We start from the raw sequence: 126,932 nt of genomic DNA, 5'->3' as shown, positions 1-126,932 counted from the left end.
TGCATTATGTCAATGATGTGTCCTGTGTGTGTTTGTATTTGTCACGGTTCAGGTATTAGATGCCACTTATTAGACACTTTCAGTTTCTCTGCGTCATCTGCGGCCATTTTCTCACCCATTTATTCCATTTTTCCTCCTGTTGTGTTTAAATCTGTCGACGACGTTGAGTCTCATCTCCGCGTTCTGTTAATGTTTTGGGACGAATAGCGACGGACGCTAGAGCTCCAGCTCTGAACTGCTCCGTCCACTTCGGCGTGTATTTGTAATTGTGGCATTCGTGTCACGTTACCCGTGGTCTCCTCACATCTGTACATTGACTTTCTATGTGATTTTTGAGACTGCTTTGCAGAGTAGGCAGGTGCTCCTGGTGCTGGGATATCAACCTTACATACAGCTGCTTTGTAAAGCAGCCAGTAGGAGGCGCCCTCTCTCTTTTGTCAACGATTTTCCTCCTTGTCTGAAAACAGTCTAAAGAAGTCTGGTTCTCCCTCAGATTTACACGATGCTGAAAGGTTATTATGGAATTAGTGATCAACAACTAAAAAGAGCCAGGTTTTGCAAATGCAAATTGGTTCATGAACTAATTTACAGTCAAGTTTAAGTTCAGTAGTCACAGTGTAATCCTGTCTATAAATCCTGCCTTATTATAAATGTAGTGTTGTCCTTTCACTAGTGTTCATGCAATTTAAATTTCATGCAATTTAAAAATTCAAAACACATTTACAAATGATTGATTCTCATCATGATGGAACATAATTGTACCTACAGGAGCCTGTGAGATTTCCTTTGTTTGCAAATCAGTGTCTAAACTTTTCCTCCTCTCCCTCCCATCTGGGTCACCAAAACTGGCCAACGGGCCCAAGCTGTCAGGACCAATCAGGTTCCTCTTTATAGTCTGTCACAGCCAATCAGAGTGCACCAGGTCTGTGGGTGGTTAGCGGCTTCCCCCTCGCCATCCAAACTGATCTGAGTTGAACAAAAGACGGAGCCTGAGGGTCGGCGGACGGCCAGCGCAGGCTCACAGCACTCCGTCACCCACGGACACACACACACACACAAGCTAAACTCTTGTCATTATGACCATCCCCACCCTTCACCAGAGGAGTTGGAATAAACCCCAATTACCAATGGGTTGCACTGGCAGACAAACAACACACACACACACAGTGTGTGAAGAGTCTACTTATGCAACCTTCTTTGATCTCACCTAATTTGGGACGGACACAAACAAAGTCTCGTTTATTCCCATCGTTTGTCTCATTTGTGTCTCGGCTGTTTTCGTCCTGAGTCTAAAAACCCTGATCCAACATATCCTGACCTGAGCAGACCCTGACCGCGTCGGCTGATGTCTCGTCTGTCGGGTCTTTCTGCGCTAATTGGGGTAAAAGACACTGTTGTTGTCGTTTGTTCAGATCTTTCAAAACACTAATTGCCAATTAACGCTCCACAGAATCTTCCTATTAAACGACCTAAGGCGTGATTTAGCTTTGTTGTCAGTGGTAATTACCTCACGCCATTAAGTGCATTTATGGCTGCGATTGCACCAACCCATCTGAGACCCTCCTTACTTTTAACAACAGCGACTGAAACAGAGTTGGAGTTTGACCAAAGTCACCGCAATGCAGAGAAAGCAAAAGCACACAGAAGATCAACCTCCGCTGGATTTCATCCACGTTTTCTGAACTCAATTTGGAAAATGGCTTTTGGGTTCATGCAGGGTGTGCAGCTCTGCAGACACTAATGCTACACAACAGAGGCTCCTCACGGAGCGTGTAAAACATCTCTCACAGCCACATTAGGAGCTGTTCTATACAGCGTTGTTGTTTTTGGACGTTCAGGCCACACCTGACACTATCATCTGGCCCACGTCCTGCGTGGAGTGATGCGGTCATTGTTTGCCAGATCTTGGCCACAAGCTGGCCACCGCAAGCAAAAAGCAGATATGTTTTAAGATAGCCAGTTGTTGCATTATTTGGGGGTCGGTATAGCGGAAAGGGCCCAAGTCCGATGTGTACTCCTAGTGCCGGTCCCAAGCCCGGATAAATGTTGCGTCAGGAAGGCTATCCGGCTTTAAAATCTCTGTCAAATCAGATATGCGGACAGTCATACGTCATGTGGAGGATCTGGCTGTGTTTTGGTATTTACTCAGAATTCCTCAGCGGGTCGAAATTACATAACAAATTTAGATATCATCGTTTCTTTAAGTGCTGTTTCCAAGATAGAAAATGAATGTTTGACTTTCCTTTTTGAGCCAAAATCTTCAACATCAGGAGGACGTTATTTTTAGTAAAAAAAACAAAAACAACCTACAATCAGTTGTTTACATCGCCTTAAGATGTAAATGTGACATCTTCGAGTGTTCAGTTTGTTTTCATTGGCTCTGTGGTATCACACACTTACACGTCTGCATATTTTCCCACTTTTCCCCAGATGTTAAAATGTTTTCCCTCCCGACTAATCACGTCTGTCATCAGCTTGGTGATGTCTTTCCAAAACAAGCCCCTTTTTTTCCCTGCTGATTAAATTTCACGATACATGAATTCATTTGAAACCTCACGTCATTTGAAAAGCGCTTCAGAGAGCGTGATAGAGAACAGTCTCTCGCGAAAACATGTTTTCTAATGAAAAGCGACATTGACTGAAACTCAATGCCATGCAAACAAAAAAATCATGACTCATGTTTTTTTGGGCGGCAGTCGCGCTGCATTGCGAATTATGGTGTGCAAATGATTAATTTCCCTTTGTTTTCTTTCTTTTTGGAGGTCAGAGAAAAGCCGGTCACTCACAGCCTCCTCTGGTTCTTATATCATTCAGTTTGCACCTTTCAAAACTTTGGGAAAACACATCTTTTGATGGAGAATGTTGCTGATTTCAGTAGTTTATCAGAGTTACTTTCTTGAGTCGTCACACTGTCCGTCAGAGGGGCTCTCCCATCGTTAATCCAATTAGGCTAACAAGGCGGTGAAAGGGAGACAGCGCTACTTGTTTGGTGTTCTTTTCCAGCGATGCACAGTGAGGCTTCTGGCAGAGAGAGAGACACCACTGAGGTTTCTCCCATCAAACTGCCTCGAATGTTTTCTCTTGTGTGTTCCAGCAAAAGAAAAGCCAGGAGAGATTAGACCAACCACCACTGTAGATTAACATTTTGACTTAATGGTGGCTCTGGATGGAAAGTCAGAGGAAATTACACTTTATCTTGAGATGGACAAGAAAATCGAGGAGTCAGTGTTGCAACAGAGGAAAAGTCAGAGAGATTCATTCTCTGCAGTTTCCAGGACCGTCTGCACACAATCTCATTGTTATTATTGAGATATTTTGGTGTGGACCAAAGTGGCAATGATGATAAGCGAAGCACACTTTACTCGGAGTAAATGTGAGCGGAGTGGGTCTATATAAAAAGTTTGAGGACTGCTGCTTTATTGTAAATTAATATATCGGTATTGGTTATCGTCTCGAGCAGTCTCAATTTATCGCCAAAAATTGGATACCTAGCATTCCCGTTTTCAACCCATGTTAGCAAATGTGTATTTCCGTGCTAGTTTGTGTCTTTAGACTAATACACGTCGTGACGTTAAAGCCAATCAATAATAATTACCTTTAGAGACTGCGGCATTGTTAGCCAGGAAATTTGAATTAAAGGTGTAGTCAAGGTTCAGGTCAGTTTTGGTCATGTTGACTGTGCTAACTTACTTGTCTCTGTTCTTTAATGTTCATTTAGTAAAAAAAAAATATAGTGCTAAAATGATGATTATCCCGTTTATATTGGCACTGTGTCCTGTTCAGTGCTGGGATATTAATTCTAACTAGTTGACAACAATGGAACGTTACATTTCAGATAGTACACACACACTAAGCTAATGTTAGCCTAGCTAACAACTTAGAACCAAGCAGGGAAATTATCTTTATGGAGCAATTTGATTTTGTTTTCACTGAGGAAAGTGGCAAAACATGGATTTGACTCCAGTTTTATTCAACTGTTGTTTGTACTTGCAATAAACCGACAGTAAAACAGCTCAAGCTGCTCTTTAGATACATTCAGTTCGCTCTGAACACAAATAGTCAAAAACATGCTGTTTGTATTAAAAGGATTGAGAAGTTACTCAAGTTGTTTCCCACACTAAAGCCCAATGAAGGAATGTAACTTGATGTCATATTTAATGTGAGTCAGTTTTGGTGAAAGTTTTAATAGTCTGAGGTTTTTTTCTTGATTCACAGGTGACTCACCCTCAGAGATGGTTTTCTACTTTCTGCTTCCACCCCGGCTACACCCTCATTCATCCACATTTTGGCACTTTGCAAAAACAGGCAATTGCCAACAGTGAAGCAGGAGTTGTGTTTTGCCAGTAAACTAAGGTTCCTCTCACAGCTCTTACATCACCACCCTGTTCTCACAGTGTTTCACTGACAAGTGCTCTATTTGATATTTAAAGACAAAGTCAGTCATGTGTTTGTGGTTATGCTGAGACCCGTGGCAGATTGGCAGGAACACTTGGTCCAATGAAATGTATCATAGGTCGAAGGCACCGTGTTTGAGGAGGAAATTCCAGATCATATGTCTGATTGAAATAAATGCTAGTAGGAAACTTTAATGGAAATAGTGCTCGTTCACGTTTTATGGAATTGCCTCAAGCGTTGTTGAACTGCATTGTGGCGGCTTTGATTGTGCTGTGTTTTATAGACGTTTAAAGCTAATCTAATAAAACGTGGAAGTGCCGGCACCAGACGCTGCATTTATCCAAATATTCACAACTGGTGCTACCCAGTCAAATCATAGCAGAGCAATGAAGCATAGCATTTTTGTAGCCTCACAACTGCGATTTGGTCAACGCCATGTTGTGGTTTTGTAACTTGAATTTCAGAAGCTTCACCAGCAACCGAGCGCCTATTGGACGATAACAGCTGTCAGTCACACTGATGTCCACTCATGTGTGCCATACTTTATCGTCCATTTCCCACAAAATGGAAGTATTATTCACAAAAAAAAATTCCCGACACTAGCTAGACCATTAGCTTTTCATGAAAATGTTAAATAGAGAGTTTAAAGATAAAAAAAAAGTCAAACAAGAAATAAAAATAGAACTCCTGGAGTACATTTTTCAAACCAGTGGAGTTGCCCCCTGGTGGCTATTCAATATATATTCATATAAGGTCTATGGTTTGTGGACTGTGCAAACACACTGATGTGCAATAGTTAGACTCAGATATTTTATTGCAATAATTATTGATATCGACTGATTTTAAACTTTTTTATTCCATGTCCATCCACAATTGTTATAGCAAATTATTTTGGATATACAGTAGTTGTGCTCCGGAATATAGGTACCTGAATGCTGATGCTGCTTTTACATCACTATGTCGTGCTGTATCATGGCATTTAATTCAGTCTTGATTTGAAATTTTTAAATTGGATGTGTAGAATTCGTGACAGCTGTCGTCATGTGATCGTTTGCAAACATTGCAGCCATCAGCATCACATCGATGCCATCACAGACAGACCTTCATCCAAAGAAACCCTAATATTCGGGCTGGAGCTCTCAGGATACTGTAGCATGGAAACTGCAGTGTGTGCGAGAGTCTTATCAACCCATTAGATCTAGTCAGTAAAACAAGAAATAGGGTGTAGTGGTGCAGAAATAACATCTGATCTGTGCTGCAGATCATAAACTTAACTGTTGTTCTCGTTTTTCCATTGCTGGTTATAAATTCAGCAGAGCCTTAAACGACGAAACGAGAAACCAAAGTCATCCTGAACTGAGAAGACTGAGCAGAACCACGAGAGGCCGGACTTTATGGTGGTGTCATCGACACAGATTCAGGTTTTCCAATGAGTCAGACCTTTAATCCACTCAGAGATGAGTGAAGATTTGTTTCTTCATGAGCTGATGTCTGCAGATCACACTGTAACATCACCTGGTTGTAGTAGTGTGATATCTGAGCTCCTGATAGTGAGTGATAGTGGGTAGTGTTTTCCCTCGAATGCTCAAATTCTCTTTGTCACTTCTCGTCTTCTCCATCCCTCGTTTTGTCACTTTCCTTCCTTCGATCTTTCTGTCTCTTCTCTGTCAGGAAGTGTCACCTCTCCCCGTCCCTCGTTACCGTCTCTGCTCATCATCCATTCAGACATTAGGTTTGGCCTTGTTCGGCTTGTTGCAGCAGGAGAAGGAAGAAGATTTTATAAACAAAATACTGAAATCCACAATATAACAATAACAATAGAGTTGGTATGGTAGGCTGTTGCCTTTTGTCTTGTCGCTGTCACTTCAATGTTGTTATTTTAAGAAAAAAATGGCAACACTTTCGGGAATAAACCCAGTCAGCATGTCCATGTGGGCCCAACAAAGTTTATATTTGGACTGACAATATGGGTCCCAAGTGAGTGGGTTTGTCCAAACACACACAAACGAGTGACTAGTGACTTGTAAAACAGTTGTTTTCAGTGTAACTGAATCATTAGAATCAGTTAATTAAAAATATTTGTTCAGTTCTACAGCGGCAGGGTTTGTGACGCCGCTCGCCATCAGCAGTACTGTCGCTAATTACACCAGACTCCTTTGTAAAATATTGAGATTTTAGACATTTCACTGGTAATTGTTGGAGATTAACCCACGTTTGTTAAGTCTTTTTAACTGATCTACAGTTCGGCATTGTTCGGCTTGATTCTTGTGTCAGACGTCTCTTCCTGTGCCTTCGAGCATACGTAGTATCGCCTCAGCGCGTTTGGAACCTCGCCAGAGCAGGTACTAAAAAAAATTCCTGGTACCAGGTACTATGCTAGTGTGGAACACGGGTGGAACCAGTATTGTTATCCAGAATATAACCCGTACAGGGCCCACATGGACATGCTGGCTTGCAATAATTGTGTTATCCTGTCTAATAACACTGTTGGTGTAGATACAGTTGCGAATGAATATCTAATTTTATGCAAAGTTTTAGTATCAATTAGTATCTCAATTTCTTTGTGACAACCCAAGTCCTAAAACAGCAGTCATAGAGAGAAACTGTCTTAATGAGCGTATTGCTATTGTGCTACTGTGTGTGATGAATGTGGTTGCTTTTATTTGAATAGCAGAGAGCACGGGATATTTACGGTCTTAAATCGGGCGTCACGCCCTCGGGCCGTAAAATTCTTTTGTGTAGTTGTAGTACAGTCTGCTTTTGTTCTGTGTGTGTGTGTGTGTGGTTCCAGGATTATATGCGGGGTTGTTCACTTGATGTGATAAACAGCACTGCACTATGGGACTGCTGGAAGGATTAGCCGCAGAACGACCCCGGCTTCAAAGACGCCGCTCGTCGCCGTAGCGCCAGAAAACAAAGCACTTCAATAAAACAAGGCTCTGCGCTTGTCAAACACCTCATGGCTGAAATGATAGATTCACACCTGGCGATGACGGGGAAATCCACATGAAACCTTCAACACGCACGTTTATGTTGGTGTTTCTTGTTTGATTCCTGTTTATTCAGGAAGGATTTTCCCTGAGGGCGTGCGACATCCTGCTACTCATCCTCACACGAGCGGTGACAGTGACAGTATTGCTCAAAGGCACGTTGACCAGAGATTCTAAAGGAATATGAGACAGTTTCAACGCACAGTCTAGCACTGCAATGACTACTGCTCTTGTGCTAGTAAACGAGGATTAGTGGGTAATCAATTTATTGAATCAAGTGTGTCCACGTCTGCTCTGCACCCTCTTTTAACTTGTTAGTATTCAGCGGTTACCAGTTTAGCACGACCAGCGCCATTTTGAGTGTTCCTACCATCCATTAACTTAAAAATATACAATTCTTCAAGCTGACAGAGAATAAAATCAGTATCCTCGTCAGTCCAAAAAATATACCAGCCTGAATTTCACCATGTTTTTGTTGCTGTTGTCTTCTGGGTAACAGCTTCTTCTATTATTTCCTGGTGTTAGCCAGGGGTGTGTGCTGTGGTACATACTCAGAGGATCCAGGTCCGCTTGAGTCCGACTTTGGTTTGAGTGATTGTGAACATGCAGGAAAAATCTGACTCCCAATCGCATTATTAGGGTGTGTTTGTCCAAGTTTGAGAAACTTGATTTAAGCTCACCCAACACTAGAGGATAATTGGCCAGATTTTGGTCCCGATCTGGACCTTGTGACAATCTTGGGTGCCTCAGCCATGACGTCATCCACATTTTGAAAATCATTCCAGTGTGGGGCATGCTTTAATACAATTTCAGTCAGACTAACATTTAAACATGTATTTTAAAAGTCCAGTTTTAGTCAGACTAACACAATAATTGTTTTATTTGTTTATGTCAGCAGCAGTGTATGTTGGTTAGTGTTCTGAACTCAGTATCAACAAATGCAACAGTTAGTGTTCGCAGAACTAATGAAAGAGAAAATGAGCCTGATCTACAGCAGATGTTTCAATTTATTTCCATTATGTCCGTGTCTTTTTTTTTTTTTACAATCCACAGTTTGTGATTTTGAGCATCTGGGCTCATATTGTTTCACCTAATATCATATTTTCATGTCAGTCCCTCGGAATCTGCGTTCAACATTCCTACAGGAATCCATCAACAAAGTGGCACTGACCACCAACCGCCACGCTCTCCGTTTACCATTCTTCTTTCCTCATATTTTCCTCTCATCTCGTCATTGTTTTACTCCTGAAAGAATGAAACTATTCATCGTTCTTGCAGCGTTTCTGTCAAAAGACCAGAACATAACTAAATAAATTTTCTTTAATATCGACATTTATATAGTATTATTTTTTTGTTTTTATTCTACATTTTACAAAGCCCACAGTCTGCATGTTAAAAGCCAGCAATAGCAAAGTTACACTTTGAAAAAACAGAACATAACAATGCATTCCATTTTGTTAGACTTTGATCCAAAACACTGGAATTCCCTTATTTATTGATTGATTGGATTTAGTGTTTTCACATATTCCAACTTTAACGTTATATTAATTATCATACAAAAGATTGTGTTTCTTGGTTGTTTTGTTGCTAGGTTGTGGCCTGTTGTCGTCAGAGGGTGTGCCCCGTTAATTTGTTTGCTTATTAGACCTCACGTCATATGAGGCATAAGATCATGACGAGTGATGTGAGGGACGGAGACGTTTAGAGGTTAAAATCCCATGGTCAGGTCAGTGAGATATTTTCAGCACATGCCGTTTGTTGTGTTGTGTTGGTTGTTTGGTTAAACTCCTCAACGGACCATGAGTGGACACACCTAATCACAGTGGAAATATACTGTAGGAACTGAATTTATGTCCAAAACCAGACACAAGGATATGACGTGAACAATTCTAACAAGTGCAGGCGACAACTACCATAATATTATGATTGTTTTATCTCTGCAGATAAGCCGATATGATTTATTCTCTTCGGATACAAGTATCTTTGAGTCCAGTGCTTATTAAACACCATTTTATGACATCAGTGCTGTCATTTTAAGGAAATTACTTGGCTTACTTTACAGTTTACATTTACTGATATAATCACTATAGGGACAAGAATATTTACAGTACAGTATTGAAATCAGGTGTTTCAATCAGGCTTTGGTCTGGACCCCTTATCGCCAATGAAGGACAATCCTAACGCTTTATGATACCAAGACATTTTGGACAATGCTGTGCTCCCAAGTTTGTGGCAACAGTTTGAGGAAGGGCCTTTTCTGTTCCAACATGACCCTGCCCTAGTGTACAAAGCAAGGACTATAAAGACATGGTTAGACTTTGAGCTTGGTGTGGAAGAACTTGACTTCCTCACCGCACAGAGCCCTGACCTCAACCCCATCGAGCACCTTTGGGATGAACTGGAACGGAGATCGTAAACAGATCTTCTCGTCCAACATCAGTGCCTGATGTCATAAATGCTCTACAGAGTGAAAGGATACAAATTCCCATAAAAACACTTCAAAATCTGGAGGAAAATCTTCCAAGAAGTGAAGCTGTTGTGGCTGCAAATTGGCGACCAACTACATATGAAAGTAATGTATATTTGAATACGCCATTACAGTCCCTGTTGGTGTAATGGTCAGGCGTCTGAATGCTGTTTTTCATATAGTGTATTCTCTCTTGTCTGACCCTCTGCCTCCCGCTGGGAACACCCAAAAGTACCTCAAATCCCATGGCTCTCCAACTGCAAAAATCCCTAATCCTAGTTCCTCACCGTTCAAGTACATTAGTGAATTATTCCTTTAATCCAAAATGGGTAGTGAATATAAAGCAGATTTTTTTTATGACTCAATGGACCCCCCCCCCCCACACACCGGGATTAAGTAATCGACCAGAGGAGAAGTACACAGCCAACGTCTCATTTCAATTTGCCTCTTCTGCTGTTTTTAATGCCAAAAACCCCTGAACTGACTTTGTCTTCAGTTAGTGATGTCATTGTGTGGCACTGGACCAATGTTAGGAGAGTCCGAGGCTGGAGAGTGTCTTCAGAAAGACTGAACTAAACATGTTGTTGATTATATGTTTGTCTTTGTCATGTAAATACTGTAGAAGCAACAGCAGATGTGGCGTCCGACAACCCAGTGCACTCATTTTCCCCAATATTCCCCTTTTACTGGGTATTTTACATTCTGAATCCAACCATGTCTGTAGCAAGTTATTACCCATCAACTTCTCATTTCCTGTCACCTCTTTGCTGGTGTCTCTCGGAGGAAAAAGCTCAATCATTTTCTTGATACAAACTCAGTTGGGTTGCTCGATATATTTTTTATATTCTATGGCCGATGCTGATACCAATGGCTGCTATATGATGGTAAAGTTCTGACAGTATATTTCCCCCCTCCTTCTGATAGCTAGAACAGTTTAAGAAAAACACAAGATTCATAACAAAACAGGATCAAACAACACAAAATGTATAAAGGAGAACAAACATCAGTAATGGTCAGTCAGATTCAGTAAAGCATAATTGGTCGATGCCAATGATTGAAATGATGAAAAATTATAGTGAGTAATAGTTTTTACCGCTTTCTTTTTTTGTCTTTCTTTGCAGGAAATGTTGCCACGACCAATGTCACTGAGCCGGGCATCACGGCCAATGTTACCTCCCTTCTCAACGAGGATGAGGGGCCTGCCAAGGTCGATACTATTATTGCCACGGTTACTACAATGAGCAGCTCAGTCAGTCCTGAAACGATCAACACTGTGACCCTGCGTGCGGGCCGTATCCCCCGCGCTGGCGAGGAGGAGGAGCAAAGCAGCGGCATGATTGGTGAATTGGTGGTTCCTGTGGTGGAGGAAGTTGGCGTTGCAGACCCGCCTCAGCTCACTCCTGATTCTGCTGAGACAGAGCTCCTGCTTCCGAGCAACCCTCAAAAAACAGATGCCACGAAGGGTGAGGAGGAGGAGGAGGAAGAGGATGAAGAGCGACTGCCGCACACTGACCCGCCATGGATCTACGCCAAAGACACAGCTGTGTTTGACCTGGACCATCTTTTCACCACCACTGCCCCGCCCCCAGCTACCTCCATCCCCTCTAATGCTGATGTCCTCCACGTGGACTTCTTTGACCCCTCCTCTCGTGGGCGCAACCTGGACCTGGCCCCTCCCTCCCCTTCATCCCTGGCCCATGAGTTGCAGGGGGCCGACCCAACCTCCTGGGCTATGCCAGATAACTATGACTACCTCACGCCCTATGAAGACGGTGTGTCCCCCACCGCAGATGAGTACACCTACAGCACCACAACTGAGGCCTACGAGAGCGATGAAGATCTCCGACTGCCAGATGGGTTCCCGGATCGCTCCAGGCCTCGGGTCCCAGTGTCCAGCTCCTTCGTCCCCGGAGTGGCGGGAGCTCCAGTGCCAAAAATCCCTGTAGCGGCTCCTCCTGCAGCCTTACCAGTGGATGGCTCAGATGGGTTGGGCGGATGCCGCGCGGGCTACCAGATGTTGAATGGAAGTTGCCGCTCGCCCTGTGACATGCTGCCCAACTACTGTTTCAACGGAGGACAATGTTACCTGCTGGAGGCAGCTGGAGTCTTCTGCAGGTAAGACATGACATGACAACACTACAGCTCCGTTTCCATCATGGGTATGGTTCAGTTTGGTACAGTACGGCACAGTTTGGAGTGGTAAAGCCCTGGGTCAGGCTTGCATTTTGACTGAGAACAGTACTTTTACTTGGTAGACGGTGTTTGGGCTGTGCCTGATGGCTGCATCAGCAAGATACGCAGCGTGACGTTGTACCGATGCCACCTTTTGCCTAATCAGCTGACCTTACTGTAGCATTTTACTCTGGCACACCAAAGGACGGGTGCCAAAAAATGTAATGGTATTGTGGCTGGTAATTAAGGTTCTATTCCTAATGGAGACACCAAAAAATATAATATAACAAAATACCGTACTGTACCAAACTTCTACTCAATGGGAATACGACATAACCCTGTACTCCCCGCACATACCGTCATCACCCAATAAAACAGTTTTCAACTTTCCAGGTCCACACTATCAACGTGTGAATCCACAAAGCTCATGGGAAGTCTTCCCATAGAAGGACATTTATTTATTTATTGTATTTAAACATGGATTAAATGGGAGACACATTTCATTAAAAGCTTTTTTGTTGAAGATTACAACGGTTTACAGGAGTTAGAATTAGGTTTCCTGACACATGAAACACAACATAAATGATTCACATGCTCATCTATAGGTCAACAGTGTGGCTCTCAGAGTTGAGATCTCCAAAGCACAGTTTCTACAGACTCACCCTGCGCCGTTGCGAGAACGTGGTGATCCTGTTAAATAACTGTTGTCAGGAGTTGTGTGTAGCCGTAGGCAACTGGACTTCCCCCTCTCATCTAAGAGTCTTCTTAAGCTCCAGCTGACTGGTGGGAAGTTCCAGGTTTACCCTCCTTTCCACTGGTCAAAACAACCCACAGCATCTGGCTTTTGTCTGCAGTTGGAGTAGATACAAGTGGTGATATGTCTCTGTAGCAGGCTGGATTTTATTCGGCTGGTTCCAATCTGCAGATTGTAAACGGTGCTATTTCCTTCATGATTTTTTATTAGGGTTGTCTAGTTGCTGCACCTTTTTCTAGCACAATGTTAAGCAGAAACTCTCCAGTGACAGTCGAGTTTGAAAGTGTGAAATGTTTTAGTTGGACCACCTTTAGCTTTAGTACCGCTGTGATAAGCAATGGCACGTTTTTTTGATTTGCATTACTGTATCACCAAAAATGTTAAGTCTTCCCTCGCTCATCCCAAATATTCTCGACGAAGTTGAGGTCTTGACTCGTCTGTGTGTGTCAATGATGACTCACGCTCCATAAACCACGCTTTCACGATTTGATTGTGATGAATTCTGGCATTGTCATCTAGGAATACAACACCAGACTGATCATTCATTATACTTAGGACAGCCAACCTCATTTTATTGGGCACGGAACGTTGCTAAACCCCGACCTGACCATCTGAATCAACCCCAGATCATAAAAAAATTATCCTGGCCACTCACTGTTCTCTGTACTGTCCTCTGGTCATTGTTACACAAGCATTCAAAGCAGAACAAACAGAGAAAACAGATTTTACTCCTGAGCAAACAGAACCTCAGATGCTGTAACTTCATAATCTGGTTTTCATAATGGATGCAGAAATCATAATGCAAGCAAAAATATTATTCCTCCTATTTATTTATTCCTTGGATGGGTAGTTTTTGAATTGTGGGATCTGTGGTTATGTATTTATTTTTATTTATATATAAAAATTACAAATATTTTTTTATTTGTATTTTTTTACAGTTGTAGCTTTTGCAGATTTAATGTTTTAATTGAAGTTATTGCACTTAAGTGCTCTTTATTCCTACATTATTTTCTCGAATACTGCCCCCCACGGGCTTGTACAGTCGAGGCACTAAATTAAATATTACAAGACTTTTTTTTCTTTTTATTTTCCTTGGCTGGACGGAGTATACATGTGTAATTATAGTGACATTGTCACTGTTTTCTATGGTAATTACATCTGTTGGGTTTCTTGCTTCTGACGTGTTTGTTGAGGACGTAACTGCTACTCACATATGGAAACAGTCAATCATCTTTTTTTTGCTTGTATACTCATTTTAAAGCAGACCTTTGCCAGTCTGGTTGCTTTTCCTTCTTGCTTCTCTACGGAGCTCCCCCTACAGTTTCGGGGTACATATTTTTGTCCCGCTTTGAAAACCCTTATACACCTGCAGATTATTTAACCATTATTTCAAACATTGACCATTCAACCAACTTTTTCCTGTTTGCTGTGAATGGACAGCAAAACACTTACTTATACATCGCACTTATGACTAGTACTTTGTAGTTTGGCTTACTTGAAGCACTTACTTACTTCTAGCTCTTGTTTGTACCCAAATGTTTAAATGCACTTATTGTAAGTCGCTTTGGATAAAAGCGTCTGCTAAATGACATGTAATGTAATGTAATGTAATATCCTGTGAGTAATTAGGGTTGTATTATATTAAAATGTCGATAATTTATCATTTTCCCGAGACTATTATTGGCATTTTGTAGGGAGGCTAGAAGAAAATGTTTTTTTTTGTTGTTTTTTTGTTTTAAAAAAAACCCCAAAAAACGTATACATCGCACTTATGACTAGCACTTCATAGTTGGGCTTACTTGAAGCTCTTACTTATTTCTCGCTCTTGTTTGTACCCAAATGTTTAAATGCACTCATTGTAAGTCGCTTTGAATAAAAGCGTCTGCTAAATGACATGTAATGTAATGTAAAAAATGTCTGGTTAGTTTTCAGCACCAGTAAAAGAGCAAAAAGCAAAACAGGTATTAGCCGCTATTTTGTCCCGATGGTCAGTTTTCATTCTGGGAGAAATCCATCACGGGGAAGAGAAGCAGAGAAAACAATTTCAAACTCCCTTTGTAGCCTCGGTTGAGGACAAATAGCTGCTCAAACAGCAAACAGCATCCAGTTTATCACAAAAAAGCAACATCTGGAAAAACCGCGAAGCACCTCAGACTAATGACATCCAGTGCCGTGTTTGTGCTATCAATTACCCAAACACAGGTTTGTCATTTCTGACAGCCAGGGACTTCAACATCCATTTCCCCCATTATCATGAGATGGATGGACCAGCCAATCAGTGAGGAGACATTTCCAATTAGTGAGCAGCTGCAGAGAGATTAACATGCAAATGTATGCGCCGTGGTGATCCACCTCCTGTCTCAGACTAATGCAGAAACTGTCACCGAGTCTGACACTTTAAACAGCGGTATCTGCACGTGAGCAGAGAACAGATGCAGTGAGTGAAGGGTCAGGGACGAGACATTCAGAACAGCCAAATATCTACGATGATGAAAATGTGTCTCGGATTCACCTGCTTGAGAATAGCAGAGGCAGAGATTTTATAATCTGTCCCCTAACCCCATAAACCCTGACTGGGTCTCATCCGTCATGATTAACGCTGCATCCATATATACTGCTTTTTGCGAGTCTTGTAGCTTGTTTGCCTTTTTTCTTGACGGAACACCTATTTAATTATTATTATTATTATTTTTATGACAACATCTTCAGAACTCACCGCGCCCTTGTCCTCTCCTGGCCTTGTAGTACATTTGTTTTTAACGGATCCGGGCAAACCCAAGCCACGGAGCCATGTCCATGCTAGGGCAGGCCTATAATCTCATTCGAATTCCATTCCTTATTATTTTTAATATTCAAACTACAGTATTAACTTAATATCAGGTTGTTGTGGGCCTGAACACTCAATGCTCAACACGACTTAAAACCTCAACAATACATTTTTACCCTCATATAATATGTGTAAATATGAGTGGAAGGTGTTGCATTTCAAGAGTTACAAATAAATTTGTCACAGTTAAATCACAAAATGTTACATTATTTAGAAAAGTGGACTCACATGTGAAAATCAATGATTAAAACTCTGTAAATGACTCCAAAATAAAAGCCAGACCACAAAATATAATTTAATGTCCTTTAATTTTAAGAGGTACGGCCCAGGCTTGTAATTCTATTATCCAGAGTCAGTGTGTTCTGTAGTTAAGAGGCAGAAAAGCCTCGCCGCCACTTTTTATGAGGCGCACACGGAACATTTAGAAGGTAAGCACTGGAGTAAGTGGTTTGCCCCGGACATAAAATGAAAGAGTATCTCTGATGTGAGGAGGAGGAGGAGGAGGAGGAGGAAAGTCGTTTAAAGCTTCATGAATAAATAAGAGAAGTTAAAAAGATTAAAGATACATGAATTCAGAGCAGTGATCATGCAGCGAGGTCAGGTGAGACACTTTTTGGCAGCAGTGCTATGGACAATACATTTATGTTTGAGTGAGTTCTGTGTTTCCACCTTCTTTAATGTGAATATGTTCTAGTTATTTGTGACATTTCAGGTCTTGGATCTCATCATTTGGAGGTTTGGGAGACAATTAAACATCAATTAATCGAGAAAATTGTCACAAATAATTGTAATCTGTGCAATCTTTTTAAAGCAACAAAATGAAAAAAAAAAAAAAAATCAGAGAATTCTAGCAGGGTTTCTCAACTGTGGTCCTGTAGGGACCCACTGCACCGCATTGTTTAGATGTTTCCCAGCTCCAACACACCTGATTCAAATAAATGGGCTGTTATTTGGCTTTTGCAGAGTTTGCTGATGAGTGTGACCATTTGAATCAGGTGTTTTTGGAGCAGGGAAACATAAAACAAGCAGTGCAGTGGGTCCTACAGGACCAGGATTGAGAAACCATTGGCTTAGCGTAAGTATTTTTATCCTGGGTCCTCATTTAAAAACCATTACATGTGTTGTCAGGATACCAACAACGATCCAAACAAGCAATTACGAGTGTTACTGAGTGAGTGAAGGAGCTGCAGAGACTCATTCACTGCCGGGCAGAAGCGTTGTATGGGTCAAAGGAACCCCGGCACACATGAGGACCAGTGTGTTTAGTCGTGATTCTGTGATAACACAAGCTTGGACTTGCGTGTGTCTCAGTAACTGTGCGTGTGTGTGCATGTGTGCGTGTGTGTGTTGCAGCTGCACTTGTACATCAGGCCAATTCAATTAGAGCGGGAGATGAATGTTTGGACCTTTAGGCCTCTGCGGTAAAACACGCGACCTTTGAAGTGCTGTTCACTGACCTCAGCTCAGCCTGACACGCAGTTTCTCTCGCTCTTTCCCACACACACACACAGAAAAATACTGACCTGCACAACAGCAGAACAAAAGTGGAGCTGATAACGTGTGACTTACTGCTTTGACTGGAGTTCCAGTGTTGTACATTAGTGATACATAGAGTGATGTTGATGTCATGGTGCACATATGCCAAAAAAACCCAAAAACCTGCTAATCTGCTGACTGAGCTGCAGTAACGGCCATTTATTTATGCTAATGAGGCAGATAATAAACCCATTGTCTCTAAAAACGTTTTTCTCGCTGGTCGAAAAACTTTAATCCTGGATTTAAAAGGATTTTATCAACTTCAGTGGGAATGTAGAGTTAAAACCTGGACTTGTCTTTGCATAATAGGCGACATAATAAAACATGGTCATTTTATTTCATGGAGAAAAACAAAACAAAAAGTGTTTAATTTATAAATTAAACTCAAGATGTAAGCATTAGATAAAAATATACTGAATTTGTGTTCTTGTTTCTTCTTTTTAAAGAAATGGCTGAAAAAAAAGCCATAAAAAACCCATATCGGTCGACCACTAATTTTTACGTTAATTCCGTCTTTGCCTGCTCTATTTGTTTGCTTTATTTCATGTTTCTGGTGCCATTAGCATTCATTTTACTTACTTTTTGTAACCCGGGACAGCGTGCAGTATCATTTATTTCATTAATTAAATCATCTAATCGATCGATTTCAAGTAAAAAACAGGGATCCAAATAATGATTCTTCTATTTGTGATAGTACTTTCGCTGATGACCACCCTCTACTGGTATAATACACAGTTAACAAAGCATGTGACGTCCAGAGAAATTTACGTTTTTCATCGGTTACATTTTTAATGGCAATAAACCAACTCATGGTTCATCATTAACGTTCCCTGCAGATTAAACACTGTAAAAAAACAGTCGCAGAGTCGTGTGTCGTACTCCCATTAACAATCTGATGGGTTACTGAAATTTGTGCAAATTGAGCAAATGTGTTCTGTTACATTTTATTTACGTTACCCGACAATGACAAAAAAATAAACAACAGGAAACTTGTGTTACAAACTAGAGGAATTCATACAAAGTTCACTTTAATTCAGAGAGTAAAAGCCAACGTCTGCTGCTTTGATTTATTTTTGAACTTGCGAGTCTCAAATGAATGTTGTACATTTGTGACGCATATTTCCTCCTATTGGGGGTAAATTCTTGTCTTTTGCTGCAGTTATGCAATCGGAGGCGACTCGGATTGAAAAAATTTTCAGTGTGAGAAACTTGTTTCTGAAGTTCTTGAAGTTCAGTCGGTCCGGACTGTGACACAAGGCGCTGTTTTTGATACATTACATGCCACGGCACATTTATTGTGGCTAAATTAGACACTGTGCCGACCAAATTGGTTTAATATCTCTATGTAAGTGCTTTACAAGGCAGTCAGCATATTTCTTCTATTGAAGATATCCGTGGCATCTCCGGTGCTGGCTCTCACGTCCCCCTGAATGATGGAACTCTCACAGTGTTTGCATCGTAAATCGCTCCTTCCTCTGGCCCTGATCACCATATTTGGAGGAACAGATGATTGGAAAGGCCAAAGGGAGGGAGAGAAGAAGCGAGGGAACGTGTGTGTGTGTGTGTGTCAGAGAAACAAGAATACAGACGCAGAAGAGAAGGTGTTAATATTCAGACTGTTTATCATATTAAAGGAGAGAAAGAGAGGGTGGGAGAGAGTGATTGAGAGAAAAGAGGTCAAGAAACTGTCAGAGGGAAAATGAAAGAGAGAACAAGAGAAAGAAGAAAAGAGTGAGGAGGCGCAAGAGAGGCGGAGAGTGAGTCACAATCATGCAACTGCCGCCAGTATGGAAACGACTGAGGCGAGCCAGGTCGGATTTACTGCTGTGTGTGTGTGTGTGTGTGTGTGTGTCCACGCACATGTGTGTGTCCTGCAGCTTGATGTAATTAAGCGAAGCTTTGAGCAGCAACAACAGTTCATATCCATTTTAGATTTTCATGATCACATCATGGAAACACACACACATACACACACAGAGTGAGGATTAGGGGGTGTATTAAGGATAACTTCCATGGCAAACAGTGTGGGGTTGTGGGATCGGGGCCAGAGGTCAAACACACAGAAGATTTATTTCTGCTGAGGAGGCCAGGACGACACACACACACGCACACACACGCACACACACACTCAGTTTGTTTTTGCCAAAGGTAGTCTGGCCTGACATAGTTCACACACACACACAGATTTGTTTTAGGCATAAGTCATCTTATTGTATCTGCTTACTGACCATACACACACACATACTGTAAACAATGACATCACAGTGTCTGCATCGTTATCAGGCTCAAATTCCACAGCATGCTTTTATTTTGAAAGAGAAGACAATAGCAAAATGGTACGAGCCAGATCAGAGTTTCTGCGAGATTTCCTGCAGCTGAAAAAAAAAACACCCAACAGTCGTCACAGTCATGAGGTCACATGGTTTGGTATGATATATAAAGCATAAAAAGACATTAAAGATAAGGTCAAATTAAAGGTGGTCTATCAGTGTTCTGGCCTCAAGAAGCTTCATCAGATGTAGATTTTAACAAACAGCAGCAGTTTAAAATCGTGGAAAAGCTTCTTGTCTTCATATGAAAACTCTGATTTAAAAAGTCAGATTCTACGTTTTAACTGATCTGAATATTGTTACGAATATTGTTAATGTTTCCAAAAAAATATAAAAAATATTAACAGACGGATGGATAGATAGATTCTGTAGAGACAAACCCATGCGTCCCGTCCAGATCAGATATTGAAGTGCTCTCCCTGCAAAGTAAACAGCACATTATAGTAACTGCAGTTGCGGGACACATCTGCACGCGGGTAATTGCAGTTTACGGCGTGGCGAGTCCTCTCCTGGGAGTTTGTTTTACTGGGGCTTTGGTTTCACTCATAACCACGCGTCCACGCTGATGAACTGAAAGCAGCCGCTCGTTATGAACCGTGAGCACCGTCTGATTTACCGACAGCAGAGACGCAAATTTGATGAGCAAACATAAAAGCTCCAAATGATGTGTTAGTGGGGGACATAAAAATAATTGTTCTGGACAGTACACACACACACACACACACACATATGCATACTGTATTGTCAGGAATGTTCCTGCTGCAGAATTTTACCGTAAGTCGATGTTTGTGAGCTCGTCTTAAAAACACGATTCATTTGTTTTTGGCCTAAACTCTGGAAAAAGGAGCTGCTTCCCCAGAGACGGAGATGCAAAAAACCAAAAAACATGTAAACATTATCACCACAGTTTGATTTTGTTGAATTCTTCTGATTCTGATTCTTGGCACACGAATTCAGGAGAATCTGCAAAACGCTTTGTATCGTATTGGCTTTTTGTCCATGCAGAACCCGGTGTTTAAAATCTCTAAATGCCACCCATGCGTGTTCGTGTATACAAACAACTATGCAACATCGGGAGGGAGATGATGTCATAGCTCCTCCCCTCTCTGTCTTGCTCTTTCCTTCAGTGGCACCATCTTCTTGTGTTTGTGTTTGTGGATTCTTTTTTAGCTTTCTTGTTGTTTGAAGTTCTTCAGATTTTAGCTTTGAATGTTTCATTTGTTTCATCTGCCTGTATTTTATTTATTTGTATTGTAAGGTGACCTTAAGTGTTTTGAAAGGCGCCCTTAAGTAAGATGGTTTAACCCTCATATGACCATCATGATAATCAGGCCGCCTGGATTTATTTTGATTTTAATGTTCAGTGAGTGAGTGCTTCTGACATTTGGCAGTTGTTGAACCGTTTAGGAATTACGGTACTGAGAAGTGTTTGCACGGTCATTGCGCAGAAGTCCTGAGGGGCTACCGTAATGACAAGTATATTTGTGCAAAGCTCTATTTCTCTGCTTTCCGGCATCCATCCATTCGTCTGGCGTAGCGCTAAAGGTGGGGTCACACCCTGGACAGATCGCCAGTCCATCGATTTTGAATTTTCCCAGTACGCATGCCAGAGCCTGTCAGCGATGACGGGATGGTAACAGAAGGGTCTATGGGGAAATGAGCTTCAACTTCTCACATGGATTTACAACATCAGTAAACAGTTACTAGTGTCAGGTCTTCTAAATAGAACATGATGTCAGTTTTTTTTATAAATTATGTTCCCATTTATTGGAAAATAGACAATAAATATTACACATGTGAGTGGACACCTGTGTGATGGACAGCTGGTGTTGTCCACTAAACGCCTGATTGCAGGTTCCTGTCATGGCGGTGATTAAATCATGAATCTTGAGGCTTCAAAAACAGGACCTTGCTGTTTGTCTGTGGTTGTTAGGATGAAGGTTATCACATTTCCCTGTGCACGGTGAGAGCTGGTGTGGTGATGTTTTATTGTTGGACTCTGAGCAGCATTTCTCAAAAACTAAGCGATGGATCTGGATGAAATGTTCTGGTCCGGGGAGAATATGATTGGATTGTGGTGGTGATCCTGACACATTGAACAGTTATTAACCTTGTGAGATAGGTTAGTGAAACTGAGTGGCCGTGAGTTTCTCTAGTTTAAGTTGATTTGTTCTTAATGAGGCACAGCAGAGCTCTGGATCCCTCCGGGGTGGAAGTCTAGGGAAAACAAACACGTGACGTGCAAAAATACAAACACATGTGTGTCGCAGATGAAGGTGGGCTGGATTTTGCACGATCACTATCTTTTTTTGTTTGTTTATTCGTATCCTAACATGCTCTAAAGTAGCAGCACAGTTGAAATTAAATCAATCAAATCAGGGTTGATGTTTGTTTTTTTTGCCCTCAGCGTGAACCGTGGTGATCTGTTTTAATGAGACAGTAACTTTTATTCAGCAAAGAAACTCTTTGCTGGCCACATGGTGGAACAGTGGCTAGTCTTGTTCTCCTCATATCCATGCAGGTTCTCTCCGGGTTCTCCAGCTTCCTATCGCAATCCAAAAACATTCAGGTTTAGGTTGATTGGACACTCTAAATTGACCATAGGTGTGAATGTGAAAGTGATGGACCTGTGATGGATCTGTGACCTCTGCGTTTCATCCTATCTCAGCTGGGATTGACTCCAGCGCTCTGTGACCCTCAAGTGGAGGATGAGTGAGTAAAAAAACACAGAAACCGTGTTGAACTCTCTCTCCTGACCTTCAAAGACCTTCTTCTCCTCATGTTCACCTCGTTCTCAGTGCTGCACACTCTGCTGCTCATTTAAATATGCACTAACAACGATTTAAATATGCATTACTGTCACTCCACATCAAGCTTTTCTGTTCCGCCCTTCAGCTTCTTCTATATCCAAAACAACATGTGCTTTCCCTTTGCAAAGAGACGTGCAGTTAGATACAGTTTGAATCCTAGAAATCACAGTCAGGGGTTTATTTTTTGGGCCCTCAGTAAAATCTACAAAAATGTTTCTTAACTCTCGGTGAAGGGGGAGGATTATAGACGCAGAAATGATGCACTGTCTCAAAGATGACTAGAATTACAGTTAATTATTTTTGCACATACATCAAATGAAGGCGCTTTTCCATTATATATAATATATCTTTTTAACAAACTGATTCTAATGATTCAGTTACACCCGAAGAAAACTGCTTTGACCGCCGCTAGTTTGTACGTTTCTATGTCGCGTATAAAACGACGTCGCTGCAGTCTCGTGCAGCTACGGCAACCCCGCCCACATTGAGGAGGTACCATGAAGTCATGGAAAACGGAGCAAACCGTGTAGTCAAGTTGTGCCGTGCTACAACTGTAGCCGGACACAAATGCCAACGCTATGAAACAATATCAAGTGGAATCGTTTCACCAATCGCACGTATAGATTCCCAGGTTTTGAGCCAAATCAAGTGTTTGTAGAAGCATTTGTAGAAGTAGCCGTCACTGTCTGCTCTCTCCTCACTTACACTCTTGTGACCCGCGTGTCTTTAGCTTTGCTCCTGCACGTCGGTCGCCTCTCTCCTGCTGTTTTACCCTCCATTACTCCTCATCAAAAGCAGCAGGAGGGTTTTTATTAGGGGGCGGCTAATGCCCCGATTGCCCGCGTCAGTCGCTGTTTGCAAGCTAAATTAAAGTCTCCCTCTCCTCTCGCTCTTCTTTGTTTGACTCTCGCTGTCTCGCCCCCAGTGAGCCGAGTTAATCAGGTGAATGTTGAGGGGATTTTCACTGAGCTCACAGTAATGTGGCTCAAGATGCTTGTGACTCTGCTCTGAAGTGCAGCCACAGTGATGGAGAAAATGATGGGGGGGGTGGGGACTGCTGCAGGACCCAGTGGGAAAATCTATGTGATGTGTGTGTGTGTGTGTTATTTTACACAGATTGTTATTTTTCTAATTTGAAAAATCTGCTCTGTGCTGCTGTCCTGGATCCATTCACGGGCGTTTCAAGAGAATACAGGTGGCCATCAGGCAGCCCCGGGGCTGAACAATTAATTATTTTCAAATTGAAAATGATGAATTGGGGAAAAGCAATTAGTGCATCGTAAAAAGCTGTAATTGAAAGAATCCCTGCGTTAGTTCAAGGACGCTCCTTCTCGTTGGTTACTTGCAAAGCTTTGCCGCCACCAACCGAGCCTCCACCTTCCTACATAAGAGTCTCAAACTAAATAAACGGGTTCAAAAGTTCTCTAGTACGCCGTGTTTCCTGCGTTGCGCTGATTGGTCAATTCAGAGAGTATCTAAACTGAGTGGAGCCGTCAATGTTAAATCTAACTGTTGCAATAAATGGTTTAATTGTGACTGAAATGATCAATGTTTGGATGAGAAACTAACTAACCTGCACGTGTTCACATCTGTACATTGTTTTGACACAACGTTGCAGTGTTGTAATGTAACAAAGTACAAATACTTTGTGACAAAATTCATGTATATGTACTTTTAATTTGTTATTTGTATTTCTAGCAACTTTTACTTTCACTCCACTACATTTATATATAACTATATCTTTGTTACTCGTTACTACCAAATAAAATCAGAAGAAGAGTTGGTATTATGGTCTGTATTTATATAGAGCTTTACTAGTCTATCGTTCCATTCAGCCATTCACATGCTTCAACATGGGGTTAAGTGTCTTTGCTCAAGGACACGTATAGATTAGCAGAGCCAGGAATTTACTTTTTATACTTAAATTCAGTAAATGTCATATACTTTAAGAGTTTTCATGTAAGTAATATTATTAAAAAGTCATTTTCTGGTAAGTGCTTTACTTAAGCATCCCTTTAAGGTACTTTATACAAGACTGCAAAGGCGTTAATGTTTCCATGGTGTCCTGTCGCCATTTCAATATCTGTCAGCAAATATAGTCACAATTAAGCTTTTATTTCCCCTTAATTGTTCAAATCATTTGAATACAATCATCATCATATGTTTGTCCGTCTCCTTGATTTATGACCAAGTAGCAAACAAAAACTAATGACTGGAGTAATTCACTTGTCTCCAGGTCATTCACTGCTGAACTTCTCACTGCTGCACATGTTTGTGCAGCTGTGTTAGTAGAGCGGCCAATAGGAGGCGCCGTCTTTGTCTGAACTGCCCTCTGATTGGTCTAAACCTTCTAAAGTCTCTCTCTCTCTCTCTCTCTCAGATCACTTCATTCATATTATCCTGAGCAGTTATTATGCAGTTATTGATAAATAACATCACACACAAACATTGTCTATCCCAGCTTTAAATAAAGCTCAGCCTCTCGGAAGCTTTTGTCCGGGTTTATAATTGTGTGGGTTTTTTTTGGATAACAGTGGAGATCTATGGCGGAGAGGAACAAGTCACATCAGGCTGAGGTTAGAACAGGTCAGTTCAGCTCTGGGTTTTGTTTTCCGAAAACATTTTCTCATAATAAACTGACCGAACGGTTACCTTTGACTGCTGCGTTTTCCTTCTGATGTCAGAGAGAGAGAGAGAGAGAGAAATCAGTTGCACAATCTGAAAGCAGAGACATGATTCAGCTGGAGGCGCAGGCACAGGCGGGGGGAGACTGGAGGAGGGAGGGAGGGAGGGAGAGGAGGGGAGGTAAAGAGTCAGTGAATAATAAAAAAGAGATTTTCAAGAGGACAAGCAGCGAAGGAGAGCGGAGGGAGAGCAGAGGGAGAGAGAGAGAGAAGAAGAAATGGCCACTCTGTGATGGAATGGGGCATGTCATGTCAGTTTGCGGCTCAGCTGGGTTGCCGTGACGACCGGCACATCCTCACCACAGCTGAGCCGCAAACTGTATCCTTCAACCATCAACCCCCCCGCATCCCTCCACCAACCCTGACTTGCACATGAACCTCCTCTTGGTGACGCGCAGAGGTGCAGAGCAGCTGGAGTCTCACACACCTTAAGACCTGGTTTTAGGGTTAGAATTGGGTTTAGGTTATGGTTAGGCACTTATTTGGGATGGTTAAGGTGAGGGTCACGGGCTATGAGGTGTCCTCACTAAGATATAACATGTTTGTGTCCGTCTGAATGTGTGTTTACTTGTTAGGAGCTACTGGGTTTGTTTTCAGGACCAGTAGTCCTAATACGGCCAAAAAAACCTGGTCCTAATTTCTGAGTAACTGGTTACGTTAAGTTAAGGTTATGGATAAGGCTTTAGATAGACTGATGGAATGATATGCAGCGTCCATAAAAGTATTGACCAAAAAACATCGCGAGTGATGACATTTTAAAGAATGTGAGGACATTTTTGGTTCTCACATTCTGTCACACCTTAAAAGAGCCCTGGTTTTAGGATTAGAATTGGGTTTAGGTTACGGTTGGGGTTAAAGTTAAGGTTAGGCACTTAGTTGGGATGGTTAAGGTTAGGGTTGGGGTTAAGGTTAAGGTTAGGCACTTAGTTGTGATGGTTAGGGTTGGGGTTAAGGTTAAGGTTAGGCACTTAGTTGGGATGGTTAAGGTTAGAGTTGGGGTTAAGGTTAAGGTTAAGTTTAGGCACTTAGTTGGGATGGTTAAGGTTAGGGTTGGGGTTAAGGTTAAGGTTAGGCACTTAGTTGTGATGGTTAGGGTTGGGGTTAAGGTTAAGGTTAGGCACTTAGTTGGGATGGTTAAGGTTAGAGTTGGGGTTAAGGTTAAGGTTAAGTTTAGGCACTTAGTTGGGATGGTTAAGGTTAGGGTTGGGGTTAAGGTTAAGTTTAGGCACTTAGTTGGGATGGTTACACTGACCTTGTCAGGACCAGAAATCCTCACCGACACTAAAACCTGGTCCAAACTGGTTAAGTTAAGGGCTAAGGTTTGATTTGCGGTTAAGTTAGGTTAAGTTAAGGTTAGGGTTAGGCAGGTTAAGGTAAGGGATAAGGCTTTGGATAGGCTGTCCCAATGAGTTGAAGTCTATGAAGAGTCCTTAAAAGATTGATTTGAATGCAGTATGTGTGTGTGTGTGTTTACAGTCACCAACCACTTTATTAGGAACACGTGTAATACAACTGTCCAATCAGCAAACCATCTTTATTTTAATATCTGGACAAATTGTCTCCCGTGGACACTGAGTCGTGATAATGCACAGTCACATGTTTTTCACATTTTTCCACTCGTGAGACAGTGAGGCGGCGGCGGCGTCGCTCAGCAGCGTTGTTGCCTCGTTAAGCGGTGAGATAGATTTGTGCCAGCAGAATGAAGACGGAGCCATCTGTCCATCGTTTACGTCCCCGGGCGTAAACGATCACGTTCTCTGCCAATCGGCCACAGAGAGAGAGAGAGTGTGAGCACATCCATGTGTGTTTGCGTTAGATCTTTGAGGCGCACGTGTCTTTAATCTCTGTGTGTGTTTGTGTGCGATGACATTGAACATGTTTAAAAACCAGGAAGTCGCTCCCCAGGGGGCGTTTTTTTTTTTCCTTTCACGTTCTATTTTCAGAAACACAAAGTGATGCCATTATCCCGTTTGAATAAAGCTTCTTTCGAAACCTGCCGGCGACTTTTCAGTCCTGCTAACGCACCTGCGGTCAAATATTTCACAATAACGCTCGAGATTTATGTAACAGGCAACATCAGTGCAGCCGTTGCCAGAAATATAACATATTTCTATATTTCTTTGGCTTTCTTTTCTGCTATCTGATGAAAAAATATATAAATCATTTTAATAATTAAAAAAATGATGCTCAACTCAAATGAACATTACTGAGAGCAAAAATGTAAAACATTACCTGAAATATTATATATACATATATGTATATGTATATATATATATATATATACATATATAGATATACAGTATATATATATCTATATATACTGTATATCTATATATGTATATGTATCTATATACATATACATGTATATGTATATGTATCTATATAGATATACAGTATATATATATCTATATATGTATATGTATCTATATACATATATAGCTATAGATATAAATATATTTTATGTATAAATATATATATATGCTTTCTTTTCTGCTATCTGATGAAATATAACTAAAGTAATAATAAAAAATGAGGCACATAATAGCTTAACTCAAATAAACACTCATTAAACAGCACTTATGGTCTGCGTTAAAGACTAAACTGGATGAAATACCACAGTAAAGGTCAAGTTTCTGAGGGCAAAAATGTGAAAAAAAAAAAAAAAAAGTGATAACTGCCTGATAAATTAATAATAGTCAGCCAAAAAACTGACACTCAAGTCAGTCGGAGCATCTCAAATATTCTCTGGGATGTGTTTTTATGTGTTCAACACTTAACAATCTTCTGCCATAATTTATCAGCTATTTTCCTCTAAATTGGATCATATTTGACTAACGTGCTAATGAAGAAGACCTAAAATTAGACATTGAGAACATTAACTCCTCAGGAAAATGTTCTTTTTATTTCCTGATCAGCTTCACTGGCAAACTACATAAAATCGTATGTCCTAATCGTCCTCTCTGTCCTCTCTGTCCTCTCTGTCCTCTCCTCCTCAGATGCAACGTCCAGGATTACATCTGGCACAAGGGCGCCCGCTGCGAGTCGGTGGTGACCGAGTTCCAGGTGATGTGTCTGGCCGTGGGCGCCTCGGCCCTGGTGCTGCTGCTGCTCTTCATGATCGTCGTCTGCTTCGCCAAGAAGCTCCACGTGCTCAAGACGGAGAACAAGAAGCTGCGCAAGCGCAGGTGAGGCGCCGCCGCCAGTCTGAGACGAGCAGAAAAACCAAAAATTAACTAATACCAAATCCATGACAACCTTTGTTTAGTATATAATGTATATACTCTTTATATTTAGTTTTAGTAAAACGGATTTTAGAGAAAAAGAATCCAAAAAGTATAGATTCATGTAAGGATGAGAACTTAAAGCTGATATGGTTAGATATGAATATGTATAGAGGCCATTATAGGAGCTATATACCGCACTTAATGCAGAAATATTCTTAAAAAACCCTTGTAAGACAAAATATTATTACATAAATTAAGATATCAACTATCGTGAGTCTGTATAAACAGTGACATAAAACCCTTTGTAAGAAAATGTGACATGTGTATAAGGAGGGAAATTATGTTAAGAGCACTAAAAAAAAACTGTGATATTTATATTTATATGTATTAATACGTCCTATATTTAATTTGGATAGCAGTTGGGCTGCAACGATTATTGGATTATTAAACCATTCTGTCAACATTTGACAACAATTTTGATAAAGAATTAAAGAATAAAAAACAGTTTTCTGATTTTTCAGCTTTTAAATGTGAATATTTTATGGTTTATTTGCTCCATATGACAAAGAAATCAATGAAAATGATATAATTTTGGTTTGTGGACAAAGCAAAACATCGTCAATTTGAGGTTTGGGAAAAGCTGATCGAGATTTTTGGATTTTCTGACATTTTATGAACCCAAACATGCAATTGATTGATCTAGATTAGAAGATAATCAACACATTATGAAAATAATCATTAGTTGCAGCCCTAATGTAGAACAAGCAAATTGCAGCCTTTAGGATTTGTCATTTGCATTTTCATTTGAAAATGATTTAATGTTCAGCCCTTAAACGATGACTTTAGTGCCTTGCTCGGTGGCAACGAGACCCGGCGTCTGCCGCGTGTGAACCCTGCGGTTCCACGCCGAGAGTCTGAGAGTCGGCCACGATACATTAACCCTCATCAATTTTAATGACTGGAGCAGAACGCTTTATTTGTGTGTGTGGCTGACTGACGCTGACGCTGGGCCAAAACTGCTGCCCCCGCTGGTGATCAGCGTAAAGTTTAGAGAGTGACAGAGGCAGACTGGTCGATGGAGAGAGAGAGAGAGCCCGAGAAACAACAGCTTTAAAGGGACAGTTCAGTTTTAGTTCAGCGCGATGGCATTGACACATCATCCATACGGACTCTCCCAAACACACCAGTGAACACGCTGACAACTAAACAATAAACTCCCTGCCTTTATCTCATCATGAAACTAAAGTGTATGAACTATGTTTCTCCTGCACCAAAGTCCATGGAGAAAACCAGTGATTTCACATCACAGAACACGGAAGTGTCATGTTATGACTTTGACGTCTGAAATCCAGTGTTTGGATTTGCTAAACTGGCACAAACTCACCACATGAGGCAGCAGTAGACCAGAATCTCCTGTGCCCATGTGAGCTAAAAACGCTGATTTTCTCTGTGACTTTGGTGTGGGAGAGTGAGCGGCTTTAAGGCCAATAAAGGGCCATGTCACTGGCGAGATAAACGTACTGAGAGTATATAAAAGAGTCTGTGTCAGTACCTCGTATCACTATGTCTCCAGTGTCGCCTCTGCATTTACAATGCTTTACATAGATAGAGAGAAGGAGAGTGGGGAGGATGAGGAGGGTCTGCTAGACAGAGAGGAGGGATATTGGGTCGGGGGGGGGGGGAAGGGCGACAATGACAGTGAACACAGACAAGGACAGTCTGGTGGAGGGGGGTTGGACGTATGTGTGAGAAAACGGTGAGCGAATGAGGGATGCAGGAGAGGAACTGAAGGAGAAATAAACTGCTATCAAAAGTGTTTTTCAGTGAATCACTGCAGTCATTTCCTGAGGAGTTAGTGAAGAAGAGGAAAAGCTCCTCATATCTGTTTTTTGTCTGCAATGGGACAAGATAGAATTAGCGAAGTCAGAGGTGTTTGATGTGTAATAATGTCTCGTTTCATGCGATGTGGACGGTTCAAGGGACCGAATCAAAGATGTAAAAGCGTAACCACGGCGACAGTGTCCGTGTTCTTCATTGGTGTTTGTCTTCTGGTGTGTTTTTGGTTATAGTGAATCACCTTTTTACTTCATTTAACCCTTTAAAACACTTATCCTCAAAATGTCCGTGCTTATTTTAACCATAAAAGGGGCCACAAACTGTCCTGTGAGTAAAGTGCTTTTTGCCCATTTTTTCCAGAATAACTTTCAATATCTGGCAGTTATTTACGATTTTCCGCATGCTAAAATAGTGCATTAACTACTTAAATTGAAGAAAAACAAAATGGTTACACTGTAGTTGTACATGAACACCAGATTTTGCGTGTTTGAATTTGAAACACATTATTTAAAATAGCTTTTGTTTTTTTTGTCTCAATGTGCAAAAAAAGGCCAAAAAAAAGGAAACTTATGTACAGGCGTTTTTTCCAACTCTCTCCTCTCTGGTGACAAACACGCTGATTTGCCAGTGAAATTACCGTAGTAAGCACACAACGGTGTAACTTAAGAGTTTATAATTAGTTTAATTCTAGTTTGTCTTTTTCAAAAGATCATTGTGTACGTTGACGATACCCTAATGTTTGCAGATGCCTGCGTAAAAACCCTTAAAGCTCCATTCTTTCCATTTGAAATACGCGACGAGATGGACAGAGCATTAAACTGCAGGAGGAGAGAATGAGACTGAATATAAAACAGCTCGTCTCTGCATCGCTTTGCCTTTGCTCTATCGTGTTTTAGCGGTGATCTCCCTAGCAACAGAGCCGCTGCTGTGGATGAGCAGCAGCAGCAGCAGCAGCAGCCGCAGCCGCGCCGCGATGCAAATGTGAAGCAGAGGAACCTCAGTCTGTCTCCATCGCTGAGACACTGGGGACGGTTGCCATGGTAGTCATGGCGGAGGAGGGAGATTATCATGGCGAGGCAGACGTGTGGTCAGGAACAGCTGTGATGCCAGAGAGCAGAAATAATACATTTAAAAAAAATAGAGAAAAGGGTGATGTCATTGGTTCTCTGGATTCAGCTGAAAGTAGGGCAGTGTGAACAGGATAGGGGTGGAGGGGGGAGTCGGGGGGAGGCGTGGTTGACCTACATACAGCTGTGCGACCTGCGGTGTGTGTGCATGTGTGTGTGTGTAGCAGCAGGGTGCAGTATTAAAGAGACAACAGCCTCATCAAGTGGTCGGCAAGAAGACATCGAAAAGGAGTGAAGAGGAGGAGGAGGAGGAGGTGACAGAGGAAGGAGGACAGGTTGAAATGGAGGAGGATGAAGGAGAAACGTGTGCAGGAGGAGAGGAGAGGAGAGAAGAAAGAGGACGACTGCAGAGAAGAAAGCTCAGCATGACATGTTCAGTGTGTGTGTGTGTGGCATAAACACTGACCTTGTCAGGACCAGTCGTCCTCACAGAGACCAAAACCTGGTCCCCGATAAGGCAAGAACCTCATTTCTGAGGAACCGGTTGTTAAATAAAGGGCTAAGATTTGCATTGTGGTATAGGTTAAGGTTATGGATATGGTCCTCAGAAGAATAGCTGCACAGACGTGTGTGTGTGTGTGTGTGTGTGTGTGTGTGTGTGTGATTGCACTGCTGATAAGGCTCATGAATGCATGAGACTCACACACTTCTCCATCTGTTGTTGGTAAGTGCTGCAGTCGCAGTGTTTCTCTGCCGCAGTTCAGATCAGACCCAACATCCTGGTCACGAGAGAGAGAACAGCGATAAGCGTCCGTGTAGGCGTGAGGAAGAAGAGGAGGAGGAGAGATCAGATTACGCAGGCTGAAGTGACTCCTATCCAACAATCGATCTAGTTTCACTTTTATTGAACAGATATTAAGTCGTCAGTTCAGTTAAAATTCGATGGAGCGACGCCACACGTCACCACCACAACTATATGTTCTACGGCACAGATATGAACTTTAGAGAAGACGTAAATGTGTTTGTGTCGTAGAGAGAACAGTGGAAAATAGAAGAATTAAACAAGAATTCATTGTAATTTTGATTTGAAAGCAAACACTTCTTCAGAATCAGAGATTCATTACGAGATAAAGTTTACACAAATATTTATCCTATAATTTATATATGTGTATATATATATATATATGCATATATACTGTACATATATATATTTTTAGACATTTAATCACATATATTTATATTACACTGAATATTAATTTAAAAATACACAACATTGACATATTATTATAAGCCTCCTTCAATTCCAAGCCTGATTATTTATGTTACACCTGAATTTTACCATTTTTATAGGCAATTTCATTGAAAATTCAAATAAATACACAGAGTAACATCTAAAATTAAAAGTATCTGTAAGACTGTGATAATATACCTTATTAACTGCTAGAATATAAACATGACTTTTAGTCTTTTTAGGGTACACAGTATATTGAGGGATTTAAAATGTCTCGTCACTGTTCTGTGAGAAGCACAAACCTCTTAAAAGACCTTTCTTTCACTTGAATAGTAAGTTTTAATGCATTTAATCAGAATTGTAAAAGGATGTGGCTGGTAATCTGAACATTAGTCTTAGCGACTGCGAGGATTTCCGTTTAAATGACAAAGTGTCTCGTCTTTTGTGTCAAAGCAGAGTGAGAGGTCCAAAGCTGGTTTTGGTGACGGTGGAACAGATTTCTCCGTCAGTCTCCATCTCGTCTCTGACGATCATGAAATATAAATTTGAAAGTTGGTGTGTGTGGATCACAGAGAGAGAGAGAGATCACAGCCTTGTTAACTGTGAATATGACAGCGGAGTGAGAGGGAACATGATATTGGAGGGCAGCGGCGGCGGCTGCTGCTGCTTTAAACGTTCAATGCAGGCGAGGGGGCGCCAAATGACAGCCATTTCCTATATGAGAGGGAACTTCTGACTTTCAACTCAAAATTCTGAGTTTGAAGTCAGAATTCTGAGGATAAAGTTAGAAATTCTGACTTTATAGTCAGAAATTCTGAGAATAAAGAAATAATTTTGAGTTTAAAGTCAGGATTTTGTTGTGTTTTTCCTGAGTATTTTCTTCTGTCTGTGGAGCTGCTTCTTCTATTATTTCTATTATATAAACCTTACATACGGCATTGATAATTAAAATTTTTGTTATTTACTTGCAGTCCTGAACAGAAAAAATTACTATTATTAGTGGATAAATGTTATGCTTGATTTATTTCCCAACCACACTGCCTTGGTTAGTTAGTCTGATTTAAAATAATGAGTTTAATCTCAGTCTTATTAATATGTTAACAGGTATTTTAAAGTCCAGTTCAATCTTTTACAGCTTAAGTTTCTTTCTTTCCCTCCAAAACTCAACATCTGTCAACTTTTACTGAGCATGTTTTGTTTTGCAGTTTGTCAGTGCCGATATATTTTATATAATAATTTAATTTATAATAAGAATGTGTGCAAACGTTGTCTCTGCTGGATTCTGTCAAAGATTAAATGTGTGTCACGAGTGAAACCTCCGTAGAAACTCTAAAATAATAACCAGGTAACCCAAATTTACAAAAACGTTGTTGCATCACAGATAAAATGTTTGTCTCAATCTAACGCTGCTTTCTTGCTGTTTTTTTTTCCTCCCCCTCCTTTTTTCTCTCTCACGATGATCCCTTCTTTTCTTCAACAATGCAACAATTCTTCTTCCTCCTAATTCCCTCTCTTGTCTCTTTTTTCTGTCTCCCTCTGGTTCGACTTCTCTCCATTTGTCTTTTTGTCACCGTGCGATTCATCACCTGCAAACGTCGCTTCGTCCCGTCCCGTCGTCCCACTTCATCATTTCACCTCCTCCTCCTTTTCCGTCCTCTATCATCTCCAAATGTGCCATCTGCCGCTCACTCTCATTTTCAATATATTTGTCTTTTATTATTTTCATTATCTGTGCCTTTCTTATCTTCTCGACCTTCCCCGTCTCCTAAATCCCCAAATCCTCACTTCTGTCCTCTCCTCCCTGCAATACAATTCTTTCCTCTCCACTACGTGTCCAACTCTGTCTCCCAAACTTTCCCTTTTTGTTATTTCCTCACATCATCACATTGGTTTTCTTCCTCCTCCTCCCTCTTCACTCCCCTCCATCTGCCGACGCCCAGCAGTAAGTACCGGCCTTCATCGGAGCAGCACAATGATAATTTCTCGCTGTCCACCATCGCTGAGGGCTCCCACCCAAATGTAAGGAAACTGTGCGACACCCCTCCTAACGTCCCTCATGCCCGTGCATTGGCTTACTATGATAACATTATCTGTCAGGTAACGTGGTTCTTGCCTCTCTCTCTCTCTCTCACCCCCCCCCCCCCCCCATTTTGTTCTGCATCCCCCTCCCCCCTTCAAACCCTACCTGGACTCCCTGACTCTCCCACTGATGCATGGGCATGAGTATCGTCCAATACTCAGAGGTTTGAAGCGCTAAAGAAGGAAGAGGAGGAGGAGGAGGAAGAGGGTGAGGGGGGGGGGACAAATTATGAGGATGAATGGTGGGAGTTTTCTTAAGAGATAGGTGAACCGTAATAATGATGGTGTCCGTAGATCAGGGGTGTCAAACGTACGGCCCGCGGGCCAGAAACTGACGGCATGAGGCCAGAAACTGATGCCATACATACTCACGTGATCAATCCCAATCTAATCCAGTTGAATTTGTAATCCACTGTAGTTTTGAAAAGTGGATTACAAACGTTAAACCTTACGGTAACGTTAAAGCTGTAGTGCGCAACTTTAAGTGAATAAAAATAAAAACATTTTCAATATGTGGCGCCATAATTTTATAACAAATTCCGATATTATCTGATATTCTATTCTATTCTGTACATTCTATTATTTTATACTCTATTTTCTATGCTGTATGTTTAAATAGTTGTTTATCAAATTATTTTTTTTATTATTTTATTTTATTTTGCTTAGATAAAGGTTGAATAAAAAAATAATATATATAAATATATAGTTTTGTGGCTTATTGCTTATTGATCCTGGTATTTAAAAAAAAAAGTGACAGCTAAACAAAAGGAAATGATGACAGGAAATATAACGACATTTTTAACCATTTAAAAGCAGAATTGCGTGTTATAATGTCGACAAAACAACGTGCTGCTGATTTATTTAAAGACAGGACGCAGCATAAATCAGCTGGTGAGTCGCGGTACAAACACAGCCAAGGGTCAGAGGTTAAATTCCCGCTCAAACTGTGCACACTGAACATTTATGGACTGACCTCACGGCGCTGACTGCCCCGACTTTAACCTCAGCCCTTTTTATGCGAGAGAGAACTCCCACAGTCCTTTGCTGCGACCCCCACCTTCCTCCTCCCTCTTTCCCAGCTTCTAAAACCACCTCTGGCATTGGTACGTCATGGCATTGCCTGCTCTTTCGCTAGCATGCGCCATCCGGTGGCCATGTGAGCCACTGCAGCTCTGCTGTGTGCGAAATCTGTACTTTTTTTAACAGCATTTTTTCCCCCCCTGCTTTAATTGTTTATCCTGAAAAATGAAAATGAAAAAATGGCGGGAGAAGTGTGGGAGGGACTGTTGTGATTGGCGGGATTGATGTCGTAAACCAGGTAAGAGAATTTCACCATGAAATGGTCGGGGTCTATCAGGATAAACATCTGAGATGCAACGCCTCGCCGTCGCCTGCAGGCGGCAGCGGAGGGCCTCGCGGGCGCTTCACTAACGGCAGCATGCGTAGCTAGCAACGGCGGCGCTGTGTAGTTGTAGCAGCATGGGTAGTTTTGGCGCTACAACTGAGAGATCGAGTTTTGCTGTGTTTTCCTTTGAATTTTTGAAATGTATGTCTCTTTATCATGTGGTACCACCCTCTAACAACTCCATCAGTAGTTTTAGTCACCGGTTCAAGCGCTAGCAACTAGTTCTTTACCCGTTTTCCCTTCCCTTAACAGACAGAAGATGACAAAGCATTTATAAAAAACATCAATCATCCTCTTCCCAAAAGCATTTCTCAATCCCCACCCACATTTTACATCCCCTACAATCCCTGCTCATTCACTGCATTGGATAGTAGTTCAAATATTTCACATTGTTTGTTTTCAAGCACTTAAAGGCCCCAACTGGAGTTTCTGACCACTAGTGGTGCTATAGAGCAGAGTTTTGGGTGTAGGCTTTCTTTTGTGGAATTTATATTTTTAGGACAGTGCTCAGTGTTGTGCCATTACACAGATTCTTGGTAGAGGGCGCTAATGAACGCAAACAAAGCCTATTTATTTTTGAAGTAAAAGTATGAGCAACAGATACTTTCAATATGATCTTAAAGGTGCATTCACACCGAATGTTAAGAAGCAAGTTCTCACGTCATATGTTTTCTTCCAGGAAAAGAGAGGTTTCCACCATTTCTGTCCAAATCTTAACACCCATTGTCTTTTGCGACATTGCATCAAATTGAATCTTCTTCTGCTAAAATTAAAATATTTCATGTGGAATTTCATCGCACATAAAAGTTGCTTTGTGTTTCATGTAAATGTGGAGAAGGTAAAGATAATAAAAACTCTGTGCTGGGTTCAAAGACCTGGTTTAAGTTTGGATTTGACGCTGATGTTGGCAAAACACATTGAATCTCCTCTCATTTCCTTTTTTATATGTAATAACAGGCATATAGGAAAAAAACGTAGGAAACCTGTTAAAATGAGAGTCCTAAAGCAACGTTAAATGTCTTGTGTGTCTTATTTTCAGTTTGCTGTTGGTTATAGGCATTAAAAATGTAGTTGTCTGCACGCTCACTTCTCTCCGTCCATTTAGCGTAAAAACAAACAAAACAGAAATATTTCCAACTACCATTCAGCCCTTCACTTTTCTAACCCATTTTTCCAACCACATACCAAACTAAACTAGAAATACAGACTTCTCCAAAGCAAAAAAAAAAACACCCCCCTCCCCAAATATTCCTAAAACTCACAAACTCACTTCCAAACTAACAACCCGGTGCGGTGCAGAACCTCTCCACAAACCTCACTGCAGTTTATTTACCGCTTTAATGCCTGCAAACAAATGAGAAAACAGACGAGAGTGTGTGATGCTACACATCCAGCTGGGAGTATCAGCTGTCGTCTGACAGGAAGTCTCAATGCCTCCTCTGTCTCTCGCTCTCTCTCTTGCTACTTAATCTCTCTGTTTGGTCACTGATCTGTCGCTCCTCCTCTTGCTCGTCTTCAGTCTCTCTGTCCGTCTCTGTCTTCTTCTCTCTCTCTTTCTGATGACACCTTGAATGGTTTTGAGGAGTGATAACCCTTTGCCCCGTCCCCCTCCCCTCAGAAAACCATGAGCAGATACACCTGGGAGTGTAAGACCAAAGAGGAGTCCGACTGCGAGGTAAGACCAAAATCCCAAATATCAGACAGTCCTGCCGCCCTCCTCTTCCTCCTCCTCCTCCACCCTTCAACACCCCCGACCCCCCACCCCTCCTCACCTTCCCAAACAGCTGTGTCATTGTTACTGTGGCCCTGTCAGTCACTCTCTGTCAAGCTCTTAATCACAGTCTTACCTTGAGCTCCACCACACACAGTAAACACAAAAACTATCATCAGTGTGATCAGGCAGGGAAACATGCATTTATATATAATCAAATCTAATTACTCAAGTAAAATGTTGTTATGGAAACCCATTTCTGCCAGAAAAAAAAGAGGTAAAACTTGATAATAAAAATATCCTCAAAGTAAGTCAAAATTATGAGATAAAAAGTCATAATTATGAGATAACAATTGGAAATTATGAGAGAAAAAAGTCATAATTGTGAGATTAAACATGGAAATAATGAGATTTCAACTTTTTATCTCACAATTATCACTTTTTACCTCTTTTTTTCTGGCAGAAAGGGGCTTCCATATGTTGCTGACTTTGAAACAGATAAAATCTTGTGATACAGTTAAGACACAAAGGCCGCAGGTCATGATTATATTCATAATTGATTAATATATGGATTGTTTTCTGGATTCATTTGTTAGTTCTTTTGTCCATGAATTGGTCTAAAATGTGGATCACTGTTTACAAAACCTTGAAATGACGACATTCTCAAACGTCCTGATTCGTCCACAAACCAAAATTTATTCCGTTTTAATCATTTCTTTGTTAGAAAACAGAAAAGATTCACATTTGAGGAGCTGAAAAATCAAAGAACTTGTTTTCATTATAAGGGAAAACCCCCACATGGATTAATTTATTATGAAAATAGCTGACAATGATTATAGTTATCAATGAATCATTGATGAATCAGTTCTTAAAAGTGCAACCAGTCACTAGGGTTCTGCTCATGTTTCTGATCCAAAGTTACGTTAATTATTTACATATCTGCAGGCGGGTTATATTTCTGATTTTCCACAAGAGGAAGCTCGTGTACCACCACAGTTTGAGAAACATGGGACTAAACTAAACAAGGATGAGAGGTAAAACATTCTTAACCTATGAGTACAATTCTTACAAATCTTAGCCCTAAACTGAACCCATTCCTCAGAAGTGAGGTTCTGCCTCATTAGGACCAGGTTTTGGTCTCCGTGAGGACGACTGGTCCTGAAAAGGTCCAAAAAAAACACACACAGGCGCGCGCTCGCGTCCCTGCAGGAACAGAACAGTCTGTGTTCCACTGAACCTGATTGTCCTCAGTTTCTCCTCCGCAGTGATTCCAGACTCATTCTTTCCTCTACAACAAACACTCACACAATTTTTTCAATACTAAATAAATTCAGCAGAGGAAAATAAATTGAGCGGGCAGAGCTGCAGAGGATTGTATTTCCATCAGAATCAATCTGCTCTCACACAAACCATATTCTGTAACCATATTCCAGGCTTTTATCATCCTCTGACAAATTTTGAAAACAATTTTTATTGAAAAAGTTGGGGGTTTTGTATTAAAGATGAAGCTTAAGGAACTCACATGTTTTTTTGTTTTTTTTTTTAAAGTAAAAGGCCTTTATTTTGGAGAGGGAGTTCACCTGTCAGTCACTCAGCATCAGCTGTACTATTATATTTATTATTATTACTATGCTAAATTAATCAGCGTGCCACTCATCTGTGCTGTTATTAGGGCCCGAGGAACTTATTGTGTTCCTGTTGAGAGTGAGATCAGTGGCAACCTGTTCGCAGCCCTGGGACTCTATAGCGCCCCAAGAGGTCAGGCCATGGTCAGACAAAAGTCGTCGGATTGGGATCAAATTTGATGAGTTTGTTGGGCTTACTCCAAAGTTTCTTGAGGAATTTTTTAACGCGAAAGAAAGTGGCCAAAATTGCGTTAAATACTAAATTTTGGATTTTCTATCCTGTCTAAGTCGCACATAGTTGTTCCGATTTTTAACCAAACGTGGTGCAGTCATGATTCCAAACACATTTCTAATGTACTTCCATTAACTCCGCCCACCCAGCACTAAAATGGCAGGAAACACTTTTTAGTTCTAGTTTGGTGTGCTGTATGTAAATTCACTCAAACCAGCGTAAATCTGTTATTTGTGAAGACGATCATCTCAAGACATCATTTATTTAGTTAAGGACAAGATGGGTTTACATTGTAACACAAATGGACTTAAAACATGTTGGATTTATTAGTCATTTTTACATAAATCTCTTTCTTGATTGTTTGACTGAAAAACATCAACTTTATTAGTGTGTTTATGTTACAACTGCAACTGAAATGCAAAAATCTAAATATTAGGTTAAATGTGTCTTTAATCAGCACTCAGGTCTGAGTATAATAGACATTTGTTTATGTTTAAAAATGACACACGACAGCTTTATCGTGACAACTGAGCATCCACCCCACATTTACCTCTAAATGATCCCCACTTTTCTGCCGCTCACTTGCGTCGACGTGCAAAGCCCTCACCAAAAAACCATCTTTATCTTCATCATCATCAACATCATCATCATCATCATCATCATCATCAGAACCCCGTTTATCTCTGTTCCCACTTTCCCACCCCACACGACAAGTGACACCTCTATACGTTAAAGTCCTCGTGACTCTGTGCCTCCCACCCACTGCCTCCCCCACCTTTTCTTTTCCTCACCCATGCGTGACAACAATGAAATTTGCAACAGATAAACAAACAAACAAACAAAAAAAAAAAAAAAACATTTTCCAGTTTCACGCTGACGGGAGGACAGAGGGCCCCTACCCCGTCACCATGGAAGTGACGTATCCACACGTCCTGCCTGAAGTTACTATCTAGGCCGACAGCCAGCGGGTAAATGCTCTCACTGCTCTTCCTTTGCTCAAAAGTGCCATTGAATTCAAACGCAGACATTCAATTAGGGGGCGTGGTCTGGACTCAGTGTGTGTGTGTGTGTGTGTGTGTGAGGGTCAGTCAGTGTGTTTGGGTGCAGACAAGGCGGAGCAGGACGAACAGAGTCGATGATGTCGTACAATATTAATGGGGGATAAAAGGGCTGGAAAAAAGAGATCAATGCCCCCCCCCCCCTTCTCCCTCTGACCTTAATTAAAATCAAATGACTTTTTCTCTCTCCAGTGACTGTTTGGGTTCTGTATGACGGTGGTACCCACTCTTAAGTGGCCAGGACCGCTTTTTCTTTTTTCTTATTTATTTATTTATTTTTATTTTTATTTTGTAGAGGAAACAGGAGGAGATGCGTGATTCTGCATGAGCGATCGCTCACAGGGGTTAGTTTTCTGTTGCATGTGGATGTGCATGTGCTTCCTGGGTCAGGGGAGGGAGGGCGAGAGAGTCGCTCATGCAGTTCACCTCGATGTCTCCTCAAGCAAACACAGCAGGCCGGCCGAGCATGATGATGATGATGATGACGATGATGATGATGATGATGATGATGATGTTCAGACAGTGGAGAACTCCAAACCACGGACAATGCTTGACACTGAAGCTGAATCTGCTGTTTCCTTTTTTGGGATATTTTTGGGCATTTTGCTGCACTTTGTCCGTCTATAGAAGATCATACCAGGGTTTTATTCTCACTTATTTTACCTTTATAATATTTCAGCACATATACTATTCCACTCAAATCATATTAACTGTGCAACAACAATGCAAACGTGTTGCATGAGACACTGCAAGACCCTGGATTATGTTCAGTGCCAATGTTTTTCCTTCTTTCTATGAGATGTTTGTACGGGAAAATCTATCTATCTGCAAATATGCTATGTTTTTACTAAACTAAATCAAAACAATTTGCATCATTTACACTGCATGTGTCTGAGGATTTAGATTTAGGGAAACGAGCAGTAACAAATCTGCTCTCAGAGTCAAGCTCTGGTTCCAAAATGGGCTCCAAAGCTCCCGACATACACAAAATATCACATAATTGTCACTAGTTTTAAAGTTACTTATGATGTAATTGAAGTTTATTTATAGGTCATATCTTCAGGAGTTTACAATATGCATTTTTTTGTCTTATCGCATCAAAATAGACCATTTTTGTTCATTAAAATTAAGCCAAGCAAATGTTGAACTTTGACATGTTATTTCCAAATGTCACAAATTCAATTTGACTCAGATGTATGCAGCAGTAATGGGGGGAAAAGCAGCCTAAATGCTCTGTATTCTAAGGATCAACGCCTGGGGGGAGGGACAGTCTCATTATCTTAGTGTGATGAGAAATTAGACGAGCATGATTACATGTATTTTGAAAGTCTGGTTTTAGTCAGTTTTTTTTACTAATGCGTAAACTGCTGGCACTGAACGTAAGGTGTGGACATTTAAAAAAAAAAAATAATAATTGTTACTGTTTTTTTAACAAAAAAAACCAGTAACATTTGATTTGACCTGATGCCTGTAATTGTGGTGCTAACTGTACTTTGTACCCCTCCACCTCCACCTTCCACCTCCACCCCCTCCCCCCCGGGTAGGACGATCCTAATTCCCAGAACAAGCTGGAGGACGCGGTGAAGGCTCCGCCCAAGGAGGACGACTCCCTCAACATCCACAACTCTCTGACCCCCAAACACGAGAACCACAAGCTCCTGGGCGAGGAGAACTCGTCGGAGGTAAACTCACTGCAGAACAACATGATGTGAAAACAAAACAAAACACACAACAACAACAACAACAAGGTGCGCCGGCAACTGGAAGCCCCTCCCCCTAAAATATAAACCCCCTCCCCTTCCCTTTCCTGCTCTCCGTCTATGTCCGCTGCCGAGTGCACCTAACCGGTCAGCCAACCAACCAACAACCAGCCTGCCAACATACCAGCCAACCAACCCAGTCTGCAACCGTCTCTGACACGGCATCACTGCCACCAAGCGGCCCCGGCTGCCGAAAAACCAACACCACCACCACCACTGCTGTCACTGCCCAAGCTGAGAATAACCCCGCCTCCTGCCAGCCTCATCCTGCTGCTTCCCTGTAACCCCCACACCCCCACCTTACATCCACTCACTCCCCTGTTTTGCGGCCCCGTCCCCCTTAATGCTGTCACTCTACTGCCCCCTATCTCTCCTACCTACACACACACACACACACACACACTATAGACTGTATATAAAAGTGCACGTCATCTTCCGGTTTGAAAACAAACTCCCATTTTGAAGCTAAATCAAGTGAGAAATAATGAAATTTTTCCCCCCATTTTGGAGTAATGGTGCTTTTCCACGACACGGTTCTGGCACGGCACAAGATTCTCATAAATTTCCTTTGCTAAATGTTGGAGATTAACGTAATGTTTTCAGGGAAGTCTTTGTGCTCATGACATTTTAGTATCGGCTCAGCTCGCTTGGAACCTCGCAAGAGCAGGTACTAAAGAAAAAAGAACCAGGTACTATCATTAATGGAAAAGCAAAAAAAAGAGAAAGTGCCGAGTTGAGTTTTGCTTGAACTGTGTAGTGGAAAAGCGCCGTCTGTCCGTCGCCCCCTGGTGGTTAACTGCTACCTCCAAACCACTTCCAAACTGAAAGACTTTGTCCATTTTTATATATATATATATATCATCTATGACACACTATATATGATACGTACATGGAAAGCATACACATACAGTGAAAAGATTAAAAAAAAACATGAATAGCTTGTATGTTAAACACAGATACACACACACACACACACATTCCCCTGCCTGCATTGGTGTATTTTGTAAAAAGAAAGAAAAATCATACAGAAGTTTAAAACTTAACGTGAAACGTCATTGTAAAAAAAAAAAAAAAACAGTTAAATAAAAGAAATGTTAAGATAAAGCTACTGAGAGGTTTTGATGTTTGTCTGACTAATCCAGTGAGTATGTATAAATATTGGAGAAGAACAAAAAAAAAAATTTGCTTGGATCGATTTAAAAAAACAAAAACAAAACAGAAACACGAATAAGCAACACAATGTGTCTTGGTTTTCATTGATGTGATTTCTAATCCTTTGATGTACTTGTTATTTTTTTTTGTTTGTTTTTTTTGTACTTTTTTGGGACTTTGAACTGAGAACAAACGAAAACATGATTCAGACAGTTGTTGAAATAAACCTTTTTAACATGAACCTCAGTGGATCCTGTGTTTTCCTCTGCAGCGTAAACCACCACCCCCCCCCCCTTTGTCTCTGCACCTGAACTCTGACACTCTGCATGGCTTTGAACGCATCCTCTCAGATCCTTGTCACACAGGTGCCTCCCTGCTTACACACACACACACACACACACACAAACAGAGGTCTCAAACACATTTCATACGGCCCGTCGCTTTACATCAAGTCGTAAAGTGTTATTTCTGTCTGTTTTTTAACACATGAATTTACTATCATAAACAACAATTTGCAAGATATCAAATTTTATTTTGAAATTCTGTGAAATAGCACATTGTGAATATTGTGACTGCGATATCACGGTGGAATATACTTGTCTACGTTTGAGACCCCTGCTGTGCAAAGTGTAATTCCTAACGTTAACCAAACCACAATACAAATTCAAGAGAAAAAGAAATAATTAATTTTAACTACAAGAAGGAAAAAGATGCTAAGTACAAAATTGAGCAACAAGCTCGTTTCCATTGTATAAACCTAGAAACAGAAAAAGATTAGCTACAAATTTAGCTTCAAGTTTGTTGCTAATCTTTCCTGATTCTAGCATTAAGCTACAAATTTAGTTACGAGCTAGTTTCCATTGTATTAACCTAGAAGCAGCAAAATTATCAGAATTTTGAAACCTCTCGAATTAGAAAAGATTAGCTAGAAATTTAGCCTCAAGTTTATTGCTAATCTTTTCTGATTCTCGCATTAAGCCACAAATTTAGTTACGAGCTAATTTCAATTGTATAAACCTAGAAGCAGCAAAAAAATTAGAATTTTGAAACCTCTCGAATTGGAAAAGATTAGCTAGAAATTTAGCCTCAAGTTTATTGCTAATCTTTTCTGATTCTCGCATTAAGCTACAAATTTTGTTCCTGCCCTGTTAGGACTAGTTTTCAGTCTCCAAGGTCACTGATTATGCCAGAAAAGGTCATTTATATTCCTCATCTTTTTTACAAGGCAGCGAAACAGTATTAAAATGTCAATCATGAATGAAAAGTAGATTCATATCATGTGTAATCTTCTATGATATTTACACAGTAAATATTAAGCTCATGCTGAGGATATTCTGGTTTCTCACTATCTACACTGCATATACTGTTCTATTTTTACTATCGTATTATCTAATCTTTTTCTTTATTTTATATTTATAGATGTTCCAATGCATTTTTTAATATAATTTATTACCTTTAATTTCACTATCTTTGCTGCTGTAACACTTCAAAATCTCCCCATTGCAGGATTAATAATAAACGACTGTCTTATTTAAATGACACTGCAGACAACCAAGGAGAAAAATGAGTCCATCTTCTTCAGGTGAATTTATGATATCAGTTTATTTTCTCGAGCATCAGGGTTCCTGATGTCAGTCAACGTTGGTTTCCATTTATACGTCCAGTTGTACAGAAGTGCCATGTGTAATAAATGTTTTGCAAACAAATTTCAACAAAATAAAAATGTCTGAATGCTGGGGGGGTGGGGGGGTGGGGGGGAGTCAGAATTCAATGATTAAAGAAATGATTTCAGAGATTTAAAAGTCTAAATTGTGACATAATCTCAGATTTGTGATTGTTTTCTTAAATTTTGTTTTTGTTTCCAAAAACATTTTCACATGTGGCACTAATCCTCTTCTGTACAAATACTTTCACAATCCTGATTTTAATCTCAGAATGTCAGAGGTCCTGACTGTTTTCTTTCTCAGAATTCTGAGAGAATAATTTAAGAATATGACTTTTAACGTCAGTATTTTAAAGTCAGAATTCTGGCTTTAACCTCAGAATTCAGAATTCTTTCCTTCACAGAATTCAGATTTTTCTCACGATTCTTGGGATTATATCCGGAATTCTGAATTTATTCTCAGAGTATTTTTCTTTATTCTGTTTTAAATTTTGTTTCCAAATAAAAGTAGTTCACATGTGGCGCTAATCCTCCTCCATACAGCTGCTGCTGAATCCATGAATTTTCGGAAAACGATTCCACGGATGAATCTACACGGACATGTATCCTTGAAAAGTTATGTCATAGTATTAACTTTACCTGAAGATGGAGTGTCTATGTGACCGTCTTCAGAGTTGACATTTAATCAGCTGTGAGAAAGAAAGAAAGAAAGAAAAATGTCTTCACAACTCATAAATAATGAGGACAAACACCAGGAACCAATTTGCTGCTGCTGCATGTTTCCTGCCTCCAGAGACACTTCACCTGTTTCACACACACAACAAAGAGAATCACACTTACATAAGCTACATCAAGTGAGTGAGCACTTTCTCTACACACATACACACACACACATTTAAACCTGCTTATACGTGCAAATAAACAAGGACATATACACAAAAACAAACAAAAAACAACATTTTTTGCTATAAAAACACGCAGAATCCCTGCCGTTTTTAGCACAAAATGAAATATAAACAGTTAATCATAAAGATGAATATTCGTACGTCATGTAATACACGTTTAAATCTCACACATTATAGTATTTTGGAGACGGCTGCGTATAGTTGCAACCTTTATTTGACTTGGAATAACAACAAATTAACATTTCAAAGACATTTTTTTGACATACAGAAGTTAACTCTTCATATTCATGTCTTCACACTCACTCACTCACACCTCCCACACACACACACATAATTTATCTCTGCTCTATACAACTTTTGTTCCATTCAGGAATTGGCACAATAGAGCAGGAACACACACACACACACACACGTATGCACACTTACATTCACACACACACAAAGCATCTGTCAGCTTCCCATGCTCACTCGCCCACTCTCTTTCTCTGACACACACACACACACACACACACATGCATGTGTCTTTTTACTTCCATACTTGTAAGGACTCTGACTTAATAATAATAAAATAAATAATAATAAACTAGAACTGGGCTTTTTTGACAACTCAGTTAAATAAACAAAGATGAAAATCTAAGTGAAGGCGTGTAAAGACACAAACTGGTCATTCAAAGTCTCACGTCACTGGAGGAAAAGTCCAAAGCCAAGTCTGAAGTCATGAGGGACAAATTCAATTTTGACAAAAAGTAATTTAATTGCAGTTATAAACCAAACCAAAGTTCTGCTTCAGGTCACTTGAGAAATATTCAAGTAAAATCAAGATCTCGAATCATCTGACACAAATTTGGCTCACTCTTAAAGGGATAATTCAGGTTTTTTTTGTATGAGACATGATGCCAAGACACACGCCCTTGCCCTCACTGCCTGTCAGTGACTACATACGGAAAAACTGATTCTAACCACTTAACAAAAAGGCTCCCCTGTTCAAATCTGCATCTGCTTAAGTCTATGATATCTCAGGAATACGTTTACCAGCTTTTCTTGCCATCCGACGGCCTTTTACCCACAGGGAAGTGGGAAGTTTGCGAATGTCCCGCACCAAATCCCATCGAGAAAAGTATGAATTTTACATCACAGCACACAGGAGTTGTTGTTTCCACTGTTGCATCCATCAGTAAGTGCAAACGTGTTGTTTTGTGACATCTGTGTTTGAAATGTGTGGTTCAGATTTACCCAAGTGACTCAAACTTACGAAACACGGCAGCAGTAGAGCAGCAGCTACTGTCCACGTGAGCTAAAGAAAAACGTTGATTTTCTCTATGGACTTTGGTGCAGGGGTTTACAAACTAATATAACTAAGTCAGAAAATGTCATGTCATGTCCGGACAACACAGCAAACGTGTTCTCGAAATCCCGTAAGCTTGAGCAGGCGGAGATTTCACTCGACGAGCCTTTTGTTGTGTTGAGTGTGTTGAAAATGAGTTTCTCCTTGTGTTGTTGTGTCGCTGCTGGCAGCCATGTTTTCTGTGCGGGCAGGCGTCCATGTCTCAGGCTGGTCTGTGGCCATGTTGGCACACCGGAGGCACGCAAAGGCACCGTCAGCACTAACTCTGTGTCAGTGTCTCATACAATCACACTTTAGCACTTTTGTGTGAGGTTGGCCTGGACAAAATGTTTTTTGTTTTTTTTTCCTCTTTCTTCTTGTGAAGTGTAAAACTCAAATCTGTTCCCACAAGGATATAAATGCTACAACAACAACAACAACACACACATACACACACTTTGAGCCGTGTGATAAACGGCCCTGAAAGGTTCTCAGATGAGGCCGCACCACCACCGGGGCCCTTTTGTCCCATTTCTCCGTCGGATCCTGAGAAGGCGACGGGTTAAACAGTGGCATTGTGGCCGAGCCTTCCCATGAAGGGTGGAGGAGCGATGGAGGGATGTGTGTGTGTGTGAGGGGGGAAAGATCTGTGTGTCCTTCTCTTTCTTCAAATAAATAAAGGAGGGTGAGGTGGTGGAGGGGTTCAGAGCCCAGAGGGTATAGAAGAAAAGACTCATTTAAAATCCAGAATAGGAAACAACACTCAACAACAGCGATGGTGGTCATTATCTGTTGTTGTTTTTTAATTATTATTCCTGTCTCACTCACACAGACACACACTCACGGCAGTTGGCTCAAACACACACACATGCACACAAAAAAACCAAGAGAACGTTCCTCTGCACGGAAAGCCATTGAAGCCAGAAGTACCAGCGTTCGCCATGGCAACAAGTGGGCATTGCATTTCCAACAGAGAGGAAAGGAGTGAGACAGGCGGGGGGGGGGAATGCTGTCATCGCTCTGAGAGCAACACTGTGACAAATCTAAGCCCTTTTTGTCACTGTTTTACAAGAGGAGAGCGACTTCATGGCCGAACATCCCTTTAAAAGCTGCAGTGACTTCTTCACAAAACGTTATCCTCACAGTTTTTGTACGTTAATGGTTCATTTCTTTTCATCCTCACGGCACTAAGTGTGAACAGTGTGGGAGGACCAGCGTCGTCTCTTTTACGTCATGTTATTTTTGGCCAAGTTTATTCATTTGCTCTGTTTATTCTCCATTATTTCTTTGTTTGGCTAAAGTACACAACACTTCTGAAAGTGGCACATACTGTAAAGTGGAAACACAAGTGCAAGTACATCGAAACCGCACTTTGAATATGAACGCATTACACTCAAATAAAAATGAAAACTTTCACGTTTATGTATATTAAATGGTAAATAACATGGGTCTTCAGGTATATTTCTGACATTTTTCTTACCATAAAGTCAGAAGAGAATCCTTAGATTAAAGACAGAAATCCACATTTATCACAGCAGGAAATGGATGCATTAACCCAGTTTGTGTGTGTGTGTGTGTGTGTGTGTGTGTGTGTCCACTACACCCCTGCCTCCGTCTTTTTCTCTCTCTTTTTTCACTCTCACTTATCTGCCACCGCCGGCGCTGCAAGCGGTTTCAAGCAGAGAGGGCGTCGTCGCCATGGAAACCAATTCAGATGCTCCGCTCTGAGCAGAAAAAAGTCCAAACTCTGCGACCTCTACACACACACACACACATTCATACACACACACACACACACAGATGGCTTGACAAGACAGATTAAGTGACTCTCATGCAGCTTTACTGTCTTCCAGTGATAAACTGTAGAATATCAGACCATTAAAACTGCTCTCGACTGCACTTTAGGTTCAGGAGTTACAGCCGATGTGATCTGACCAGACGACCCTAATCCTCTGCCTACAGTCACACAGCTGTCATGTCTCCTAACACACACACACACACAAGCACTGACCTCTTCGTGACTTCACACTTGTCGTTACATCACGATAGCACAAGTACACTGCAACTATCAAGGGTTTATTGGCAGAAATTGAAGATCTAGACCACAAGTATCTTTGTTCAAGTGTGTAACTGCTTCAAAATTTGGTTTTCGGTTTTTCTGAACGAACAGAAGAAGAAATAACGCACAAACGAAGAGGAACATAAACTTGACACATAAACCAAGAAGGAGCAGAAGAAGCAGGAGGAAAGACACAAGTCAGATAGAGAGGAGAGAGTTGTGTAGTGAGACCTGTTATGATGTATGGCTTTGAGACGGTGACACTGTCTAAAAGACAGGAGGCGCTAGAGTTGAAGATGCTGAGTTTTTTGCTGGGATTGACCAGGATGGACAGGATTAGAAATGACTGTATTCCAGGGACAGCTCAGGTTGTCCTGTTGGAGATAAAGGAAGGTTGAGATGGTTTATTGGGACAAAGGGTGTTGAAGATGGAGCTGCCGGGGAGGAGGAAAAGAAGAAGACCACAGAGAAGGTTCGTGGATGTTGTAAAGGAGGACATGATGACAAGTCTGGTGAAACAGAAGGAGGAGAAGACAAGATGGAGGCAGATGATCTGCTGCGGCGACCCTTAAAGGAAGAAGAAGTCAACAGCCACTACGAGTATTGATTCCTTCTGATTTGTCTTAAATGCGGATCTGAAAGCGGCATTTTCATTTGATGACATATGGTACGGATGTCGTCCTTTTATGTCAAAGCTTTAAATATATATTAGTTTTATTTTATCTGAGCCAAACACATCCAGTCCTTCTCTCTGCTCTGAATTTGAGGAGGGGGGGAAAAAAAGCTCTCTAGGACATACATGTGAAGTGTGTGTGGAGGCAACGCATGGTTTCTGAGGGCGGTGTGAGAGAAAAAAAAACAAAAAAGGAGAGAGAACATGTTTAGACGAGTCAAGATTTCTGCTTTCTCTCTCTCTCGCTCTCTCTCTCTCACTCTCTCTCTCTCTCTCTCTCTCTCTGCTGCTTCAAGTTAAACCTGATGGGACTCTGGATTCATTGGCAGCCTCTGATTGGCTGACGATGTGGTGGAATGATGGTGTTCGGATCCTGGAGGAGCGTGATTGGCTGATGCGGGCACACACACGCACACATGTAGTAGTGCATGATGGAGAGGCACACACACACACACACACACACACACACGAAAAGGCTTGGCAGAACACAGATTGCACAGTTATGGATTCACAAGCCTGCACAGTTATGGATTCACAAGCCTGCACAAAATGACACACAAACACACACTATGACACACATGTCGCCTGTGTGTGTGTGCACAAAGAAAACTGCACTAGTGCACTTAATTAAAATTTACATGCATGCACGCACACAATGTGTGTGTGTGTGTGTGTGTGTGTTATAAAGCTGCTGCCTGAAAAGAAGCGACTGAAACCAAACAGAAAGAAGAGGGGTGTGTGTGTTGGGGGGGGGGTTTGCGGTCTAAATGAATCGCTCTGGCACGATCTAGTTTACTAATGAGGCTCTGAGGAATGTCGCTGATTCTCTTTTTCTGATGGAAATCTTGTGATATATTATCAGACCAAAAAGAGTAGGGTTTTACACACACACACACACACACACACAGAGGGACGACCCTGCCTATAATTGAATAAGCAGCTGCTTAGAGCCCTAAAGGCCCTCCAAGGTCAACGTGGTAATAATAATGATGATAATAATAATAATAATAATAATAGTAATGTTTTTTTCCCCTCGGAATTTTAACTTTTTTTAGAATCCTGAGAATCGTGTGTGTGTGTGTGTGTATGTGTCAGTAACCAGTTTATTCCTGCGTTATAAGGTGACCATCGACCTGGAGCTTCACTTCGCCAAGAGGACCAAGATGAGAGCTTGTGGTCGTCCTTACACTTACTACGATGTTTATCTCTACAAGGTGCCCCAAACCACACCCAGAATCCCCAACAGCCCACAAGCTAAAACTGTTAACGGCCCTGGCAGAACCAGGGGCCGAGTCCTGAGGTGGGAGGACGATTTGTATCCTCCTTCTCCATCTTGTTCTCCCTGCACCCCCAACAGTACTCAGTATCTGCCTGCCTCCACCATCAATGAGCTCCAGCAGTCCAGACCCTGGTGGTCTCTGGACCCCGACAATCCCTGACGACAAATACCACCATTATACGGCATTGTATTTACGTCAGAACGCGGAACTGGGAGCGGCGTCACCCCAGAGTTCCCTGTGTTTCAATTGAGAAGTCTGAAACGCAAACGTACCTCGGGCTAGCTGTTGTTAGCCATTGTTAGAGATACTCGTCAACTTTTGCACACACAAACAATGTAGCAATGTAAAAGAAAATAAACAATGTAAATGAAGTGTACGAATGATCGATTTACTGTGAAACAAATACAACAGAAGTGCTTGTAAAGGTGCTTTCTATGGTGAGGTTCCAAGCGAGCTGAGCCGATGCTAAAACGTGACGTCAACAGACATTGATGGTCAGAGAGTGCCTTCACTGGAGGAGTCACGAGCGCGACATCCAACACAGGAATCAAACCCACCAATAACAAACTATAGATCAGTTAATCCCTGAAAACGCGTGTTAATTTCCAACATTTAGCAAGGATTTAGCAACTTGTTCCATCGTATTTCAGTTCAGTGACTGTGTCAGACGGACACGCAGGAAGTACTGAATGATTCTGTGAACAAATATTTCTAATGAACTGATTCTAATGATTCAGTGAATTGGTTTGACCGTCACTATAGTTTGTGTGTTTGTGTCGCGTATAAAACAACGTCACGGCAGTTTCGCACAGCTGTTGCTATGACGACCCCGTCCACGTTGAGGAGGAACTATGAAGTACTGGAAAACGACGTGACTGATACCAAACCGAGTAGAGCTGAGTAGTGCTAGAACTGTATAATGGAAAAGCGCCATTAGCCATTGTTAGCAGTAGCAAATAAAACGCACCGTCATGCTGCGTTCCATTTATTGTCGAAACTCCACATTTTCGCATTGTTGTCGAGAGCTTCTCATCTGGAACGCGGTGAACTGATTTTCTGGGTTTCATGTATCTGTATCTCACTGTCCTGGCAGTCATCTTGAGTGTATGTTGTATTTTTTTGTGACATTTTTCACAAGTTCTTATTCAGGGAAACACGTTTACGAGGTTTTTGCTTCCACACATCTACATTTTTGTTTCAGGGTGAAACTTAAGAAACTAGGGAAAGGTGTTTGTGAGTTTGAGGGACAAACGTGGATGAAGAAGAAGAAGAAGATGGACACTAACTTGATTTCCTTGCTCAAAAATTCCAATTGTCTCATTCAAATGCCAGCAACTGAGAAAAGCAATATGTTTGAGATTGTGTTTGGTCAAACACAACAATCATTTTTTATATTGTGGTCAGTGACATAAAATGTTGAAATAATAAATGGAGAATTATGTAAAAACAGAACAGCTGAAACAAAAGAAAACATTGGTTTGGCCTTTTAAACCACAGATTCCACAAAGTAAACACAGATGTTTACTTGTGTTGTAAACAACAAGTCGACGAACACTCGATTCGGATTGTTCTATTTAAATCATCTCATCATGACCTTTGATCCTGCAACATGAAAACACTCTCATGTCTGATTGAGCAGAATAAAGCAGAAAAAAAAACACTGATGCACACATTACTGAACCCTGTTGTCAGATTCTGCTTTTTTAATCTCAGGTTTTTTACACAAACTGACTTTCTGCACTTTAAGAAAATTAATTTGAAACTTTTATTTATTTAATTTGACTATTTTGCACCTGTAGCTGATTATTGATTAGATTACAGGCTGATATGTAGATGCAGACAGTGGAAATATATGGCAAAATACAAGGATGTATTGAATATGTGTGAATTAATAATGATGATAATAATCTCGTTTTCCAAACTTCACAGTGAGTTCATATTTATTGATGATATTACACATAACATTGTTATGTTACATTAAATTAAAATCAGGAAATGTTTAAAAGGATATTATGGCTGTAATACGAAGGGTGTCAGCACATTTCTTTTCTTGTGGACCAAAAAAACATGACTTTGACTCTCTTCAAAGACTGAATATTTATATATATATTTAAAATTAAATAAAATCAGGGAACGCTCTCTGATAAAATGAAATGTTTTTATGACTTATTTTAATGTGCAGCTTGTGGTCAGGAAAATAAATGAATGCAGTTGCAGCGTAAAATTAATTCAAAAGAAAATAATGTACATCGTGTGTGTGATGTGTTAAAGATACATGGTTTGCAATATGACAGCACACAGAAACAGTGGAGATGCAAAAAAAATGAAAGGGTAAAATGCAGAATCATTGCCTTGACAGTCCTGATATCTTTGATATGGACATGTTTGAGAGCAGCACAGTGCCATCTGCTGATTCAAACAATGACCCGATGCTTATTACCCACTCTCCCATTTTACTTGTGTTATCATCAGCTGTTCTGAGAAAAGCACGAGTGTAAGATGGATGACTTTCCTCCAAGCGCACTGAAGTTAGCTTCATGTAGGATTAGATGCTCACATTCTGTGTACAATGAAACGTTAACATATTTAAATGGGAGCAAAATGTGACAGTGCTAATGAGACACCCTGTGAAATAAATCCAAATATAATAAAATATTTAAAAAAGCATCAGTTCAGAGTTTGTGGTGACTTTTACTAAGAACTATAACAGGTAGACTGGTTAGTAAATAGTCGGTTTGGTTTGCAGACAGTATTCAAATGTGTTTTTTATTACATGAATAAATAAATGTGATTGTAACTTAATGCTGCTAAATGCTGTTCTGTCATCGATTTAACTACCATGAATGATAAATTACTGTTCTTCTAATCTAAAATAGTCTCTTGTCCTCCGTTCATTCACTAAAACCGCCCGACCAGCAGATGGCGCTATCTAAATCTTAAGAAGAGTTGACACACAACGAAGAAGTCGCCATCTGTTAGCAAAGATCGTCTATTGTGACAATAGTTCATCAGTCACTGTATTCAACATGAATACTGCTTGTTGTAATTTTTAATGCTTTGAAAATACAAAAAAACACACCAGAAAACATATTTCTTCCCATGAAATTGAGCGTTAATAACATTCGCACAGATATCACCGGGCGGCTGCTAATGTCTTTGCCGAGACCGGAAGCTTCCAGATGTTAGATGTAGAGTGAGACCTCCTGTTTAGCTTTCACTCTTCGTCTGTACCACATTGGGTGTATCCATGATTGGGTGACGTTAGCTCCTTAGTTAGCATCTTTGTAAAAAAAAAAGCCTCCAGATTAATGATAAAAGTAGTGTTTCTGACGTTATAGTTACAATCGAGAATCTCACAAGCACTATAGTGACATTTAGGACCTCCTCAAACAACGACTATTTTGTGACGTGATGGTTTAATCTCACGTGTTTACAGGTTAGCGTGTGTTGTTTACAGCGAGTTTAGCCATGTACACAGAGCTCAACAGCATCCTGAACACCAGCCCCGACAGCTTCACACAGGTAATTCTTTAAACTGGAGCTTTATTTACATAACACTCATCACGCTGTAAGTAAGATAACATGTGTGCGCTCCTGTAGTTAGCGCAGTGGTCAGCAACTGGCTGCCCGTGGACCAAAACTGGCCCGCGAGCATTGATGTCATGGGCCAGGAGATGAATTAAGAAATCAGTCAATTCAGAGCCTTTGTTCTGAGAAAACATAAACGGAGTCATTAACATTCTGTTGCAAATTCGACTTACTTTTAAACCAACACATCTACACTGATTAGCTTGGATTAGTAGAAAAATTAACAGGTTTATATTCTATTTTGGCCCAGTATTCAGTTGCTTTGGAAAATGAGTGGCCCAAGGCCAAATTTATTGTCACTGTTTACATGATACAAGCAACAGATATGAGTAAAATAAGATGAGAATAAATAAGAAACAAGTAGGAACGGAATGTGGTTGTGGCAACTGTTAAAGAAATGAGTTTGGGTAATATTGCACATGCATTTAAAATAATATTACACAGTGTTTAATGTCTAAGTTCAAGGTGGTTAGAAGCCGTTTCTTAGCCTGTTTGTTTGGGCTTTAATACACCCGTAGCACCTTCCAGAGGGCAACAGGTCAAATGGGTGGAAATTGGGGTGTGAGGGGTCCTTTTATTATTATTTTTGCCTTTCTGGGTCAGTGACAGCTGTACAGGTTCTGCAGGGAGTGGAGAGGGCAGCTGTTTATCTTTTGTGCAGTGTTAAGTATACTCTGAACTTCAGAGCACAGTTAACACTAATAATTAACAACAAAGACAACAAAGTCTGGAGTCTCTTTTTTTCTGCAATGCTTGTAGCTGGCTAATTAAGTGCATCCCTATTTTTTCTAATCCTTTTAATAACTTTAGGGAGAATTCCTCTTGGTGTCAGACAGACGGAGTGATGCATCTTTCCTCATTCACCACTTTCTATCCTTTTACCTGCGAGGTGAGTAATAACACAAGTGTGTAAGGCGAAATGCTGTATTTAATTTATTTTTGAAGTAGAGCTGCAACTTACTTTTATTTTGACAAACGATTAATCTGCTACTTTTCAGATTAATCGAGTACTTGTTTGGCCAGAAAATGTTTGTCACTGTTGCCCAAACCTTGAAATTATGCCATTGATTAATCGTTGTAGCCCTGAATTCTCGGTTGAACAGCACAATAATGTCTTTTTTGCTCCAGCACGATGCAAGGTGTGTTTCCTGGGCCTGGTTCAGTCCTTCAGCCACTACAGTGCAGTCAGTCAGAGACTGGTGAGTCTCCACTGTTATCACACTGTGTGTGTTAGTGCAGTGTTTCACGTTTCAGTGGACATTTGAAAACCTGTATCTGTGTGTGTGTGTGTTTCCAGGGTGTAAGTCTGGCACAAGCGAAGGAGAAAGGTCAACTGGTGTTTCTCGAGGGACTAAACGAGTCATTGTCTGTTTTGATTTCACAAGAAGAACATACAGGAAGTCAAGCCATGGACTTTCTCAGGTACAGTCATTTTTAAAAATGGTTAAAATTGAACCTTGAAAGTGAGCTAAAATTGTACTTTATTGGACCCATTTTGGGCAGCCCTGCCCTATTTGTTGTAACCTTTTTGTCACATCGATTTAATAAACAATATTTTGTTTTACATTTATACATTTTTGTGCAGTTTTAACTATTTCTAGACCCCCACGCCTCACACTATTTCTGTCCTCAGAGATCCAACAGTCGGCCTGCGGAGTTTGTATGAGTTTGTCCAGTCCAGTGTAAGAAGTTCTGGCAGTGAGGAGGGCGGGTCAGAGGAGTGGGGACCCCCTGTGTTGCTGGTGGACGACCTCAGTGTGCTGCTGAGTCTGGGGGTGAGCGTTGGAGCCGTGTTGGACTTCAGCCACTACTGCCGAGCCACAGTTTGCTCCCAACTACAGGTTAGATTTGTGCTGTTGAAGTGTGGTTGTATAGATCACTGGATTTCCATCCGTTTTCCGGATTTTGTATCAGCTACCTAATGGAAATTATGTGACAAGATCATGTCTGAAATAGCTGAAATTCTATTTTATTGTGGTGTAGGTACATGGCTAAAAACGAATTGTGTAAAAAACATGGCAAACAAAAAAACACATCATTTCTTTCTAATTTGTCTTAAAGTGGTAGTAGAGAAATGTTGTATTTCTGTGAAAGAATATTTACTACTGTACATACTCGACTGCATCATAATCCATGAGTTTAGGATCAAATTTACAGTGAAAAAAAATCAGTGTCAGTGTTTTTGACATTTACAAATTCACATTCAGCAAACACATGTACATGTGTGGGAAATACTAGTATACTGTTATACAGCAGCAGTCTTATTCTTAATACTGATTGTGGCTGCAGGGGAACATGGTGATGCTGGCACGCTGCAATGGGGAAGAAGATGAGGACGAGGGAGACGACGAAGGCTCAGAGCGGCTCCTGAAGGGACTTACCCACCAATGTAGCCTCACACTTAATGTACAGGGTCTCCCAACAGGATATTGCAGGGACATCCACGGCCAGGTGTGTGTGTCTATATACGTACGACCTGTTCAAATAATCAATTATTTGAGAAAATATTAGCCGTATGTGCCAAGTTTGGCATCTAGATGATGAACACTTGCATTTCAGTGTTTCCTAATTGATCATTACCTGTGAAACACAGAATAAAATGCTGAAATTCTCTGTTTAAAATTGAGGTTACTCTGCTGTTTTCAGGTGGAGGTGTGTTGGAGGAGGAGACAAGGTGAAGGACAGAACACGCAGAAGAAACTCTTTCAGTACAAAGTCCATGACAAAGGAGCATCCTTCTTTGCTCGAGGGACGTCCAGTGCTGTTCTTTAGTCCTGTGTGGAGGTAGGACACGTTGATCCTGCCAACTGACCTACAACTGTCCTCTTCTCCTGTGAATGGTTCAAATACAAGACGTGGAAAACAAAATGGCAGCTGGGTTGGATCAGCAGGGGTCTATGGACAAGAGAGTCATGCTTCTGTGTTTGTTCTATCAGTTATTTGTTTTAATATTGTGCCTGATCTGTGTACATATATATGTGTATATATATATACACACATACACATATATATATATTTATATATATATATATAAAATAAACAGTCACAGAAACATTTGATAAGTCTATATTACATTATACATTTATTACAGACAGAGAACTGGTCTTAATGTAAAAATGCTGAGTGAAGTATGATATTGCAACATGTCTGTGAAGGTTCTCAGTCAACCAGGTCATTTTTTTTCTTACTGTTATTATTATTGATGTTATTATTATTATTGACAGAATAGGTTTTAGTTATGAAGAGCTTGTTTTCACCCCCTGGTCATAACCGAGCAGCCTTGTTTTGTGTTTACAGTTAACAAGACCTGCAACAAACATTTCTATTCATAATTGATAAATCTGTTGTCCTGTGGATCATAAAATGTTAGCTTTTCAAACTTGTTCTCAAATGTCTCAAAAATAATTCAGTTTGAATGATTTCTTTGTTGTATGGAGCAAAGAAACCAGAAAATATTAACATAAAATCAGAAAACTTAAATGGATTAAATGTAGTTATCAAAATAGTTAACGGTTAATTTAGGACTGCTTAATCGAGTAATTCTTTCAGCCCTACAGTTAACGAGTTTATAAGAATTTAAATATGAATTTAGTATAGAGCCAATGACCACTAGAGGGCGCTCGGGCCCTGCTTTCCGCGCTGCAGGGTGAGAGGTCGGTCGGATTTACCAACCTGTCCTGGAGCTTTGGAACCGTGCTCCAGCCTGTCACCGTCAGGTTCGTGGTTCGCTTCTTTTGAGCCTCCCATCATTGTCCAACACGGGAGGAATACTACAACAACAACAACAACAACAACAACAACGCGGCGGCTGGTGGTGGTCAGTTAATTCAGGATCTTATCGGCTGTAGCTACGTTTAAGGACCACTGAAGTTTGTCAAAGTAGGTAAGTGTTTACTAGCAGACATGCTAGACGTAGCTAGTTAGCACTAGCCATGATGCGGACTGATGATGATGATGATGGAGGAGGTGGAAAGCATGGCAGTAGCTGGATTATTTAATCCACCTGTCAAATTCGTATTTCATCAGATTTAGACATTCCGCCTAATAAAATCACACACAAGCACCAAATTTAAGCTTAAAGTCCAACATGGCCACTGCGCCTAGCATGCTAACTGTAGCATTCATTATAAAGTATCGCTACATTATTAGCGTTAGCGACGAACTGTACTGATACTATTCCACTCTGAGCGGCTTGTTAAACATCGGTTGGCGTCTGTAGTACACCATGGTATGTGCGTGCGACCGTCAACTATTTTGTTTGCAGTGCACTTTTTTTGGTTTGTTTACAAAATACGTGTTAAAAATACACGAGAGCTAGCGCTAACACTGCTAGTATGATGCTAGAAAGGTTAGCCTTTAGCTTGACGTTTCAGAAGTTGTCAACGATTTTAAGATGCACCGGTGTGTGTTTTTACTTAGTTGTGGTCATAAACCAAAGCATTAAGACGTTATTGTTTACACACATATATTGCGTTACGTCACATTACGTTATTGTTTACACACACATATATATATATATATATATATATATATATATATATATATATATATATATATATATATACATGTGTATGTGTGTGTATATATCTATATATATATATGTGTGTGCATGGTCTATCTCTACCTTAATTCTACATCCTTTCAAGTCACATTACAGATGTGTCTTTATGAGTTTTTCCTAAAATGCTGTACACAAATCCAATTATCTCAGGAATGTAGGCTATAATGTCAAGTTGCTGTTGTTGTGCTAATGAATAATCCTGTGTGATGAACTATTTTTGTTCTACTTTCACACAATTTCACAATAAAGTTACAAACTAATTTTATTGATTTGTAAAAGATCACACAAACTTGTATTGTTCTCTTTGGGCTCAGTTTGGACTCTAATAGGGAGTTCCAGTGTTGTCTTGTCAGTTGATGATGTTACTATTGGGTTGCATCAGCACCACCCTCCCCTCATGTACTCACCGTCTTGTGATAGCCATTTCACCCAGTGCAATTAGGAAAGGCAGGTACATGTGCTAGAGAATTATTTTTGTGTCCACTTGAAACGTGTGCACGAAAAGACAGTTTTAATTAATATAAATACAAATGTAGTATGTCCTCATTTCCTCTTCCTTGGCAATGAAGACATTGCTGGAGAAAGGAAGTGTGTTGAGGAAATTGACTTCTTGTTACACATCACTTCTTATTTCAGTGTGGTTACTGATTGACAGGACAATTCCCTCTTTTATCGTTGTCCCTGGTTGTAAAAAGCTGTGTAGCCGTAATCTGCTCATCCACACCGAGCTGCATTTACAACAGGACTAATGGGCCCCACTCATCAGAGGAACACACTTCCATGTTATGCAACAATGACAGTGAACGTCAGTGCAGTCATTTTTACGGAGACTTGATGCAGCCCGAAGCTCTCTGGAATGTTTGTGGATATTGGTATAGTTTTAATTTCCTGTGTAGCTGCATTGTAGAAGTGAATGTACTGCATGGTCTGGAAAGTTGCTTATTATGTCCTTGGAATATATGAACCCAGGAGATGCCTTCAAGCTTGGCATTTTAGGAAGTGTTGTAAAGAGGTAAGATATTTCAAGTGTAAATATCCTGTCTTAGTTTTGTAAAGAAAAGCTTGGCAGTTGTTTATTTTGTATATAGTAAAGGTTGTTGGAATGTGGGTTTTTATAAATCAATCTTAATCTGTGAGTCACCCAATTAAGCTGCTGAGACCCACGATTATGTCCATAACTGAATTTACTCTTCCAATGTGAAACACTAGGTCTTAACATGCATGCAACTGTGTTATTGTTTCGCAATTAAGTGCACCGGTGTCTCATCCACAATGCATACAGACTGCTCTTTGTTAGATTATTAGTTGTATGCAAAAAAGGGAATGCAGACAATTTCCCTGTAATTTTTTCTCAGGTTTAAACATACCTTATTTCTATTTCCTCAGTCATAATAGATGTTATATAACAATTCACAGCATCCATCCAGACAGCATAGGATTTCCAAACAATTGTTGATCACTAATTCAGCCAGAGTTGCTGAAGAGAACACAAACTCCCCAATCTGAGGCAGCTGTTCACCAGCAGCACTTGTCCTGATTGTGCAATTTTGGTTTTAAAGCATTCTTCATGCTTATGTTTTTTGGGATGCAAATGTCTTGGCTTGATTTAATGTCCCTGATAGACTGCCTGAAGGCTGTGACAAAATGAGAAGGGAAATAGTGAGGGGGGATGGCCAAAGTTCCTGAGCCTGCTCATTCAGTTTCCGATCGGCTAAATCCGGGATTAGTTCACTGACGGAGATGTTGCTGATCCATTGCCAAATCAAGCCTCGCTGCTACACCCACATAACCCTGCAGCATGTGGTAGCAGTGCACTGGACTGACTGACCACTAAGAGATGGAGGCATTGATTGACAGTTTGCCCTGGCTCGACGTTGAGAGGGAGCACAACCCAGAGACATAGCTTTCCTCAAGTCACAGAGAACATGACCTGTGCAGAACCTATTGTGCAAGCTTGCCAGGACGTTGCTGTGTTTACTGTATAGTATATTTATAACAGCCCCAGGAGGCTCCTGGGGCGAACACCTCCCAGGGAATGTTTCCGTTGGTCCCGGGAGGACGAGCAGAGCAGCCACACGCTCTGCCTGAGTCAAGAAGGAATTATTATGTTAACCACAAGGCACCACTCAAGCTAAAGAATCCTGGACATAAACGGCTGCAAGACAGAGAGTTAACCTGGTCCCCCGTCGGCAGGTATGGTCTCCGAATCATGTGAGGAGTGTTAGATTGTCACAGTGTGTTTTGGTTAACAAAGAAGATGCTGTTGATGAACGTCATGTGAGAAGGCGAGTGAGCGAGAGAGTAGGAAAGAGTAGGAGATACTGTTCTGCTGACGTTGGTTTGTTCGGGCAGACAATTAAATATTGTAGCAGAGCAGCGTGTAACGGCAAACACTGATAGGTAGTGTTGAACCTGTCTGCTGAGTAAACAGTGACACAGGAGCTGAGATTAAGTCAAACAGGAGACTGTGTGGAGAGGTTGAAGTGAATGGAACTAGCCATAAGGCAAAGATTTCACACCTTACTTCTTGTATTGACATTTAATCAGTGTTCAGTTCATGGCTTATTATAGGGTCATGACAGGGTGTGTGGTTTACTTTGCTCAGTTTTGAGATATCAAATACTGAACTTGTGATTTCAGTGGCAGTAAGAAGTGAATCATTTTACAAAAATCAATTGACATTTTTTAGTTTGAAATGGGCTGCAACGATGAATCAAATATTAACCAATTAATAAATTAATCATCAACTCCTTAAATGTGAATACCTTCTGGTTTCTTTGCTCCATATAACCGAGAAATTATTAGAAGTTAATAATTTCAGTTTGTGGACAAAACAAGACATTTTAAGACATCATTATTTTGAGGTTTGGGAAACACTGATCAAAATTTTTTGACATTTCGTGGACTGAACTATGACTCCATTAATAAGCGACAGATTAATTGATTACTGTAGTTACAGCCCTCATGTTATATGCACTTTTGCTGTATTATTATTTATAGTTACTTTGTTAATCTTTTCAATCTGTTAATATACTTAATAATTTAAATGCATTTGCAATGTGGGGGATTGCTGCTGATTGGTAGCTGATGAAAAAAGTAACTTTAAGCTTAAAAAGTGAGGAATCGGGACAAGTCTGACATAGTCTTTCCTCATTTAAAATGAATATATTTTTGTTTCTCAAGTTAATTGCTGTGTAAACGCTCAAACTCACATTGTGGTTTACGAGGCAACAGACAACTTTTGTGCGGGATCCTTTTTGGGATAGATGTTTGACCCGAGGTTTGTTTCTGCCCCTTTATTCAGGGTAAATTATTGGGTGTTAATATATCAGTGACGGGTGATTTGAACATTTTCATCATCATTCATAATGCCATCAGTAAATTCAGCATTATGCAAGACAAAAGAATCTTCTTTAAAGACAACTGCTGTCCTCCTCAAGCTTGACCCTCTGCATGTTTCAACCTGGATAGATTTGGCATTTACTCACGATCCTGTTGCGGTTACCTGGCTGACCTTTCTCCTCCTCAGGTGTGAATGATCAGTTTGACATGTACATGGGTGTAACTAAGTCTTGCTGCTCAGCCAGAGTTGCATGTTTTCTGCTGGGGGAATGTGTCCACACCTTTCTGGCCTATGAATGAATAGTGTGTTCAAGTGCCGTTTGCCACGTGACCGCAGCACAAGCTTGTCAGATGGAAAAACACATCGTCTGCGCCCGCAGTTAGCGGCACGTGTGGAATATATGACCAGTTAGATGTGCAGCCAGGGCTGAGCAACCCGACAAGAACCGGCCTGTGTTTGCTAGAATATATGCATGTGTGTGTTGTAGTGTCAGTTGTGCTCTATTGAGATGGTATTTATTAATAACCTTCTCCTTGGCTACTTCTGCTCTTAGTCGTCTCTCAGGAGGGAACTCGTGGAACACAGAATGTTCTCAAGGCTTCAGGAAAACTTGTTTTGAATAACCGAACATGCTTGAACTTCACAAAGGTCTTGAGCTGTCATTATCAGGGTCTGTGGAAAAATTATGCTTTCCAGTGGAGCTCAAGGGCTTTTTTTCCTTCCTTCTACTATCATTATTTAGAATAATCAGTTTGAGAGCCATTTGAGTTTGATATTCATGATGTTCATGCTCACAAATGACACAATTGATACTTAAAATACAGTGTTTGAAAAAACGTGTACCTAATACTTAAACATAATGTCATCATGCATATCAACACATTTTTACTCCTATAAACACAAGGCACACAAGACACTGACATTTACTTTTATTTTTGTTGTAGTGTTTAGGAAAGCAAAATGAATAAACGGTTGATTTGGCAACTTTTCTACTCTTCTATTGCAATTTTACGATGAATACCTCCCACAAAACGTAAAGGATTTAAAGACGGATTAAATTGATTAAGATTTAAAATTGTAGTGTGTATCTTTAAAATATTAACAAATATCCATTATTCAATCCATCATCAAACTCAAACTATCATCAGAGTTCGCACAATGCTGATTAAGTCTCTCAAGCTCCATGCGACTGTGTTTCTCAGTAAAACAGTGTTTTGATCTCATGTTGCAGAATGACATTTCTGCTCTGCACACAGGAAGTGTTATTAGCTGTATGTCAAGACTAGAGGTAGACCAATCAATCAGCCCATATTTGCCGTTTTCTTTTTGTTTGTTTTTTAAATAATCGCCACTGGCCGTATATATTTATTAAGTATACATTTTCTTTTACCTCAAATATGCCATTATTGTTGTCATATAACTGGTTACTATAGTAGCAATAGTTGTATTGTTATCATTGAACATTAATAATATGGATGGAAAAAATTGGCTAAAATTTATGGGCCAGAAAATTCAGCATCAGTTATCACCCATTGGCTGCCCTCGGGTATAGAAAAACCCATTTTGGTCGACCGCAACATTGTAAAACTTGTAAAGCGAGATGGCTGAAAACACAAAGAAGGGCCCAAGAAAAGTTTTAGAAGTGAACTCTCCTGTTCTGCTGTTTGACGGGATAAACACTTCCTGCTCCTGTGTACACACAAATGCTCCCTTAGTTAGGTCTGATAGTTTTAAGATGAAGGCCACACAAATAATGTTTCATTGTTTCTGTTCAGAGGTAAAATAATACCATCATCTATTTAAAAAAATGACTGCATGACTGCAGCTTTTCACCGAGAAATTTAAATGTTTAATTGCAGCATTTTAGCCGGACCGGGTTTCAGAATGATGCATTGTCTTACCACCTCTGCAATGTCGGTTTAAACTATTTTATCGTTCACTCCTCAGGTCCCTGGATGCCCCGCGGCGCACTGTCCTCCGCCGCCCAGTGCTTCCAAATGGCCGGGAGTTGACCCCACCCGCCACGATGACGCTGCGCGAGCAGCTGAGAGAGAAGATCTCGGCGGCCTTCTACCGCCACGGGCTGCTGTGTGCCTCCTACCCAGTACCCATCGTCCTCTTCACCTCCGCCAGCATCCTCACCTGCTGGTTGGTTTTTCTGTCTTCAAGCTTATTTTTGTGTTGTTTCCTCGAGTCTCAAGATTTAGATGAAGCATTAGTGCAAATACAGGAAAGTTTAAATTAGTATAAACTTCGGATCAGGGCTGACTAGGTTGTGTTTAGGACATCTATGACTACTAGCTTACTGCAAATCAGACATTTTTACTGTACAGTTTTTGAGAATTTCCAAGCTAAAAGTCTTTCTGAGAGTGTTTGCTCAGTGACATTGGTTTCTCAGTCTCTGCGATCTCGCAGTCAATCTTAGAGAAACGTATCCCGTATCCAACAACACTTAATTAACAGTGAGCAGCTAGAACAACACAAAGGTTCCCTTTTCGGATTTTTCTTAAGGTGACATAGGGAGATGGATGAGTGGTGCTAGTGGCAGCAACAGCAACATTGGTTTTGTTTTTGGGATGGAAGATTTTTTAATTTCATAAATGTAAATACATTTTTAACTTCATGGTTTTTTTATTGATTGATGAGAAAAGTAGCCGTGTGCAATATTATAGAAAAGTGAGAAGATAATGCATGGTGGAATTGAATCAAATTGAATTGCTGACATAATACTAATGGAACCGTGAGACCATTGAGATAAGATACACAGCCTGAGGCTCTAGTCATTTGTACTGGCCATTTGCACACACACACACTCACTCGCTCACTTAACACATGCACTTATTGCTAATATAAGCTATTGCTAAACCACGGGTCAAAAGGAGGAACAGTGAGTTGGCCTGGCGTTAGCAGGAAAAGCACTGTAAAACAATTGCAGCAATCCTAAACGCACACTTGCACCTGCTGTGTGCCGTCCCTTCGCAGTACTTTTCTGCGGGGGTGCCGAGCAAACGGGCGACTGACCGGGGAGAAGTGAAAGAAAAGAGCCTGGCCACGGGGATGTTTAAGGCCAGAGCAGAGCAGGGGGCTGTGAGAAAATGGCCCTGTGAGAATGGGAGGCCTGTCCCTCCATCTGCTTGGCAGGAGGGGGGCTGGCTCCACACAAAAGAGGCCTTTGTGGAAGTACAGTGACCTTGGAGAGAGGTGAAGCCAGAGGAGGGAGGGAGGTGTGAGAGAGGGAGAAAACAGATTTTTCTTTGAGATATCTGTAAATCTCTGAAAGAGATAAGAGATATTCATGAGGACAAAGTGACCATGCTCTGTCTATGTGGACATTGATAATGATATTGATGATGAATATCAATGACTCGGCAAATACTTGATCTGCTGCTCCATAATGTGGAACAGGATTGAATACTACTCACTTTCAGTAAATACTAATGAGAAAAAAAATCAAAAATTTAATAACATTAACACATTAAATTAATGAGTTTTCTAACTACTAAAAACACCTACTGTTCCTTAGCTGGAGGCCTTTGTGGTTACAATTCGGCAAAGCGGATACATCCATGTTTTCCATAGCCCAGTCAGGGACAAATTATTTGTTGTAGTGAGTGGCACTAATTATATAGTTTAATGTCTGGCGTTACAATTTACATGTCTCGTAAAGGCCTTATATGCAGACTACCAGCAAATGCTTCAATTTCCTGATTAGCTAGCTCCCCATGTGGAGAAATCTGCTGTAAATATTGCTTAATTCTGTCATTATTCTCATTAACTTCAGAAGTTACAGCAGAGATGGTAAAGCAGATGAAAATGGTGTCCAAAAGGATAGATTAGGCTTTCTGATTTATAGCTAATATTTGTATACTCCTCACTTAAATATATAACCTCAGTTTTTTGATATTTCAACACAGAAATGTGACATAATATCTGTAACTGAACAGGTTGTTGCAAAATGTCTGTTTCCCAAAATGTCTAAACGTTTGGGTTCACTTTTTAAAGATGGGAAACAATCACAATATCACTCATGACAGGAGCAAATCTTTCAGCCATATCTGTATTCATTTTGAACAGGTAAACAAGTATTTTCCAAGTAAACTTCATTTTATGCATGCCATTTAAAACACATGCACTCAAATCTGCACTGAAAATTTCTCCAAACCCGACCCTATCTTTGGGAATCACTGTACTAGGCTGTGAGTGTGTTGTCTGATGTAATATGATGTCATGTCCCATTGTGATGCAGCAAAAAAATGAGCCTGTTCTAAGTGGACAGTCATGCAAAGCAACCCTTTGTTGGCAACTTCTCCAAATTGAGTCCATTGAAATCATTTCATGCAGGTCTCAAGTTGGTCTGAACACAGCCTTGGTTTCACACGTGAACTTTAGTTTCTCTAGCTTTGACTCGCCATGACAACAGCTCTGTGGCAAGCTTTTCATGAGGGGCTCTGTCTAAACTTGACCGCCTACTGTAAAAGCCGATGTGGCATAATACTTGAACCATGGAATGTCCGCGGGCTAGTAATGCTCGAGTGCTTCAAGTTTCCTCCCCCAAAGAGGTGCTTTTGAAAGGGACTGGAATTAACTGTGTGATCCTAAGATGTTTAAACTCAATTAGGGAATGTTTCCTAATACATTCCTTTCTAACTCCTCAAAGTGATGAGTGAGGGGCACCAGTAGTTGATTTGTTTGAGGCTCTAAAGATCCACCCATTTTCAAGAGAAAGAAAGGGGCGACTACCCAGAAAAAGAAAAGCCAGAGGCTGTGGTTTTTGGTTTTCTCAGAAGTGTTGCACCGTGAACACACACACATCGCTGAGACACAATTCCTCAAAACAAAGTGGAAGCACCTTCCTTTCCATGAGCTGTTTGTAAGATGAGACATTGTCAGTGTTTTCATTAAACCGTTAGCAGTCTAGAGGAAGCATCAAGTTCAGTATCAAATACACAGCTAGAAGCTGCTCTCAGGACAGATACCTCACAGCGTGCACATTTTTTCATCCACACTCTGCTTCTGCACAGCAGAACACAAACATAATTCATTTCTGATTAACACAACTACTGAAGGGTAGATCTGCCCTTTTTAATTGGATCTGCATAATTTCATGGACATCATTTCAGACAGACAGCTATCATTTGTGATAATTGTGAAAAATGACGTTGACTGTTTCTTAAATAGTAGCTGCTACTGCTTCAAATTAAATCATTTCATTTGTGATTCATATTTAAAAAGCGTTTGAATAGAAACAGGAAGGTTAATATACGTTGATTCGTTGTGGGAGGCAAATATCAACTGCACTGCGATGTGAATTCCTGTCGCATGTATTTGTTTCAATACTGGTTTAACTGAATTCCCCCGAAATGACACAACAGGCCAAATGAGTTCACTGTGACAGGTTCAATCATTCATATACTTGTGTTTTTTATTTACCCTGTACCATCTCTCTCTCTCTCTCTCTCTCTCTCCTTCTCCCCCAGCTATCCATTGTTGAGGCTTCCCCTTCCTGGGACGGGTCCTGTAGAGTTCACTACAGGGCTGCGAGACTACAACGTCCCTTCCCATGAGCCTCAGGTAGACCTCGGGGAGCGGCCCAACTGGGTATGAGAAAAGAAAGCGCACACTCATATAAGACGTACACGCACACACCCTGGTATTTTTAGTGTGTAAAACTGTCCTCCTCTAGAAACTATTTCTAATCTCAAACCTCTGTCAAACTTCTAATTTGAAGTTCATATTTATAAACTGAAACTGGTTCTCAGTTACAGATCAGTCTCACTGCTAAGGTGGAGGCTGACAGAGAATGAAAGCATAAACATACGCACAGTAAAATTGTCAGTTGCCTTTTTATCGATTGTGTTTTGGCTGATAACGTCACAAACCACGGCATATTTCCTTCTAACGTGTCTGGTTCTGCGGACTAAAATGACTGTTTCACCGTCATTCTTGTGTGTTCCGTGTATGCTGTAGTATCAGGGTCCTCCAGTCGCCTACATCCAGCAGGTGTTGGTGAAGGCAGCAGTGTCTCCATGGGACAGCAGCCTCGTACCAGTGGACATGTTTCGGTCACCAGTCGGCCGCGTCTTTGGTTTGCTGGAAGAGATTCGTAACCACGTACACACCGACAGGTAAACAAATGCAATTTATACTTGAAATGACAATAGTAGAAGATCTGATCGTCGTTCACCTTGTTGTTTTGCTGGTTAGCAGAGGACAGTTTAAATCTATAACCTTTTCCCAAGAGTCCGAGGAATGGAATGCTTTTGTCCTGGTTTAATTATCTTTTAATTATAATACTTTATTGAGTTAACATTCACCTCCTCCCTTCTTTCTGCCCCTTGTCTCTCCTCTCTCAGCTCTGGGGTTCGCAGTCTGGAGACGCTATGTCTCCAGGTGACGGACCTGTTACCAGGGTTACGGCGGATGCAGTCGGTGCTTCCAGAGCACGGCTGCCTGCTCGTTTCTCCCGGCAACTACTGGCAGAACCAGCAGGAGCTGTTTGACTCCGACCCCGACCTCCTCAAGACCATCCAGAAACACGAACCCAAAGGCCTGCACACCTCAGCCACACTGCGAGGTTAGAGTTAGAGTTCGCACTAACCCTTAACTTTCAGAAGAGTTCATACAAAAATTCTGAAATGTCTCAAGTCATAAATATTCATGTATGCTATGAGTGAATGAGTGGGAGATTAGTGTTATCAGCAAACTAAGAGGCTTTTATATTGACGGAGAACAAGTATATTCATTCCATGGAAACCTATTGAATTCTACTGAAACTTTACCCACTGACACAGTGAAACAAATCACCCCAGAGCCAGCTCAGCATTCTTCCTCATCCTCCAGCTCAAGTGATTTAGAGGTGGGAAGATTATTGTGGTGCTGGAGTTGGGCACAGCTTTGGCTGCCAGATACAGTCAGACTGATACTCTTGTTCACACTGAGCTGATGTAAGGCCAGTCACACTGCCATGGGAAAGCTGTAAAATAAAACCCTGCTGTAAAGTAGACGACAGGGGGGGACTCCACAGGGTCACCCAGTATGAATTATAAAAGGGCAGACATGAGTGTACTTCAACACAAAGGTGCAAACAAATACATAGATGTTAGATAAATAATCGTTACACATGTTACTGGTTGTTATTCCTGGCTACATTCACAACTGACTGGTGTTAATAAGCTTTTAAATAAGTGAAGATACCACCAATAAACAGTTGTTTTGAATTAAATTGGTGAACAGCGATGAGCAAAAACCATTAAATTGTTGTTTTTACACTGTTGGGCTTCAGTATGTGGGTCTGTGAGAATTATTAATTTTATGTGTGTTTTCATGCCGTCTTACAGATCTGCTGTTTGGCGTTCCTGGAAAGTACACAGGGGTCAGTCATTACAACAGGAAGCGGGTGGTGACGTACACCATCACTTTGGTGTTGTCCAGCTACGATGCAACGTGAGTCACATTTGCAACAAATGAGGAAATACATTTGGTAGTTACAATTCAATGTGGGAGTAAAAATTAAAGTAGTTTTTAATACTGTTTTTGTGTTTAATAAACTTTCTTAATTCAAGTTTTTTTTTAATGGGCATTCCGATACAGAAATCGGTCTAATCATCAGTCTTCAATTCAATTCCTTAATTTTTATTAACGAAACCTTCTAAAGCTTCCAAAGACAACATTTGTTAAGTTAAAATCCCATTCAGTGATTTTGACCAGTATCGGACTGATACCAATACTGAGTATTGTATCGGCTCATCCCTGCTAATTATGGATAGATTTTAAGTTTAACTGGTTGGATTATTTCAGACTAGTGGTGCTGAATTTAAGAATATGAGCTAGCTTCATAAAATAATTGTTTGACTGAGCTTCCCTTCTTGAATCTGGTCTGACAAACTTGATCAAACAGTCCACTGGCCTGAGCTAGAAACAATAGATGAGCCTTCACCTCCATCACACTACAGTTTCCTTGCAGAAATTCTATACAGTCTGTTCCACTTCCTGCTCTGTATCTGGTGATGATCTAGAGGTGTGTGTGTGTGTGTGTGTGCGCGCGTATTCAGGTTCCTGGGCAGCCTGCGGGCTCGTCTGAAGCAGCTCCACCCGTCGGCCAACTGCAGCCTGAGAGACGACCACATGGTTCACGTCCACTTCAAGGAGGAGATCGGCATCGCCGAGCTCATCCCTCTCGTCACCACATACATCATCCTTTTTGCCTACATCTACTTCTCCACGCGTGAGTCCACCGCTCTTTCCTTGTTCACACAAACAGATAAAATCCATACACCTGCCCTTTGCACCTTTTTTAATGGTCTACATTGTTTGTGAGCGAAGGCTGTTTCTGCCTGGTGCCTGGATAATCCTAGCACAGGAACACTGTACCGCTGCAGGAATGCACCCAGCTGACACCGCAGCAATTTGCCAGTACAAACATTAGTTCTGGAAACAATCACACACTGCGCAAGGGCACGAAAATGAATATTCACACTCAAGCTGATTAGTTTTTTCTCATTTAGCACTTTGATAAAGGCATTTTGTTCTAGAAATAATCTCTTCTTGGAACCTTGCAAGATTTATGTAGGTTAACACGTTTTTCTTTCATCTAAAGAAATGAAGAATTAAGCATATTTAACTAGGGCAAAGAAATCCACAAAAACTGAATGAATTTGGTTTGTTTTTTTATGGACCAAAACTTTTTATGGACCAAACTAGAAGATAATAATTCATCAGTTATTAACACTTTTGATCACAACTCAAAATATCAACACTATTTAACGTTGTCAGTTGTTTGTATAGTTACAGTATCCTGCCTTTAACACGACTCTCCTTTTCCTTGCAGGTAAGATCGACATGGTGAAGTCTAAGTGGGGTCTGGCTCTGGCTGCTGTGGTCACAGTCCTCAGCTCGCTGCTCATGTCTGTGGGACTGTGCACACTGTTTGGCCTGACACCGACACTCAATGGAGGGTAGGAACACACACACACTTATACATTCTGAAAACTCATGGTTTGGAAGATCACCAGATGTAATTTTAAAACTGTTCTTGTTAGTCAGTAAAAGGCAACATGTTTTTGCACAAACAAACGAAACCTTCCTCCGGAACCGAGAGTCACGACACCAAAGCATCTGAAAACCATTGTGTGGGTCTGTTAGCTTCACCGGAGCCAGCTTACCCTGCAAGCAACCTAAAATGAAAGGAAACAGGCAATACAATTTGTCAATGTGGGCAAAGCAATTTTTATTTGGAAAAGGATAAATTCTGAGGAGTTGCTTGACATTTTATTTTTAATATAAGTTATTTCTTAAAGTTATAACATAATTTAGCTTCATTTTAAAAAAAGTGCATCCTGTTAATAATTCCAGCTGCCGACAGCTTATCACTTTTTCATCAATGTCTTGTTATCTTTTTTTTTTTTAGAAAGACAAGGACAAGTCCACCTAGATACATCACACACTCACACAAATATATCTCAGTTACAACTTATTGACATCCCATTTCTTCTCCATTTACCTTAATAGATATATTGGTTAATGTTTACAGCAAACTTGGCAAGAAGTCGTGTTTTTAGTGTGGATGGGGAAGAACGCAAGTGGGTGGAGCTACATTTGTGGGCATGGATGTATCGATGCTGACGTTTAATAGTTGTCCAATCACGTGAGGAATATTAAAAGGCAGACGTCATGGCGTGATAACGGCACAGCGTTGTCCAACCACTGACTGAGATCGACGCAAAACTGCCGTGGGCCGTGCTTCGGCTGTTTGCTTAAACACACACACATTCAAGGTCTAACAAATGCAAAATGCAACCCTCACATTGTGCTGACTCGTGGTTGACTCCAAATAAACAGGACTGAAGAGATAGTGGTGGTTTGTATTTGCTGTGAGTTACGTTACTGGGTGCGTCTCATGTAATGCTCGGCGCCCGATCACCTCTGTGACCCACTTATGCAGTTATATCTGTAGCATGAGCTTATCTCGATTCTCTTAACTTATCTCGCCACATTTCATCAGAGGAACATTCCCTGCAGGTGACTGTCAGATACTCGGAATCACCCTGAACCTGTTTTTTTTTTGTGCTCTGGAAGGAAAATAAAACTTGTTTTCAAAATAATTACTTTGGCCTTGTGTCACATAACTCACCTGTTGGTGTCAATACGACTTAGAATTTGGAGTGTTTATCATGCATTCTGGTACCATTTTGAGTATGAGTCAATATTGATAATTATCACAACAATTATTTGAATTAATATTATAAATTCAAATAATCTATATTATTATTAGATTTACAGCACAAAGGAACTACATTATTAACAAGGTGTTCTTATTATGACATAACATCGGTTCAGAGGAATGTCTTTATTAATGTCTTGCCACTGCCACTTCTCAGGGACTGTGACCGAAGAGGAATGCAAGGGACAGAAAAGATGTTTTCACCTTTTTAAAAATTCTATATAGCCAAGCATTTCATTAATGATTGGCTAGCATTCCATTGATTTCTGTCACTAATTGACCTTCCTGTGTATGCATTTGTAGTTTTACGCCTTAGCTTTAAATCGCATAACAGTTTACAAAGTGGAAGTAAAACATGTACTGAAAACTAATAGATATTGTTGTGCGGAAATTATTTGTTTTATTGTTCAGTTCGAATACAATTAAAACTTAAAAATGAAAAAGGACAGACTTTTCTTTTGGATCCTTTTAAATGTCAGTGTTACATGGGTTACTAGTATTAAACCCAGGCAAGAAATTTCTTTTGTCCATTTCAGCTTTGAGGTTGCAACTGATTCCCCCTCGTCTCTGTCTGCAGGGAGATCTTTCCTTACCTGGTGGTGGTGATCGGCCTGGAGAATGTCCTGGTCCTCACAAAGTCCGTAGTCTCCACACCGGTCGACCTCGAGGTCAAACTCCGCATTGCTCAGGGTGAGTGTTTGTTCTGCTACTCGTCAGATAATTATTCTGCTCTTTTCCTGACAAGTTGGCATTGTATGTGTTTCCAATGTGTTTCTGTCTTTTTACAGGCCTTAGTAATGAAAGCTGGTTTATCATGAAGAACATGGCCACTGAACTTTGCATCATCCTGATTGGATATTTCACACTGGTGCCAGCTATCCAGGTAACAGAAGATGAATAGAAAGACAACCAAAGAGATGAAATGAATACAGAAACTACAAGAATACAAAAAGAAATATCACTTTTTATCACAACACCTACAGTGTGCAATGGTCTGACACCGCCACTGTTTCTTTGCTGTGCAGGAGTTCTGTTTGTTTGCTGTTGTGGGGCTGGTGTCTGACTTCTTCCTGCAGATGTTCTTCTTCACCACAGTGCTATCTATAGACATCCGCCGCATGGAGGTGAGATCTGTCACACAGACAAAGTTTGTTACTCTTATGTCGTCTCAAGTTCCCCAGAAAAAGTCAGTAAAAGTCAAAATAGCTATTTTAAAAATAGCATTAAAATAGTATTAGGCCTAGGTTTACTGGAAGTACCCTGCCTGTGAGGGAAAAAGGGGAAGAGAGAGAATGTCTGGGTCATAATTACTCATTGAGCGAACATGTTTGCTCTTCTCATTTACAACCTCTTACTGTAACACACACACACACACACTTATACTGCCTGACTAAAACAGCTTTAGCGCCATAAAACTTTATGTTTACATACACAAAACTACAATGAAAGTGCCTTTTAAACCCTCAACCCTTTAAAGAATATTACATGAAAAGATGTCATTGTACGTAAAGTCAATAATTATGTCTTTAAATTTTTATATCGTTTTATGTGCAGTGATATAAAGGCTGGAAAGCCGAAAAAATGAATGTAATTAATCTGTAAAGTCTGTATGTTTTCAGCAAGAATCACAATAAACAAAAAAAACAATGTTAATTAATTTTTATTTATGGCACAAACAAACATCAGAATAATTTCTCTCCTCTTCAGCTGGCCGACTTAAACCGCCGTCTGCCGGCAGAAGCGGGGCTGCCTACACCCAAGGCTGGACCACTGCGTCAACGCGAGGTCCCTCCGCCACCACGACCCTCCCCGCACACAATCACCTTCCAGACTCCGCCCTTCATGGCCCTGAGGCTTCCCAAGAGGCTGCGCGTGGTGTACTTCCTGGCCCGCACGCGCCTGGCTCAGCGTATCATCATGGTGAGAGGACGCATTCAAACATGACTGCTGATGTGTTTGCTACAACATGTGATTTAAAGCTTGTAGTGAGTGACCTCAGGTTATGCTGGTTAAAGCCTAAAAAATTATCCACTTGAACTGATTGATTATGAACATCCATTTGCTTTATTTCCAGGTTGGCACTGTGATCTGGATCGGCATCCTCGTCTACACCGACCCAGCAGGGATCCGCACCTACCTGGCTACACAGGTATCTGATCAAAGCCCTCTGGGAGACCCTGGAGGAGGAGGAGGAGGAGGCAGCAGCCTTCCTCACCACCTTGGGGTCGCTCCCGTCTTCAGAGGTGGCGATCCCACCAGCACCCTCAGTATTCACGCCGCTCCAGAGCCGACTCCGTTGCCTGAGAACCAATCACAGGGCCACCATGGTTCAGCCATGGCAGGCTCACTCCCTCAGGCCCCGCCCGCAGTGCCTCACATCACCTGGGGGGCGGAGGATGAGGAGGGCTGGAGGAGACTGTCCTTCAGGCACTGGCCATCGCTCTTCAGCTACTACAACATCACTTTAGCCAAGAGGTAAGCGTCAGCATGAGATGTTAAATCATAGTGTATTTTTAGAAGATGCATTTAAAACCTAACCACTGAAAAAAACCTTTAGAAATCATGCGGTTCCTGCGCTGGAATTCATTTTGGTTTTTTTCTTGGAGAAGAGAATTTCATGTAGAAACTTAATTAAATGTCTGTTGTGTTTTTCGTCCTTGTGAAAACCACAGTGATGCGCTGGCATATCTGAAATTGTTGATGTGAGCCGACTTGACCCTGAACTCATTTGTACACTTTGACTTGGAGTGCTGTTTTCTTTATAGCAAACACAAAGATTGATTCCAGTTCTGACCTGTTAAAACTTTGGCGATCACAGGTCAAGGCCACGTGGCCTCACGCAAAACATTCCCTTCACAACACTGGTCCGGTTATTATTTAACATCACGACTCAGTAACAGAGAGACTTGTCCATTTTCAGATACATCAGCATCCTGCCCGTCATTCCCGTCACTGTACACCTGAGCCCCCAAGAAGCCGTCGAGACACGTCACCCTCAGGACACGAGACATCCTTCTTTACCCATTCCCAAAGTGTCCGTGGATCTACAGACTGACCTCACCCTTTACAAGTGAGTGCTCCAACACCCACATCCAAATGAAAGTGTGTTTCTAAATCATCTAAAACTAAATCATCAAAAGTAGAAGTATTTTTTGAAATCTATGACACATAATTCAGTGTAAACACTGGCCCCACAACTCAAAGGTCTCTCCCTCAGACTTTTTCTGCAAAATACTTTTTTGCACATGGTCGTCCTTCAGCTGCAGTTTGAGCACTAAAATAAAGTCCAAGGTGATCTGGGGCCAAGGTCATGACACGTAGAGCAGTAACATTTACAACCAGCACATCCCATTCTGATAAATTACTCTTTATCACGTTGCGATCAATTATTGAGGTGAATTGATATCGTAAAAGAAGTGACGAGGAAATGTGTGTTTTTAAATGTTTTATGGGATGAAAATTTTCCCTCGCTGTCATGGACCTCTGTCGCTTTGAGAGGAACACATGTATAAAGGAGCAGCTACACCTTGTTTTTTTTGTGACTGCATGATGCATGAAGTTCCTTGTGTCAGGTGTCACTGGAGTGATTGTTATCTGAGGACAAAGGCGCAGTTATCTGATGTCAAAGAATCGGGACAGAGAGCAGTGTTTTTTTTGTTTACTGTTGCTAACAGGACCAGCTGGGTTGACGGGCTGCTTTTAGGAAATCACTGATCTGTGATCTGAGAGTGGAAGATGGTTTATTTTCTGTGAAGTTATGAACTGAAATATTAAAATATACTAGTTGATGTTTATACTGTGTTAACTATATCCATTACATTATTATTGTGACGTGGAGTTTATCTTTTGTTCCCCTGGCAATATGATTGTACAGCACCTTTCAAATATGATGGCAGAGGAAACACACACCTATAAAATTGCACAAGATTAGAAGCCTGTAAATCCTTCTATATTTATCTCGCTGGGGAATTTAGCTTGATGTGTTTTCTGTGCTGTGTTGTGTAAGGCGGCACGTTGTCACTGCCCGTATGGAAGGTCGACTTCTTCGTTTCATCTTTGGACGGTTGATAGGAGGGTTATCAGCTGTAGCTGGGGTCAGGGTCTTGACCTTCAGAGTGAAGCAGCAGCTGAGGTCGTGGCTTGTTTAGATGACATTGAAACAGAGACAAGACCACAAAAACAAAAAACTACACCAATGGTCTGTTTCTCCAATCTAAATTTGATGTGTTTATGCAATTATATAGTACATTTTAAATAAACATTGTGTATAAACTAAATACTGAATACATGAAACAGGTAATCAAATAAAAACCCTTAAATAATGGATGAAAAAATTGAATTTTAGTGACATTCTGTCTATTTTCTCAATTAATTCAGTAATCGCTTGGTCGATAAAATGTCAGTGTGTTTCTCAAACCTGGAAGTGAAAAAAATATTCAGTTTTAATGATTTCTTTTATTATATGGAGCAAAGAAACCAGACATTATTCAACTTTAAGAAGCTGAAATATCGACCTACCTCTGAGTGGGTATTAAAATAGCAGTCTACTTCTAATTAATTTGACTATTTTGTTGTTCCTCTTTATTACTATTTTATCAGGTTTTTCTCCTCAGGCATTTATTGCCATTTACTCATTTTGCATCATGAGCTTAAATTATTTTGTTAGGTTGCAGTTTTTTTGGTGCTCCTGACCATTTGAAATAAAAACCAATAAACTATACTTGAATATTTGATTATATATGATCCCAAAGATGGAGCACTGAATCTTTCCATTTGAATGTTTCCTCCCATGCAGAGTGGCAGCTCTCGGTTTGGCAGCAGGCGTCCTGCTGGTTCTGCTGCTCTTCTGTCTCTACCGTGTCCTCTGCCCACGTAACTACGGTCAAAACGGTGTAACCCACGGGCGCCGGCGTCGAGGGGAACTACCATGTGACGACTACGGGTACTCGCCACCCGTCAGCGAGATCTCACCGCTACTGTTGAGGGGCCACAGCATGGTGAGTGCAGAGAAATGACGCTCCGGTTACATGAACCTGCAAAATGTCGGTCAAGGTTCTCGGTCCTCGGTCCTCCAGGTCATAGTCTTCTTCAGTATTTGACTGTAAGCGACTGGACTTGCTCAAGTTGAGTTCAAGACCTTTCACCTCTCATGCAAGAGGCTTGTTAAGTAATGACTTGCTGGTGAGGAAAAACAGATATTTAACCTCTCTAGAGAGTCCTTAAGGTCTCAAGCAAGGCCTGTCGCCTACAGCCAACTACTGAACCTTCACAAATGACAAAGTGTAGTATCTAAGAGCTCCGAGACTCACCTTATGGAGAGTTTTGTATGGAAGAACAACAAAAACAGCTTTTAAAAGGTTTAAAGCAATGACTAAGACAAGATACTGCTCATAATTTAAGTATAATGCTTGCTGGCTTTAAAAAACAGAAAAATATAGGTTGAAAATAGTTGAATTTGTCTGTTTCTTATTTTTTTTGTCCTTCAGGACATTGAGTGTTTGGCCAGTGACGGGATGCTGCTGGCCAGCTGCTGCCTGGCTGGACAGATTCGTGTCTGGGACGCTCAGACTGGAGACTGCCTGACCGTCATCTCAAACCACGGGTGAGTTCGCAGTCACATTTCCCTTGAACCTGTCCTTGTTTTTCCGTCCAGTGTTGAACTCTTAAGTGATTACTGTGTCTCCTTCTGTGTTGTTTGTAGGCTGAGGCGGAGCAGCAGCAGTGGCTGCTGGGACCAGCGGGACGGCTGGGACGCATTGAGCGGAACCACAGAACCAGAGGCTCCAGGCTCTGACGGCTGCGACCGCTGCAGCAGCGGCGACGGCCCGTCAGAGGACGAGGGTTACCCACTGAGACGCCGCACCGCTCCCGCCCGGCCGATTCTGTTCAGTGACCAGCCCGATCTCACCCCACTCATTGACACAAACTTCACCTTACAGCCACCCTCCCACCTCTCCACCCCACTCAGGGCGGGGTTTGACTTTGGAGGTCTTGTGGAACGCGCCTACATGGAGCACGAGCCCCCGTCGCCCTCTGCTCACACCTCTCCGTCCTCCGCCTCCTCCTCGCCCCCTTCGGGCTCTCAGTATCACAGAAGCCCCAGTTTAGGGGACACAGCCGCTCACTTGACCCAGGAAAGGGCCTCCACAGCAGGGACGCAGGCGATGCCGGACTGGGAGAGCTCCGTCTGGGCCATGGAGCTGAGGGGAAATCTGATAGCAGCTGGGAGGAGCAGTGGTAAACTGGAGGTGTGTAAAATGATACCTTCTCATGTCACACAAAGTAAAGTGAGAAAATATACACTTAAAATGAGACTTGACTTGTGTTTACAGCTGTGGGACGCCGTGGAGGGGTCGTTACGCTGCAGTAATGATGATGGCGTCTCGGGAATCACAGCTCTTGCCTTCCTCAACAACAGGTTAAAGAAAAACACACACAGGAAAACAGTAGTTGGGATTGTGATGGAATACTTAAATATCTTGTAAAAGAAAGTGTTTCTGATTTAATTTATTATATTGTGGATGACACAAACCTCCTCTCACCTGCTGTAGCCACTATTTTATTAGCTCAAACTGTTTCCTCTGTGCTCATTCATGTTTACCTTCTATCAATATGCCCCCCCCCCCCCACCTCAAGTGTAAAAATGTAATTTTATATTTCAAGATTTGTTTTCAGTGCAGCATCTATCCTTAGTTTTATAATTTTTACGCCTCGCTCACACCGGACAGGTCGTGGGTGCGGCGTTCCGTCATGTTTACAGATTACAGATTGTTCACACTGTATTGAGAAGCTCCTGCAACACGTCCATATTTGAGTTTCGCCGTCTCGTCTACTTTTCACACACGACACGTGCAGTTCCCAAGAGAAAATAGTCTCTTCACAGTGGTTACAGTGTCCAGGCTGAATATGAATGCATAAAAAAACATAAATATTGTGTTTCAGGAACTATTTTTCCAGATGTAATACAGTAATTATATCAAGTGAGGAACAGATTCTCTCTCTCCTAAGTGAGAAGCTCATATTCACTCCACAGTGACACAGAGTGTTGATTTCCCTCGATTGAGACGTCATTTTCATTTTTGACTCCTCAGAATCGTCGCGGCTCGACTCAACGGTTCTCTGGATTTCTTCACCGTCGAGATAAACAAACCTCTGGCTCTGCTGCAGTACAGAGGTGAGACTGTGCAGAGTGTTGTTTTTATTTATAAAATTTAACTCTACCAGCTCCAGCTTGTTTTTTGTCTTTTTTGAAGGTTTTAACTGCTTAATATCACCAAAAAAATATATTAAAGTTAATTAATTTGTCCTTTATTTAAATTATATATAGAGAGTTGAATGCTAAATAGATCAAAAAACTACATCACACTTTGTGGCCTTTATGTCCTGTGTCATATTTTTGATGATTCCAGTTTAGATTATGTTGACAAGTTTTCACACAACAGATTATTAATATGGCAGCAGTGCTGTTGCTATCGTTTCCTGGATTACATTGTTAGAAATTATTTTATCGGCAACTGGGATTGTGAATCTGAATTTATACTGTTTTTTAATTGGTTTTATTTTTTTTTTTAAACGTATTATTGCTTAATTTTTAATCAAAATGCTAAAAAACTAAATCTGTGGTTGCGGTTTTAACAGTTTGATATTTCATTACTGGATTTGATAAAATGTTTAAATATTAAAAAATGTCTTTGGTAGGGAAGAGGATTAGGGCCACACAGGAAGAAGTATTTGGTTTCTGACTTTAAACTCCGAATTTCTGACTTTATTCTCATGATAATGAAAGTAATCCACAGACTACATCATGGGACATACATCTAGATGATTCCACTTTTATTAATATCAAATATAATAATAAAAACCCTGGGTGTCCTCCCCCTGCAGGAGCCCCTGGACGAAGCAGCATCCCTCCATCTCCCTGTTACAGCAGCGAAGACGCCATCAGCCTCCAGCTCACACGCTCCATACAGTGCGCTCACCAGAAGCCAATCACGGTGCTGCGAGCGGCCGCGGGGAGGGTCGTCACCGGCAGCCAGGACCACACAGTCCGGGTAAAAACATATCACGATACCACAATACTTTTTTTTATTTATTAAAATTCAATGTGTTGAATTTGCGTCCTTTTAGAATTAAAAGTTTTTGAAGAATTGCTTACGAGTTAGTGAACACACAAACTGCGCATAGGAGCAGTGGGCAAACCCTCCCTTTTACAAGCCCAATTCCCTTCCACTTTTCATCGGCTGCCCAGAGACTTGTTTGAAAAAAGGAGAATGAAAAAAATGCTGCTTTCTGGATGTTTTTCCTCCGATTTTTCTACCAATTCTCAGGGATAAAATACTTTTGTGAGAACAGAGGAGGAGGAGGAGGAATTCAAAATGATAAAAAGGCAGCAGTAACTCATAACAGTAACTCCAGTAATCACTCATCACAAAAGCACCGTCTCTGAACTCGCAACACGTTGAAACTTGAAGTAGAAAGGCTCAGGTCTCGAGGCTCACTCTTTACCAGGTGTTTTGTGTACCTAATAAAGTGGCCATGTATGAGGAGAGTTGTTTTTGTTACTGTTGAGTCTCGACTGATTCTCTTCTGTCTGTGCTCATTTGTCAGGTTTATCGTCTGGAGGACTCGTGCTGCCTCTTCACGCTGCAGGGTCACTCGGGAGGAATCACTGCCATCTACATAGACCAGGTCAGTCCCACACACACACACATAACATTGACAGCGCGGTATTGAGTTTTCCTCTGAGCTTTCTCGCGTGCGTCTCTGTCTCCGTCTCTCAGACGATGGTTCTGGCGAGCGGAGGGCAGGACGGCGCCATCTGCCTGTGGGACGTACTCACGGGGAGCCGGGTCAGCCATGTTTACGGTCACCGCGGTGACGTCACCTCGCTGGTCTGCACCCACTCCTGCGTCATCAGCTCGGGACTGGACGACCTCATCTGTATCTGGGACCGTAGCACGGGCATCAAGCTCTACTCCATACAGCAGGTACTGTCCAGACTTTTTGTTGAGCTTTTCTAACTCGCAACTGAGTGAGCCTGACCTCTGTGTCGCTCTCTCTCTCCTCGCCAGGAGGCGGGATGCGGGGCCAGTCTGGGTGTGATCTCCGAGTCTCTCCTGGTGACCGGGGGCCAAGGCTGCGTCTCCTTCTGGGACCTGAACTTCGGGGACCTGCTGCAGACAGTCTACTTAGGCCAGAGCAGCGACGGGCAGGGCGTGCGGCAGCTGCTGGTGCTCGACAACGCCGCCATCGTCTGCGACTTTGGCAGCGAGCTCAGCCTGGTGTACGTGCCGTCAGTGCTGGAGAAACTGGACTGACGGACAGACGGTGGGAACACGAACATGCAGACAGAGCGTCTTTCTTTCTTTTTTTTTTTACTTTCTCTTGTCGTTTCTGACACGCGGTTACTTTCCTCTGCACTTGGGGCTTATTTTTTAAAGCAGTGAGAGGTTTTTAAAGGTTCGGATGCAAAAAAGCAAAACACTGCTGCACTGTTGACATTCACCAAGTTCGTGGTGAACTGACGTGAAGAGAATCCGGCAGTCACCAGTTTGTTTGTTTGTTTGTTTGTCTGTGTTTTTGGTTTATCGTGGCTCTGCCCTCTATGCTGCTGATGCGGGCGGGGCTTCACTGAGACCCCGCCTACTCTGAGAGGAAAGCGAAGCCTCTCCTTATTTTTTAAAAAACAAAAATTCCTGCTGCCTCGTTTGCTGGAGCGCAGCCACCATGAGCTTGACACGTCGACGGCCTGTGTGGATGACGTGAGCAGTTAGACGTTAGTGTGTGAATGAATGAATGAATGAATGAATGGATGGAGGCCCTTTTTAAGGCGAAACAGAGCTGCAAACAAAAAAGCGGTTATGAGTGCGATGTGCATGTGGGACAGAAGTGACGATTACTGTACAAAGTGACTGTTATTATATGTATAAATCTATTATTTATTAGCGATACATTTTTAAAATAACAGTCTGTTTTATTAACGGCTAATCCTAGCTCTTAAACAAGATGGTGATTGTTTGTTTGGTGGGTTGGGGGCTCTACTGGGGGACAAAGTTGTATAAGTATAATTTGTAAAATATTGAAGTGGGAACACTGAAGTGTTTGCTGTTGTGGACGGTGTGCGTGTGTGTGTGGATGTGGGGGGGGGGGAGAGTTCCGACACATACCCCAGGCTCAGCCTCGTATTCTGGGGGTCACTGATGCTGTATGAGGGGCCAATGCTGTGCTACACCTTCATCAGGCTACCTCCTCTTTCCAAACTGCTTGAATTTCATTCGACAATACTGACGTTGTCTTGCGCAGGCGGTCTTTTCTCAGATGTCGTGTTTACATCGGCAGCCGCATCTTTTTTAAAATTATTATTATTTTTTCCATTCCGGCAAAAACACACAAAAAAAATTCACCAAACTGTAAAATCACCCAACGCTGGACGTCGCAGTGCGATTAGTCGGCGTCGCCGTGTTGTTGATGTAGATTTGGAATCGGGCTTTAAAACTTGTAGCGTGGCAGTGAAAATGTGAGGAAAGGCAACAAATAGACAGAAGATTTAAATAATAATGAACAAATGAATGAATAATGAACTTATGATGAGTGATCTTACTGACATGACCGAAATAAATAAACATACATACAAATTTTAAACGGTATATTTAAGTTGTTGCACTATAAATCATTTTTGATTCCACAAAATACTTGATATTTCCATAATTTCCTCGCTAAATGTTGGAGATTAATGCATATTTTCAGGAATTTTTAAGTCTTTTAAACTGATCTACAGTTCGGCATGGAGTTCATTTTGTGTCTTTAATGTGTAAGCAAACGATAGATGTGAGAGCAATTTGCAAAGAAAATGTTTTACAAAGAGAATGTTTTGAATATATGAACAAAACTTAGAATTTGCTAACAAAACTTTTGGATTTAGAAATAACTTTTAAATTTAGAAACTTTTTTTGAATTTAGAAACAAGACTTTGAATTTAGAAACAAAACTTTTGAATTTAAAAACAATTTTTTGAATTTAGAAACAAGACTTGAATTTAGAAACAAAACTTTTGAATTTAAAAACAATTTTTTGAATTTAGAAACAAGACTTTGAATTTAGAAACAAAACTTTTGAATTTAAAAACAAGACTTTGAATTTAGAAACAAAACTTTTGAATTTAGAAACAAGACTTTGAATTTAGAAACAAAACTTTTGAATTAGCAAAAATAAATCGTTGCATACGGTCAAAAAGTGATGTTTGGATTTGAAAACAAAAACTGATATTTGCATTCTGTGGCTTGCATATTGAAGACACTAAATTAACTCCGTAGTTGGGCATTATTCGGTTTATTCTTGTGTCGGACGTTGTGCTCACGACTCTTCCGTTGACGTCTTTCTGACCAATCAGTGGCCCGGCAGTTTGTCGACGCCCTTTTTTAGTATCGGCTCAGCTCACTTGGAACCTTGAGTCGAGCGGAGAACTGTGTAATGCAAAAGCGTCAGAAGTCTGTGCTCAAACTTAAATTCCACAATTCCGCTTTGTCGACTCAAGTCAAACAGCACGTTCGGTTGATCCTATCCAGCTTTTCACTCTAACTCACAACAACAACATCCACAACGTATTTTCTCCAAAACGTCCACCATCTCACTGTTTTTGTCGTCTGTCGAATGTAGTTTCACAAGACGCGACAAAGAGAAGAACCCAGCAGCTAAATCCTTTACAGTATCGCAACGCAACACTAATTCAATGCACTATTAACCCTCTGGTGATGCACACGCTTAAACTCGCTGTAGGCAAACGTCACAGGAGTGGCGGACGTGCAGTAGCTAGACTCGCAGACCCAGTGCTCACCTGCAGACGTCGAAGATCACAGTTCTGGTTCCACGTTTCCATTCCACACACACAAACAACTACAAGGATCCAAAACAAATTCTAGATGATTCAGTGATGACATTTGCTTCTTCCACTGTGAAGAGAACCTCGACGTGTCAGGCAGAAACCAGACCTGTGATCCTCGTGGCGTTTTTTTTTTAAACGGTTGAATTGTTTTGTGTTTTCTGTTAACAGTAGACGAGAATGTTTTAGACTTTTTAAGTTATGTTTTCTAGTAAACAAAGCCATTTAAGAAGAAAAACCCGGCTGATGTGAATTTAAGTCGACGCTGAAATGAGACATTTTGGGCAATAATTCTGGCAGAAAGTTCAAAACCCAGTTTACAGGAATAGAAAGCTAACAGGGTTAGCTTAGCAAGAAGATTGAAACGATACGATATTGCAATATTCAAGTCATGATACGATATTATTGCGATATTTAAGTCATGATATGATATCGCAATATCAAGATACATCATGATATTTATGTCACGATACGATATTATCACAGTATTGCAAAGATACTGAGTATTTTCTAAAATCATGTATTGCGATATTCTCACACAGCAGCTCTAGTGAGCATATGGCACCATCTAGTGGACTGAAATGGCAATTTATTTTTTTATGTAAAATAATCAAGAAAAAGTGTTTCAGTCAAAAAAAAATTTTTTTCTGTTGTCTCAAAAGTCAATGAAAAGTGTTGCGATATTTGACTATCGACGAAGACCTTGTTAATGACATTCTTCCAGTGTGATTACATAAAATTGACAGCTTTCACAGTAGTTTTAGTGTCCATGGAGGCAGGAGAAGCCTGTGTAGGTCATAAATATGAGGTGACAGAAGGACAGATCAGAAACTTACAGTTTACATACACATATCCACTGTAAACCGGGCCTAACTCTCTGCCAGAAAGCGCTTTCCAAAATGTTGTACTGTTCCTTTAAATGTGGGGGAGGGGTTTGTGTAGCAAAAAGCTTCAAAATGAATGTTTCTGGTTGATCCCGTGCGGCAAACCGAACTTTCCTACGCTATGACATTTTTTTTGCTGCCGCCGCCTCAACACGGTGGAAAATTTAAAGGCAGAATGCAAATATTTAACTCAATTGCGAGCCAACGTGGTGAAATCATACTTCAGTGTCACTTCTCACACGTTGTGGCGAAGCCTGTGTTTCAATCTACACAGGCTGTAGCAGTCGTGGAGGTAACTTATTTACTATTTTGTAACACAAACTAGATTTCCGCAATTCCGTGCCGAAATTTCGAGTGTGCCTGCAGTTCTTGCGGCATGTGTCTTCGCGTGCAGGACTTGTGCTGGTAAAGGATTGAGTGGTATTTTGGCGGAATCACCCTTTGAAAGAGAATAACTCATAAACCCCTCCCACTCCCTGATGCCCCCTCCCCCTTCCGAACACCTGCGTTATAAAATCTAAAAATGTGGATTGAACCTTTAAAAGCATTTAGACAGAGTGGTATTTTGGTGGACTCACCCTTTAAAAACACCAAGTTAGAGGAGATAACAAGACGGATCAGAGAGGACTCAGACGCAGAGGCCTTTTAATTGTCTTTATTGGCACTCGTAAACAATTCTCAAGGCAGGTCCTCTTTACTGAGGAAAAACAAAAGCGTGGCTATGAAAACCTATAACAAATTGCGAGCGCAACGCTCTACAAGAGAAACGTTGTGGAACTATAAACGCGGAACAAAAAAATCACTCCGAAGAGGAAACATACTCGGACTAAGGTTATCATGTAAAACTTAAACAGAAAACTCTCCAAACGGAGGAAAACACGGCTCTAAACACTTCAAAACAAAAGCTAACTCAAAAGCACAATCCTAATGATTGTCGATCCTTAACCAACTAAGAATGAGATAAAAAACAAAACGCAATCTAAATGATTGGATCTAACTAATAAAAGGTAAGTCACAAGCCTAGTGATTGGAGTTCCTAAAAGGCTGTGAAAATTAACAAAGAAAAAATCTCTCCCAAGGAGGAAAACAAAAGCTATAAATCTTAACTAAGGTATCAGCTAACAGGCTATGATAAGAAAACTTACAAAATAAAGCATCGCTCACCAAGAGGATCAAAAACTTGAGGATTCTGGGGCTGTGACGAGGCGCTATGGTGATCAGGCATGGACGAAAACACACTGGCACTGAAACAGGGGAACAGGGAGTTTTTATAGTCCACATGGCTTAATTGTCAGCAGGTGTGTGTAATCAGGGCCGGCAGAGGAGGGGGCGGGGCAAACTGCTGGAGTGACAGGAGAGAGGGAGAGAGAGAGATTCACAATCCCCTCTGTTTCCCATTCTCACAGAGAAAACAGCATGTTTTAAAGTTGTCATATCTCAAGAACGGTTGATGATAGAGATAAAATTTTTGGTTTGTGAGCGCCAGGAGGCTTTCAGCAGCTCCCATCTCAAAATTTGTGACAAACGGGCGTGAATTGACAGAGAAATCACAGTTTTAAAATCACCCTCATCTTGATTTTCCACAACTCCAAAGCAGACATTTTAACATGGGAGTGAATTGAGACTGTGACCAGAGTTCTCTGTGCTTTGAGGTGATTTTAAGAAAAACTACAAGTCATATGAACATGAAAAACACACACAGGGTTAGACGACAACCATGGCAACATTTTGATGTAAAAATTGTCTCTGTAGGTTGGAAATTGTGGGCAGGAGAAGAGTTTGTTTAGAAGTTTTTCTGATTATTTTGCTGGATCTTGCTAGAGTGTGTCACTCTAGCTCACACCTAACGACCACACACACACCCATTATAAAATCAGAAAGCTTTGAAAAAAAGTACAAAACTTAAACTGCGATAGTTCAAAAACCGTAACATGTATCAAAATGTCGACTTAGGTCAGAAAAGTCCCAAGTCTTGTGACCCGTTTAAACTTCCAACCACGTTTCTACGTTAAAGTATGACGACACTGTGATGCTCCAAAGCGGGCTTGGTTTTTTCCGGTCTCCCATCCACTTCAATGTTAATTTTTGTTCAGTTTTTTGTAAATATTATCCCAATGGTTATATGAAAATCTTAGAAAAGTCATAGCACACCATTCCCGGTCAAGGCGCACATTTTGATATAACTTGTGTTGGGGGTTTCTCAAAGATGCAGGAGGAGTAGCGTGCCAAACTTTTGGGGGCGCGAGAATAATATCAAGCAGAATAAACGCGCAGGATAACAAGAGATGCTTGCAGCGCAAGGCATTCTAGTGAGAACCCTAGGGTTCTCACTAGAATGCCTTGCAGCTGCAGGCACTAATAATACAAAAAAAAACATGGTAAGACTTTGTACTAATTTTCAAATAAAGAGGCTTTGATACGATGCACTTTGTCTACTGGATTTATTAGTTTTTTTTACAATAATGGATGATTAGTGACATGGCTTGTAAGGAAGAGTCTAATTTAATTTTATTTATTTACAGTGTTACAGACAAAAGAGGAAAAAAAACATAATCTTCATGTGCTGCTCTGTTGCCATGACACCACAAGTCCGTTATTCCAGCGATCGGAGGAGCCGCCCCAAAACATGACGCGTCGATGCAATGCATGCTGGGTGTTTAGTTTTTTTTGGTGGTGGTGGTGTGTTTTGCAGAGCAGGTTCCATTCGTCACAGATAAGTGAAAAGAAAAGCAACAAAGAATGATCGGGTTCAGACGAGTGCATAGTGATCTGGTCCCAGAAGATGCTGCCGTCGCCATGACGGCAGGAGAATGTGAGTGCATTTCAGGTCTCAAACTCAAAACCAGACACCGACACTCTGCCACCAGGCACATCGCGGTTAATCATCACTAACACGTTTCCAAAACTCTCAGGATTTAGCATGATTGTATTTTAAAAGGTCCAGAGTGTAACCGTCCCTACTGGTCGTTCTTCAGCGTTTTTATTCCATCCAATAAATGTTACGAATTCTCCCCGCATTACATAGTCACGTTTTTGATTCTCTTTGTTGGCAGAAATGGAATACAATTCACTTTAAGTGTATGACTGCATTAAAATAATTTTAAAAAAAGACACTGCAGACGAGTGGTAAAAGAGCGTTTAAATCCTTTCTGGTCTGCAACAGCCACCACAGTTCCCCCGACATGCTTGGGGAAAGGGAGTCTTCAGTGTGTGCTGCATTCTGCAGTCTCACGAGTTCTTACACACTGGACCTTTTAAAAAGGAAAAGTAGGATTAGAAGAAGCAGCTGCAGGCCTCTAGCGACGCCTGGTGGTGGATAGAGATATCTCAGCGCTTGTTGAGGCTCCACAGAGGGTCCAGGCTACTTAGCGGGTCGCCGCCCTCTTCCTCCCTTGTCCCATGGAGGCCCTGACCCTCCGCCGGTTGCAGGAAGCTCTGCTTGGTCACCCGCTGCTTCCCCCGGCCTCCGCCCTCCATGGAGAAGGCCTCGGGCGTCAGTGAGGCGAGCAGCTGCAGAGACGACGAGGCTGGAGGCGGACTAACGCTGGGGGCGGCCTCTGGGACCAACTGGTGGTTCGTGGGTGGAGGAGAGGAAGGGCAGGCGGCGATGTCCAGGCCGTTGGGTGGAGGTGGGGAGTGTGGAGGGGAGGACAGAGGCGGGCTGAAGGAGGACGGGGGCCTGGTGTCTGCAGGTGAACTGGGCTCCTGGAACAGCTGGATGTCTCCCAGAGTGTCCAGGTCAGGTAAGATGGCGGTGACGTGCTCCTGCTGCTCGTCCAGGACGCCCGTGGCCTCCATGGCCGGGTCTGTGGTGCTGGGCGGGCGGATGCTGAGCTTGGCGATGGTGGCCTGGATGGAGCTGATGGGCATGTCCGCACCGAGGACAATGTCCTGCTGCGACTCCTGTCTGGAGTAAGACTGCAGAGACGATTCAGAGAAGACAAGACAGACCTGTTCAGATTAGTGTGTGTAAGTGAGTAAATGTGCCAGGGCCTATGTCTTTTTAATTGTCTATACCTTAAGTGTAAATGTTTGATGACAATAAAGTTTGTTTTTGGATACATTTGTTAATGTTTTTAACTTTTCTATGCTTTCCTATACCATGAGTTATTTTTGTTCTTACTGTGCATATATATATATATATATCAATTTTTGGACGACATACTTTACTATGACTTTTTTGTCTCATTTTGGACGACATGCTATACTATGACTTTTTTGTCTCATTTTGGACGACATGCTATGCTATGACTTTTTTGAGTGATTTTGGACGACATGCTATACTATGACTTTTTTGAGTGATTATGGACGACATACTATACTATGACTTTTTGAGTGATTTTGGACGACATACTATACTATGACTTTTTTGTCTCATTTTGGACGACATACTATACTATGACTTTTTTGTCAATTTTTGGACGACATACTATACTATGACTTTTTCGTAAATCTTTGGACGACATACAAAACTATGACTTTTTTGAGTGATTTTGGACGACATACTATACTATGACTTTTTTGAGTGATTTTGGACGACATACTATACTATGACTTTTTTGTCTCATTTTGGACGACATACTATACTATGACTTTTTTGTCAATTTTTGGACGACATACTATACTATGACTTTTTTGTCTCATTTTGGACGACATACTATACTATGACTTTTTTGTCTCATTTTGGACGACATACTATACTATGACTTTTTTGTCTCATTTTGGACGACATACTATACTATGACTTTTTTGTCTCATTTTGGACGACATACTATACTATGACTTTTTTGTCTCATTTTGGACGACATACTATACTATGACTTTTTTGTCAATTTTTGGACGACATACTATACTATGACTTTTTCGTAAATTTTTGGACGACATACAAAACTATGACTTTTTTGAGTGATTTTGGACGACATACTATACTATGACTTTTTCGTCAATTTTTGGACGACATACTATACTATGACTTTTTTGTCTCATTTTGGACGACATACTATACTATGACTTTTTCGAGTGATTTTGGACGACATACTATACTATGACTTTTTTGTCTCATTTTGGACGACATACTATACTATGACTTTTTCGAGTGATTTTGGACGACATACTATACTATGACTTTTTTGTCTCATTTTGGACGACATACTATACTATGACTTTTTTGTCTCATTTTGGACGACATACTATACTATGACTTTTTTGAGTGATTTTGGACGACATACAGTACTATGACTTTTTTTGAGTGATTTTGGACGACATACTATACTATGACTTTTTTGTCTCATTTTGAACGACATACTATACTATGACTTTTTTGTCTCATTTTGGACGACATACTATACTATGACTTTTTTGTCTCATTTTGGACGACATACTATACTATGACTTTTTTGTCTCATTTTGGACAACATACTATACTATGACTTTTTTGTCTCATTTTGGACGACATACTATACTATGACTTTTTTGTCTCATTTTGGACGACATACTATACTATGACTTTTTTGAGTGATTATGGACGACATACTCTACTATGACTTTTTCGTCAATTTTTGGACGACATACTATACTATGACTTTTTCGTCAATTTTTGGACGACATACTATACTATGACTTTTTGAGTGATTTTGGACGACATACTATACTATGACTTTTTTGTCTCATTTTGGACGACATACTATACTATGACTTTTTCGAGTGATTTTGGACGACATACTATACTATGACTTTTTTGTCTCATTTTGGACAACATACTATACTATGACGTTTTCGAGTGATTTTGGACGACATACTATACTATGACTTTTTTGTCTCATTTTGGACGACATACTATACTATGACTTTTTCGTCAATTTTTGGACGACATACTATACTATGACTTTTTTGTCTCATTTTGGACGACATACTATACTATGACTTTTTTGTCTCATTTTGGACGACATACTATACTATGACTTTTTTGTCTCATTTTGGGCAACATACTATACTATGACTTTTTTGTCAATTTTTGGACGACATACTATATACTATGACTTTTTTGTCTCATTTTGGACGACATACTATACTATGACTTTTTTGTCTCATTTTGGACGACATACTATACTATGACTTTTTTGTCTCATTTTGGACAACATACTATACTATGACTTTTTTGTCTCGTTTTGGACGACATACTATACTATGACTTTTTTGTCTCATTTTGGACAACATACTATACTATGACTTTTTTGTTTCATTTTGGACGACATACTATACTATGACTTTTTTGAGTGATTATGGACGACATACTATACTATGACTTTTTTGTCTCATTTTGAACAACATACTATACTATGACTTTTTTGTCTCATTTTGGACGACATACTATACTATGACTTTTTTGTCTCATTTTGGACGACATACTATACTATGACTTTTTTGTCTCATTTTGGACGACATACTATACTATGACTTTTTTGTCTCATTTTGGACGACATACTATACTATGACTTTTTTGTCTCATTTTGGACGACATACTATACTATGACTTTTTTGTCTCATTTTGGACAACATACTATACTATGACTTTTTTGTCTCATTTTGGACGACATACTATACTATGACTTTTTTGAGTGATTATGGACGACATACTATACTATGACTTTTTCGTCAATTTTTGGACGACATACTATACTATGACTTTTTGAGTGATTTTGGACGACATACTATACTATGACTTTTTTGTCTCATTTTGGACGACATACTATACTATGACTTTTTCGAGTGATTTTGGACGACATACTATACTATGACTTTTTTGTCTCATTTTGGACGACATACTATACTATGACTTTTTCGTCAATTTTTGGACGACATACTATACTATGACTTTTTTGTCTCATTTTGGACAACATACTATACTATGACCTTTTTGGTCAATTTTTGGACGACATACTATATACTATGACTTTTTTGTCTCATTTTGGACAACATACTATACTATGACTTTTTTGTCTCATTTTGGACGACATACTATACTATGACTTTTTTGTCTCATTTTGGACAACATACTATACTATGACTTTTTTGTCTCGTTTTGGACGACATACTATACTATGACTTTTTTGTCTCATTTTGGACGACATACTATACTATGACTTTTTTGTCTCATTTTGGACAACATACTATACTATGACTTTTTTGTCTCGTTTTGGACGACATACTATACTATGACTTTTTTGTCTCATTTTGGACAACATACTATACTATGACTTTTTTGTCTCATTTTGGACGACATACTATACTATGACTTTTTTGAGTGATTATGGACGACATACTATACTATGACTTTTTTGTCTCATTTTGAACAACATACTATACTATGACTTTTTTGTCTCATTTTGGACGACATACTATACTATGACTTTTTTGTCTCATTTTGGACGACATACTATACTATGACTTTTTTGTCTAATTTTGGACGACATACTATACTATGACTTTTTTGTCTCATTTTGGACAACATACTATACTATGACTTTTTTGTCTCATTTTGGACGACATACTATACTATGACTTTTTTGAGTGATTATGGACGACATACTATACTATGACTTTTTCGTCAATTTTTGGACGACATACTATACTATGACTTTTTCGTCAATTTTTGGACGACATACTATACTATGACTTTTTGAGTGATTTTGGACGACATACTATACTATGACTTTTTTGTCTCATTTTGGACGACATACTATACTATGACTTTTTCGAGTGATTTTGGACGACATACTATACTATGACTTTTTTGTCTCATTTTGGACGACATACTATACTATAACTTTTTCGAGTGATTTTGGACGACATACTATACTATGACTTTTTTGTCTCATTTTGGACGACATACTATACTATGACTTTTTTGAGTGATTATGGACGACATACTATACTATGACTTTTTTGTCTCATTTTGGACGACATACTATACTATGACTTTTTTGTCTCATTTTGGACGACATACTATACTATGACTTGTTGTCTCATTTTGGACGACATACTATACTATGACTTTTTTGTCTCATTTTGGACAACATACTATACTATGACTTTTTTGTCTCATTTTGGACAACATACTATACTATGACTTTTTTGAGTGATTATGGACGACATACTATACTATGACTTTTTTGTCTCATTTTGGACGACATACTATACTATGACTTTTTTGTCTCATTTTGGACAACATACTATACTATGACTTTTTTGTCTCATTTTGGACGACATACTATACTATGACTTTTTTGAGTGATTATGGACGACATACTATACTATGACTTTTTCGTCAATTTTTGGACGACATACTATACTATGACTTTTTCGTCAATTTTTGGACGACATACTATACTATGACTTTTTGAGTGATTTTGGACGACATACTATACTATGACTTTTTTGTCTCATTTTAGACGACATACTATACTATGACTTTTTCGAGTGATTTTGGACGACATACTATACTATGACTTTTTTGTCTCATTTTGGACGACATACTATACTATGACTTTTTCGTCAATTTTTGGACGACATACTATACTATGACTTTTTGAGTGATTTTGGACGACATACTATACTATGACTTTTTTGTCTCATTTTGGACGACATACTATACTATGACTTTTTTGTCTCATTTTGGACGACATACTATACTATGACTTTTTTGTCTCATTTTGGACGACATACTATACTATGACTTTTTTGTCTAATTTTGGACGACATACTATACTATGACTTTTTTGTCTCATTTTGGACAACATACTATACGATGACTTTTTGTCAATTTTTGGACGACATACTATACTATGACTTTTTTGTCTCATTTTGGACGACATACTATACTATGACTTTTTTGTCTCATTTTGGACGACATACTATACTATGACTTTTTTGAGTGATTTTGGACGACATACTATACTATGACTTTTTTGTCTCATTTTGGACGACATACTATACTATGACTTTTTTGTCTCATTTTGGACGACATACTATACTATGACTTTGTCTCATTTTGGACGACATACTATACTATGACTTTTTTGTCTCATTTTGGACGACATACTATACTATGACTTTTTTGTCTCATTTTGGACGACAAAAGTCATAGTATAGTATGTCGTCCAAAATGAGACAAAAAAGTCATAGTATAGTATGTCTTACAAAATGAGACAAAGAAGTCATAGTATAGTATGTCGTCCAAAATGAGACAAAGAAGTCATAGTATAGTATGTCGTTCAAAATGAGACAAAAAAGTCATAGTATAGTATGTCGTCCAAAATGAGACAAAAAAGTCATAGTATAGTATGTCGTCCAAAATCACTCAAAAAGTCATTGTATAGTATGTCGTCCAAAAATTGACGAAAAAGTCATAGTATAGTATGTCGTCCATAATCACTCAAAAAAGTCATAGTATAGTATGTCGTCCAAAATGAGACAAAAAAGTCATAGTATAGTATGTCGTCCAAAATCACTCGAAAAAGTCATAGTATAGTATGTCGTCCAAAAATTGACGAAAAAGTCATAGTATAGTATGTCGTCCAAAAATTGACGAAAAAGTCATAGTATAGTATGTCGTCCATAATCACTCAAAAAAGTCATAGTATAGTATGTCGTCCAAAATGAGACAAAAAAGTCATAGTATAGTATGTTGTCCAAAATGAGACAAAAAAGTCATAGTATAGTATGTCGTCCAAAATGAGACCAAAAAGTCATAGTATAGTATGTCGTCCAAAATGAGACAAAAAAGTCATAGTATAGTATGTCGTCCAAAATGAGACAAAAAAGTCATAGTATAGTATGTTGTTCAAAATGAGACAAAAAAGTCATAGTATAGTATGTCGTCCATAATCACTCAAAAAAGTCATAGTATAGTATGTCGTCCAAAATGAGACAAAGAAGTCATAGTATAGTATGTCGTCCAAAATGAGACAAAAAAGTCATAGTATAGTATGTCGTCCAAAATGAGACAAAGAAGTCATAGTATAGTATGTCGTCCAAAATGAGACAAAAAAGTCATAGTATAGTATGTCGTCTAAAATGAGACAAAAAAGTCATAGTATAGTATGTCGTTCAAAATGAGACAAAAAAGTCATAGTATAGTATGTCGTCCAAAATGAGACAAAAAAGTCATAGTATAGTATGTCGTCCAAAAATTGACAAAAAAGTCATAGTATAGTATGTCGTCCAAAATGAGACAAAAAAGTCATAGTATAGTATGTCGTCCAAAAATTGACAAAAAAGTCATAGTATAGTATGTCGTCCAAAATGAGACAAAAAAGTCATAGTATAGTATGTCGTCCAAAATGAGACAAAAAAGTCATAGTATAGTATGTCGTCCAAAATCACTCAAAAAGTCATAGTATAGTATGTCGTCCAAAAATTGACGAAAAAGTCATAGTATAGTATGTCGTCCAAAAATTGACAAAAAAGTCATTGTATAGTATGTCGTCCAAAATGAGACAAAGAAGTCATAGCATAGTATGTCGTCCAAAATGAGACAAAAAAGTCATAGTATAGTATGTCGTCTAAAATGAGACAAAAAAGTCATAGTATAGTATGTCGTTCAAAATGAGACAAAAAAGTCATAGTATAGTATGTCGTCCAAAATGAGACAAAAAAGTCATAGTATAGTATGTCGTCTAAAATGAGACAAAAAAGTCATAGTATAGTATGTCGTTCAAAATGAGACAAAAAAGTCATAGTATAGTATGTCGTCCAAAATGAGACAAAAAAGTCATAGTATAGTATGTCGTCCAAAAATTGACAAAAAAGTCATAGTATAGTATGTCGTCCAAAATGAGACAAAAAAGTCATAGTATAGTATGTCGTCCAAAATGAGACAAAAAAGTCATAGTATAGTATGTCGTCCAAAATCACTCAAAAAGTCATTGTATAGTATGTCGTCCAAAAATTGACGAAAAAGTCATAGTATAGTATGTCGTCCAAAAATTGACAAAAAAGTCATTGTATAGTATGTCGTCCAAAAACATACTATACTATGACTTTTTTGAGTGATTTTGGACGACATACTGTACTATGACTTTTTTGTCAATTTTTGGACGACATACTATACTATGACTTTTTGTCAAATTTCAGACATACTATACTATGACTTTTTTGACTGATTTTGGACTAAATACTAAAGTATGACTTTTTTGTCTCATTTTGGACGACATACTATACTAAGACTTTTTTGTCTCATTTTGGACGACATACTAAAGTATGACTTTTTTGACACATTTTGGACAACATACTAACGCATGAGTGTTTTGTCAAATTTTGGACGACATAATATACTATGACTTTTTTGAGTGATTATGGACGACATACTATACTATGACTTTTTGGTAAATTTTTGGACGACATACTATACTATGACATTTTTGTCAATTTTTGGACGACATACTATACTATGACTTTTTCGTCAATTTTTGGACAACATACTATACTATGACTCTTTGTCTCATTTTGGACGACATACTATACTATGACTTTTTTGAGTGATTATGGACGACATACTATACTATGACTTTTTGGTCAATTTTTGGACGACATACTATACTATGACATTTTTGTAAATTTTTGGACGACATACTATACTATGACTTTTTCGTAAATTTTTGGACGACATACTATACTATGACTCTTTGTCTCATTTTGGACGACATACTATACTATGACTTTTATTTCTCATTTTGGACGACATACTATACTATGACTTTTTTGTCTCATTTTGGACGACATACTATACTATGACTTTTTTGTCTCATTTTGGACGACATACTATACTATGACTTTTTTGACTGATTTTGGACGACATACTAAAGTATGACTTTTTTGACTGATTTTGGACGACATACTAAAGTATGACTTTTTTGAGTGATTTTGGACGACATACTAAAGTATGACTTTTTTGAGTGATTTTGGACGACATACTATACTATGACTTTTTTGTCACATTTTGGACGACATACTATACTATGACTTTTGTGAGTGATTTTGGACCACATACTATACTATGACTTTTTTGACAATTTTTGGACGACATACTATACTATGACTTTTTTGTCAATTTTTGGACGACATATGTGACAAAATGTGACAAAAGTCATACTTTAGTATGACTTTTTTGCCACATTTTGGACGACATACTAAAGTATGTCTTTTTTGACACATTTTGGACGACATACTAAAGTATGACTTTTTTGTCAAATTTCAGACATACTATACTATGACTTTTTTGACTGATTTTGGACGAAATAATATAATAATATTATAAATATATACAATGACTTTTTTGTCACATTTTGGACATCATACTAAAGTATGACTTTTTGGTCACATTTTGGACAACATACTAATTAATGACTTTTTGGACCGATTTTGGACGACATACTAAAGTATGACTTTTTTAAGTGATTTTGGACAACATACTATAGTATGACTATTTTGTCACATTTTGGACGACATACTATACTATGACTTTTTTGACACATTTTGGACAACATACTAAAAAATGACTTTTTTGACACATTTTGGACGACATACTAAAAGTATGACTTTCTAAAATTTGGACGACAAACTAAAGTATGACTTTTTTGACACATTTTGGACAACATACTAATTAATGACTTTTTTGACCGATTTTGGACGACATACTATAGTATGACTTTTTTAAGTGATTTTGGACAACATACTATAGTATGACTATTTTGTCACATTTTGGACGACATACTATACTATGACTTTTTTGAGTGATTTTGGACGACATACTAAAGTATGACTTTTTTGACACATTTTGGACAACATACTAAAAAATGACTTTTTTGACACATTTTGGACGACATACTAAAAGTATGACTTTTTTCTAAAATTTGGAAGACAAACTTAACAATGACTTTTTTGACACATTTTGGACAACATACTAAAGAATGACTTTTTTGACACATTTTGGACGACATACTAAAGTATGACTTTTTTGTCAAATTTCAGACATACTATACTATGACTTTTTTGACTGATTTTGGACGAAATGCTAAAGTATGACTTTTTTGTCACATTTTGGACGACATACTAAACTATGACTTTTTTGACTGATTTTTTGGACGACATACTAAAGTATGACTTTTTTGAGTGATTATGGACGACATACTATAGTATGACTTTTTTGTCACATTTTGGACGACATACTAAACTATGACTTTTTGACTGATTTTGGACGACATACTAAAGTATGACTTTTTTGACACATTTTGGACAACATACTAATTAATGACTTTTTTGACCGATTTTGGACGACATACTAAAGTATGACTTTTTTAAGTGATTTTGGACAACATACTATAGAATGACTTTTTTGACATTTTGGACAACATACTAAAAACTGACTTTTTTGACACATTTTGGACGACATACTAAAAGTATGACTTTTTTCTAAAATTTGGACGACAAACTTAAGTATGACTTTTTTGACACATTTTAGACAACATACTAAAGAATGACTTTTTTGACACATTTTGGATGATATACTAAAGTATGACTTTTTTGTCAAATTTCAGACATACTATACTATGACTTTTTTGACTGATTTTGGACGAAATACTAAAGTATGACTTTTTTGTCACATTTTGGACGACATACTATACTATGACTTTTTTGACTGATTTTGGACGACATACTAAAGTATGACTTTTTTGAGTGATTATGGACGACATACTATAGTATGACTACTTTGTCACATTTTGGACGACATACTAAAGTATGACTTTTTTGACACATTTTGGACAACATACTAATTAATGACTTTTTGACTGATTTTGGACGACATACTAAAGTATGACTTTTTTAAGTGATTTTGGACAACATACTATAGTATGACTTTTTTGACACATTTTGGACAACATACTAAAAAATGACTTTTTTGACACATTTTGGACGACATACTAAAAGTATGACTTTTTTCTAAAATTTGGACGACAAACTTCAGTATGACTTTTTTGACACATTTTGGACAACATACTAAAGAATGACTTTTTTGACACATTTTGGACGATATACTAAAGTATGACTTTTTTGTCAAATTTCAGACATACTATACTATGACTTTTTTGACTGATTTTGGACGAAATACTAAAGTATGACTTTTTTGTCACATTTTGGACGACATACTATACTATGACTTTTTTGACTGATTTTGGACGACATACTAAAGTATGACTTTTTTGACTGATTTTGGACGACATACTAAAGTATGACTTTTTTGAGTGATATGGACGACATACTATAGTATGACTTTTTTGTCACATTTTGGACGACATACTAAAGTATGACTTTTTTGTCACATTTTGGACGACATACTATACTATGACTTTTTGACTGATTTTGGACGACATACTAAAGTATGACTTTTTTGTCAAATTTGGACGACAAACTAGAGTTAGACTTTTTTGTCACATTTTGGACAACATACTAGAGTATGACTTTTTGGTCACATTTTGGACGACATACTAAAGTATGACTTTTTTGACACATTTTGGACGACATACTAAAGTATGACTTTTTTGACACATTTTGGACGACATACTAAAGTATGACTTTTTTGTCACATTTTGGACGACATACTATACTATGACTTTTTGACTGATTTTGGACGACATACTATACTATGACTTTTTTGTCACATTTTGGACGACATACTAAAGTATGACTTTTTTGTCAAATTTTGGCCGACACTAAAGTTTGCAAAAACAAAACTTTTTGACTTGATGTTTTTACAACTTACTATTACTTTTCCGTCTTACCAGATGATACATTTTTGATGTTGTCATGTCTTACAAAGCTATGACTTTGCACCTTACTATATTATAGTGTTTTGGACATTTTTATACAGATGGGTAGATTTTAACTGTCCAGATGACAAACCTTTGTGGCTGCAGAGTTGGTGTTCTTGCTGCAAGCGGCAGTAGTGATGCCGTGACGCTGAAGGACATTCTCTGCATGCTTCAGCAAAGTCTCATAGCAGAACTTCAGGTGGAGCTGGAGAGGAGACACGGTTGCTAATATGAACCTGCTGATTCCTAAAAATCTATTCACACTGATTATCTTGTGTTTACGACTGTAGTAACATTTTAGATGAAAATCACATCACAACAGAGACTTGTACCAGACCTTTTCTTGTAGCATGTTCTTCCTTTGCTGTCTCATCTTCTTCACCAGCAGTGGAAGGTCAGGGATCCCCTTTCCCGCCTCCAGTTCCTGCAGAGCCGCGTACAGCAGACAGAAGGCACCAGTGCGTCCAACACCCGAGCTGAGGGAGAAAATGTACAAACTGATTAACCAGACTTTTCTTACAGCATCACCGAGGAATCAAAACAAATATCAAGTAATATCTGTAGCAAGTAAATTGAAAAATGGTCCAAACGGTTTTCACTTAAAGATCAACCTGATATGTAGGAGGAGAACACATTGAGCTTTTCTCTGACTTTAAAGTACTGGTCTAAGTTATATCGTTTTAATGTATTCATCATATTGTTTATGCATAAAATTGTATCAATGATTATGAACTAAATTTAATTTGTGATTTTAAAATTGTGTGTTTTTTATTGTTATTGTAATTATCTGCCTTATGTTGGTGTAGACACATTTTAATATTCACAGTACTGCATCGCAAACACAAATTATTAATATATTATTGAGTTATTTGGGAGAAATCCAACATTTTGTGTAATATCCGGCATTTAAGGTTTGAGCCCAGTTGGCTAATTAACTTGTAATGGAAAATCTCATTAAAATCTCTCATTAAAACTAATTCTTGACTAGTTTAGAAGACAAAAATAAAACTTATTTTGCTCGAGAGCCCTCCCAACCTTCTCGATGACTCATCTGGATCCCTGCCACTCTACTTTAGAGACTAACTGCCACATCTTCAGGATCAATTAGACCATTTTTGCAGTTTGATGAAGGCTTCCTTTCTTTTTCTTTGAAAGGAAAAACATACATGCAGGAGCATGTTTGCATGAGGCCAGCAGGAATTTGCATTTACAGGGAACATCTGATACTCCCACTCAAAATGTGAGGTACATTACGGTCCTGTAACTTTCCTGTCAACTTAGCTCTGAAATTATGTTTCTGCGAGAGAAGACCGGACAAAGTGTAGATATTGGTTTGTATTTTGTTAAGTTCACCAGCTGCCCCCATTTAGGGCCACAATTAATGGTGCTTAGCTGAATATTTAACATAAAGAGATTCAGGATGGTGTTAAAGGGGTAGCTCAGGCACTTTTTCTCTCAGTGAAAACTTGTGGATTGAGCCACTCAACCTCCACACCAAATTACATGGAGAAAATCAGGGGTTTTACAACACAAGATTGCTGCCTTTATCAGTAAGTTTAAATGTGCTTTTTTTAGGACTTTGATAAATCCAAACGAACGATTTAAAACACCAAAGTTACATTAACTTACCAAGCAAAGCAGCAGTAGACCAGCAGTCTACTGTCCCTGCTAGCTAAAAACACAGATTGTTTTATATAGGCTTTGGTTTAAAAAGCGAAACAAACTTCATTTTCCATTTGAAAAGGCTGTCTAATGATGAGCTAAAACAAATTCAGTTAAGCCGACAGATTTTACTTAATTAGCCATTGGTTCCAGGGGCAGGGGATGAAAGAACCTCATAGAACCAGACATAAAAATGTTGAACTATCCCTTTAACCTCTATTCGCATACATTCACTGACAGGTCCCAACACATCGTAGAACACACACACTTACCTGCAGTGCACCACAATAGGAGTGTGTAAGGGCCTCTGGTGGAGGTAGTGTCCATGAACCTCCTGGATGAATCGCAGCAGGTTGCTCTTGCTGTCAGGGAGACCCCTGGTGGCAAATAATATGGGCACATGCTGACTCCTCCACACATGACCACAGTCATATTTGACAGAAATTACTTCATACTGCATATCGTGTTAAAAAAAAAAAAAGAAAAAAAAAAGACTCACAGCTCTGGCCAGGACGTGAACTGCAGATGGACAACGGTGCGTTTCAGGCTTTGGTCTCTGTACTGAAGGCTGATCATTCGCTCCACATGCGTCGGCGTCATCTTCTGCGTGGTCAAGCTGAGCGTGATTGGTCCCTGAGAGAGCTGCTGGCCACGCTCTGTCGGGAAGTAGCGCAGGACCTTTCCCTAGGAGACAATGGGGCAATAACGATCAATGTGTATATCAACATAAACAGTTTTTCGGCAATTTTTTCTGAAGCTATGTACATACATACACATACAATATAATATAATATAAGATAAAAAAAAACAGAGAGGAAGTTTAAATAATTAAAAAAAAACAGTATTGCATTGTTAATAAGTTTAACAATCAATTAAAAGTTGCATGTACTATATGTGTTCTGATGTTACAGAAAAGCATAACAAAATGTAATTTTACAAAAACATGTTTCTAAAATTACAAAAGGTTTTACTTATTTTACAAAAAATGTTATAAAATATATAACAAATTTTGGTTAAGTGCTGTAAATCATGAGGTTCTAGAATAACTGACAAAGATCCAGGCTCCCTCTTCAAAATGAATCATGAGGATTGAATGTTGATGAGCTAGACAATTTTCTCCATTCACAATTATCCTGATAATAAATTTTTTTCTCCATGTAACTTGTTGTTACTGCATTCTTATCACAATATGTGATATTGTCCCATTCGTAGTACAGATGATGTATATTACATGTAATTCTTCTCGATGACCACACAAGAACCCTGTTTACAATTCATCAAAACAATAAACAAAACAAAAAAATCTCTACACAAATTCTTCCATCTTAAATCACTGAGCAAACCAAATTGAAGTCGTTACCTTTTCAAGCTCCTGCTCCGACACCAGCATGACGATCAGTGACACCTTCTGCTCATAAACCATCAGCCAGAAGTCCGCTGCTGTGCCAGTGAGGGGAGCTTGTGTTGCAATAAGGCGCGGGCAGTACGGGGACAAGTCCTCCACGTAGCTGGCATTGATGTAATCATCTTTGCCTGACTGAAGCACAACACGGTTGAGGTCATAGGGCATGACGTCTTGGTGACGGTTCTTCATAGTGTAGCAGCGGGCGATGGCGATGGAGAGCTGGCGAGCGTCCTTCTCCTGCTGGTCCTGAAGCTCTTTCCATCGAGCATCCAGCACTGACAGGCCACCCTCGCTCTCCGAGGGGTGCTCCAGGGAATCAACTTGGGCTCTATAACGTTCCAGTTCACTATGAAGCCGGGCGACACACTCTGGTGCTTGATACGGGTCACCCTGGATCAGGAGAACTCCCTGGGAGCTCTTCTTGCGACGCTCTCCATCCTGTGGGTCAGCTTTAGTCGGCTGGAGGACATTAGTGGGTGCCTTGGTTCCTCCAGGTTGGCTCTCGGGGCTCGAGGAGAGAAGGTCATCTGTGCTTGAATTCTGGCGTTGAAACAGCGAAGTGGAGGGAGAGACAGCTGAGGGAGAGGGTAGAGTGGGTGGCACTGTGCCTCCAGGGGTGGGGGTCAGTGTGGGTCTCTGCTGGGGGTTCAAACCTAAAGAGGCAGGACCTGGAGAAGGTGCCGGAGAGGGGGAAGGGGAAGGAGAAGGAGGGATGGTGTTGGGTGGTTGAGTTGCTGAAGGACCAACAAGTGAAGGTTGGATCATGTGTTGAGAGGAGGGAACATGAGGACCATGTGGGCTCATGGCAGTGGGTTGCTGTGGAGCAGCTGGAGGTACATTAGGTCCTGGAGGTGAAGGGTAAATATTAGAAGGCTGTGGATGAGTCATAGGAAGAGCAGTATGAGGTTGTTGGGGGGCCGCAGGTTGTGGTGCCAGGGGCTGCTGAGGCATCATTGGAGCCCCTCCTGGGTAGCAAACTCCCCCAGAATGAGGGGGTTGAGTTTGGGGCTGGATGGGCATCCGCATAGGCTGCTGTGCCATGTTTGGAACAGGAGGCTGTCCAGGATGCATTTGAGGCATATTGGGGCCCCTGGGCAAGTGGACCTGAGGACCAGGAACCATATGAGGTTGTGAGGCAGGAGGCATCTGTGGATGCAGGGTAGGGTGAATGGGTTGACTCATCTGGGGCATGTAGTTTTGTGAGACTGGTGGCATTGGCTGACTTGTGGGGGGCATCTGTGCTCTGGGACCACTTCCCATCTGCATCTGAGGGTGGGGTGGAACCGGCTGGGCAGAGGGGGGCATTGAGATTTGCTGCTGTTGTGGTAGCATGTGTTGGTGGGGGAGACCCATAGGCATTTGTTGGTTGGGATGGGGCAGGTAGGGCTGAGATACAGGGGGTGCTGGCTGAGAAGTTGCAGGTATTTGTGGGTGTACAGTCTGAGGTGGCATCTGGGCCTGAGATGGCCTTGGCAAGGAGCCTGGCGTCATCTGTGGGTGTTGCTGGGGTAAAAAGCCATGTCGAGGCTGATAACCTTGGGGTATCTGTGGCTGAAAGCCATTCTGTTGATGTGGTTGCAGCTGACCTGGGAATGCATGTTGGTACTGGGGAGGAACACCAGCAGGGTGTGGGGGCATATATCTCTGTGGAAAAGCTTGCTGAATCTGAATGTGATGGCCGGGAAAAACCCTTGGTCCAGGCTGGTGGCCCTGCGGCACTGGTTGCCCAGTAGAGTGGGGGTACTGCTGTGGATGCTTCTGCTGCTGTGATTGAGATGCAGGTGTTTGGCTTGGGCCTTGAATGGGCATCCCTGGTTGTGGCATGAAATGGGGATAGGCACCCATCTGTGGTGGCACAGCATAGCCAGCTGTGGCTGCAGGTGGAACTGTATGATGAGGTGTGGGGGCGTTGCTGGGGATCGGGGCCTGGATGCTGTCAACGGTGGTGGTTGCGGGTCGGACTGATGTAGGGGCAACAGGGCCAGGTTGGGGAGCATGAGGAGCAGGTGGTCGATAACCCACTACTGTTGCTTGGGGTGCCATTTGTGGAGGAATCTGTGGAGTCATATGAGGGGGTCCACGTGGCAGAGGTCCCTGCATTGATTGACCCCCTGAAGTAGGAAACTGAGCAATCCTTGCCAAAAGTTCTGGAGGAGGCAGGTTGGCAAAGAATCGAGGAAGACCAGCTGCTGGAGCTCCGGGCCATGGCAGAGAGCTGCTACCACCCAGATTAGCACTGGGGGGGATAAAGGCTTCAGGACAAGGGTGACGAGTGGTGGGGAGGGAAGGAATGTCAGGGGGGAGGCTGCGGAGCTCCTCAGGTAGGTCACCACCCAAAGCCAAGATGGCTGCACTGAGCTGGGCCAACTCTGGGTCTTCAAGGCTAGAACAGGCAGAGTCGGTATCTGGAGCCTTTGGCATCAGGGAAGGTTTTGCTGCTGTAGGCCGTGCTGGGGTTTTTTTCTGGATTTCTCTGAGTAAAAAGCAGGGGAAGAGAATCGCAATCAGGGAATTAAATATTAGTTGTTATTTTTCAAGAACACACTTTTAAAATAACTTGTCTATGTGGAGGTCATCCCAACATTGACTTGATTTTGACTTGATTTTTTTAATATCTCTGAATCATAAAATCAAACAAAATAATTTGTCATCTTAATTTTTCCTCTTAACAGACAAATTACCTAATTTTTTTTAAATGAGGTAAAAAAGTCCCACAACCTTTACAGAAAGATTTACTGTGCATGTGCCACTCTTACTTTTCCAGGATGGGCTTCCTCTCCTCTGATCTGGTCTGACACAAGATTTTTGCTCTCTCCAGCAGACGAGATGCTTTGGCCTCCAGGTCGTCGTAGAACTCCTTCCCCTCCTGTGATTTCTTCATCAGGTCCTCATAGGCTTCATATGAGCCCACCAGGCCCTGGACTGTGCTGTTCCACTGCTGCTCAGTCTGGCTTAGGCCCTTCCGAACCGAGGCATACTGGACATTAGCCTCAGTCAGAGCCTTCAGGATGTTCTCCTGAGCTGCCAGGTTCTGATCAATGTACACTTTCACCTGTTCATACTTCTTCAGCTGGTCCTCAAATACACGCTGGAAGGACACAGGTGGATTAAACATCTCATATAGATTTTCACATGAAAACACAAACCAACAGGAGTATAAGTGACATTCTTTCCAAACACCTGCTGACCAAAACCAGATCTTACTTGGGCCTTTTTATTTTCCACTTCTCTTGTACTTTTTCAACTTGCACCCTCCATTCTTTTGTGTTAACATAAGGAAATGATGTGCAGCCACATACCTTTATGTCAGCCCTGTCTGTAGTGACTAGCGTGGAGGTGATGTCGTCCTGCTGGATGAGATCACGGAGCTGTTTCTCCAAAGAGCCTCTCTGTTCCCTCATTTCCTGCACCTTCCCAAGTATCCGCTTCATGCACTGCAGCCCTGCTACTTCCTCTACACACAAAAAAAAAACACACACTCTTATTCACAGGATGTGATAAAAATGTATCAGAAATTTTTTTTTCTTCCACCATCAAACACTCTACCTTCACTGAGCTCAGGTCGGGGCAGGGCATCTCTTAGACTTTCCAATGGCCCACCCAGGAGACGCAAATTGCTGATGTGTAGATTCATGGCCCGGTGGAGCTCCGTGTTGGTGAAACTGGCCTTCTCGTGGGCCTCCATGTACTTCTCCAGGTCCCTGCGGATCTCAGCCAGAGCCTGGCCCTGCATGGCTGGGTGCGCTTCGCCTACAGTGGGGCCACCAACTTCCTGGAGAGCTCTCTCGTCAGCCTCATCTTCCTCCAGGACATCTCTGATCTCCTTCAGTGAAGACTCCACATCAGTGAAGACCCCCGAGAGGACTGCACAGGCAAGGATGTGACAAGCTTTACTCAAACAGCAAAGTGCCTCATGGCAAAAACAGAAACTCTAAAAAAAGTATATTCAATAATGTTCAGGCAGAAATTATAATTTTTTTTTTTACCCTGCATGGACTGAATGAGGCTCTTGACAGTGTCGGGTCGAACACTGAGTGCAGCACATTTCTCCATCAGGACCGGGGGTATATGACTGTACATGTCCAGATTGTCCACCGATTCTGGCTCCAAGCCCAAGGAGTCCATGAACTGCCTGCAGGACGAGACGAAACCAGTCAGCCTTCACTGCAAGCAGGGTCTGGTAAAATAAACATCTATTCCTGTCAGTGTTGTACTACAAACTTTTAATATTGATTCTAAATTTCTTCATATCGCAGTGTCTAAAGATCTTGATTATGTACAGAAATTAGGAAACTGGGATTGGAGGAACTTCAAATCAGAGATGGTGAACCAAACTGACCAGGAATACAGCAATGAATTTCTTCAGTTAGCTTTCTTCAGTTAGCTTTGCTTAATTAGCTCAGCTGTTTAACATTTGTGTACTCACTCTAGGGTTTCATTCTTGCTGTCTATTTTGGCCATGATGTCCCTCAGCAGCTTGGCCTTCTCCTCGCTGGAAAAACACAGCATTACTGTAACAACTGACATCAATCCACTGATAATAAAAAGGCATTTGACTGATGTGAAGTGGGAGTGTGTACCTGTACAGAGACGATGCTTCATGGGCAGCCATAGGCACCAACTTGGAAAACAGGTCTGGTCCGGTGACAGTCGGGTCAGTGGGGTTGACGGGTAGAGCTTTCACCAGTGGCGCACCTGTACGGACATGGAACACAACCACTTCTATTCAGTCTGTACAACACTGAGTTTTTCAGTCAGTTAACCTAAAATCTGGGGGATAAGATTATTCTGTCAGCTGTTCATTTGACAGCTGATTATTTGTGTAAACCTTTTTGAATGTTTGAAAGCAATGAAAAAAAAAATAAAAATTAAAGCAGCAACACAACAGGAAGTTGGCCAAAAGACAGCATCACAGACAGCAGCGGTAACCAAACCAGATACTGAACAGATACATGTCGCCTGAACCACTGCATGCACACAGTAAGAAAGGTAGAGAGTGACTGCAGTAAAGTGATCACAGTGAAGCTTGCCGTTACCTTTGACTGAGGCCAGAGTTTCCAGAGAAGGAACTGTCTCGTGATAGATGAAGTCATTATCCTTTTTGGCTGAATTAAACCTGAAGGTGAAAATTTGAAGAAAAACACTCTCACAAACCATTTCTACAATGATAGATAAATCACTGCACGAAACTAGTGAAAGTGTCACCAAAACTGTGACAGAAAAGAAATGCTGCTCACTTTCCACCAATAACATCCATAGTGAACCTCAAGGCCTCCTGCACACTGTCTGGTTGACCCTGGTTGTGCCAAGACAAGGATAAGGACATTTTTAGTACACATATACAGACAAAACAAGTTAGAGCGTCACTGATATAATCTAATAATGTGTTGCTAAGAAGAAAGTGCTTTTTAACCTTGGCCAACTTGATGGCTTCATTGAGTTTATCCATGGAGCTCTGCAGGTAAGCCAACTGTTGAAAACAAAAAATAATCAGAATTTAAAGCTGCAGAAAGTGAAATCCTTCAATTCAAATATGTGTCAAATTGCTCTATATTCTGACAGCAATCACTGATCCACAGTTTTTGCTCAATAGCTTGGAGTCTCAGTGGTCCATCCATAACTGTAGGAGAAACCACTTCCAGTTAGCTGAAACTGTTTACAATTAATAAAAACACTAGTTGTGGCAGTAGCTGCTACTCTTGAGCCGTTAGCTCTGTAGGACGTTGATAGTGTTTTGTGTATGTTTTTCCAACTTCAAAACAGTCGGTAACATAGCATTTGTGGTGCTGTAATTAACCTCCACAAACTAAATTGATTATTTATGAGATTAAAAATGGAATCTTCAGAAAAAACAAACCTTATTCACATGGAAAAATAACTTTAACTATATGATCTTGTTCTGTTTTCCATAAACATGACATTGGGTCATGAAATGCCTGTAATGCTGCCACAGAAATGCAGTAAAAATGAAGAGGGGGAGACATGAACCATGCTCATAAATCTGCCTACAAACTCCGATGATGGACTATGACATCATTGTTTTCCGATAGTTGCATATTGGTTGCATACACAAAAACGCAAGGGTGGCATTTTTAAGATCTTTTCACTCTGGGGGCCATGAAAATTTAGCATTTTAGTGCTCCCAAAGCGCCAGTTCAGTGTGGATAAAAAAGCTGACATGATACAAAACTTTTACAGATCCTCCTAAAATCCTTCTTGTGTGTATGGGCCCTTGATTATTGCCAAGATTATTATTAAGAACTATTCACGGTATAGTTTGGGTACATGTCTGTCAAAAATAACACAGCAACCAATACAGACACGTATTTAAGTCACAGCACCCAAATCATTGAATTAAATGGAAAAAAAAACACAAAATCCTATTTGTGAAATGTGGCCGTACCCTCTCTCCATACTTCTGTTGTTCCTCAGCCTGTTTTCCCATATGAAGCTGTTGACACAGAAACATGACTGAGATCAAGGAGGAAAAGTGTACAACACACAAACACGCTCATACGAGTATAACAACACACCCCTTCCCCCCCCTTTTTTTTCTTAATTAGACTCACATGTGCAATGGAAGCAAAGTAGTAGATCTTCATCTGAACCAGTTTCTTCCAGTCCTTCTGGATCTTTCCCAGCATGGAGGCCGTCTCCGAATTCTCCAGAGCCCTGCAGGCCTCTTTGTAATAATCCACCACCTGCAGTGCCAAAGCCAGTGACCAACCTTTAATTCCCTGTGATATTACTTATTACAAAACATTACAGAATATAATTAATATTTAATGAAAAGACATCGACCTGAGCACTGATGCGAGCAACCAGAAAACTCTTCCTGTTGTCCAACATGGACTTCTCTAGGAGACACTCCTGTGCTTGACCCTGGGAAGCAACACATATTGATGAGACATTTTCCTGTGTAGTATGTCAATAAGTGTGTGAGTGTGTGTATTATACATGTGTGTGAGTGTGTGTATTATACATATATGTGTATATATATATATATATATATATATATATATGTATATATATATATATATATATATGTGTGTGTGAATCTTACCAGCATAAGGTTAATGTTGAGGTTAAGGATCTGGTGGCTCATGTCCACACTGAAGTTGTGGCTGAAATTGTCTCTCAGGTAAGAGAATGCTCCAGCAGAACACTGGAAGTGGGTGCAGGAAACCTTCATCCCCTGGACACAGAGCAGCAGGTCAGTGGGACTTTTTATTTTTTTTACTTTGTGTGTATGCAGCTGTGTGTGTGTGTGTTTGTGTTACCTCCTCAGACACCCTGTTATCCATGGCTCCCAGCATGGAGTGCAGAGCCCCTGCAGAGAATCCAGACATGGGTTCAGTGAGGTTTTACTTTTCACATCCAGTAAACACAGGCACATACTTAAACTTTACCCCACATAATGCTTCTAGCTTCTTTTAAATGTTCAGCCCTGTTATAAAAATGTTCAGTGTGTAACATTCATATATTCCTCATAGGTGTGTTTGTATGAATGTATAATTACTTTAAAACAAGTTGACTAAATTGATTAAACTCACCAAGATTGTAGAGGATGCAGGCTTGTTCATAGCTGATGTCATCATGCGTGACCGTTTTTCCAGAGAAAATTTCAGTCCTGAACATAAACAAAATATTAAAAAGATACAGACTATTTTATACAGATTATTAGTATCTGGTTGGAATAGAATTAATTGAAGTGGATTTGCACGATTTATATTAAGATTTATAGTAGTGAACTAACTGCAGAGACTGTGACTCTAGAACACCTGAGGCAAACAATACTTGCGCATGTGTGAACCGCTGAGTACCTCTACTGTTTCTTTTGTTTAAGTTTGTGTTATTACCATGAGATGGGTACAGCCGCCTCCTGGCCCGTTCCCATGGGCACCCGGCTCTGGAGGTAATGCAGCTGACCGAAGTACTTCCTCAGCGTGCTGCATCCCTCGAAATCCCTCGTCACATTCACCGCGCTCTGTGAAAAAGAAGCAATAATTATTGTTTTCTGTATATTATTGTTGTCTTTACCAGTGCAGCTGCAGGGGATCACAACGTCTGAAAACACACAGTGACTGATCGAACCCTTCTGTACACCATACAGCATAATCCTGATCTGAAGTAATCACTCTTCTCACCTGCCATTGAAGGTGACATAGACCGGAAGCTCCAATTAACGCTGCGTTTTTGTGTGTATCTGCGTCATTACCTCGTTTATGAAACCCTAAAGTTTCAGAACAAACAGTTCAGCCACTGCTGAGAAAATAGTGTTGTATTGTTTTCCTGGGCTCTGCGAAGCGGATCGACACTTCCTTAATTTGATGTCGTCATCAGAAATCCTCACCACCGTAGCGCCTCCCGGTGCGGGCACTAGTCCGGGCACATCCGGTTGCGTACATTCAACCGCAGAAGAAGAAGAAGAACTAGTCTCGTTGTAGCTGCTGAGATGCAGAGCATCCACCATGCCAGAGGGGGAGCTGTGTATCTGAGCGCTGGCCTATCTATTACGTCACTTCCAGGTACCTGGCCAATCACAGGACAGTAGGAAAGCTCTCGTTGGCTGGCCAATCACAGCAACTGTTTGGTCTGAAACAGCGCGGCTGACAAGAGCGTCAGCGAGGAGATATTTTGATCGGCTCGTTTGCAGCGATTAGGAGGTTTTTAATCATGAAAACAAGTTAATATATGTAAGTAGACCTCCATAACTAACATATATGTGTGATACAAGCATTCTATGTCGCCTTTAATGCAAGTCACAGGAAATACACCACAAACACTTCACTGAATAACTCCTCATGCCAGAGGTCTGTATTATGAGGTGTAAAACCCTTGTTTGCAAAGACGGTATTCAAATTACCATTTTCCTTATCCTCGAATCTCTTCAACAAGACTAATTATCTTCTGACTTTACCACAGGTCAGACCAGAATGACCATCTTGTGGTCTTGTGTATCTGCCAGCAAGTTCAGCTGCAGGGAACACTATCACAATCTCTCCTTCTGCTCCTGTATTTTGTCACTTAATAAAGTCAAGAAGAGTTTTTATGAATCTAAAGACAAAATTAGTCATAGTTAGTGAATTTACACAAAGTATTGATCCAAAACGTATTCTTTCATTGTGTCATGGGGGATTGCGTCAGTGTAATGTTCTATGAGGTCACACTGACCTTGATATTGATCTAACTATGAAAGTCTTAACATTTAATCTTTCCGTCCATGAAAAATTGGTGCCAAATATGGAGAAGCCTGAAGTTTGTTGTATTTTAGTAGATGGATGAGTTTCACTGAGCAGCTAAAGAAACCGCACAGTCTTAACAACAGAGATATAACGGAGGAGACATTTTCTGCTGGGATTGATTGTTATTTTTTCACAGGACCTACCTGCCGCAGTGTCTCCAACTTCTTCATCTGTTCATTGTAGTTGTCCGGATTCTCTCCATAGTTCTTTAAGATGAACTGAAAAAGAAGACCGTGAGAACAAGTAGGTAACTATGGCACAATAGGAAAAAAAAATGTCAAAACAATGCTCTTCAGGTTGAATAAGGTTTTGGGTGGGGTTTTTGTTAGAATTAAAATAAGCTTCTTAAACATTAGCCAGTAAGATATTAACTTCTTCCTATAAATATAACCAGCACTACAGTAAATTGAACAACTTTAAGAATAAATTGTTCTCTGTGAAACAGAAACTCAACAGACAGCATTTCTGAATGGAGGTGATTATGATGTGGTCAGTACAGTGCTAAATATCTCACAGGAGTACGACTGAAGCAAACAACGGTGACTCAGGAGGGCAAAGATCTCTTTTTTTATCTGCTCAAGGAAGGAGCCGGAACATTGGTCACCACATACACAGGCTGAAAATAGCCAATTCTTCCTTGTAAATATTGGACATGTGAGCACGGAATCAAGGGATGTTTATATTTGCCATTTCTGCACAAACAGACGGGCACATAGGAATTCTTGTGCAAAGCTTCCAGAGTCAGAGAACAACAGTAACAATATGATATGGCAGGAATATGACACCATACAAATTAAAATATATTAAAAAAAACAAGAGCAGGATATATACAAAACCTACAAACTTATATATAAAACGTATATATATATATACGCCAATCTCAAAAAGAAATGTACATAGTCTGTCGATAAGTGAGAAATAATGTGACAAACTATACAAGAATACTGCACAGTGTTGTTTTTTTGCACACATTTGAGGTACTGAGAGGCAACTGTTGCACAAGTCAATGAAAAAGGATTGCCCAATCTTTAGTCTAGTGCTTTATTTTGTTTTTCCCATCAGTCTCACTATAGCCAGGAAAAGCTGCTCTGTGTTATAATAGTGTCTACTCTGCTGACTCTCCAGCTGTATGTATTTGTACTTTTTTGATTACAAATGAATTGGTAAATTAAAATGAAAGTAAATAATAATAATAAGAAAATTGCTTCAGTTGAGTTGCTTCAGCTTTCAGAATCAACGTTTCCCATTCCCATTCAACACATTTGGTTTTTAGATTGTGTGTGAAACAAAACATGAAGAAGAAGGTATCTTTTAACTGTCTTCTAAACCTATAACATAGAAATGAAAATATTTAGTTAGTTGCTGCATACATATCAGTGCAGGTACACGAGACCTTGGACACATTTCTCTGTCTGTGAGCAGCATAACTCAAAAATAGAAGGAAGCATTTTGATTCGTCTGGAGATGTAGGTCACTGCATAAGAAAGAAATGAATGCATGACAAAATCTTCACCAAAGTCAAAGCGCTTAAGAAAAACATCCTGACATCTCTTGTCCTATGCTTGAACGTAATATACAGTATAACATCTTTGTGGTGTTTTGAGGGAGTTGGCACCAATAACACCTTCTTTTTCCTCATCTTTCTTTTGTCTCTACTGCCTCCTGCATGTGGCATTCAGCAGTAGGTGCTGTGACAATTAAATTATCACCAACTACAAAGTGAATATTTTCTTTCTTTGCTCCGTAAATGAGAAGTCATGAGAATTTCATAATTTCAAGGTTTGAACATTTTTCAGCCTTTTTGGATATTTTAAGGGCCAAAGAACTAATTGATTAATCGAGGATAAACTCAACAGATTAACTGGTTATGAAAATTATCACAAGTTGCAGTCCGATTCAGCAGCCATGTAATGAATCTGGGGTGAGAGGTTTTTATGTTGGTTTTAAACATTGATACTTAGATACTAGTTGATACTAAAAATCAGATTAGGTACTCGTTTGTCACAATATTGATACCAACAGTAACCTCTTCTGTAAACATTTGCTGGTGTCAGTTAACAGGTTAACACAATATGTGTGTCTGAAAGTTTTATGTTTCAAGTCACCAGAGGCACAGAAAATTAACAATTACAATAGAAAGGATATTTCTGTTGCATTAGGGCAGACAACTTTAAAATGTGTTGTCTTTAATGATATTGTTTGTTTTGCTCTAGTCTTAATTGGGGCTAATCAATTTTCTAATTAATCGTCAACTACTAACTTTTGATAATCGATTAATCGGTTTAACCATTACCCTTTTCAGCTTCTTAAATGTGAATATTGTCTGGCTTCTTTGCTCCATATAACAAAGGAATCGTTAAAAGTGAATACGTTTGGTTTGTGGACAAAACAAGATATTTGAAAACATCATCATTTTCCAGGTTTAGTAAACACAGATAAAAAATTCTGACATTTTAAAGACCAAACTAGTTATAATTGACAGATGTATTCTGTCAAAAATGGTGTGTTTTATTGATGCGCATTTGAAATTCTAGAATTTTCTACAGCCCTGCCCTGTAATATATATTATTTCTAATAAATACAAACATATTGACTTTGGTTGTGTCTATGTTCCTGTAGTCCCCTGAATGTGTCTGCTAAAACACAACTTCCATGTGTAAATAAATAAAGGCAATCTATCTAATCTAATCTGTTATTTTCCCCAGTTACGATAATGACAGGATTATGAGACGTCTCCTTTTCCTTTGACAGAAATGTGAAGTATGTGTTGCGTTCAGGTGCATGTGACAATGAGATCAGTGTTTATTATTGTCACGTCGTAAGTCTGACTCTGGGCCATAAGTCTGACTCTGGGCCACAAGAAACCCGCCCCGTCATGCTAAAACGGCGCCTGTTTCCCCTGTAATGTCGTCATGTCTTTGGTTAAACTTTGAAGGATTAGCCCTTTAGTTAAAAGCTAACTCTTAAGTTCGGCTTCTAGCTTGTTGTTTAGCTAGCAGGTAGCTAACGTTAGCAAACAAAGGCGGTGGTCAGGAGGGTTTAGCGGCACAAACAGCGCTTCTTCGCTGCACATTCTTAGAAAATTCGCTGACAGCTAACGTCGCAGCAAACGTTGGTTTCTTTATTGAATTGTCCAGTCGACTGTATTAATCCCTGTCAGCTTGCTTTGACTTTCGACCTCAGCACTGTTGCTCCACTCTCCCCGCCCAGCTCACCTGCCTCACGGACGGGCTGAACTGGAACTCCCCTGCCTCCTTCAGATCCAGCCAGATCATCGGCATCCGGGGAACCGCCTCCATCGCGGCCGGCTCCACACAGCACTGTCAGCCGCTACGATGTCAAAAGCGTGTCGGTAGCTTTCACGAACGTTTGCGCTTTTCTGAAGAATAAGCCTTCCTTCCCAAACAACTGTGTCATGTATCCATTTACACTTCGACCGGAAGCTGGGAGCGTACGTGACACAGGGATCGCTGTACGTGCCGCGTGGCTTTGTGGGAAATGTAGTCAGGACTGCGATTTTTCTATTTTCTGTAGAAACATGAACACTTGGGTTGTTTTATGTGCCAAAAATGAAACGTAGTGACATTTATTTAGGCACACACCATTTACCGTAATTTAAACATAGCAAGTTAGCTGTAACTAATGTGTGTAATTCTAAAAAATAAGTGAATCATTTCAAACTGGGAGTAAGAACTTTGAACTGTAGAGGGCAGCATCACACCTCTCAATGTACAGCCTGCCAGAAATTATTAAAAGAAGTAATCAAAGGAGTGCCTGCTTTGAAGATCAAATGGAATGACTTAATAATAATAATATAATGTAATATAATGTACTATAATATAATATAATATAATAGTTCTTGAGCAGTGAATCCCCATTATGTGACTAATAAAGGATTACCTTATCTTATCTATATCACATTCAATCAAACTGAATGCCAAATTGAATGAAACTGCTCAAAATGGGAATGTGCAAAATCATTTTTAAGTGTTTTTGCAGATTATTTTTCTTGTTTTTATTTGTTTTTTTCTTTAAAACGTGTTAGCACTACAAGTGTTTTTTTTTTATTAAACTGAGGAATGATATCTGTTTAGATCACTGAGATGCAGCATGTAGCACATAAACATAAGGAGAAAATAAAAACAGTATTGACTGAAAATACTCTATTCTTTCCCTGTCAGCAGATGTCACTGGTGTATTTTGGGCAGTGGCTGCTGGAAACTGTTATGAATTAATTAGAAAATAATCTTCGGGCTGAAATGAGTGCGACTGCTGCTCTGCCATAAGAACCAGAGACTGTCAGCTCTTATCTGTCACGTTCAATCATGGTGCAGAAGCAGCTGTAACAGCGGCACTGAGGCATCACACTGCACTGGAAAGATCCTGAAAATTAAATATCCAACACTTAGACACTGTAATCTGTTTACTTTTTCCATCTAGGGTATATTTATTTCATCACTACTATAAATCTATACAACCTATTCAGTTAGTCTTAGGACTATTTGTTAACCCTTAGAACACCATTACTATGTTTAAACGTACAGTATACACAGAGGCTATAAGAATGTGCAATATTGAGTGTCTTAAATCCTTTTTTTCAGCACAACCTAGCCAATCTGACAAAGAAATAATTCATTTTCACCCCCTATATAAACCTGAGCAAAAACCACTCAAAATGTTTCAAATCATCACAGTTCAAAGTTCACTTGGCTTGTTTTCAGTAACAAGTATTTTTGTGACTTCTGTATAATTACTGCAACTTTATATCACAAATAAATATATATATATATATATTATATTATATCGATATAAAACGAATCATAACTTTGACTCAACAACACATAAGAAGACCTTTTAAAGCCTGAATATGTGACCTGTAAACACCCACCCCAGGATGACCATATAAGGAGTTGTGTATTATTCCCACGTCAAATTACCATGGGTGCAGGGTCAATCTGTTAATCTCCATTTAGTTATGAATCGTTCTCCCTGTCAAATCCCTGAAAAGTTGATAAGTGTGATAACATAAATACAAACAGCAAAACCTCACACAAAGATGAAATATGACTTGTATAAATAAACGATCACGGCACTTGCCTTTTATTGTCCTGTATTGACGAATCGGTGTCTTTCAGGTGCACTTTAATGCATCTTTTTATCGAGTCTCGACAGCAGAATGTTGCACTGCATCATTTGTTCGTTTAAACCTCCGCTGCGCCGCAACGAGCCATTTCAGACAAGTATATCACGCTGAATGTATATTTATATCTCAGAGTGATATATATCACAATGACGTCCATAATTGATTTCATTGTGTCCTTACTTTTAATCGTTTCGAGTTTGTCTCAGTTCATATTGCTTCGTAGTGATTAAAGAGAATGAAAGAGCTGCTGTTTTAAATAATTCATTTTCTTTTAAAACATAAAAACCAACATTAAGAAAACCACCAACGCTTCCAATGACTCTTATTATCATATCTATATATAACATTCATATATAATTTACTGTTCACAGACACTAATGCAGTTTTATTGAATTTTCTTCCTCCCACTGATGCTCTTTGATGCAAAGTGTCTCACCAACAAAGCTACACCGAACTGTGGTAAAAAAAAAATGATTCATCTTCACAGCGGAGGCCTGGGCAAATGTTAAGTTTGGATTTATGTTAAACTTTCCTGACGTGTGCATTTTTAAAGCGCGCAGAGACATGGAAGCTTTCGGCTTTTTAATTCTTTAAAACGACTGCATCCCTGACCACACATATTCATGAATCTGAGAGCAGGCTGACTAAAGTCGACAGCGGGCAGATGATAATTTAGCTTTCTAATATCGCAGCGCGTCAACACTGATGGATCACTTGATGTGTGAGGAGGAAAGAGGACAGGTCCAGGCCTGTGAACTGGCACATCATGTCCTGTTTGCGGCCACTAATGGTAAATCTGACATGATGTGAGAACTGCATTAAAGCACACTTATGCTATATTATTTAGTAACATACTGCAGAGTGTACTGGGGAGTTTAAAAGCATAAGTTTGAAAGAAATGTCTGTGCCAAGGCAAACCAGCAAGTTTCCAGCATCAAACCACACACGCAACATGAGAGTTTTAACCGCTTTCAGTGCCTATAACCATCTACATTCATATCTAGACGCAGTAGTGGCTGCTTAAAAACATCATATGGCGTGTTTCGCCTCGGCACGGTACGGTTAAGTTGCGTTTCCACTAGCCTATAGTACCTGGTACCTGGTACTTTTTTTTAGTACCTGCTCTGGGGAGGTTCCAAGCGTGGTACTATGCGTGACGTCAACAGACTGCCGGCACGGCACGGCACGGCACGGCACTACAAAAAAAGTACATACTCAATGTGGGCGGAGTCATCACTGCACGGCTGCACAACTGACTTAGTTTTACACGCGACACACACACACACACACACAAATGAGTGGCTAGTGACTTCTAAAGAAGTTATTTGTTGTTCGTATTTGTTCAGTATTTCCTCCATGACCAGAGCACAGTCACGGGACTGAAATACAGCGGCTGGGTTTGTGATGCCGGTCGCGATCAGCAGTGCTGTCGCCAAATACACCAGACTCCTCTGTTAGATATTGAGATTTTAGACATTTCCCTGGTAATTGTTGGAGATTAACCCACGTTCTTAGGATTGTTAAGTAGTTTTAACTGATCTACAGTTCGGCATTGTTTGGCTTGATTTCTGTGTCGGACGTCTCTGATTCTAACGATTCAGTTACACTGAAAACAACTGCTTTACAAGTCGCTCGTCACTCATTTGTGTGTGTGTCACCACAGTTTCATGCAGCCGTGCAGTGATCACTCCGCCCAGGTTGAGTAGGTACTATTTTGTAGTGGAAAATCAACCTAAACCGTGCCGTGCTGAGGCAAGGTGGGTCCATAGTGGAAAAGGGCCAATATTGGAGCGAGAACGATGCCTCACATCGCATTCCATTTGTAGTCTGAACTCGGATCTTTAACTTGGAAACTCTTTTACCAATAATAACACCCCTGTTGTATTCGTTTCACAGTAAATCAGTCTTACACATATTTAAGGAAGGATTACTGTGGCCCTGAAGCCTATAAACTTCTGCTCGACTATCCCAATATTATCACTACTATATTATAATTCATCCCTGGGGCCCCCGAAGTCACATAACATTAGATTGCTGTGATTTTTATAGCCTCTGTATATACTGTACGTTTAAACATAGTTATGGAAAAAAGCATGAAAAAAGGGTTAAGATGTCTCACCTCAAATACTTTCAAACTCCACTTGACGACAGGATGCGAAAGACAAACAAATGTACAAATGCAACATAATCCGTCATTTTCCTGGGTGTCTAGACTTGCCAAAAAAAAAGGAGTTCTTAATGACTTGTGTTCGCAAACCACTGAGTCTGACAGATTTGATAGTTACCCGGCGGGGCCTTAAAACGGTGCCATCAAGCTGTGCAAGATTAATTACCGACCTAAAACTGAAACATGAATAAACAAAAAATAGTGTTTAATTAGGTAATTTAAAGGTGACAGGAGTGAGAGAACTATTCATTGAGGATGTAGCAGACGGATGGATGGGTTTTAATAAATCAACACGTTTCCATGCAACAACAACAAAAATGATCATAAAATGACTCTCACAATATATGCCCTCCACTAAAGTTTTATTCCATAAAGACGTTCCACATTTGTAATCACCTGCAGCTCGCTCACTTCTGCTTCCGTCTCTTTGCCCCAAAATAATGTTGTTGAGGGCGGAGGAAGTGAGGAACAGCTGCTGGATGTTTGTCTGCCTGGCGTCGCGGTGATGTTATTGTTTCACAAGCTGACACGATCAACTGCAAATAAAACATGAATGGAGTTATTCGACGCAGGATCGCTGTCGTGATGCCAGGAGAGCTTGCAGTCGCTCTGCTGTGATGTGATGTACTGCATTAATATTGCAAATGTATCACATGAATGGGATTACTGAGCTGCGATTCCTCCTCAGCGGCATCATTAATGTATTTGAACATGTTTTACTGATAAGACCTGATTGACAGATGGCGTCCAGTTGACGTCAGAGGTTCAGGTCTGGACTCACACATGGTGTTGAGTATATGAGCACGGACAGGAAAAAAACCCACGTATATCAGTTCAAATCCCGGGAGATTGAAGGACTGGCGTGCTCCTGAGCAACCTGACCACCATTGCTCCAATTATACCTATACTGTGTAAAGAAATTCAACTCACAGGTCAAATTCACTGTCACTAATTGGTGTGTGTGTGTGCCAAGGTACAAAACTAAAATTGGAAAAAACATTTTCGTTAACTGAAATCAAAATAAAAACTAACTGAAACAAAAACTGTAATGAAAATATTCTTAGTTTGTGTCTTTGTAAATGAATTTCATACAAAATGCTTATTATTTCTCTGATTGTATTTGAGACAGACTTTTCATTAATTCATAATATTGTGTTTTTAATTAGTTTGTGTTTACAATGTGGGACATAAGGCTATGCAAGTTAGTAGTATAGTCTCATGACGGTTATTTATTATTATTATTATTATTACTATTATTATTTATTATTATTATTATTATTATTATTATTAATAACAATAATAATAATAATAATAATAATGATAATATTATTTATGTTGTTATGTTCATGTGTGTATGTTTTTACCCGACACACTAACTGTATGATGCACATTTTGCATTTCAGGCTAATTTCTTGTCGACTGTTATATTTGATTCAGGGATGGTTGTTTGTCCTGATATAATTTTAAAAATGGCATCTTGGCACCTGGTAAAAAACTAAAAGTAAAAATTAAATAAAAACTAAAAACTAATGAAAAACCCCAAACTCTTATAACCTATAACCTTCTAAATTCTGTCTCCACAGGTGTGAATTTTTTCCCCTTGGTACATAAACACAATCTTTTTTTTTTTTTTACTTTTTGTCTTATTCTTTTTTTTTTTAACCACTAGGGAGCGCTGAGCATCTGTGCAGAAGGATTTGGCCAACTTACTAAATGCCCAAAATTTGGTGCTGAAGAAGATGAGAGCACAGCACCGTGGCAGTGGAATCTCACACTGAAGCAACAGAGCAGACACGTTCACCGCCTCAGCAAGTTTGACAACGCGGCCTTTGACACTGTCATGGGCACTGAGCTGCTGATACTGCCACAGGTGGACAGATGGTAGAGGAATGTGGGGGGAGGGGGCGAGGGGGGGCAGAGGCATTTTGGGAAAGACAGACAGGCAGACATAGCTGAGGAGAGGGAAACGGGGGGAGTCAAAGGATGGTGGAGACAGAAGAGGAGAAAACAGAGAGGAAACATAGGCAGAAAAAGAAGGGGGAGAAATCTTAATAAGGGGGGTGTAGAGGGGGAGATAGAAGGGCAAATAACTGTCAGGAAAAAGGATGGGTGAGGCATGCAGAGAGGGCAGAACAGAGAAACGGAGACACACGTCCAGACAGGTCAGGTGTGTTTTCCGTTCGTGGAAGGTTAATAAACGAGATAACAGAGGAGACGACGCCGAGGGAGGAAAATAAATAAAAAATGACCGAGCATTTTTCAGCCGTGGCAGGTTAGAATGAGACAAGGACGGATGGACGAAGGCAGGAGAGACAAGGAGACACATATTATAGCAAATGGATAACAGTGAGACAGAGGGGTGGGAAGGGGTGAGGAAGAAGACAAAAGGTGGGAGGGGGGGGAGATAAACAGGACGACAGAAGTGTGAGTTTTCAGACACTGGTGTGTTTGCACACTCTTCAAAAAAAAATACGTTTGATGATTTTTAAGTGAAAGAGGCGCTCCAGTCCGACTCTCACCGGCTCCGGTTGCTATGGTTTCAGTGGCCGTGCAGCCGTCTCTCTGTCAGGCTGCCATGTTGAAAACACTTCCCTCTGCACGGCAGGCATTTAGGCACCATTTCACAACCAGATGGGATTAGACCCATGTTTTTATTTTTAAACAATCACAATCACGTGACACAACTGTGGTGATGGAATAGGCTGGAAAACAGTATAAATGTGCACTGCGCACTCAAGGCCTTACATAACCGCCGGTGTGTGCGTGGGCCTTCTGGTGATACGTTGGAGGTTCTAGTTAGCGTTAGATAACTTCTCTCTTTGGACTGGACTCTTCATCTCGCCAGGACGTGGATAGTAGGGCCCCGAGCAAACGCTGCTGGTTGACCCTCGCGGGATAACGGCAAAGAGAAAGGGTGAATGAATGAGTGAGTGAGTGAGTGAGACATCAACACCCACCTTGAAATGATCCCCTGAGGTCACTGTGTCCGAACAGTGACTCAACACGAAGACACTGTGATAGTGTGAAATTCATTTACTGCTTTGTTCTGGTGAAGTAAAGTGCAGCATATTAATTTGAAATAAAAAAAAAAAGAAAGGAAAATAGCTGTGTCTCTCTCTTTTAGGTCTCAAACACAGATAAAGCCATAAAAGTGTTCACGTACGATCAATGCGATGACCATAAACCGCCGCTATAAGTGTCTATAAAAGGTTTTTTCAATGCTATCACAAATACTGCTCAGTGCAGAAGATCATACCTGCGCCATAACCACCAGCAGGATCAGCGATAAAACACAGAGTGCATAGAAGACACTTTTAAATCTCAGTCTATAGACTGTTGTGGCCATTATGCTTCATCCACCATTAACCACATGATTACCTTTGGTGGGAAATGGGCCTCTTTTAGAAACAGCTCCTGAAATGATTATCACAACAAAGATAAATTCAACTCCACGTACACCAGTTACTGCCTAAAGGCTATGGAAACCCAATGATTTTATTTTTTATATTTCAGCAATTAGACACTTCTACAAACATAGTTTTTGGGGTAGTAAATTCAATTTCTGCCTCCTAAATGTTACACACTGGACCTCTAAAGCTCTCAGCGCGGAACCTCTATCACCCCCTTGAGGAATGTTAAGTAATTACCAAAACACTGCCAGCCTCTCCAAATGATGCGTGCTCAGGTGCTCGCACACCAACCCCCAACCCCTCCACTACCCAGGTGCAACAGGCTTTTATGTCGTCATTAAGGACAATTTTTCTTTGAATACCAGTTTATTTTGAGTGAGAAACAAACACTCATTGGATTCTATGTTTCAATGATTTGTTGATCATATCTGGTCAGGAAACTTTGACTATTTCCCCTGGCTCTACTCGCATAGGTTGCATCTCCACTACAAAAAAAAGTACTTATACTCAACTCAACACATCCATTATTACAAGCCTGTACGTCTTCACATATCGCCACATATCCAACCTACACACGAGCATCAAATCTGAATCAAATCAATCAAAAAAACAATATATTGCCAATATTTTAGAGATGCCCCCAAAATTAAGGGGGGCTGAGACCCCACTGGCTCCCCCGTAGTTCGCTCCATGGCTACTTCATTAGCCTGCCCAAGGACTTTCTTTGATATAAGCGCTTTCATGATTAATATATGATGGATGTGGACAACACTGTGACTCTGTGCACATTAAAGGTGACATCGAATGCTTGTATCACACATATATGTTAGTTGTTAGTGTTGGAGGTCTACTTACATATACATATATATATTACATATATTAACTTGTTTTCACGGTTAAAAACCTCCCAGTCGCTGCAAACGAGCCGATCAAAATATCTCCTCACTGACGCTCTCGTCAGCCGCGCTGTTTCAGACCAAAACCACACCCCCAGAACCAGGACTGTGTTGTGATTGGCCAGCCAACGAGAGCTTTCCCACTGTCCTGTGATTGGCCAGGTACCTCAGCAGTTACAATGAGAGTAGTTCTTCTTCTTCTGCGGTTGAATGTACGCAACCGGATGTGCCCGGACTAGTGCCCGCACCAGGAGGCGCTATGGTGGTGAGAGGAGTGGTGAGGATTTCTGATGACGACATCAAATTACGGAAGTGCCGATCCGCTTCGCAGAGCCCAGGAAAACAATACAACACTATTTTCTCAGCAGTGGCTGAACTGTTTGTTCTGAAACTTTAGGGTTTCATAAACAAGGTAATGACGCAGATACACACACAAACGCAGCGTTAATTGGAGCTTCCGGTCTATGTGGCCTTTTGCAAGTCACATTGTTTTACCGTGTGTGACTGTAGGCTAATCCTCACTGGTACCACACTATCTGGTACTGTAGACATCATGTGTCATAGATCACATCATGATGGAGATTATAGCTATTTCTGATGCAGCTGGAAACACTTAATGTGCTTTGACAGCATTTCAGTGACTGCGTTTATTTAATGTCGAAATAATGTCAGTAAATAGTGTTGAGCAAGATGTTTTAATGTAAAATAAGGTGAAAAAACAGTTTGAATATCGACACTTCAGTTGGACATTATAATTATAGAAATATATATCTGAAACGGGCCCCAGCTCTATTCAGTCTTGGGTTTTTCTGTTTTTACTTTGGTGTTTTTCACAAGAAGCTTCCCAGTGTGAGCACTTCCTCGCTTTGGTTCGCCGGATAATCATTTCCCACTGAAAGCAAACTGCAACAGGGTTCACTTGCAAGCCAAAACTACACCCACGTCTTTAGGCGGACCAGAGTTCGCTTGTTTGGTCCACACTGAGTTTGGATGAGCTTTCATACCAAACTATCAGAGGAAACAAACTCTGGTCCATTTAAAGCAGACCAAACAACTCTTGTATGAAAGCCTTCACCTTGTCCCATCCTCAACTTGAGGGTCGGGGGCTATGGTCACTTCCAGCACCAGCTTTCTCCATCCTTCCCCTGTCCTTCGCCTTCTGGGTACAGTCTGCTAGTGACCTGCCTGTCCAGTCCCTGATGTCATCTCCCAATCTCCAGCGTGGCCTCCCTCTGCTTCTTTCCTTGCAGGATGTGGGTTGAAATGTTCTGGGCTCTGGGGATATGTCCAAAGAACTGTAACTTCCGTCTTTTTACCATGGTTAGGAGGAGTGATCTTTCCGTCCCCATCTTTTCCAGAACTGAGATGTTGGGTGCGATGTTGCTTCCTGTAACACTTCACATCTCGAAGGCTTGAATTTGTAAGGTGATGAAAGCAAATTCAAGCTTTCAATCCAAAGAGACTTGGATTCTCTTTAGATGGAGAATCTGGGCAGGCCCATTTCCCTGCCGCTTGGCCACGGGCTGTGAGAAACAGACAAAGTCGTGAGGAGCTTTTTGTGAAGAAGCCATTGCATGAGCCAACGCCGTGGACGCTAACTATACCTGACACTTGTTTACATTTTGAAGAAGTTATGCATTACAGCTTCACCACATTCATCAAGACGTGAAATTTGCACGATGGAAATTAAAAAAGGGAATCTATAGAGAGTCTGTACATTCTTAGACATGTATCTTCATACCTGACAACAAACAGCAAATAAGAGATACATCATGTAAACATCTGAAAAATGCACCAATATGTGAGAACCAGACAGGGAACATTGAGTTTACCAACTTGTTTCTTTTCATTTTTCTCTCAGATCTGTCAGAGTAAATAAACAAACTACAGCTTTTCAATAACAATACAATTATGTGTCTGAAAACCCTTGTTGTGTAACGTTCTGGCATCTTTTTCTTCTATTTCTACACAGCAGCATAATGTCCACAGAAGTCCTTGGCTGCTGTTTGCTGTCAATACAGACGCCATCACTGCACAGTTGTGGAAATGACCATTTGGCATGTGGTGGGCAGAGAAAGACGGAGGGTTGTCACCATGGTGACGGAGCAACACGGCAACCTGGCTGTGGCAGCCCTGGGCCAACAGTTCAACGTCACTCTCTGGGGGCAGCACAGTGAGTGGGCAACGTGTGGGCTGGAGATTCTCTAACTAGCACAAGAAAGAAAAAGAGGATTTGTTTGGTCTTTTAAAAGATAAAAAAACAAAAAAAACAAAAAAAACAAGCAATGAAACACATATTTAGCAACCAACCTGTCAGAACATGTCACGCCTCTGCAGGCTGTGAAACACTTGAACAGATGCTGTGAAAAATTCAAGGAAAACTCTGCACTTGAAGTCTCGCAAATTAATGATATT

General features: G+C 40.4%; 4 protein-coding genes across 17 annotated transcripts in view; 3 read left to right on the top strand and 1 right to left on the bottom strand.

Moving 5' to 3' along the window:
• cspg5a (chondroitin sulfate proteoglycan 5a) overlaps positions 1–42,802 on the top strand; it is a 52,795-nt gene extending 9,993 nt beyond the window's left edge. Inside the window, exons 2-7 of one of the 11 annotated variants that reach the window (XM_058647316.1) lie at positions 10,974–11,967; positions 27,962–28,150; positions 34,264–34,342; positions 37,426–37,482; positions 40,242–40,343; positions 41,978–42,066. In XM_058647316.1, the coding sequence (XP_058503299.1) occupies positions 10,974–11,967; positions 27,962–28,150; positions 34,264–34,342; positions 37,426–37,482; positions 40,242–40,328 (1,406 nt within the window). In that variant the 3' untranslated portion in view covers positions 40,329–40,343; positions 41,978–42,066. Of the gene's footprint in view, positions 1–10,973; positions 11,968–27,961; positions 28,151–34,263; positions 34,421–37,425; positions 37,483–40,241; positions 40,344–41,977 lie in introns of all 11 variants that reach the window. The other 10 variants (XM_058647313.1, XM_058647312.1, XM_058647306.1 and 7 more) reach the window with 10 other exon arrangements.
• An 11,680-nt stretch (positions 42,803–54,482) lies between these two features.
• Positions 54,483–57,803, top strand: elp6 (elongator acetyltransferase complex subunit 6). The gene is made up of 7 exons (XM_058647719.1): positions 54,483–54,771; positions 55,648–55,726; positions 55,966–56,036; positions 56,135–56,259; positions 56,471–56,678; positions 57,127–57,288; positions 57,484–57,803. The coding sequence occupies exons 1-7, from the start codon at positions 54,718–54,720 to the stop codon at positions 57,607–57,609; spliced, it is 825 nt and encodes a 274-aa protein (XP_058503702.1). The 5' UTR covers positions 54,483–54,717; the 3' UTR covers positions 57,610–57,803.
• A 779-nt stretch (positions 57,804–58,582) lies between these two features.
• scap (SREBF chaperone) lies at positions 58,583–83,845 on the top strand. Of its 4 annotated transcripts, none has more exons than XM_058647717.1 (23): positions 58,583–58,720; positions 64,689–64,889; positions 68,219–68,339; positions 68,709–68,866; positions 69,095–69,315; positions 70,079–70,184; positions 70,793–70,965; positions 71,569–71,695; positions 73,538–73,650; positions 73,749–73,843; positions 73,986–74,084; positions 74,668–74,880; positions 75,035–75,435; positions 75,881–76,030; positions 77,756–77,957; positions 78,447–78,562; positions 78,662–79,208; positions 79,293–79,378; positions 80,052–80,134; positions 80,845–81,011; positions 81,568–81,648; positions 81,741–81,947; positions 82,032–83,845. In XM_058647717.1, the coding sequence occupies exons 2-23, from the start codon at positions 64,768–64,770 to the stop codon at positions 82,275–82,277; spliced, it is 3,834 nt and encodes a 1,277-aa protein (XP_058503700.1). In that variant the 5' UTR covers positions 58,583–58,720; positions 64,689–64,767; the 3' UTR covers positions 82,278–83,845. The 4 variants fall into 4 exon arrangements, with proteins under 4 accessions (XP_058503700.1, XP_058503701.1, XP_058503698.1 ...); XM_058647718.1 differs by having other exon boundaries at positions 58,586–58,716; XM_058647715.1 differs by lacking the exon at positions 58,583–58,720 and adding an exon at positions 60,205–60,410.
• Positions 83,846–88,146: 4,301 nt separating this feature from the next.
• On the bottom strand, positions 88,147–116,352 carry ptpn23a (protein tyrosine phosphatase, non-receptor type 23, a). Its single transcript, XM_058647551.1, has 24 exons — positions 116,117–116,352; positions 113,045–113,119; positions 111,516–111,643; positions 111,210–111,286; positions 110,937–110,986; positions 110,720–110,851; positions 110,458–110,538; positions 110,226–110,357; positions 110,060–110,107; positions 109,070–109,126; positions 108,894–108,952; positions 108,693–108,772; positions 108,237–108,351; positions 108,083–108,148; positions 107,643–107,788; positions 107,203–107,520; positions 106,956–107,110; positions 106,413–106,744; positions 103,612–106,129; positions 102,751–102,935; positions 102,524–102,628; positions 100,927–101,065; positions 100,681–100,794; positions 88,147–89,640 (listed from the first exon to the last, which is right to left on the bottom strand). Exons 1-24 carry the CDS (start codon positions 116,198–116,200, stop codon positions 89,050–89,052), a joined length of 5,787 nt encoding a protein of 1,928 aa, XP_058503534.1. The 5' UTR covers positions 116,201–116,352; the 3' UTR covers positions 88,147–89,049.
• Between the last annotated feature and the right edge of the window lie 10,580 nt (positions 116,353–126,932).

The sequence above is a fragment of the Solea solea genome, chromosome 13 (genome assembly GCF_958295425.1).
Source record: "Solea solea chromosome 13, fSolSol10.1, whole genome shotgun sequence".
Taxonomy (NCBI): Eukaryota; Metazoa; Chordata; class Actinopteri; order Pleuronectiformes; family Soleidae; genus Solea; species Solea solea.
Note: the sequence above shows the minus strand (reverse complement) of the source record. Positions and strands in the feature narration are given on the sequence as shown.

What these genes read in the sequence shown, in the direction of transcription:
- elp6 (XM_058647719.1), top strand. Translation starts at nt 54,718, where the DNA reads ATGTACACAGAGCTCAACAGCATCCTGAACACCAGCCCCGACAGCTTC. An exon ending in GTGCAGTCAGTCAGAGACTG is followed by an intron (nt 56,037 to 56,134) that starts GTGAGTCTCCAC and finishes GTGTGTTTCCAG; the next exon opens with GGTGTAAGTCTGGCACAAGC. An exon ending in CAAGCCATGGACTTTCTCAG is followed by an intron (nt 56,260 to 56,470) that starts GTACAGTCATTT and finishes TTCTGTCCTCAG; the next exon opens with AGATCCAACAGTCGGCCTGC.
- scap (XM_058647714.1), top strand. Translation starts at nt 61,434, where the DNA reads ATGTTTCCGTTGGTCCCGGGAGGACGAGCAGAGCAGCCACACGCTCTG. An exon ending in TCGGGGAGCGGCCCAACTGG is followed by an intron (nt 68,340 to 68,708) that starts GTATGAGAAAAG and finishes TGTATGCTGTAG; the next exon opens with TATCAGGGTCCTCCAGTCGC. An exon ending in CAAACTCCGCATTGCTCAGG is followed by an intron (nt 73,651 to 73,748) that starts GTGAGTGTTTGT and finishes GTCTTTTTACAG; the next exon opens with GCCTTAGTAATGAAAGCTGG.
- ptpn23a (XM_058647551.1), bottom strand. Translation starts at nt 116,200, where the DNA reads ATGGAGGCGGTTCCCCGGATGCCGATGATCTGGCTGGATCTGAAGGAG. An exon ending in AGTTGGAGACACTGCGGCAG is followed by an intron (nt 111,644 to 113,044) that starts GTAGGTCCTGTG and finishes TCTTTTTCACAG; the next exon opens with AGCGCGGTGAATGTGACGAG. An exon ending in AGCAAGAATGAAACCCTAGA is followed by an intron (nt 107,789 to 108,082) that starts GTGAGTACACAA and finishes CTCGTCCTGCAG; the next exon opens with GCAGTTCATGGACTCCTTGG.